At 40.0% G+C, this 124449-nt stretch overlaps 13 protein-coding genes across 13 annotated transcripts; 7 read left to right on the top strand and 6 right to left on the bottom strand.

The window, feature by feature from the left end:
• Positions 1-22718: 22718 nt before the first annotated feature.
• Positions 22719-27111, bottom strand: LOC102721552 (calreticulin-3-like). Its single transcript, XM_006654554.3, has 14 exons — positions 26951-27111; positions 26213-26320; positions 25857-26049; positions 25208-25466; positions 25064-25120; positions 24936-24983; positions 24534-24620; positions 24402-24459; positions 24124-24191; positions 23891-23986; positions 23744-23800; positions 23525-23614; positions 23075-23098; positions 22719-22974 (listed from the first exon to the last, which is right to left on the bottom strand). The coding sequence occupies exons 1-14, from the start codon at positions 27081-27083 to the stop codon at positions 22963-22965; spliced, it is 1290 nt and encodes a 429-aa protein (XP_006654617.1). The 5' UTR covers positions 27084-27111; the 3' UTR covers positions 22719-22962.
• A 1537-nt stretch (positions 27112-28648) lies between these two features.
• LOC102721275 lies at positions 28649-29507 on the bottom strand. The gene has a single exon (XM_006654553.3). It carries the CDS (start codon positions 29458-29460, stop codon positions 28981-28983), a length of 480 nt encoding a protein of 159 aa, XP_006654616.2. The 5' UTR covers positions 29461-29507; the 3' UTR covers positions 28649-28980.
• Positions 29508-30645: 1138 nt separating this feature from the next.
• Positions 30646-31222, top strand: LOC102717346 (GDSL esterase/lipase At1g28600-like). The gene is made up of 2 exons (XM_015837171.1): positions 30646-30820; positions 30987-31222. The coding sequence occupies exons 1-2, from the start codon at positions 30646-30648 to the stop codon at positions 31220-31222; spliced, it is 411 nt and encodes a 136-aa protein (XP_015692657.1).
• Positions 31223-39888: 8666 nt separating this feature from the next.
• LOC102717070 (GDSL esterase/lipase At5g45910-like) lies at positions 39889-43380 on the top strand. Its single transcript, XM_015837506.1, has 5 exons — positions 39889-40129; positions 40973-41200; positions 41646-41794; positions 42221-42494; positions 42975-43380. The coding sequence occupies exons 1-5, from the start codon at positions 39889-39891 to the stop codon at positions 43202-43204; spliced, it is 1122 nt and encodes a 373-aa protein (XP_015692992.1). The 3' UTR covers positions 43205-43380.
• Positions 43381-46069: 2689 nt separating this feature from the next.
• LOC102720987 (GDSL esterase/lipase At5g45910-like) lies at positions 46070-48319 on the top strand. Its single transcript, XM_006654552.2, has 5 exons — positions 46070-46327; positions 46475-46702; positions 46819-46967; positions 47100-47373; positions 47874-48319. Exons 1-5 carry the CDS (start codon positions 46087-46089, stop codon positions 48101-48103), a joined length of 1122 nt encoding a protein of 373 aa, XP_006654615.1. The 5' UTR covers positions 46070-46086; the 3' UTR covers positions 48104-48319.
• Positions 48320-51019: 2700 nt separating this feature from the next.
• LOC102720706 (protein RNA-directed DNA methylation 3) lies at positions 51020-61805 on the bottom strand. Its single transcript, XM_006654551.3, has 20 exons — positions 61504-61805; positions 59962-60203; positions 59727-59882; positions 59188-59346; positions 58996-59079; positions 58226-58293; positions 57725-58117; positions 57595-57643; positions 57377-57526; positions 55852-56007; positions 55709-55760; positions 55435-55593; positions 55333-55369; positions 55181-55215; positions 55024-55075; positions 54731-54780; positions 53410-54264; positions 52813-52944; positions 52682-52732; positions 51020-52571 (listed from the first exon to the last, which is right to left on the bottom strand). The coding sequence occupies exons 1-20, from the start codon at positions 61766-61768 to the stop codon at positions 51331-51333; spliced, it is 4386 nt and encodes a 1461-aa protein (XP_006654614.3). The 5' UTR covers positions 61769-61805; the 3' UTR covers positions 51020-51330.
• A 1702-nt stretch (positions 61806-63507) lies between these two features.
• On the top strand, positions 63508-64673 carry LOC102716786. Its single transcript, XM_015837517.1, has 3 exons — positions 63508-63577; positions 63783-64110; positions 64340-64673. The coding sequence occupies exons 1-3, from the start codon at positions 63512-63514 to the stop codon at positions 64387-64389; spliced, it is 444 nt and encodes a 147-aa protein (XP_015693003.1). The 5' UTR covers positions 63508-63511; the 3' UTR covers positions 64390-64673.
• A 182-nt stretch (positions 64674-64855) lies between these two features.
• Positions 64856-66934, bottom strand: LOC102720429 (protein SULFUR DEFICIENCY-INDUCED 1-like). The gene is made up of 4 exons (XM_006654550.3): positions 66769-66934; positions 65856-66068; positions 65600-65755; positions 64856-65512 (listed from the first exon to the last, which is right to left on the bottom strand). Exons 1-4 carry the CDS (start codon positions 66898-66900, stop codon positions 65105-65107), a joined length of 909 nt encoding a protein of 302 aa, XP_006654613.2. The 5' UTR covers positions 66901-66934; the 3' UTR covers positions 64856-65104.
• A 7753-nt stretch (positions 66935-74687) lies between these two features.
• On the top strand, positions 74688-75865 carry LOC102716505. The gene is made up of 2 exons (XM_006655401.2): positions 74688-74953; positions 75782-75865. The coding sequence occupies exons 1-2, from the start codon at positions 74700-74702 to the stop codon at positions 75822-75824; spliced, it is 297 nt and encodes a 98-aa protein (XP_006655464.1). The 5' UTR covers positions 74688-74699; the 3' UTR covers positions 75825-75865.
• Positions 75866-97634: 21769 nt separating this feature from the next.
• On the bottom strand, positions 97635-99608 carry LOC102720147 (polyubiquitin). The gene is made up of 2 exons (XM_006654549.3): positions 99427-99608; positions 97635-98760 (listed from the first exon to the last, which is right to left on the bottom strand). Exon 2 carries the CDS (start codon positions 98758-98760, stop codon positions 97843-97845), a length of 918 nt encoding a protein of 305 aa, XP_006654612.1. The 5' UTR covers positions 99427-99608; the 3' UTR covers positions 97635-97842.
• A 4263-nt stretch (positions 99609-103871) lies between these two features.
• On the top strand, positions 103872-106907 carry LOC102716220. Its single transcript, XM_040524383.1, has 3 exons — positions 103872-103921; positions 104431-105475; positions 105915-106907. The coding sequence occupies exons 1-3, from the start codon at positions 103872-103874 to the stop codon at positions 106890-106892; spliced, it is 2073 nt and encodes a 690-aa protein (XP_040380317.1). The 3' UTR covers positions 106893-106907.
• A 5749-nt stretch (positions 106908-112656) lies between these two features.
• Positions 112657-117014, top strand: LOC102719865 (sulfite reductase [ferredoxin], chloroplastic). The gene is made up of 8 exons (XM_006654548.3): positions 112657-112886; positions 113475-114257; positions 114349-114645; positions 114970-115167; positions 115495-115629; positions 115711-115827; positions 115946-116104; positions 116615-117014. Exons 1-8 carry the CDS (start codon positions 112725-112727, stop codon positions 116672-116674), a joined length of 1911 nt encoding a protein of 636 aa, XP_006654611.3. The 5' UTR covers positions 112657-112724; the 3' UTR covers positions 116675-117014.
• Positions 117015-119985: 2971 nt separating this feature from the next.
• On the bottom strand, positions 119986-121585 carry LOC121054516 (serine/arginine repetitive matrix protein 1-like). The gene has a single exon (XM_040524488.1). The coding sequence runs from the start codon at positions 121377-121379 to the stop codon at positions 120474-120476; it is 906 nt and encodes a 301-aa protein (XP_040380422.1). The 5' UTR covers positions 121380-121585; the 3' UTR covers positions 119986-120473.
• Between the last annotated feature and the right edge of the window lie 2864 nt (positions 121586-124449).

Here is a 124449-nt window from a genome sequence, read left to right as displayed (position 1 = left end):
CGTACTAAGTCTAATACCAATTGGTATCAGTTAATAACGACGATTATCAACGATACTAATAGAATACCAAGTATAATACTAACAAGTATCATACTTGGTACTGGTCCCGTTATCGAGCCCCATCACGATATCACTGGTACATGCAGATTTTTTAGCTAAGAATCATATATGATACTTGTAGCTATTTATAATATTTTTTACATAGTAGTGGTGTTTAGAATGATGATACATACAAGTACATAAGTATTAGATCCGATACCCACCTATATCATCCCTGGTACCACAAGTACTAGAATTGGTAACATGTATACCAATAAGATCCCATCATCCATCTAGCTAGATGGTGAGGTAACATGTCATTAAAACGAGATAAACACATTTCCTCCCAAAAATGAACAGTACACTAAGCTAAAAAAGGAAAATCCATACGTGTAAGAACTCTCACACAATCATTGGATTAGTTTGATCATACTATCCTAATTAACACGTCAGGTTGGTCACAACATGTAGGAGACAGTGCAAATTGTCTCGTGATGTGTTACAAGAGTGCACAACGACATTTGGCCCACCTCCCATGCATGCATGACCCACCATTGATTTCCTTAAAATGGAAAGCGAATTGTTGTAGCTGCATGTGTAAGTCTTGATCTATGAATAAATCGAAGGACACCCCAAAGTTTAAGACGAGTCTGATTTCCCAAATCACAGAAGTAATGGGAGATGTATAAGGCTCTAGAGTGGAACTGATAAAATTGACATCAAATGTGACAACCAGAAAGCACAACATCTCAATTTCAACATTGATTTTGTTGTTATGTTGGACATATATTCTTAATACATCCCATACCTATAACATCTCATCGTCAAACCTGTGATGTAGGATGCAACGCTCAACAGTACCAACCTCTAGCATCCTATTCAAAATCAGACCATAAGGATCATCTTTGCAAATTTCCACTATTATTGAGTCCTAAGAGGTATGAGTAATAGCTTCTTTTATGGGTGCTATGAACGCGTAGAGGTATATGGAGTTATAGGGTGAGCTAAGTGTTACACCAACCAGGTTGGATGGTTATTCATTGAACGAGTCCTAGCGTGCCTTCATAAATCACATAAACAATATTTGGTAGACACAATCATACTATATTGAAACTTATGAATTGTTTTGAAGAAAAAGACAATTATTGTGGAATCATACTCATTTGTCCTGTTTTTCTTTAGTTTCTCCTCCAAAGTGTAGTAAGATCAAAACCAAATTTAACAACTAAACCAAACAAGGGAGCTACTCCGTAGGGTTAACAAACTTTCACGTGTAATTTTTTTTAATGTTGATAGCACCTCTATAGAAAAACAATTTCTCTAAAATAAACTGTTAGATTGAGCCCAAAAGCGACCGGAATAAACTAGATGAACTAAAAAGAACAACACCACTTGAGGGGTTTGCAAACTAACCAGTAGTTTAAGAGAAAACAACCTCGAAATCCATCTGTTTCATAATTCCAGCAAAACATAAAACTTGAGCAAATTCAAATCTATCAGAAACCATTCAACAAAACTCTCTAGATCTGATATATGAAGTGCTATTAAAAGGTTTTGGACAGAGAAATTCAAATAAAACTACGGTGGAATTAGGAAGCAATAGTTAATACCAAAATCTAGCAAAAACATTAAACCAACTAAACTAGAAGAGACCATTGACACCTTGATCTTTGAATATGATCTTTATTGCTCAAGCATTTCTTTACAAGGTCCATATATAGCACCTCTCATATTTTTTCAGAAAACTATGTTACAAAGAGCTCTAAACTCTTAAATATCTCAATTGTGGCTTAACTTCTTGGCTTTGCATCCCTCTCTCTCTACGTGCAGCATGAATGGCAACTCTCTCGTCTATTCTATGTTCCTTTGTCTGTAGTTAGGAGTCCCCAAGAAATTGAATCTAACATGTTTCTTTTACTTCTTGAACTTGGATACCTTTTGAATTCTCTTTCCATACTCAATTCAAAATCCCTTCAAATCTGCAACACGAAAACCTCCTCTTCCATGTGTACCTCCTATTATGGACGAATTGATTTACCCAATTAGTATCCCCATTCTCGCTATCGACCATGTATTTATCTCTCGAGAAGATCTGCACATGAAAACTCAACTTTTTGAGTGCAAGCATTGCAAAATTGACTCAACTTAATAGAATAACAATTATCCAATTCATTAAGAAATTTGAAACAATTAAAAGAACTTGGATCCCCAAAGATCCAACCGAAATCGAATTCCCTTGGGACCTTGCTGGTTTGACCTCACGCTTGGTGGTCTGACCATCAACTTATACAATAACAATTGGAAATTTTTTTATTAAATAAACTTTTTTAGCAAGTAATTTTATTACTAAACTATCGGGCAAATTTTTTTCAAAACTGAACCTTTTGGCCACACCAGCGTCGGTGGCGTGACAAAACAACGTTGTCACACAGCCTGATCGGCGTGACAGTCTTGCCATACCATTGTCGATGGCGTGGCAAAGTGGCAAGCCGTTTCGCCACGTCAAGGCGTGGCCAAAAAGTTCATACGGTGAAAATATTTTTTTCCGGAGGTTTAGTAATAAAATTATTTATTAAAAAAAATAAAAAAATAAAAAAATTCAACCAACTGAGCCCATTTCCTGTCCCATACTGACCACACAACCCCAAGCGGTCAAACATCCTAAGCCACCGGCCTGATTGGTGTTCCACATTGGTATGATCATGGTTGCACAAAACCTTGCTCTGAAAACACATAACCATATCAAATCAACACATTCCTATTTTTGCCAATCATTCGTTACAAATATCAATCACGACCATGATTTTGCAAAAGAATTATGAACTTAAGCCTACTTGATAATCTAAAATACTTTTCTTCAGTGATTAACAGTGATTTTGAAGCCCACGTTGACAAACCGAATTTGGATATTTACAAATTGAATTGGCCCATCCATTCAAAAGACACTTTATCTTTTCGCTTCTGCTTCTACTTATAACCCAAAATTTAAAATTTCAACCTTAAATTTAGTGTTGATTTTGGAGTTTTTTCGTTAAAGTTTATTTTCTAGCCTTGGTTCTTAGATCGCTAAGAATACATATATAAAAGTTTTATTCATAAATTATTTTTATTTACAAATAATGACCTCTAGAGTATAATTGGTGAAGAAAATATTGTCCGGGCCTCCTATAAAATAGTTTTCACCTTGAGGAAACAGAGATCGACAGGGAGTGGCCGGAGCTCCGGCGAGCGCTGTCGCCGGCAGAAGATTTTCTTCACCGCAACGTTGCGAGAGAAATTGTTTGCCGTCACTATCCAGCATGTTTTGCAGTATGCAATTTTTCATGTACATACAAGACCATCAGACACCGAAGCACATCCCAGTTAAGATTTCACACCGATTTTCTTTTCCATTATTATTAGATTCACAAATCACATATCCAACTTGAGAGATCATATGACGATGATATGATCAGCGAATAGCCGAAAATGGTCTGATGTACGTGATCACATTATGCGGGAGGTGCCCTGATACCCCTCGTGGCTGTTTCCTGCAATAGAAGGAAAAATCTTCCTGCTGATCGCATCTGATGGCTCAGTACATACTAAGGGTCCAGCACATTCATCTGCAACATGATGAATCTGTGAGAGACGAACGTGAGAAGCAATCCAACACTATGAGCCAATCATCAATGTGTCTGTTCATCTCGAATTCCCTGTACATCCCATTCTCAAGGCATATCGCATATCGTCGGATCGTCGAGACACGGTTTTACTCTCTTTGCTGATTGATGGTCAGGGTTTACTGTATTTTGCAGTGCACTAGTTCATGCCGGCCTCCCAGGGGAGCAGCAGGTAGCAGCTAGCGTATTTATGGGCGCTTAACCAGGTATTGCAACCAGAGGAGAGGAGAAAGGCTAGCTCTTAAAAGAGCATCCCAACGACCCATCCAAAATTGATCATTTATGTTATCATTTAAATGACCAATAAAAATAGATTCTTTATTCATATAAATTATCACTTTAACAAATCATTAATATTACATCATCTATATATTAATATTTTGTAACCATATCCTCTTATATATTTATTGTTCTCTACTACAGTGATTGAATATTAAGGTACAGAGAGGAGAGAACATCCGTATTTAGAGTTTTTTTTAATATGGATGATGCTTTATTTTTGAATGATACGATGTAATATCTGCTGGAAAACATTTTGTTTATCACATACTTTATTTCAAGATAGAGGATGAGATGAAGTATCTGCTAGGAATGCTCTAATTGGCAACGGCAAGGCAATGTAAGGACTAGCTGATTTATATTTCATTCATCCTAAAATAATTTTATTTTTCACCCATCCACAACTCCGATAAAAGGACTAATATTCTATAGTTTATCAAATCTCAATGTAAATTGTCTTGATTCTATACTTTTATTGCATATGTCTCTTATTTTCACAAACTCTAATATAATAATGGTTATAAAAATAAACTTATTTCAGCATAAATACGAGGAGACAAATATAATCTTATTTTAGGACAGGGAAGTATCTAATTCGAAATATAAACAAACGATGGGCAGTCATTTGGACGGAGTCACCGAGGCAGGTGATTCTCAGCCCCTTGGATGGATCGAGGGAGCGGATACTTATTATAAGTCATGTTTATTTAACGCTGTTAATTTTGATCTATACCGTTCATTATATTTAATATTTTTGTAAATATTGCATATTATAAGTCATATTTAAGTATCTAAATCAAATCATAAAAAACACTAATAATTATATAGATTTTTTAATAAGACAAATGGTACGACTCAAATGTTAATGGCATTGAATAAAAATGGAGGGAGTAAGTATTTTAGTCTGTTTAGTAAATGCTAAGCTGACGTCAAAATTTTTGTTTTCAGTCACCTTATTAATATTTATTACTATCTTCGCCTCACAGTAACTTCATTTTTCAATTTATGTATCCAACGTTTGACCATTTGTCTTATTTGAAAAATTTATAAAAAACTTAAAAATATAGTCACATATAAAGTATTATTTATATTTTATCATCTAGTAACAATAAAAATATTAATTGAAAATATTTCAAATAAGACGAAGAGTCAAAACATTATCAAAAACTAAAAAATAAACTTATTTTGGAACAACGGTAGTAAATGTGAAATTGCTTAAATTCATTTCTTAAACCTCTGGTCGGCTAAAAACATATCGATTTTCGTACATTAAAACTAGTGTCCTAAAAGTAATCACATTTTAAAATCCTACACGTACGCAGAGCACAGTGGCTGTAGCAGTATAGCAGATTGGGACCGGGTTCAGTCTTGCCACGGTTTTGTAGCGACACGGCTCACCTGTTCATAAGTGAAAAGAAATGTCGATTCAAATCAAAGTCACGACATCCAAGGGAAATTTCGGCCGAAAATTCATCGAAGAAATGCTGTAAGTGACTAGATCAGAGGTAATACACTAGTACAGTCTATTACTCTACTCGTAACGTAGGGATTGGGATCACCCGTAGAACCAACATAGACTGCACGTTAAGCTACTGTAGTATTATGGTCCGTCCAATTTTGTGACGACCGGTTCAGATTACGAGCTATACTAACTTTGCTATAATACACCTCCAAACATGCTACAATATCAGAATCGAATGGTTGAGACTGGATTGCATAAGTTACACTCATACTACCTACTGCCCGTGATCCTGATCCGTAATGTAGTCTCTTCTCAACTAGTGACCTAGGTGTGCGATGTTTTTTTCCTGCTCAATGGAACGAGAGGTGACATATTTTCAAGATTCTAAACCGTCTAATTTTCTTAAAACTTTCTATATGTGAATTTATTGTAAAATTGTTTTAACTCTGTTTTACATCTTTATAATTATTAATTCATTTATTCCAAATCATTTAGTTATTCAACTATTCATCTATTTAACATAACAATGTGATTATCTAACTGTGATGTTCAACGGAGAAATGTGAAGCTTTAGGAATCAAACATGAGATGTCTATAAATCGATATGCATCTCCTAACTTGAGATAGAAATGCCCCCCCTAAATCATACAATCAATGGAGTTGGTTGAAGTCTTGAGGTATAAAACGGATGAAATTAGCACCAAATGTGACAACCAGCAACCATGTCATCTTGACTAGAGTGTTTATATTGGTGTCATGTTGAACGTAAATTCCCAATACATCCCATTCCTGCAACATCTCTATCATCACCGACGATACAACGCTCAACACTTGCAACCTCGACCATCCTAATTACTATATAAGAAACAAACGCTGTAGGCAAGCTTTACAATTTGCAGAAACGCAGGTCCTTCCTAGAACGAGTAGTAGCTTCTTTATATGCCATGGAATTGGGCTGGCAGGTTATTCAGTGCTTCAGTCCTTGTGTCTTTAAATAGGTGTGCTACAATTGGTGGTAGAGGATCATTTATTTTTTCTAACCTAATGGATCGATAAACGCTATATATGGTGCCCTTTGCTGGTTGTATGATGACTTGGATCATCCGCTTATAAGGGTATATTTGTACTTTACTGTCTCAATGGTAAAAACCTAATGTTGTTAGTTAGGATTTTATTAATTCTATGTAAGATGTTTCTTATCCATTCACCAAATAGTATCACTGCCTAGCAAGTAATGGACAGTGCACCCTTCCGCACACAGCAAATGTACAACTTTACCCCTCCATGTCTATATTTTTCTAACAATTACGTCTATTAATTCTATTGCCGTCAAGTAACGTGACAGTAGAAATAGATCTGCACTTTAGATCAACGGCTCAAATTCATTTCTACTATTAATAGAGAATATCATAGCAATGCTCAAATTTGATGGATCGGATCTATTTATATTATCACATTAACTACTAGTAGTAGACTATTTTTTACTGGTAATAGCACTCTAAATCAATGGCCAAAAATCTTTTAACAAGTTGAGCTATCAATAGAGAGCACCGTGGTTAATTAAGCTCCGGTGTGTCCCTCATACAAAATTAGATTAGATGAGATAATTAAGAAAGACACGTGAAAGCATACGAGACTATACATAAATATCTTATACCACTACCAACAAACATGATATATATTTTCTAACTCTGTCTATATCTCGATCAACGGCCGACGTTGCACAACTCTCGGTACCTTTCTTTCGCAAATACAAATTAAAATGAAAGCTACTTGTTTCAGCAGCAGCCACAATGTGGACTCAACTCCGCTTAGCAATCGGCGCAGCCGCCCGTCTCTCGCATTGGCTCATGGCCGAAGCCGATGAGCGGCAGCTGCACCGGCCGCCAGGCACGCTGTGCGCAGCGAACACGGCCGAGCGCGAGATGACTGCGGAGTGATCAGCTCACATGAGCCGGGGCATGCTCGTGCAGATGTCCTTCGTCTCGGATTCCCCATGGATCCCATTCTCAAGGCACATAGTAGTATCACATCTCGTGGTGAAACAACCTATTAGACGATGTTCACGTACTCTCACCCCCGATCGATGCGGACTTCTCGGAGACCTAGAACGAGACTATATTTAAGTTAACTCATAAGAGTTAATATTTGTTTGTTTTATCAGTGATGTCTATTTATATCACTTTAGATGATAAATAATTATATAATATATTACATATAAAAATATTTAGTCTAGAAGGCTTATAACATCGAGTTTGTCTAGGGCCGCTGGACATAGGATGGAGTTGGCCAGGGTTCATAAGTTTTGGAGTGCTGATTTCACCCGCAAGAGTAGTGACTAGCTTATTTATGGGCACTTGGTTTGGTATAGGTGACCCTTGGGTTATTACTTATACTTTAGTGCCATACCAACCAGGCAAAGAGGAGAATCAAAAATATTATATAGGGTGATTTTTTAACTTTTTTATGAAAAACCAGATAATATATTCGTAAGTAAAAAGTAATTTATGGATAAAACTTTTATGTGCATATTCTTAACGATCTAAAAACCAAGGCTAAAAAAGCTTCGGTGAAAAGACTTTAAATTTAAGGTTAAAAATTCAAATTTTCACATGTAAACATAAACAGAAGCAAAAAAGATGAGGATGGACTGTGTCTTTCTTAATAAAATATAAAAGATGAAATATTTAATGATCTTATAATAGCTATTTAATACTGTAAATGATAAAATTAACCAGTACTGAAAAAAATGTAATGGTTATAGGGAGGTATGTGCTTCGGTCCGCAAGCGGTGTTGGCGGGGTATTGGCTGAATGAACTGAAAAAAAGATGCTGTGACCATGAGGGGTCATACCCGTGTTCGAGGCTATATGGCGAAAACTGTTTCTGTTTGGCCCAATACCATTTCTTTGGCGAAACGTGGCCATCTGGACGCATGGTTCATAACCGAAGGCGTAACATCCCATCCGAAACTACTGTTAGTAGTGTATGTGACCTAAGTGATTTAGAAGTGGATGTGTACTGAGGTTTAGTACCACCTTAGAATTTTAGGGAGTGATGACCTACTTATAAGGCTTAGTGCTCCAACTATGGTATCTGCGGGTAAACCTTTTTATATGAAGCGAGAACGAAAGTGTAAGTGGTATCGGCCACGTGGTGATAGGTATCTCGAGTTAACGACGAGAATGAAAGTGTAAGCGGTTTGAAGCGGCATAACGATAACGAGCCTTATCTTTTCGTTTATGCTTATACTTATAAATTAAAATTTAAACTTTAGATATCTTGGGTTAACAGCGAAAGTGTAAGTGGTCTGAAGCGGCGCATCCAAACGAAGTTTTTTTCTATTATGCTATCTTCACTCATCTAAGAAAAAACAAGATACCGATGCTTATACTTATAAATCAAAATTTAAACTTTAAACCATAGATAGATTTAGAGTTGATTTGAGTATTTTAATTATAGTTTATTTTTAGCCGTTGCTTTTAGATCGCTAGAAATAAATATATAAAAGTTTTACTTATAAATTATTTGTTAATCTTTAATAAACTGTTTTGTTTATATAAAAGATGAGGCCGAATAACATAAACTCTGTACTCTTATCACCGTTCGCCAAATGCACCTTGCACGAGTGGCCCAAACATTCTTGTTCATCCAGGGCGGCTCATTTTCGCTTGCAGGGTGACGCTGAGTTGCGCCACCATGCGCCGCCGTGCCAGCGGGCCTACGGAGTCATTTTTGGCTTTTTAAAAAATAAAACCAAACATGATATATTTATAAAAGAAAAATAATTTGTAATAAAATTTTTACGTTCGTGTTTTTAGCGTAAAGAAAAAATAAACTACAATAAAAACACTAAAATTAACTTTAAATTTAAGATTAAAAATTTAAAATTTTACGCCACCATGCGCCGCCGTGTGAGCAGGCCCATGGAGTCATTTTTGGCTTTTTAAAAGATAAAACTAAACATGATATATTTATAAAATAAAAATAATTTGTAATAAAATTTTTACGTTCGTGTTTTTAGCGTAAAGAAAAAATAAACTACAATAAAAACACTAAAATTTACTTTAAATTTAAGATTAAAAATTTAAAATTTTACGCCACCATGCGCCACGTGTGAGCAGGCCCATGGAGTCATTTTTGGCTTTTTAAAAGATAAAACCAAACATGATATATTTATAAAATAAAAATAATTTGTAAATAAAATTTTTATATGCGTGTTATAGAGTTTGGGAAAAACTGATCGTGGGATGGCACGATTTTAGCCTATAATTCTCTTTTCTGTTGATTTCATATAAATAGCGGTGTAGCTGGATTTTCATTTTGTAAGTTTTACATGTTTTCAGCTGAACAAGAAAAACAACAGAAAATTGCCCCCAAAAACTTCTGCTAGCTATCTCGTGTCCAGTTCTGAAAATTCTTCAGTCCTGCATTTTGCACTGCTTGCGCTCTTCTCTGTTTTGAGTTACTGTAGCAGCCTTTTGCGGTGCCAAACTCTTGGTGCTTGCCCGGAAGACGTTCGGAGGTCTATTGCCAACAATAATCACATTAGGCATCTACTACCATATGCCTCTTGCAAGCCAAGGCTAATATGATCTGAGAGAGCTAATCTAACCTGGGAGACTCCAGCCTATAGAATGAACTAAAGGAAAGCAACCAATTACACCGCTAATTCCTCCGAGCCTAACATCACCAGTTTTGCCTCAACTGGAGTCTCTCTAAGTCCCTGTTGTTTGTATCGAATTCCCAATGCATCCCATTCTCAGGATACCATATCGTCGAACCTAGCTGCAACATGCGAGACAACATTCTACCTAGGAGTATTCCTTTCTCAACGTACGCTTCTTTCCTTAATAATAGCCGGTTCACATTTTCTTGCGGCGCTAGTTCTGCATATATAGAGGAGTATAGCAAACTATGTTGATTTATGCACACTCGATGAGGTACTAGCTACTTCAGTGGCACAATGGACGACAGGAGAGAGTAATTAAAACTTGCTCAATCTGTCTCGAAATATAAATATTTATAAGATTTAAATTTTATATTAAAATGTAAATATTTATGGTACTCTTTATAACACTACTTGTTTCATCAATCATTTTCGACTCAATCTTTTTCATATGTTATCTTCGTGAGATTTGCTTCAGTCCAACAAAAAGTACATCGAAGTATCAGTATTTCGCGGTACCAAATTATTTCTGATCATTGGATCTAACACTGCATATCCTACTCAGCTCGATCCAAATGCTGAGAAACGATTTGGTACCTAGAAGTACCGGTACTTCGAGGTATTTTTGTTGGACCGGAGCAAATCTCTTCTTCATCCTTACTTGAGAAAAAGAACATACACGTATTCTGTAACGTGGATTGCCCATTGTTTTGGCTGTCACCGTGCAGCCAGCAACACCTCGTATAAGCAGCAGCGGTCCCACGGCCGGCAGACACACCCCAGCATGTGAATTTTTCATATTTTTCGCAAAGAAATTTTACAAATAAACTCATTCAAAAATATTGTGCAAAACTAGATCCATTTCTCGATGTAATGTAACGTGGCGCCAAGGTAGCTCGGCGCTACACACCGTGGCGCTGAGTGGGGTTGATTACGATCCATTTTTAGATAATGTTTCTGAATATGTTTATTTATAAAATTTCTTTATAAAACATACTATATTATGAAAAATTCAGCCCAGGCATTGCATCACACCCACACGCAAGACGATGAATAGCTGCAAGGCACGACCCTGACGAGGTTTTGGGCCGAAGTGCCCAACAAATCAGGCGGTCTATGCCACGGTTGACGCGGATGCTGGCGACAAGACTAGGAGAACACGGACATGTAGGCGATGCTAGGACTACGCGCGTGGATCAGTGAGCATCCTCATCGTACAAAATGAACTAGAGCTGTAGAGCATCTCCTTGGGCTAGACGGCGATGAGCAAGGACAAACCATAGTAGTGTAATCAGAACCCATTTTTGCTGACACTGTTCATCTCAAATTCCCCATACATCCTATTCTTAGGGCATGGATACTATCTCCTCGCCCAAACACCAACATATTACTCCACAATATATTCGGTCGACACTGCTTAGCTCAATTTTTAGGTACATCCTATTTTTAGGGCATCTATTGCACATCTCATCTCCGAAACACCAATGTATTACTCTGCAATATACTGTGCCAAGACTGTTCATTTCAAATTTCCCATACATCGTATTCTCAAGTCATCGATCGCATCTCATCGTGGAATCACCGAGGGTATAATATATTATGCTATTGTCAACATTGATTTCTCACAGGTGGGCAGGAGATATGTTACAAGATGCTAGAACCAGATGAGAGGAGAAAGGAAAACATTGGTCTCTTCTAATCGGATATCCGATCAGAAGTCATGAACTGACCAAAGATGAATACACTGTGACTACGGAGTCGATATCATACGATTGAGACTTGCATGACACAAACTATGTATGGACAACATCTTGCTACAGGATGATCATGGCGCAGGTGGATGGACAGGCAGCCTAGCACTAGGGGCACCTACAGGTGCTACCAACAGAGGGTGCACCAATCAGTTTGTACACGGTGTTCAAAAAATGAACTAGAACACTAGAGCACCCCTTTATACTACATCATGATGAGAAAGAATGGATCATGGTTTCTCAATTAGAGCCCTTTCATGTGGTCTCAATTCATTTAAGATTCCCCATGTATCCCATTCTTAAGGTATCACATTGATGTTGTCTTGTCATCGAATTACCAACAGCGTGTTCTACAATCCTATATTGTTCTCAACACCGATTTCTCTGTCAGGGAGAAAGGAGATGGTATGAGTTTACATTTTTTGACTGCTAATTTTGCCCATAGGAGCTGCGGCTAGGTTGTTTATGAAAAGTTGACGAGATATAGGTAGACACATGGAGTCACCTTATTCATAGACAATCAGTGATATCTAAGTACATACATGGAGTGACCCTATTTTACTAGCACTTCATAGCCATCACACCAACCAGCCAAGAAGAGAGAAAAACATTACTCTACAAAAAATATTAACACACATTTGTCACATATGTTATTATGACAAAAGTACAGTTCATATATATTTCTTTCTCTATTTTGAGGCGCTAACAAAATTATTTTGGGAGCTGGAATAATATCCAACTCTTTGCTACAATTGTCCTGCCCAGAAATAGACGTGTTAGCTTTCACAGCTTCAATTTGATTCAGGTGTACAATATCAATTCGTATTGTAGCATGCACTCGAAGCGTATCACAGACTGAAACCTATCGATTTATTTGGAAACGAAAATTACATATGATGTGATTACCGTAGAAACCGTGTCCATCCATTGTGATTTCTATCTCTTCTTCGTAGCTGCGTAAGCAAACAAACTACAATACGTACTGCGAATTTGCCACTGTTTCATCCAAGTAGGCTGAGTTCGTTTAAGGAGGAACCTGTCTTTTCGCTTTTGCTTATTTTTATAAGCCAAAATTTACAAGTTTAACCTTAAAATTAAAATAGATTTTAGGGTTATTTCATCGTAAGTTATTTTTCAGCCTTAAGTTTTAGATCCCTAGTAACACATATATAAATTATTTCATTTACAAATATAATGTTTGTTTTTTCTAAATAACTCGAGAACAATCACCCATATATTTTTTAAATCAGCTTTTACACCAACGCTTCTCGAACTAAACGGTTTTCCAAAATATTTATATACGAAAGCTTATCATCTCACTTTTCCAGAATATTTTTTAACTACATATCAAATAATTTAATCGTTTATATCATTAGACAACTAAAAAAAATATATAATCTATAATTCTCCGTCCTTCATTGAGAGCAGGAACATACCCGTAGTCGGTAATGGGGAGTGTCCACTGTTTTGGCTGTCACCGCGCAGCCAGCAACACCTCGTATACGCAGCAGCGGTGCCATAGCCGGCAGCCACACCCGTGCAATGCATCGCACCCGCACGTGAGAAGTGGACACGGCCGAGCGCGGCCCTGACGAGGTTTTGAGCCGAAGCGCCAAAGAAACCTCACAGTCCATGTCGCGGTTGACGCGGATGCTGACGATGCCTAGGAGAACACGCACATGTAGGCGACGCTGAGAGAGAGCGTACGGATCAGTGAGCATCCTCTGCACGTAAAATGAACTAGAACAGCAGAGCATCTCCTTGGGATACACGGCGATGACTAAGGACGCACCGTAGCAGCGTAATCAGAACCCATTCCTGCTGATACTGTTCATCTCAAATTCCCCATACATCCTATTCTCAGAACATGGATACTATATTGGGCCGATATTGCTTAGCTCAATTTCCAGATACAACCTATTTTCATGGCATCTATTGCACATCTCATCGCCAAACCACCAACGTACTACTCTGCAATATATTTTGTCAAGACTGCCTATTTGAAATTCCCCATACATCCTATTCTCATGTCATCGGTAGCATCTCATCGTGGAACCACCGAAACATTGCTGTATAATATATTATGCTATTGTCAACGTTGATTTCTCACGGGTGGGCAGGACAGATCGATGTTATGGGTTTACAGTTTTGAACTGTTGGTTTTACCGTAGGATCAGCTGCTAGCTTATTTATTAGGTAACTGGCGAGGTACTCCCTCTATTTTTTTATTTAATGCCTTTGGTTTTTAGATTTAGATTTGATTATTTATCTTAACTAAAATATATAATTATTAATTATTTTGTTATAATTTGATTTATTACTCAAGGAACTATAATCATGACTTATAACTATGCATATTTGCACAAAAATTGCTACTCCCTTCATTCCATATTATATAACTTTTTGAGTTTATCTAGATTTATCTATGTATCAATGTATGTGGTTCTAGATTTATTGGCACGCGTATGAATTTAGGCAATGCTAGAAAGTCTTATAACACCGAATAAATGTAATATTATCAAATGGATCAATGAATTAGTCGGAGCCCACTTGCCATGGGAAGATAGCTAAATTAGCCGTTTGGTCCACGTTTATTTTGGCATTCGATCTTTTCCTGCTCGCCTTGAGGAATGAAAAATAATTACTGTTTGAGACATACAGTTGATGAAGAAATTATTTCAGTAGCATGTTTCAAACAACAGTGTTCTCATTTAACTGAGAAGCACAAGTGGTTTGTTATACTGTGAAAGTAATTACTATATTCACCGAGGTGACGAGAGAGACACCCCGGTTGCGAAGACATCGGAGACTAAGGCAAAATGTTGCTGATCAAAACTTGCACGATACACGAGTGACATATCCAGCGTTGCCCTGCCATCGTTTCGCTAGCAAGAGCGCTCGCGTCTCGGACAAGAACAGTGCCGATCACATCGTGTGTGGAGCACACGAAATGAACCAGAGCATCACATTTCCACATGATTGCGAATGTGTGCAAGGACAACCTGAGCTTTGGAGTGAGATTTGGAGCTGATCTACATTAAGGGCTCTCATCTAGAATTCCCCATGCATCCCATTCTTAATGCTTCTGATCGTCAAACCACCAAGACAACATCGTGCTACCCTCTTCTTTCATACTGATGCTTTCTCACAGACATTATCTACTCTTTCTCGGTGGGGGTGTAGATACTCTACAGTTACTACTGTGCAGTATTGTACAACAGTAACCACATGGAATCCCTGTCATTCTCAGTACTGGTGCTAGTTTTGTTGAGAGGAGCTAGTAGCTTGCTTATTTATGGGTACTTTGGTAGGTGTAACTTCCTTCGTTTCATATTAAAATATATTTTAGGTTTTTGTTTTAAGTGAAAGTTTTTTAAGTTTTACTGAGTTTATAAAAGAATATATCAAAACTTGTAATATAAAAACACTAAATCTGTCATTAAATATATTTTAATACTTATTTTGTGTTAAAAATACTATTATATTTTTAAAATTTAATAAAGCTTAAAATAATTTTAACTTAGGACAAACCTAAAACATCTTGTAGCATCTAATGAAGAGAGTAGCAGCTAGAACTTTAATTCCACACCACCCAAACGCCAGAACCAGATGACAGGAGAAAGTAAAACACTGCTATCTTCTAATCGGGCATCCGATCGGAAGTCAAGAACTGACCAAAGATGAACAAGCTGTGATTACGGAGTCGATATCATATGATTGAGATTTTTCATGACACAAACTACGTAAGGGCACCATCTTGCTACCGGATGCTCATAGTGCAGGTGGACGGATGGGCTGCCCAACACCAGGGCACATATAGGTGCTACGAACGAAGAGTGCGCCAATCAATTTGTACACCGTGTGCACAAAATGAACAGGAACACTAGAGCATCCCTTTATACTTCATCATGATGATCAAGAAGAGATCATGGTTTCTCGACTAGGGCGCTTTCATGTGTACTCTGTTGATTTGAGATTCCCTATGTGTCTCATTCTTAGGGTATCGTATTGATGTCATCTCGTCATTGAACTACCGACAGCATGTTCTACAACATTATATTGTTCTCAACATCTATTTCTCTGACAGGGAGGAAGGAGATTGTATGAGTTTATATTTTTGGACTGCAAATTTTCCCATATGAGCTGCAGCTAGGTTATTTATGAGAAGTTGGCGATATAGGTAGACAAATGGAGTCACCCTGAGTGAAAATATTGGTAACACACATTTGGTTACATTTATATATATAATAGAGTATAACAAAAGTATAACAAAAGTATAGTTTATACTTCGCATCGTAGCATGATTTTATTTTTCTTTATTTTGGGGCACTAACAAGAAACATTACTGGTAGTTGATAATTATATACAAGTTGAGTAGATTTGATGTTGGTAGTCCAAAAATAAATGATATAGCTTTTACAGCTTCAATATCTTTTTATTTAGTTGTACATCTGTTCTATCCTGGTCAGAGAGGCTGGGTGATTTGCCTCAAAATGGTGTGTAAACATTAAAAAAGATCAATTCAACTAATGAGTTGCGAATATACGAGAGTCTAACACGACATGGGGAGGCTCAACAGGCGCATCTCTACATCGAGGATGTTTGTCTCACATTCCCAATGTATCCCATTCTTAATGCATCATTTTGTTGAATCACCGGAATAGCTTTTGCACTCTTTCACATAGTTGTTTTCTCACAAAACAGAGGAATGATATGCCCAATGTCTATAGTTTTGTAGTGCTTGTCCTGCCCAAGGAAATATCATCTTATTTATGCGTAACACTATAGTCCGTTTAAATGCCAGTGTGGTTTATACCCATGTAACTTAAAATAGTTGTATAGTGATGGTTTAGTATCACTGTAACACCAAGTATAGTTGTATAGTGATGGTTTAGTATCATTGTAACACCAAGTAGTTGTATAGTGTGGTTTAGGCCATGTGGCTCATAATAGATGTGTAGTGGTGGTTTAGTACAATATTGAAAGTTTATGTGGGTGTGGGTTTGATTATAAGCCTAGGTGCTCCAACCATAATATCTCTAGGTTAATCCTTTTACAAAAACGAGGACAAAAGTGCAATTGAGATAATATATGAAACATGAGTCCGTTCAGACTAATGCGGATTTTAGAGGTAAGGTGTTACAGGTAGTATCAGAGCAATAAACCTTCACTCAGGGTATTACAATCACCTTAAAAGTTTTATGTGAGTGAGAGAGTGCTTATAAAGTCTGTGCCTCAGTCATGATATCAACGAGTTTACCCTTTTATACATGGATCCGGTCAGTGGATTTTGGAGGTGATAAGAAAAGAGAATATTTACTCCCTAAAACAAGCATTTTCGCATGTGATTTTCTATCGGCAACAAAAGTACACTCCATAGTTCACAGCCCGAGTGGAATTTGTTTCTCTGTTTAACAAAAGTACACTTGACAGTTCACACCCCAGAGTGGATTTTTTCTCTCTATGTTTTAATGCACCAGCTAGAAATAATACCGGTAGGTGGAAATGTACATTCGCCTTGGTTGTGGTTGTTGTGGCTTTTCACATCTTCGATTTGATTGCCGTGTGCAGCATCAATTTTATCGTACCAAAATTTTTTTCAAAAACAACACATCGAATTTTTATACATCTAAATAAAGCATTAAACATAGATGAACCAAAAAACTAATTACATAGTTATGGAAGAAATCTTGAGACAAATCTTTTGAGCCTAATTAGTCTATGATTAGTCATAAGTGCTACAGTAACCAATATGTACTAATGACGGATTAATTAGGCTCAAAAGATTCGTCTCGTGGTTTCCAGGCTAGCCGTGAAATTCGTTTTTTTATTCGTGTCAAAAACCCCTTTCGACATCCGATCAAATATTTAACGTGACACTTCTTCCAAAAATTTTCTCAATCTAAACACCCCCCTCAGTGTGCGTGAAAGAAAGCATGATCTGCTCTATTTTATTGCTATGCTCTATTTTATTGCTACTATCATCCCTTGGACAACACCCACATGCGTGATGCTGGACGACGGCATTGCCCTGACGAGGTTTAATTGAGCCAAACAAACCGTGCGATCCATGTCGCTCTCCTCTCATAAGCTCGCGGTTGAGGCGAACTGCCGGTAGAACATGCACACGCAGGCGATGCTGTGAGAGAGAGAGAGAGAGCGCACGAATGGGGCCAGGCCCGGGCCTCAACTTTGTAGCCCAGAAGCCTGAGAACACAAAATAACCCGACGCAGCCCGAGAAAATCCGTCCCTTGTTTTTCTTCCTTATGCTTACATTTGTAAGCCAAAATTTAAATTTTAGAATTTGTATTTGGAGTTAGCTTTAGGGTTTCCATCATATTTTATTTTTCAGCATTTGATTTTAGGACCATTTATGGAGAGTTTAAGATTCTGAAAAGCAATCGGTGAGAAATCAACTTCTTAAAATTTAGAAGAGCCTTCTATGAGACTCTTTAGGGTAGATTAAGATTATAAGAAGCATTTGTTAAGAAGCCACCTTTTGACTCTCAAAAAAACTGGCTTTTCTTTAGCTTGTGGATTCTATATCATTTAATGGATTCTACAACTACAAATTCTCAAACGCTAAGACCGATTTCGAAGAACTTTGGTCTTATAGAGACTGCAGAAGCTGCAGCCACCGTAAGCTTTCCTAAACGAGGCTTGGATTCTATAACTGTACATTCTCAAAAGCCGATGATTGTTTAGAAAAGTTCCTACTTCTCAAGATTTTGGATCTGTTTAGGGTAGCTTTTGGCAGCTGTAACTTCTCATGTAATCTCTAAAAGTCGTAGGCTCTCCCAAACAACCCTCGCTTTCTGATAACCTTGAGTCGTAGAATCCAAAAAATAAATTAGAAGCTAGAAGCTAAAAAACCCATTTTTTTAGATTATGAAAAGTTGGATTCTCACCCGCTGCTTCTTAGAAGCTTAAGCTCCTCTAAACATGTCTTTTGAGAGAAGCTGTAGCTACCATAAACTCTCTCAAACAGGGTTAGATCATCGAGAACACGTATATAAAATATTTATCTACAAATTATTTTTAATTGTTAATAAGCTACGTCATTTATGTATCTGTACTACTTTAAATGTTTCTAACAGTGGTGGCAATGAATGACACCCCACCATTTTTTACGGTTCTTTTGAAAATAGCCCATGGTATTTCCTAATATTATAAAATAATTCATATTTGGTTCAAACAAGTGATATTATAGTTGATAAAAAAATTCTTATAACATTTTGTAATATAATTTCACAGTAAGGTATGAGTATTTTTCTATTATTTTAAATGAAAAGATGATTCTATTGGTGTTCGTGTCAGGCTCGGTCCTAGGTTTTTGCAAGCCCGGCCTGGCCCGACGTTTGAATATTGGACACAAAATCCAGGACCGCAGGATACTTTTCCCGGCTGAGGGAGAGGACCGAGACGATCGCGTGACCTAACAGGAAGTGTTCTATTCCAGGGGCATCGACCACATCGTAAGCTCGTATGCTCATCAAAGACACAACCAGCTGATCTTGAGCTTAGCCCTGAACTAGATCGTGACATGCTAAGTCGCTCATGGGATGAACAACTGCGTTGCCGGCTTAGCATATCGAGTTCTAGTCTTCAAACTCGCTCATCTCGCCTTCCACATGCCTCCTGTTCTCAAAAACATCTCGCATTGTCTCGGAGCACAGAGACAGCATTCTACTCTTTCTGATGGTTGATTTTAGGCAGATGGAGGAAGGAGATGATCAGGGTTTACACTTCCCTAGCGCTGGCTCTGCCTAGAGGAGCATGTAGCTTATTTATGGACACTCAATTAATGAGATACTCCTATTACTTAACTGGCAGTTCACTGCCACAGCAACCTGACGAGAGGAGGAAATTGAGTAATGCACATGTTGAACACATATATAAAAATTTGAGCATGAAGTGGCAGGTGCCGTACTCCAAATAAACCTCACCTATCTCAGAAGCAAAGTAATGTAGACCGAGTCACAGGACTAAAGTCCATCGATGTATTTTCAAAATCAAAATTGCATATGAAGTCGTTGAAATGTATCTCTACTCTATGCTTTCTTCTTCAACTTTTTTGTAGCGTACTCCAATCAAAACAAAATTCAATCATGCTCCTTGACGTACTCTTCAATTCAAATTCCCAACACATCCTGTTCCCAGAGCATCTCACCATAAAAAAACTGATTCAAATGCTCAACTCTTGTCGTAAAGAAACAAAGGAGATCAAGCTTCAGAATGTTCCTTTGTTGATTTCGCCCTCACAGAAGTATTTGGGCATATATGGTTATTGATCAATGTGTATCCAGTGACCAATTGCTGAACCAACCTACAATGCAGACAAGTACTTGGGACGCTTTTAAATTTAAGGTGCCTTCTAATATCGCCGACAGCAAAATAGTAGAATGAAAATCTAAATTTTGATTTATGCGAGTATCGAAAACATTTTTTGAGGTTTTAACAAAAGTAATTTTGATAAATCCATATATTATGACTTGTCATATAACATATCGATGTCATTACTTTAGTCGGTGTATTTTAATTCTAATTATACGCTCTAAAAGTTCTTATTATCTAATTGGCTAATTAAAAGTAATTGATTGATTTTGAGGTTAAGTAAAAATTGATGCTGAAAGTTGAGTAAAAGAGATTTTTGTAAGCACAAATTTCCATGTCAAATGTTGAAACTTTCAATTCGCTTTTAACTCAAAATGTAAATCTTTCAACTGTTTTTTAACTGTACCGACCTCAAAACTTTTAAATCAAAACCTGGAATTCCAACTTGATTATGAAACTACACATACAAATTTTGAAAGCTGCATTGGGCAAAGCATGTGCCCGTTGGAACTCATACTCCGCCCAGTGTAGGAAAGGCTATGATAAGTTGCTTGTCAGAACCGACACGGTGCCTCTAACGGGAGCATCTTGAGTTCAAACCAAGACACTTGCTCAACCCAAATTCCACATGCATCCTATTCTCAAAGCATGAATCTTCTTTTTCTCGTTAGACAACCACTACAACGCTCTACTCTTCTTTATCATAGGCGATGGAGGACGGACAGTTTGGAGTGCTGATTCTAGAGCATCTAGATTATTTATGGGCACTTCAGAAGGTGCTAGCTAGCACTTCAGTGCCACACCTACTAAGCAGATTTTTTATTTATAATCTTGAAATTCCAAATTGGATGTACTACTTGTTTGATTAACTACATATCTATTAATACTATGACTAAAAAATTAGCCATGCAAAAATATTTTTTTAATTAAATGTACCTTTTTATTTAATGATTTTAAGACAAAACAATCCCACACCTTATTTCCAAGAAATACATATTTTTCATCATTCCAGTTAATGTGGCATGGCAAGCCTGGACACAATGGTGGTCTCGAGGTGCCCTGTCTAGGATGTAATCTGACATGGCACACCCTTGCCATGCTAGACGGGCTAAGCGGTGTGCCACGTCATCATTAATTCTAGCGTGGCAAGTGCATATACATAAAGCATCCTAGTCTCTTAGGGTCATTCAAACTTCAAGCAAACCCAAAACCAAAACTCCATTTTAGTGGAAAGAGTTATGTGGATTTATTTTCAAAGTACTAGTTGTCGCCTCAAAAAGTAAATCACTAACTAGTAACTATGCATAATATTTTGTTGGTGGAGTTTTTCATGTAGATAGGGTTTAGAGTTTTCATTTCTATTTGGCACATGGAAATCTATTAGGAGTAGACAGGGTAAATTCATGGTAGATTGAAGTAAATCGACGTACACATAGATTATTAGTTCAATAATTGTGTTAGTAGGGTAGTTAATAATAGTAGAGTTACAGATTGTATATGCATTTAGGGTTACAAATATGGGTTTAGGGTTACATGTATGGGTGTAGGGATACTTGTATAACTTTATGGTTATGTTCACCTAGAAAATGTTAGGGCTAACATTTGTGTTCGTACATTAGTTAGCATTGAGGGAAGTATGTTATGGTTTCTTATTTAATTATTAATGGTAGTTAGGTTTAAATCTTGATAATTTTCATGCCAAGTACTTAGCAATTTGAACATTTATAATGGATGAGCTCAGTATTACCCCTGCCAACGACCTCCGATTGGTGTTCCTAAGCCCATGTGTTGGTGCGGAGACGAGTGAAACTTGCAACCGGTGAAGTCGATTTCACATAAAGGCAAAGGTATTGCATGTGCTGCAACTATGTGTACTCCATGGAAAAACCGAAGTCACAAGGAAAGAAAGGGTAGTCGAAGAAACTAGTGGAGGTAATGTTTTGTAGTTTTCTCGTTTGTATAGAAATGCTAATTGTTTCATATGTGTAATTACCGAAGCCCCCGTCACCTATGTGTTACTTCATTCAATGGATAGATATGGAGGTGCATCCTCTTTGTTGGCATCAGGCATGGGCAAGAGAACATTTTGAATGTTGCCATCAAGCTGAATATAGGGTTGATGAGGAGCAAACGAGAAGCGAGGAGAAAGACCGTGTAGCTGATAGAGAGTGGGCGAGGTCACGGTGTGCCACGAGGCTAGACAAGAGGCTGGAGGAAGGGAAAGTATCCTCGTTGCTAGTGGTGAATCCAGAATCTAAAGGTTAAGGCTTAAGGCGCTGGTTACCTTCTTCTTTCTCCAACCCTCTCTTCTTCTTCCTCTCCCCTCCCGATCCGAGAAAGACTGGAGCCTCTTGATATCTTCTCAGGAATCGTAAAATTGCTTTTTATATATATATATATATATATATATATATATATATATATATATATATATATATATATATATATATATATATATATATATATATAACCGAAGTGTAACGAAAGTATAATTTACATTTCACATCCTAGAGTCTCCGGCTTAAGCCACTAACAAGATTTATATTACTGGGAGAGGGAGAAATACATTTTTCTTTCGATTGCTACTGGCCAAAAATGGATGTTGTAGCTTTCACAGCTTCAATTCGTGTTCTCGTGTGCTTTCTTCTCGCATCGACATGATCTGTTCTATTTTATTAGTAGTCATCGATTGGACTGATGATGAAATTATATAACCACCCGTAACTTCTTGCGGTTTCTTGAGAGAATGGAATAGTTTGGAGACCTCATAGCTCGTCCTGAACATGAAACACAAGAGATTCAAAATGTCACAACGTTTTCTCCTTTTTCATTGGCAGTTCTAGAGATGCTAGCAAGTGAAGACGGTTTGTAACTTACATGGTAGTCGTACCTACGATGACCCTGCAAATGTAGAGACATAAAGACGTCAGTTCTAAATTCTAATGGCTATCAACCGGTCACATATTACTGGTACTAGGCTATGCATAAGCTTTAGGAAACAGTATGCATATATGACAGTTAGCTGTTAGCAAACACTACCTCTACATGTATTCGTAGTAAAATGCTTAAATATTTTGCTGACAGCATCTCTATTTTTTTTTCTTGCGAGGTACAGCAATCTTTTACCTGATCCTCTTTTTAGTACAGCTATTTATTTTCATGTTTTTATCCTAAGGCAAGCAGATACAAGCCAAAACTTTGATTGATATATTATTATACTCGAATTTGATATATTATAGGCAATTCTCTGAAAGGATTAAAAAGTTCAACTGCATTGTAGAAGGAAGAAAGTATTTAACATGAGAGCAGAGAGAAAAAAAAATGTACCCTATATTTATCCCTGTAACGATCCCTGCCACGGCTCCGGTCTCTTTCTCTTCTTCGTTTCTCTCCTTCCTCTCGTGCACGCCGAGCCTCCTGCAGAAAAGAAGCACCTGTTAGCTTCCCTATGAACTGGAATTGCCGAGTCCCAAGTCCCATATCTTCAGAATAATGAACAGAACAAAGAGTAGCCAGTCAATTAAAAGCAATCAAGCTTCCACTAACCTCCTCTTCTCTAGCCTTTCTCCGCTTTTCAGCCTCCTCAAATGCCTCCTTTTCAGCCTACAGCATAGAAAAAGACTAAGATGAGTGTTTCCATGACATGAAATTAATGCATGGATAAACTACAAATATGTGTTCTCTGTTGTCCACCTCTTTATTTGCAGCCCTAATTTCATCCACAACATTTCTTGCATATTCTGGATCGTCACAAATCAAAATGTTATCAAAAACTGAACCAGCTTTCACCTGCATGTCATAGTAGTAGTTAGCTTAGATAGCATATATGGCATTCACATATTTTTTCCTAAAGGACTTGTGCAATTCAAGACAGTCAGTAGCACCGTTACAACAGAAAAAACATCTTTAGCCAAGAACTGTCATACCTGCCAAACTTCAATTCCCACATACTGCAAAGGTTTCAGCACATATAGGTCTGGGTCATCCTCAAATTCTGTGAAAGATGCATATAAATCACTTTATTTTCACTTCAACATTGGTTAGCAAGTGAGGTCCAGCTCAAAGTTAGATATGCAGTGAGAAATGAAAACTAATGTTATCAAATATAGATTAAACTACCTGCTACAAACAGTATTAGGCAAGGTACACAAGAATATTGAAAAACATTAACATAGTGTTGACAGAAATGACCATTATATCTAACCTGGGTTATCAATCCATGGGACCTTCCATTTTCCCTTGTAGTTAGGGTTCTTAATTTTCTGTACACAGAAGCATGTGAGGAAAAATACTACCAAATGTGGCAACCGGAAGCTAATCAGTAAATAAAACAGACCTTGCGTTTCCATCGTCCCCTGTACTCTGGGTTCGGTATCATTCTAGGTTTCCATACACCGTCGTCGTCGTCATCCCATGACTCAGGCTGATTTAATATAAAAAAAAAGAAATTACATGACATCCTGTGCTATTTTTATTACACATCATAGAGCCATTGAAGTCATAGTGGATTCAATGTTGCTAATAGAAGATAGGAAATGTGAATATGTGAGGACGTTCCTCACATATAAAGCTTGAATAGGTAAGATGGAACCTTTGTCTACACTTGGTTCTTCTCATAATATAAAGAACATATGGTTCCATATAAATAATGTTAATTAATGTATTTCAATGAATTAATATGTCAATGAAATTCTTGAATATTAGAAGCTGAATTTGTAGGATAATTCTAAGTACAGACCTTTTTGTCCTTTGGATCAGGAATCTCTTTTGGAATAGAGTTGTAGCCCTGGAAAATGCAGGTGAAAGATTACTCGACAGGCTTGGTTTATATTATCAATGTACACCAGGAAATATGAAATTGCAGACCTCTGGTTTAAATTCATCAGGATCTTCAATATATTCCCTGTCATCCCAGTCTTTTGGCTGCAAGAAAAGACAATTATAAGAGAAGCTTTTGTTGAAATTTCTCAGGATAGCATTTTTCTGAATTATGCAGTGCAAAGCCCAGACCTTTTTTGCATTAGCTTCTTTGATCTTGCGAGGAGGGAGGATGTCCCAGTCAGTGTACATACTCCCAAATTCTCTCTCCCGATTATCAATAAGTAGGCTATAAGAGGCATCTGGCCTAAGGATAAATGTGTAAAAATGTGTTAACTTGTCAGTTTCACATTTCAGATCTTTCTTTATAGGGTAGTTTTGTCCTTGGTATGACAGAATAAGATGGAGTTTCTTTGTCTGATCGCCACATATATCAGGCCCGAACATGAAGCTGCAAGAGTAAACATCATGAAGTTAGCAGATGCAGCTCAGAAAAGGATTAGACAGAATGAAACCACAATATCAGTTCAGCGAGGAACATAATAAGCCAATGAGAACAGGATAATAAGTAATTGATGCATTACATATCCACCAACCAAATTTGGCTGGTTAGTAGTCCGCATTTTTATTGTAAGGATGGGTTTTTGGTAACCCAAACTAGCTTAGCTATTAAGCCATAACATTCTGCTATATTCCCAATAAATTGCATTGAAGCTCTATCTTATGCACGTACAGATTCTTTTTTCGGCCCTTGGTAAAACTTTTAAAGTCAACTTGTAGAGAAAATTCCAAAATAGCATCGTTAGCTCTTTGGAGACCACAAACCGGGAACCAATTTTACCTATAAGGAGTATCACCGCCAAATTTCTTCTGATTGACATAACCAGACATAAGCTTGATATAAGCACCACCACATTCAATATCCTGCTCAATCTTTATTGAATACTGAACCACCAATGTCCGGTTCTTGTTACTGAATTCTGGGAACTTGGCCGATATAGCAAAATGCTTAGCATCCATGGTGGTTTGTATACCTAAGATGGTTGAAACACAGATTACCACATGATGCACAAGACAAATCATGGCATAATCCATAGCATGAATAAGGCTTCAAAATACAAGTTTGTTGATTGCAATGATTTTACAAATGGAGCATGTTCATTATTATTGAAAACAGAACAAAATCAGACTTCTCACCTCTGTCATCAGGATCTCCAGAATAGCTCCCTGCCGTATGTTTGAATGTTCCGGCTTTCCCTTCACTCTTTTTCCAGTCAGATTTCACCCACCGGCTCCCCCAATCATCTAAACATGAAAATATTGAAGAACAACAAAATCATCAAAATGACATCGTTACTAAAAGATCATAGGCGACACAGAACATCACAGGTCAGAGCACCATGATTGCAGCTAACTGACTTAGCTCACACCATAAATCTCTATCTTACCTAGCGAGGAGTGCTTCAATGCTCTCACACTCCAACTAACATTAAGAAAGGTGCAGTTAACACTTAACATTACAAGCACTGGAGGTTAGCTCAAACTCCCTTAAAGCTATCCACAATCATTCAATCAACACAATTTCCTCTGACAAGCAAAGAACTTTTCTGAGTTTATCAATTGAAGCAAGAAAGAATGGCTTCATGGGAGGCGCTAATTCCATGCTCAGCATGAAAAGCTGCGAAAAGTACCATGACAGAAGCATCAAAAAAGTATTCAAAGTTGTAAGTACAGGTGGAGATGGAGTTGCAGTCCTATCAATTCGATTTGAACATAAATGCTAGTAATACCAAGCAGCCAGGGAGGCAGTAGGTGTTCGAAATCAAACTGAAGGCTTCAATTCAATAGCTAAAACGAAACCTAAATTATCTTCGTTAAAAAAAAAACCTAAACAAAAACGAAACTGAGCTCGAACAAACAGGAACGGAATGGTACCGTCGAACCGCTCCTCGAAGAAGACTTCGCCGGAGGCGACGAGGAGCAGCGACGCGAGGGCCACAGCCCCATGGAGGAGGATACCGAGACCGAGACCGAGACCGACCCCGTCGCGGCGGCGGAGGCGACCCATCGCCGCTCGCCTCGCCGGAGAGAGAGGCGGTAGCTCCACACTGCTTGCTTTCCACGGCGAAGGAATATTTGTAGAGCGGATGAAGCCCAAATCAACCTCAAACATCATATTATTTACGGCAATGCCACCGGACGTTACCAAGAGTTCCCCAATAGAATGGCAATCTTGTAGTTTTGCAAAAGAGAAAGGTCATATTCGTCATTCGGGAAACGTCGGTCTTCCGTTGTGGACCGGCCCAGAAGGACGGCGACGTCGCACGAAGACGTGGACTCGGAGAAGTCCACGGTGGACCATGACTTCCTGACCCGCTGCGGGTGACAGATGGGCCCCACCGGGATGTGGGGCCCAACGACCGGGTCAAGCAACCCACCAACGAACAAGGTGTGACTGATTCGTTATCCACCTGTAGTGAGCCAATCACAGCTCGCCAGTAGCTCCCTCCCGGCCAGTAGCAGAATGCCACGTCACCATGTCGATGTGTCATGCCGACGTGGCACTGGCTCCTCCTTGATAGATCAGCAAATCTGTCGCTTGAGTTGATACAAACAGTCAAACTCATCGATATCCTCTTTCCGTCCAAAAATAAACCAATTTTTCACTTTTTATCTTTAATTTTTGACTATTCATCTTATTTAATTTTTTTTGCGATTGATATTTTTGTTTTTATTAGATGATAAATCATGAATAGTACTTTACGTGTGACTAATTTTTTCTAATTTTCTGAAAAATTTTCAAATAAGACGGATGATCAAACGTTGGACACGGAAACCGAAGAATTCATTTTTTTTAACAGAGGGAGTAGATCACAAACTCACAATAGCATTACTATGAACCATCCACGTAGCAACAGATGCGAGGAACTGCTGAGTGTTCGATCAAACATTAAAGAACATGTATAATAGCAGACTATAAGTCAACTATAAGTTTATTTTAAAGAAATAAAAGGGAGAGAGAAGAGAAGTGGATTACTAATTTACAGTTAGCTGTAGCACGTGCTATGTATGACATGTGTGATCATATATTAATATTTTATAGGTAATTATTATATGAATTGACTATAGATGAATTGGAGCTAGTAGTTGGCTATTGTATTGAACTTGCTCTTAAGCTTGACTATGGTTACAGTGGAGCTAAATGGACTAATGCACCGAAGCAAAAGACACAAGGTCGCAATTCACAAGCATGTTACTTGAGGGACTAGATATCTTAGCTCAAATGAAGTCCAACAAACCATGTTACATTTGGGTTTCTGTTTAAACAGCATATGTATCATAGGGATGATACACTAGTCCTATCTAGATTTCACAAGCACAGAGGTACTACAGGAAATTAAAGTGTAATGTGCTACAGCATTAAAACTGGGTCATAATCCAGGATGTTCTATTCCAGAACAGTTCTTTCTTCTGCAACTTTTGTTGATCACAATTCACAAGTAGGAGTGACAAAATGCTTGCTTCCAAAGACTTGATTCCAGATCAGACTGGGCAACAAGTTGGAGCTAATCATCATACATCTAACCATGTCACTTCAGGAATGCAGGCTATGCAGCATCGTCAACTGTGATTTATTTTACTAAATTCATTCAAGCGAGTGATAAATTCCCCCCAATTTATACCGATTGCCCAACAAGAAAGATGGTCGCAACAATTTCAGTCAGGCGAATGACAAAATTTCCTCCAATTCATACCGGATCTGATGACTGACAAGGAATACAGAGCAAAGCAATACATTTGCCTTTGCACTTGGTAGTACAGCAACACTGTATAATCAACGCTGAATAGCTGCACTAATTCAGTAAAAGAATGAACAAACAAAAGAGATTCAAAAGAATAAAAAAGATTCATCTTTTATGGTTCCCTGTCCTGTCCATGGATCTCCCAAGTTGAGCAGGCCCGAGTCAGACATGGTAACCTGACTGCCAGCTCTTGGCGTACCCGCCGTCCTGGTCGTCGTCGCCGCCGTCGTCGCCGAGGCGGAGCGCGAACGCGAGCGCCAGCGCGGCCCACTCGAGCACGAAGATGGCGGCGCCGAGCCCGCCGACGAGCCTGAGGATCACGTCGCCGTCCTCCTCCCGGACGTAGGACCGCAGCTCGGCGAGGAAGTCGCCGGTGCGGGTGAGGGCGAGCAGCGCGGCGGCGCCCTGGAAGATGGCGGTGAGGACGGCGGACGCGGTGTGCGCGCCGCCGCCCGAGCTGAAGGAGCCCGAGCAGCCCGCGGCGGCGAAGACGGCGGTGAGGGCGTGGAGGAAGACGAGGAGCAGGCCGCACGGGGACGGGAGGAGGCGGAGCGAGAGCGTGAGGAAGATGCACCCGGACGCCGCCCCCAGCAGCAGGTAGTTGCAGAGCAGGAACGCCCTGCGCGTGTGCACCCCCGCCATTGCCGTCCTCAGAAAGCACAAAGCTGCTTCTTCGTCGTCGTCGGCTGCGAGTGCGATGAAGCGGGAGAGGTGGAGGCGTTAATAAAGTCGCCGGCGAGGAGGAGGAGGATCCGCGACCGTTGGTGCCGGCTTCTCGGTGGGCGGTGGCGCGGGGGCTCAACGGCTAGTGAGCGCCCGCGCCTCGGTCTGAGGCGGGTCCCACGTGCTAGTGAAGAGAAACGTTGGCAATTACCACGTCATTATTGATCAATTAAATAACAACAACGATACTATAAAAAAAAACTTTATTTTTTTTTCTTTTGTCCAACATTTATTCATTCGTTTTATTTAAAAAATTTATAAAAACATTAAGTATATTATTTATATTTTATCATCTAATAATAACAAAAAATAATTAAAAAATTCAAATAATACTAAGAGTCAACTATTAATAAAACTAAAAATAAACTTATTTTGAGAAGGATTAAGTATACAAATTACCATGTTATTATTGATCTAATTAAATAACAAAAATGATACTAGCTTCGTAAAAAAAATATTTTTTTTGATTTTTATGTCGAGTGTTTGAACATTCATATCATTAAAAAAAACTTATTAAAAAACTCCCGCATAAAGTACTATTCATGTTTTATCATCAAGTAACAATAAAAATATTAATCATAAAAAATTTTAAAAAATACAAAAGGTTAAATATTATATTAAAAAATTGAAAATTTGGGAGCAAACATGAGTGATGAACTTGGGAGTATTTTGCAAGGGAGCCCCTAGTGTTGTGCGTAATCGCTATTGAGTCCACGTCAACTACGTAGAAATTGGGTCGAGTGCCTTCTGATCCTCGCTGATGGGCCTGAGCCCAAAAGAGACACGAAAGCCCATTTGGATCCAGCCATGGAGCCAACAAGGGTCAAGGGAGGACCCTACGGACGATCTGGGCCGTCCGATTCTCCGCCTTCCGCCGATCCCGTCCGTCCATCCATCGCGTTCATCCCCTCCCACTCCCATTCCGGCAAAATCCTCCCGGTATAAGAAAATGAACAGTATTTTTTGTCATATCACATTCTCAATCTGCAGTTTTGCACATTGCAGAGGCTCATCTACCAAGGCGCACTTTATGTGCTTGTGCTAGGAAACCCACCAACGAGGTGCGCACCGGCGCTCCTCACGCAGTGCAAAAGCCCCAGTAGAATGGACCACGACAACCTTAGCTGCCTACGTACTAGCAACGGTGTGGCCAAGTATCACAACGCGCTACTTTATGTGGCTCTTACACGGCTTAGGGGCAAGCACCCTTGTGGCAACATTATGTTCGCCGACTTCTACCAACCCATCATCCGAATCCTCCAGAACCCTAGTCATTTCGGTACACTTTGTTCTTAACCTTACCAAGCTCCATGCACCAACCCATTTATATATATTACTTTTCTTTGACATATGAATATTCTCAAGGTGCAAGGTGTAGACATATATCTTTCCAATCAACACTATAGAAGATTCAGTAACTTTGTTTTGCCATTTGTAATATGTAGGGTTCACGGCAGATGGCGTTCTCAAGGCTTGCTGCGGCACCGGCGGCGCGTACAACTGGAACGCCAGCGCCACCTGCGCCATGCCCGGAGTGGTCGCCGCTTGCAAGAACCCGTCTTCCTCGGTGTCTTGGGATGGGATTCACTACACGGATGCCGTCTACCGCTACATCGCCGAGGGGTCGTGGCTCTATGGCCCTTACGCTCATCCGCCAATTTTGGCAGCTATCCAGCACTGAAAATATATATTGCTGAAAGCAAGTTAAGCCTGGAGCAATCTTATTAATTTGGTACTCGTTTCTCAGGTCACCTTGTAATCTTATAGTTTGACACGCAGATATATTTTAAAACAAAGGAACAAAATACGGTCCTTGTTGATGGACCGAAGCACACCAACACTAAGGCTATGTTTTTCTATGGATGAAAGGTGAAAGATTGCCTGATATTTTGTTAGATATTTAATGGTATAATTGATATAGTTAACTATTTTAAAAACCTATTTGGAAAGGTGAGATGATAAACTTCTATATAGAAACGTGTTTTTAAAAATCTACCATTTAATAGTAAGAAAAACGTGCACGTAAAATCCAAGAAATAATCTGTACTATGCTACAGAAGAATACAGATCCTCCGATGAATCTGCCTCACTGGAAGTTCCATTTCGGGCCAGAAATTCCGAGTCTATTCGAGATCAGCAAGAATTCACTTGTCATGTGAATCCATAGCATTTTTCGTTTTCGTAGACATGTGTGGATGGTTTAGGGGACAAACTAACAGAGAGATGTATAAGCATTGCCTTCAAGGAAGGGAACGGATAATGTATGAACAAATCAACAAAGAACTGCATTACTCCTAATTAACCTTAGGCAAATAAATGAGAAGTAATAGATTGGTTTACGTCCATTATGTTAGAGATATAGATACATGCGGTTATTTAGAGATAACGGAGTCTAATAGAAATTATAGAGATAAAGATAAAATCCTAGAGAGATACGATAGAATATTTATCTTGTACTTCAAGTTTCTATCTCCTATGTACCCCATAAATTAACCCATGAGAGTCAGTGTAATATACAACAGAATACATCAGATCACAACAGATCATATAGTTTCTCTCCATATTCAATATTTTTCACATGGTATCAGAGCCTAGATCCCAACACTAGTCGTCGATTTTGAGTCTACGCCGGCGGCGAGCTGCTGACGAGCCCATCAACTGATTTCCGGCTGACGACGAGGACGCCAGCCATCCATCTCATCAATATGCACTGCCATCGATCAGCAAACGCATGGCAGCAAATTGAGCCTTCGGCCGGCAGCAAGATCGTTCCGATCTGAAGATCAACGGCAAGGCGGCGGCGAGGACGATGACCATGAAACACGATAGTGTGCATGTATTTTGGTTTTTAAGTACCTATCTAGCCTCTACAGATTATTCATAGATTAGATTTTCTCTAATAATTAGTATTAGATCAATTTTTTAGCCACCATATATCATCTATAAATTAGATTAGATTAGATTCTTCTCGCTACAAAATCTCCAAATTCTAGCGGCAGAAGCAGAGGAGCGACGACATCGATCAATCAACAAACAAGCACTACATCAAGCAACTGACGTCTTCACCGAGTCTTCACGTCCACCCTCAACATACATTGAAGTAACATCGCCGACGGTCTACATCAACATGGTAACAACACGATACCGCTACGTCCACAACGATGGACATTTATCTCGCGTCCTCTGACAGGAATCTCTGCAAGACGCTACATCGACGATGGCATCGACCCCGTCATCTATGACGGGCAAAGACTGCATCAACCTGGCATCACTATGGTGGTAACCTACTACACGATGTACGGAGTACAATCAAAAATTGGTGACCCGACGTCAACGGCGTTCTTTGACATCTGCAAGATGACCCAAGGGCATCCTCTGACATATGCAAAGACGCTTCCAATGGTATGCTCTGACATCTGCAAGCTATCACATTGTCACACCCGGAGTTTTATCCTAAGCCTAAAATCGTAAAAAAGGAAATTCATAAATAATAATTGGCTTAATTAACTCAGGAAAAATCCCTCTAAAGAAATTAATTTAATTAAATCGAGGTTCGCAAATCAATTAACAAGATTTAAACTCAAATTGCAGAAGTATAAAATTTGGCCAAACAAATTAATTTAAAATTCAGCAAAAGTGGGGCTTTTCTTTTTCCCTCCTTTTTCCTTTCTTTTTTTTCCTTCCTTCCCAAATTGGGCCGAAGTCCAATTTGCCTCCCCTTCCTTTTCTTTTTCCTTTTTCTTTTTCCTCTCCACCTTCCCGGCCCGGCCCAGCCGAGCCGGCCCATCTCCCCCTCCAGGCCGGCCCAGCCGAGCCGGCCTCTTCCCGCCGCCCGGCCCGCTTCCTCCTCCCCTCTCCCGCGCGCCTTCCCCCCCCCACCTGGGCCGCCGGCCCAGCTCGCTCGCCCGCGCCCGCGAAGTCTGCCGCCACCTCCCTCCTCCCTCGCGCCACTGACAGGCGGGGCCCGCCTGTCAGTTACCGGTCTGGCCGCCGGCCGAGTCCGCCTCCGCCCCGACTTAGCCGCACCGCCGCAACGGCCGCCGCCGAGTCCTCGCCGCGCCCGACTCGGTCTCCACCTGTCGCCCCGCCCTACCCGGCCTCCCCGCGCTATAAAACCCTCTCGCTCTCGCGCCGCCGCCGTCTTTCCTCCGCTCGACCGAACCACCGCCGCGCTGTCCTCCTCCACCGCCTCGGTCGATCTCGCCGCTTGCGCCTCGCCACCTTCGCCGCCGGATATCACCCCATGTCCCGCCGTCTCGCCGACCCACCGCCGTCGTTCCCATCGCCGGTGAGCCTCTCCGCTCCCCTCTTCCCCTCTTTTCCTCTCCGCGGGATGCCGCCGAGGCCGCCGCCGCCGCCGTGCGCGTGCGCGCCTTGGACATTGCCATCGCCCCTCCGCTTGCCGTCGCCCCCGCCTCGCCGTCGCCGACGCAACCCCGTCATCGCCGGAGCGCCGCCACCCTCCTATCGCGCCGTCGATGTCGTCCTCCCCGAGCCGCCGCTTTCCTACCTCTTTAACGTCGCGCTCCTAGCGTCGCCGCCGACCCCCGCGTCGCCGCCCGTCGGGTCGTCGCCGTTCGCCGTCGCCTGCCGGTTCGCGCCGCTCGTCGCCGGACGCTGCCCTCCGCCGGTCGTCGTTCGTCGCGCCCGAGCGCTGCCGCCCCTCTCTCTCTGCCGGCTGAACTCCCTCCCTGCTCCTCTGTGCTAGGCCGCTGACGAGCGGGCCCCACTCGTCAGCCGACCGCCCCTCCCTCTCTCCTCTCTCCCCCTCTCGGGCCCACCCGTCAGCCCCTCCTCATCTCTCTCCCTCACCGACAGGTGGTCCCCACCCGTCAGCGCCTCCTCTCTCCTCGCTGACGTCAGCAGCCCTATTAATTGTGCAATAATTGATTTAGGACTTTTCTGTTTAGTTTAAAAACCCAGAAAACTTCTAAAATTCATAAGTAATTCATCTAGTCTCCGTTTAGGTCCATTCAAATTTCATTAAATTCATAAAATTGTCAAGAATCCATTAAAAAATACGTTCTTTTACTGTTTCAGTAGAGTTTGTGCCTGTTTTATTTATTTTTGTGCTTTGTCGCTTAGATTCGGACCCCACCGAAGAGCCGGTTTACTTCGAGATCGTCGCCGAAGTACCCCAGGGGCCAGAGCAAGGCAAGTGGCACTCATCTTTGATCATATTGAACCTATTATTGCAAATTCCCCGCTTTATTTATTCAAATATGCATTATTTTAATTAAAGTATTTACTGTATTTATTTTTCGGGTCAACCTTATTATTATGTCGTTGATTATCCAACTTTATTCTTACTAGACCAAGGGTAACTTGATTAGAGTTAGGCCTAGGTTAAAGCTTAGCTGTACTTAGAACAAGTAGCTCATGGGATCACATTTAATCTTGATTAGCTCTGAATAGCTGTAGTAATGATTCATCACCCGGTTCGGGTTATTGTCTACTAAAATATTGATAATGGTGGGCTGTGGGTGCATGGTTTTGAGAGTCGCACCCATGGCAATTAAGGACTGGTTCACGGGAAACCCTGAAAGTAATTAAGTGCTAACCATATGCCGAAATGGGTAAGGTGGGATTTGAAGCATGGCTTTGAACTATTTGACGTACCAAGGCAAGGGTAGGCGTGATGGAGTATGGACGGGCAATCGTAGTGTAACGAAAGCCTCTGCTGCTTCCGGATCTACCAAGGCACAAGAGGGGACTGCCCGACTTGGTGTAAAGGAGGGGGTGAAACCTGAAGTGCGGTGCGATTAAATAGGGAGGGTTATGTGACGGGTCCTATCACGGTCTCCTTTCCGGTATGCCATGCTGGTATGTCGGCGCACGTTCAAGTGTAGTGGAGTCGTGTCTTGTGGGTACAGTAGTATACCTCTGATCAGAGTAAAACTATTCGAATAGCCGTGCCCATGGTTAAGGGCGAACTCCCAGCTTCACTGTGATTAGTGAACCTTTAATAACTTGGATAAACTGGTTTTCACTTAGGACTACTGCAACGTGGTATAACGTTGAGTAGTGGTTGGGCCTGTTGCAACGTGGTGTAACGTTGGACAGTGTTGTGGTATTTTACAACTGTTATTTACCTATCTTTTAATTGATTCAATTACCTTTATTCACTTTAATCTCTGTTATTTGTTTAACTGCTGCTTTATTGCAACTAACCCTAGCATGTCCTTGATGATCCCTATGCATCATTTCTTCCCCTCTTTTCCGTGTTACTTATTGAGTACGGTGGTTTGTACTCAGCCTTGCCCTTTTCCCCCTCCAGAGCTAGAAGTTGAGTCCGTTGGAGGTGACCCTCAGGAGTGAGCTGGTCTGCCGTCGAAGCTTTGCCTGTGGACTGGAGCCGTACCCGCTGGAGCTAGTCTACCTTTCTTTCCGCTGTATTTTTATTAGAATATTTTCAGTTGTTTCTAAGAACGATGGTTATATAATCAACATTGTCTTTTTTATACCCTGGCTAGTCCTGGACAGGGATTTTAATACACAATTAAGTTCAGAAATTCGTGTGAGGAATTTCTGAACGTGACACACATGATCGGCTACCTCGACAAAAATTACAACAAATCATTCTGGACAACTCCAGTCAAAAGCGTCCATGTCATCGCTGTCATCCATGACACTCCCGCTATGACTGCGGGAGGGAATAGAGGAGAGAGATAAGGGACGACACAGAAGGGGACGCAGTCAACAAGGTGGAGGACCGAGACGACACGGAAGAAGACGCAGTCACCAAGGTGGAGTACCGAGACGACACGGAAGGAGTCGCAGTCACCAAAGTGGAGGACTATCCATCAGAGATGCAATCGATGATGGAGAAACAAAGAAGAAAAGACGGTGAAACATAAGATTTCAAATCCAGTCGCAATCGTTCGCTTCGCTCCCGTTACGACTGAGGGGGAATGTTAGAGATATAGATACATACGGTTAGAGATAACAGAGTCCAATAGAAATTCTAGAGATAAAGATAAAATCCTAGAGAGATACGATAGAATATTTATCTTGTACTCCAAGTTTCTATCTCCTATGTACTCCATAAATAAACCCATGAGACTCAGTGTAATATACAACAAAATACATCAGATCATAACAGATCATATAGTTTCTCTCCCTATTCAATATTTTTCACACATTGGTCGTTGATTGTTTCAATACATTAACAGACTCACTATAGTACTTCAAACTTCCAACTCTTTCTTGTGAATATGATGTGGTTCTCAATAATTGACAGCTTGAAATTCTACGAAGCTCGCGTTACAATGTAATTACCATAAAAAGAAATCATTTCAAGATCCTACCTAGTATTAAACAATAAAGAAGTGGCGTCTATAATTCAGACCAGCTGACAGATCACAATACAGATTTTCTAAAGTGGCGTCTATATCTTGCTGAGCTATCTTATATTCTTGTGTATGGCGTGTAAGCCGTGACCTTATACCCCTTTCGGGCGGCCAAGTGGATCTTTACACAAATATATATTATATTGACTGAGATTGCATTTTCTAACTTCTTAGCATCACAATTCTTTCATCCTGCATTTACAACCTTTATGATATAATATAATTTTAAAATAATAGCTTGCAAAAGATGGATTGGGCAAACAATATCTTAATATAAAATCACCTCGATTATCAAATAGTACCTCATAGTCCATGTGCACGCATTACTTTCAAAGTCTTAGACTGTTCGCAGAGATTTTTTTAAGTACCAGTCACATCTAATATTTAAATACTAATAAGAAATATTAAATATAGACTATTAATAAAACTCACCATATACTCTGGACTATTTTGCAAGATGAATCTATTAAGCCTAATTAGTCCATAATTAGCGAATGTGATGCTACAGTGAATATTTGCTAATCGTGGATTAATTAGGCTTAAAAAATTGTCTAATAAAATAAACTTTATTTATGCAATTAGTTTTGTCATCCGTCTATATTTAATATTCCTAATTAACGCTCAAACATCTGATATGACAAAAACTTAAAAAAACATTTTTGAATCCAAACAACTCCTTAGGCTTCCTTTCGTTTGAAGGGGTTGGGAACCCTTCCCATGGCACGTAAAACGGAACGATGAACTAGCATATGATTAATTTAATATTAGCTACTTTGAAGACTCATACATCGATATCGACTACTTCATGATCATGACATAACCTTGTTTGACCATCCATGGGCCACATGAGTGATGGGACCGTCGATTTTATCGGTAAGGGCTTCTTCGGATCGAAGGAGTTTTATAGGAATTTCAGAGAAAACAGTTCAATTCCTTCAAAATTCCTGTAAAATTCCTCCAAACCGAAGAGGGCCTAAGTTGAGTAAGGACGTGGTTAGTTCCTAAAAAGTTTTTCAAAAACATCATATCAAATTTTTGGACATTTAAATGAAGCATTAAACATAGATGAAACAAAAAAACTAATTGCACAGTTATGGAAGAAATCTTGAGACTAATATTTTGAGCCTAATTAGTTCATGATTAGCCATAAGTGCTACAGTAACCAGTATGTACTAATGACGGCTTAATTAGGCTCAAAAAATTCGTCTTGCGGTTTCCAGCCTAGCCGTGAAATTCATTTTTTCATTCGTGTCCGAAAACTACTTTCGACATCCGGTCGAACGTTCAATGTGATCCTTCCCTAAAAAACTTTGCCATCTAAACAGGACTTAAGTGGATTTTAAGTGCTCCAGATATACACCTTGATTTATATATGCACGCAGTTTTGCAGCCTAAATAATTATGAAGTATTGAGTATTATGTTATATATCTATAAACAAATATAGACTATCAATTTCGACATTTCAAAATATGGGCTGACATAGCACGGAAATTCGAGCGGTTATATATCGTTTAGACAGTCTTGATGGTAATTTTGCCATCTTATGTGTTTTGCAGCCATTGTGAATTTGTAGCTACTACCAAAACCTTGGCACATTGCAGAAAAGTTCTTTGAGATACTCCTACGGTCTTTTTTAGTTTAATACCATTAATTTTTTTAAGCAACGTTTGACCATTTATCTATTAATATTTTTGTAAATATGCAAAACTATAATTAAGTCATATTTGAAGTGTCTTAGTATATATGAATCAATTCATAATAAAATAATAATTATATAAATTTTTAAATAAAATGAATGATCGCAGGTAAATCTAAATATCACCGACGTCAAATATAAAAAGAGGAAGTACCATCGAGGGGTCTGGTGAACATGATATATAATTAAAACACCAACAGTCTACCAAATTACCTATCCAGCGGATTGTGTGACGTGTATGTACTGATTCCATCGGATCGCAAGATGGACTTCTACCCAAAATAAAAACTCTTGCACTTGTCGTAAAAATTATCTTTTTACCATAACAATTACAACCACAAAACTCGTTTTCATGGACGACCGAGATGGATATTTGACTGCAAGTAAAGACCCGTAAAAAATCACCATTTTCGCTGGCAGATCAAATAACCGCATGTAAAAAAGTTCATTTATGTACAGGTGGTCTTTGACCGAGGACCGCCGCTATTTTTTATAGGCATGTCTTTTTTTAAGTTCATCTATAAAGATAAATATGGTGTATCGTGAAAATTGTTTTTCTAAGTAGTGCAGCGTACTAATTCATTCTTTTTTACATGTTAATGAGACATGCATGGTGGAAGTTATGCATATATTTGATCATTGTTTTTTAATCATATATTCATAAAAAAGGTTAAAAATACAGGCAAGGAAATATTATACATGGACAGTCTGTTATTAGCAGTTTCATATATTGAAGACCCTATCTTTTTCTCATGCTTATGCTTGTAAGCTAAAATTTAAATTTTAAAACTTAAATTTGAAGTTAATTTTGAGGCTTTTTAATCATTGTTTATTTTTCTGTATTTGTTTTCAGATCACTATAAACATGTATATTAAAAGTTTATCTATAAATTATTTTAATCATTCCTAAGAGGCTAAGACGTTTTGCTTATGCTTATAAAAGGCCAACAAAATGAGGCTGTAAATCTTAACAGTTTTTGCCTATATCAGTGAATTGAGATGTTGATGTACACATCAGAAAAAAGGAGGGAATGCCATTTATGCTTTCTGTCAACGCCAATATATGTTTTCTGGCCCCACTTGATTGCAAGCCGTATTGAGCAAGAACTTAACTAGCCACCTGCCCAAGTGATTTCTTTTAAAACTATAGTTGACAAGTAAATTAGGAAAGCGTACTTATGGAGTCTTAAGCAATGTGTCATTAATACAAATCTTGACAAATCTGCCTTTTTTTTTAATCAAGGCGATTACCTCGGTGGCTATAAATAGCTAGTCAGTCAACATTTCCAGCCGGTGGCATCATGGAGCTCAAACTTGCATTCTCCTTTGCCTTGCTTTTCTGTCTCTCTCGTGCGAGTTCTGCCTCGCGCTATTTTACCTCGATATATTCCTTTGGGGACTCTTACGTCGACGCCGGCAACTTCGTGATCATGGCGTCTTCGACGGTGCCCGTGTGGTATGATAAGCCTCCTTATGGCATGACCTTCTTTGGTCATTCCACAGGCCGCATGAGCGATGGCAGAGTCATCGTAGATTTCATCGGTACGTTTAGTAATGTAGAATTTTGATTTATTTTAAGTGCTCGGGGATATATTTTGTTTCGTGCATTCGTGGCTTAAATAATTATAACAAAATTAGGAAGCGTAGAGTGTTATGTTATACATCTATAAACAAACATGCATGATCAAATTTGAGTGCGTGTAGCTCCAGCGATTCAGATTAGCGACATGGGTCAGTTTCTTCTTCCCCATCTCGCACATGGAATCAGATGGTGGCATGCCAGAGGGTCTCAGGCGAACACGGGCGACGGCGGATCATCGGTGATGGCCGACAAAGCCAAGCAATCACGGCCGCAAGTTTCCGCATGAATGACCGAGATTTCACCAAACTTGCCTCTCTGCCGTAGCAACGGCCAGATTCAAAGTGCATCAGCAGCACATACTCATTTCAAGTTATCTCCTAAAATGGATTCTTGCAAATTATGCCGTGAGAATTCAAATTCTATTGCGTATACACATATGTTTTTTATGTGCGATCTCGTATCGAGATGTGTGAGCTAACCAATTCATCTAAAATATACAGCTTCATCTTTTCACTTCTGATCATGGTTATAAGCAAAATTTAAATATTCAATTTTAAATTTAGAGTTGATTTATGGTATTCTCATCATAGTTTATTTTTCCAGCCTTTATTTTTAAATTGACAAGAACATGTAAATATAATTTTTATTCATAAATTATTATTTTTTATAAATATAACGTATCGTTTTTCCCGATCACCCAAACAATAACCACGACTATCAAGTTGATTAGGACGATATGGCAGAATTTCACTTGTACACAAATAATTCAGCAGCTGTAACTTTTCTTTCCCATACATTTGTAGCCGAGGAGTTTGGTCTCCCCTTCCTTCCACCATCCCAGGCGAATAGTTCGACCCTCTCCCAGGGCCTAAACTTCGCCGTCGGTGGCGCGACGGCGATCGACACCGGCTTCTTCGAGAGGAACCACATCGTGTCGTTCAAGATTCTCAACACTTCGCTGGACGTGCAGCTTGGCTGGTTCGAGCAGCTCAAGCCATCGATCTGCAACACCACGAAAGATGATGCAAAAGGTGTGTGGTGTGGCTTGCCAACAAAAATCGCATGCACTAGTCACTTAGTCCGCATAGTAGATATTCTCTCTTAGTCTGCGTTATAAAATTTTTTTAGTCTTGTCTATATTTATATTTATGATAATGAATCTATACACATATACAAATATACATTGATATATAAATGAATCTAAGCAAACACATAAAGCCTTATAATATAGAACGGAGAGGTTATGTTTTTTAATATTTGCTCTGGTCCAACAAAAAGTACCTTAAGGTACCAGTAACTCGAGGTATTAAATTATTTTCCACCATTAGATGTAGCTGAGCAGGATGAGTATTGTTAGATCTAACAATTAAAAACGATTTAGTACCGTGAGGTATTGGTATCTCGAGGTACTTTTTATTGTACTGGAGTAAATCTCATTTTTTTAGCGTAAAATTAAGTTGAAAAAACTAACTGCAGGTGACAAGAACTGTTGGGGCAAATCCCTCTTCGTTGTTGGGGAGTTCGGGGTGAATGACTACGACTTCCTGTGGACAGCGGGGAAGTCCAAACAAGAGGTTGAGTCATTTGTGCCGCGAGTCGTGAGAAAAATCACCGTGGCCGTGGAGGTATACAACACCCATCACCCAGTGCAATACTGTCATTTTTTTGTACTTTTACTTTGCTACTATCCACAAGCTAGTAGTAGAATACTACCATTGAAGACCACCATGACGGACAAGTATGATCTTGAACTTTCGTTTTCCAAAGATTCTCTCTCCGTTATAAAGTTGCTTCTCGATTCAAAGGAAATCGACAATATCGCAATCTTACTGCATCATCTCTTCGCTTATGATTATTAGCTAAGATTTAAATTTTTAAACTTAAATTTAAAGTTGGACATGAGAATTTTTTTATCATTTTTTAGCTTTTACTTTCAGATCACTAAAAGCACGTATATAAATTGTTTATATTATTTTTTGTTTGTAAATAAAGTTTTTCGCTTTCTTTGAAGAAAAAAACAAATGATGAAACCTCTATTTTGCATATTGTAGAGGCTCATCAACCAAGGCGCAGTCTACGTGATCGTGGCGGGGAACACACCAACGGGGTGTGCCCCGGCGCTCCTCACGCTTCTCGCGAGCCCTAACCGGACGGATTACGACGGCATCGGCTGCCTGCGTGCCCTCAACCACGTATCCAGGCAACACAACGCCCTGCTTCGTGCAGCTCTCGAAGGGCTCAGGGCCAAGTACCCTCATGCCAAGATCATCTTCGCCGACTTCTACTCACCGATCATTCAGCTCACCCAAGAGCCTGATCGTTTTGGTAATATATATGCTGCTCAAACTGTGACATAGTTTATACAAAGAGCATTTTTCCCATCCTGGTACCTACTTAAGGATATGTGAAAAATATTCTTATACAAAGGTTTTTAATATATTTTTTGTATATGCCTTTAAGGATATGTTTTTTATATGCCTTTAAGGTTTAAAAAGACCTTCGTGCGTTTTTTTTTGATAAAAAAATTATCTAAAATTTTTGTAGCTATCCAACTGTAAAAATGATGAATTAATTAGTATAAAATTAAAAATCTACTCTTCAAAAGATAAGATAATAAAATTCTGTATAGAAACATTTTATAAAAAAAACATCGTTTAACAGTTCGAGAAGCATGAGGGTAAAAACCGAGAAATAATCTAACTAGAAAACCCGGCCTTTCCTCATATTCAAACTGTCGAAGGATTATTCAGTTGTTTTGAGACAGTGACTGAATTTGTGATCTGAACTTTCGCAATATGTATGCAGGGTTCGCTGCTGGTGGAGTTCTCAAGGCTTGCTGCGGCACCGGCGGCGCGTACAACTGGAACGCCAGCGCCAGCTGCGGCATGCCCGGGGTGGCCGCCTGCAGGGATCCGTCGGCGTCGGTGTCGTGGGACGGGATTCACTACACGGAGGCCGTCCACCGCTACGTCGCCGAGGGGTGGCTCCATGGCCCTTATGCCGATCCGCCAATTTTGGCTGCCATCCACCACTGATTTGCTCAAAAGGAATGGCGTGATCTTGGGCAATTTGCAGATTTATAACCCCCATCGGTATGCAATCGACAATTATTCAACATGTAGTTTGAATTTAGATGCGGAAGTCATGTGTGCTATGGAACCACCGTGGCTTCCATCATTTTGCTATTGTAGTTCGAAATTTAAATTTTAGAATTTAATTTTAAGGTTGATTTTTTTGGTTTTTTTTCATTATAGTATATTTTACCATATTTTTGTTTAAATCGCTATGGACGTATATATAAAAATTTTACCCAAAATGAAACGATGGGAGCCGTAGATGGTGGAGTCGTTGGCAGGCCCTGGCATAGTGGCAAGAGTTTTTTGTGTATGGGCACCTGCTTCCTCCAAGATCAATCTCTGGACAAGAAACAGATACCCACCAGCAAGGCCAATATGTCTGTGAATTGGCAACGTGGAAACGTGGTGTACTGCCGTTGTTGCTGCTCACCTCATAATTCACATGCAGATCATATATACAATCAGCACATAAGCAAATGATCGTCCTCGTCAATGCATTCTGAGGTTGTGTTCTAAAAAGCTTATGGACTAATATGTTAGCACGTCTTTTAAGCTATTAAACGGTACATTTCATATAAAGAGATTTATATACAGGTAATATCAAATAAATAACTTTTTAAGTATATAATATTTAATAATTAATTAAACATATACTAAAAATGTTTCTCGTTTTGTGTGTCGGTAAAAAGCTTCGTCCTAAAGTCTCTTTGCAGTTGCAGTGCAGTCACAGCAACAGATAAAATCATGAGATTGCCTCTCATCATGGTGTCAATCTCGCTTGCAATGGGCTACTCCAGGTGAGGGTAGGTTGGAGCCCAACCAATTTGGGGGCCTGAAGCGGCTACACCGCTGCCCACCGAGGGCCAGTCCTCGTTGGTGTGACCAATGTTAAAATCTTGGTATCCAATATGGGATTAGCGCTTCTTATATAATTTTCATATAGTTTGCATACTGATTTTTTAGATGTTGAAAATGTTATTGGTCTTAGATAATCATATGGAAATGGTATAGTTACTCTAAGATCACTCAACTTCTACGTAACTAGGATACACACGACCTCTAATTATATATAAAGAAAAAAAACAATCTGACTGGAAAAATCATGTGGCAGCTAGCTACAACCCCAAGCGATCTTCATCCTCATACATAACTAAGGCAACAGTTGGACTACGCCACATAGGCTTAGCCTAACTGCAAACACCAAAGTTGCAACCTTATAACTGTGGTGCAACTATATATTATATCGTTTTAACAGTTTCGATTTCTGCATTGCTGTGATGGATGGTAATTCTGAAGAATCTGTAGCTGCTTATAAAATCTTGGCCCCGAGGTGCTGATAAGAAGTTTGGACTTTGGAGCTTAACCTGGAGAAACTTGAACCCAAATCATCAGCAAACTAAAAGTCAAATTACCCAGTTTCTTATTAAGGCACTCCCGGTGCAGACCCAAGAATAGTTTCTATATATATTTATTGTTGTGTCATGTAAACAATTTACTGATGTGGTAGATTATTTATTGAAGAGAGACACAGAAATAAAGAAACTAGTTCTAAATTAAGACCTAGTGTTTTCACGTAAAACAAGATTGCTTATGAGAGAGACAAGTGGATTATGTGATAACAAGATACAAAAGTTATATTGTGAGAGATAGTTTCTTGACACGATATCTTATAGTATAGAAATAGTAGTTTACAGTACTGCGAGTGCCCTTAATTATTGCTACCCTGGGTTAGCTCACCAGGTGGGCTTTTGTTTGAAACCTGAAATTGGTGACAGAGGAAGCTTTCCATGCTTCCGTGCTTCGCGTAAATAAAGCTATCTGTGCATTATTTATCATTACTGAAAAAGTTCTTCTTCAAGATAACGTTAAACAATCAAGTAGTTTTCTGAACATGCATGGGTCTATAATTAAATGATCAACTCGACACATAGCTTGTCTGAAATTTTTTTATATTTTTTTAAACAATCAAGTAGTTTTCTGAACATGCATGGGTCTATAATTAAATTATCAAGTAGTATATACTTATTTTTTATTAAAAAAAACTTGTCTGAAATTGCGGGGGAGCCAGCCATTGTACGACATGCAAGCCCTGATTCCCACGGCGCCTCCGGGATGGCAAAGTGGACTTTTACCAAGAAAAAAAAATGATTGCTATAGTCAGAATGCAGATTGTATTTGTTCTCCCAAATCTTGTTTTAGGATTTTATGTTTCCATTTTTGGAGGGAAAATTTTATCTAAGTTCGTATTCATATGTTGTTAATGGCATCGTAACAGCCCCCCAATATATATTTTATCTGATACCCAATCTTGTATCCATAGAAATGTTTCCAATACAATCGCACAGAAATATTTTTCATGACAAATTAACCTGATAATATAATTTTCACATATTAAGTTTTAATATTTTTGCATGTAACATTGAATGTTGCATTCTAAAATGAATGCTGTGAGAAGGATAATACCTATTCTGATATCCCATCTCACACATGCTAATTAAAGAAGGTGTTGGGTGAGTTCACCCCACAGGAGACCTTCATAAGACTTCATCTATCGAGGGAATAAACTATTATTCTATTTGTCAACGCCAACACGAATATGTTCTCCCTTATGCTTTTTGTCAACGCCAAATGGATTGAAAACTGTATGAATCAAGCGACAGCTGAACCACCTCAGTTGACAAAGAGTGGTTAAGGAGTCTTACGCTATGTGTTGTTAATTCAAATCTTCAAACGAGCAGCAGTGTTTTTGTTGATCATGTCTTGTGGCTATAAGTGCCTAGCTAAGTCCTCACCTCCTCTCGTCTGTTCGGTTCTCTTCTCGTTTTCTAGCAGGTAGAATCATGGGGCTCAAATTCATGTTCTCCATTGCCTTCCTCTTGTGTCTTTCAAGTGTGAGCTCTACCTCGCACTATTTCACCTCCATGTTTTCCCTCGGAGACTCCTACATCGATACCGGCAACTTCGTCATCATGGCAACTCCGGTTGTACCTGTGTGGAATGACAAGCTTCCTTATGGCATGACTTTCTTTGGTCATCCCACAGGCCGCATGAGCGATGGCAGAGTCATCATCGATTTCATTGGTAAGTTGGGGTAAAGCACGCAGCACAAACATTATTCTTCATGTTAACTTCTATGAAGAAGTTAACTTCAGAATTTAGAATTATATTGTAAGAATTCAGAATTCTACCAGCGTTTAGCTCTAACTCTGCCTTGAAATGGTTCTACAGCCGAGGAGTTTGGTCTCCCTTACCTTCCGGCTTCCCTTGCGAATAGCTCTAGTGTCTCCCAAGGCGTGAACTTTGCCGTCGGCGGCGCCCCGGCGACTGGCATTGACTACTTCGAGAAGAACAATATTGTGCCGTTTAAACTTCTGAACAATTCCTTGGATGTGCAGCTAGGTTGGTTTGAGGAACTCAAGCCAACAATTTGCAACACCACTACTAAAGAAGCCAACGGTGCGTGGATGGCATGAATTAATTTATAGTGGTTTGAACCATAGAGAACATTGTTTATATTTATCTTCTTATCAATGGTTGCAAATTAATATCAAGAAACCGATTGGTCTATACAGGGTTCAAAAATTGTTTTGGTAAAACCCTTTTCATTGTTGGAGAGTTCGGGGTGAATGATTATAACTTCATGTGGATGGCGGGGAAGCCAAAACAAGAGGTCGAGTCGTATGTGCCTCAAGTTGTGAAAAAGATCACAATGGGTGTGGAGGTATATATCCAGCACATTACTCTCTCCTTTTTATTCCAAGGATATTACAATCACTTTTGCTATTTTCATTTTCCAAAGACTTCAAAATTTCCTAACCATCAAATCAAAATTTTACCTAATTGCACCTTGCAGAGGCTCATTAACGAAGGTGCGGTTTATGTGGTTATTCCGGGGAACCCACCAACCGGATGCGCACCGGCGCTCCTCACATCCCGCATGAGCCCTAATAAAACAGATTACGACAACCTTGGCTGCCTGTGTCCTATCAATAACGTTGCCAAACACCACAACACGATGCTACGTGCAGCTCTCGGAGTGCTCAAGGGCAAGTACCCACATGCCAAAATCATTATCGCTGACTTCTACAAACCCATCATCCGAGTACTCCAGAATCCTAGCCATTTTGGTACGTTAGATCATACTCTATAATTTCTTTGTGTTATTTTTTCCGCATAGTCTTATGGTGTGGAAATACTTTTCTATCTACACTAGTGAAGATTACTAAACTCGGAATACCTTGACTCTCAATAAGAGCAATTTTATCATCATTAAAAAAATAACTCTATATATTAAAATTTTACATCAAAACACAAAGTAACTCCAATACTTTCTTACTTTTGCTATTGATCAAACGTTTGATTTTTTGTTCTTGTGTCAAAACACATGCGCAATGCATGAGGAGGACGTGTATGGACTTTTTGACCTGCGTGCATGCTTTCATATTATCATCTAATAATAGTAACTGGATTTGATTGATAGAATTAAAATTTTCGATCACTAGACGGACCCATACTTTCTGAATGATGGTAAATTTTCTCCTCAAGTACGCATGATGGCTAGCTAGTGTATGCTGTGTTGTGGTGAACGAGGAATGCAGTGACTTGTCTGAACATTTGGCCCCTGCAGGATTCGCCGGAGAAGGCATCCTCAAGGCTTGCTGTGGCACCGGCGGCGCGTACAACTGGAACGCGAGCGCCATCTGCGCCATGCCCGGAGTGGTCGCCTGCAAGGATCCGTCGGCCGCGGTCTCATGGGACGGGGTTCACTACACGGAGGCCATCAACCACCACATCGCCAAGGGGTGGCTCTACGGCCCTTACGCTGATCCGCCAATTTTGGCTGCTATCCGCAACTGATTTGCCCATGGAATAATCCTAGCAGATTGTCAAGCCTGTCCGTGTGCAATCGACATCTGGTTTTGCAACTGACATGCAGACCGTGAATTGAAAGAAATAAATTAAAAATTAATCCGGGGTATACATATCACAGTTTGTAAAAAGAAAAGAAAATCATTTGTTGACCATTGTTGTTCTGACTTTACATCTTACTTTGCTTAACCTGCCACGTGATAAATGAGCGATAACTACAATTCTATATAAGATATTATAAGGAAGAAAATTGCTTAAGATATGATAAGAAAGAAGATTGGTTTGGTTGGCTGTGCAAGCAGGCCAACGAGATAGTAGGCGAGGACGTCAGGACTCAGGAGCTTGGGCTTTTGGATATATGTTGAGCAGTGAAGGAGGGATTCGTTTCATTGCTAAAAAGACGTTAGTTATCGTACAAACCATGCCTGATTGCTGACTGCGCATGAATGGAACTAACCCAGAAAGAAGTTTGCGACCTCCTAAACATAAATGTTACCTCAGTTAATACAGTCATATTCACAATGTCATAACAAACGGAGTCAGTGAAGTATTGTAAATGGGAGCATGCATTGTAGTAAATAAAAGACAGACCAAGCAAACAAAATTCATGTCGATTGTATTAATAAATGAACACCAAATAATCACTTCTAGATTGTCAACTATCTCTAAAGGTTTTAACTCCATCGACTATAAACATGACATTACCCTCGCATTCCTATCTTTTTGCTTTTGCTTATGTTTATAAGCCCAAATTTGACTTTTTCAATCTTAAATTTAGAGTAGATTTTATGTTTTTTTATCATAGCTTATTTTGAATTTTTTTAAGGAATATTATTATTTTAATGGAAAATCATAAAATTAAAGGTCGTCCACGGAAAATCGCAAATCTAGCTCTCTGTCGAACCGTGGGCGTTCGATTGGGACCTATTGTTCGACAAGAGGCCCTATCGAACACCCAATGTTCGACTGGGCCCACCACCTGGCGCCGCGCGGTCTGTCGAACTGTAACTGACCGATAGGGCCCTCCCACCAGGGCTTGTCGAACAGAGGAAAATCGACAGGGGGTCTGTCAAATAGTGGCAATTTAATAGGCCATGTCGAACTCGCAGCCAGATCTCCCTAGTAGACCGTGGGTCGTTCGATATGGGCCTTGTCAAACTACGGCAGTTCGACAGGGTGCTAGATTTGTGATTTTCCCTAGACGGCCTCTAATTTTACGATTTTCATTAAAATAATAATATTTTTCAAAAAAATTGTTTACTTTTCAGTCTACATTTTTAGATCGCTAAGAATATACATATAAAATTTTATTCACAAAAGTTATTTTTATTTATAAATATGTCATTTGTCTTTTCTCTTAAAAGAGCCAAACAACCGTCCTGGGAGAAATGAGATAACGACCAGAGAGGAGCCGAGCAACCGAGGACATACTTAAATCTCGATGCAATTCCGGAGGTTGATCTCACAAGAGCCATGCCCTCGTAACTGAGGGCGTACTCAAATCTCAAATGCAGTTTCCAGAGGGTGAGAACTCACAAGGTTGAGCTCCAAGCAGGGTTTGCAACAACGTCGCCACTCCCTCCACGAAAACCATGATTATCATCACGAAAAATAGTTAATCGCAGAAAAATCACGATGATTATCATTGAAAAAACAGTTAAATCACAGAAAAACCATGATGATCATGCTCCGTGGGATGGCAGTTTCAGCCACTACTTCCACGAAAACCATGATTGTCTGTCACGAAAAACTGCTAATCGCAGAAAAACCACAATGATTATCATCGAAAAAAATACTTAATAAAAAAAACATGATGATCACACTCTGTACGGTGGCATTTTCAAAGGTCTCCGTAAAAAACGTGAACCCTACACTCAAGTGGGAGCAAAGAGAGCAGTAGAGGATAACCGAGTACGTACTCAAATCTCGATGGAGTTCCGAAGCCATGTCCCAAGTGCAGCGAGAGCATCGAGAAGAGCAACGATAGCGAGGAGAGAGCTAAGGGCACGCACTATGCATGCTCCTCACGTGAGGAGCTCTAGCATGCTACGTGAGATGAGAGTGCTAGCACTACAATGCAAGCCACACATTTTTTTTGCATTTCAGCCCACTTCATTTTATTTAGAATCACGTGCAGTACAATCCTTTGTCTCCCTGACGCCTCTCCTCTTCCCATCTCTCCCAACACCTCTCTCGAGCTAGCTGGCGACGGCGGCGCCACCCTGGCGACGGCGGATCTGCGACAAAGCGATCTAGCGTCGGTGGATCGAGGTCGGGCGCAGCGGAGTGAGCTCGCTGGTGATGGCGGCGCGAGCTCAGCGGCGACACAACCCCGACGACGGCGGATCTACGACGAAGAGAGCGGCGTCGGCGTATCGAGGTCGGGCATAGCGGCGCGTCTCCAACGGCGACGGATCAGCTACGAGCAGGCGACGTATGCCAGATCCGGGCAGCGACCCATCGAGAACGCTAGATCTAGGTGGCGGCGTGTCGCGGATCCAAGCGAAGCTTGCTGGCAACGGGTCGCGGACGATGGCAGTGGTCGGCCTCGACATCGACGAGACGAGGGCAGCATCAGTATCTGCGTCGATGGGACAGGGGCGGCGTTGGCGTCTCTATGTTTCTCCGGTTTCTATCTCCTCTCTCTGACAGACACCGTCTCTTAGCGAGGGGACGCACACCCCAACTAGGGCACGGTCCACGCCAACCATGCAGACCAGCTCGCCAGGTCCACGCCAACCATGCAGACCAGCTCCTACGTGGCGAGCTAGAGCTCCTCGCCACGTAGGAGAACCGTACGTGCCCTAAGCAGAGGTGGTGCAAGCATACATGCTGTGTCGTGCTCTTTGCAGTCACAAGGTCTCTTTTGGTGAGTTTCTATCCATCACCAAAAACGAGGGACAGTAACCAAAATGCGGTTCTTGACACTTGAGCATATGCCCAGATGCTCTTGCATCACACTTGCACAAAACACCACTATCCAAAAAAGATAAACACCCGAGAATCGTAGAGATGGTGGTACAAACGCACCTTAATAACCATCACGATAGGAAATGTTCTGCTGAAACTAGGGCATGTTTGCAGGTCCAAGTAGCATGGCAAAGGAACTACTGATAATACGAGTTCTAAGTCCAGAAATATACAGCAAGTTCAAACGGTGCATGGCGACCATTATATACATGCATTAATCGATCACAGCTGATCCTGGATCGAGCTTACCACCCACCCTTGCTGCTGCTGCCGCCTCCATCCGCTTTGTCCCATGAGCTGCCGCCACTTCCTTGGGTGTTCTCGCCCTTATTGCTGTTCCATCCACCATCTGCCTTCTCCCAAGAGCTGCTGCCACCTCCATCCGCTTTGTCCCATGAGCTACCGCCACTTCCTTGGGTGTTCTCGCCCTTATTGCTGTTCCATCCACCATCCGCCTTGCCGCCTCCTTGGCTCCCATTCCATCCACCATCCGCCTTGTCCCAAGAGCTGTTGCCGCCTCCTTGGCTCCCACTACCCTTATGTTTCTCCCATGATCCTTCTTTCTTTTGACCAGCTCCTGATCCACCCCAAGAAGGCTTCTCCGCAGTCATACCTGAACCCCTTGTTCCTCCTGACAAATTCTTATTTTCCCAAGACCCCCCTCCGCCAGATCCTTTTCCCGTAGTGTCACCAGGAGCACCCCACTGACCCCACGGATTGTTTCCATTGTTTTTTTCGGTCTGATCATCTCCACCAGAAGGTTTTGGAGCTCCCCAGCTGTCATTTTTGTCACTCCCCCAGCTGGACTTGCCTTTTGATAAAGCTTGATCTTCTGTGTTTCCTTTGTTGGAGTTCCAGTCAGAAGATTGGGACCAGCCACCACCTCGATCTTGACCAAATGGTATTTTGTCATCATTACGGTTCCAGTTTTGTCGGTCCCTATTTCCCCTGCCAGAGCCCCAGCTTCTGTCATTGTTGTCACCTGGACTATAGTTACTACCCTGAGGGCGATCACCTCTCCCAAAGCGCCATCTTCCTCTTCCTCTGCAACCATCAGAATCTCGCGTGTTCCATCGATCTTCAGATCTTTCGCCTCCACTCCATGAGGATCCATTGTCGCCAAAATTCCTTCCTCTCCCTCTGCCTCGATTGCCACGTCCAAATCCGCCCCTACCATATCCAGTGTTATCATCACCATTCTTTGGATTGCTCCAAGCTGGTTCCTGATTACCTGAGAAGCTTGGTGTACCCCAAGAAGATGTCTTATTCCCCCATGAGGAGCCACCACCATTCCAACCTCCGTTATTTTCATTCCCCCCTTTACCATTCCAGGCACCAGCCTTCTCCTCTGCTCCAGCATTGCCCCACTTGCCCTCACTGCCAGAGGCAGTGTCCCTTGCCCTAGCGTTCCAGCCATTATTGTTATCTTCAGCATCTGCAGAAGATGTTACCTTGCCTGTCCAAGGGTCGGTTTCTTGTTCTTTGCCTACAAGTAGTACAATATAAGCATTGAGCACCACATACACAAACATGATGAATTATTTAGCTCAACTCAAGCAGCAAAGAAAAAGATACGATTTAATTTCCTCTAAGCACCTTTAGTAGAATCGATCTTGCTTCCCCAAGGATCAGTTTGCCGCTCTTCACCTGAACACGATAGCAAACCATAACTTTGTAGTATATCCACCATTGAGCAAAAGAAGAAATTTACTTGGCTTGAGAATTACCCGATGAAGCATTGTCCCACTTTCCCCCAGTGCTACCAGAATTGCCTTCGGTCTTGGTTCCCCAGCCATCACTTTTATCCTCAGCACCAGCAGAAGTCATTTTGCTAGTCCAAGCATCACCTTGTTCTTGACCTACAAGTCAGCGCACAACTATAACAGCAAGTAGAGTGATAGATAAGGCTAAATTTAATTATCTTCACATTTATAATTTATCAAGGATCATTCTGTTCACCTACACAACAGAACAGACATAAAGCCCTTCGACATATCAATAAAAATTTCAATATGGTTTTGATACTCTCCAGCACTCAGCACCTAGAGTAACACCATCTTGCTAAAACTAAGGATCATTTTTAGTTCACAATACTCAAGAAGCATTATCAAAATTAAATCTTAGTAGAAACCATCTTGCTAAGCCTAAGTAACCACAATAGCATCAAAGCAAGAAATTCAATTAAAAGGTTTATTCAAATCTCAATAGCATTATTCAAATGAATCTGGGGTCCAGAAGATTTAAGAAAACACATGTACATGTAGACAGGTACAATTGATCGTGAAAATCTAACACGAGGTATCAATTTCAAACAGACTACTCACCCCCAGATGGTTTTTTATCTTCTGAACTGTTCCAAGTGGAAGCCCGATTTTCGTCAGATGACTTTGTGCCCCTACTGCTACTCCAAGGCTGATCAATTGATGAATTTGGGGCATTCCAGTTCCCACCTTCATTATTCTTTTCGTCAGATTTAGTTGTTGTATCTTTTGCTTTGCCCCATGCATCCTTCTCCCCATCCACGTCAGATGATTTATTCCAGTTGCCAGCAGCAGTGCCATGGCTTTGGTTAGAGGTTCTCTCATTCCACCCAGCTGCTCCATCACTACTTTTGTCTTTTGACTTGCCCCAGGCATCTTGAGCAACAGGAAAAGTATCAGTTTTAACCCAGGAGTCACCATCCCCTATGCCAGGAGCAGATGAAGATGACCCAGCAATAACAGTATCCCAAGCCCCACTTTTTTCTGCAACTTTTTCTTGGTCTCGGTTTGACCTGCCAATAGGTTGGCCCCATCCATGACTATTCTCCTCTGACTTCTCAGGTTGCATTGAAGACTTTCCCCAGTTATCTGTTTCTTTCAGATCTACCTCTTTGACCTTGCTTCCCCAAGGATCTGTATCACTAGCAGTTTTGTCCATCTCCTTGCATGCCTCACCCCAGCTGTCACTCTTTCCACTCTCCTTGTCGACTGTCGTTCTGTCCCAAGAGCTTCCACCAATATTAGATCCGCTACCTCCAGGTTGTTTATCCCATGCATCATCGCTGGATTTTTCCTTTTGTGTGGTACTATTGTTCCATACTTCAAGGGATGCAGATTTTGTTTTCATACCCCACGGATCAGAATCGTTGGCAGTAGAAGTTGTTTTCTTACACCATGGATCGGCTTCAGAGTCCCCATCTAAAGATGCAGAAGTTGCACATGAACACAATTATAAACACTTCAACTAGCAGTAAATGGGCTTCAACAACATCAAAAACATATAACCTTTTTTTTGTTTACATTAAAGACTTGTCAATTTTGTAGAAAAAAGTCTTGAGAAAATTGTAGAAAGATGGTATTTCATAATTTCCAATAAACACAATAAAAACATTCAGTCTGTGACTTCAACCCACAGCAAATTAAATGAATTTCTGTTGTCTGTTCTACCAATCCTAAAGGGCCACATGATACCTTAAAAGGCCTATTCTTCGGATAGCAATTCAAGGATTTCAATAAGAAGTGGAATGGATAACTGGTTGAGTGTATGATACTTCAGCAAGCAATTCAAACAGGTTAAATGTTCCAGCATCACAAGTACACAATACTAAAAGTTAACAAGCCCAAACTATATTGCCAAGAAGAAAGGCCTAAGACTGAACATTACCTGCATTCTCAACTGGTAATGCAGAACTTGAAAATGGTTGCCAGGAATCACTGCAGAAGATTGAACGGTTCAGTAAATAGTGCAAATGCATATAACGTAATTCAGGATTTTTATTTTATTCAACCAAACCGACTACAAAAATTAGTTTTGATAGGTGGTGAGGGGTCAGACAAAGGTGGTTGTAAGTGTTGGTATACTTAGGAAATTTGAAGTCCAGATTTATGTTAGTTTACATGTAACCAGCAATTTATTAAAAGAATCACAAAGAATGAAGGTGAAAAGCAGGAAGGAACCTTCCAAAAGATGGCAATCCATTATTCCATGAAGGTTTGTCAGCTTCTGAACCTACATTACAATCAGCAATTTCAGCATAGGTAAGAAGTCCCACGGCACCAAGCCAGCAGCAAGTAAATTGGCAATAATTGGGGCTTCCATGAAGCATACACTTACCAAAAGGACCGGTTGGAGCACCAGAAGAGTTATCCCTGGTATATAATGCAATAAGGAGCACATATGTAAGTGTAATTAAGCGACAAAATGATGATGTCCACAAAACAAGCAGCAAAAGAAAAGAGAAAAGAGAAGCATGCTTGGCCCCATACCCCCTTTTAGCTGGGACTGAAAGAAACTCCGCTTGCACTGCAAACAATACAGAGTAGTCAATACCACCAAAGAACAGCTGAAAGGATACTCAGTTAACTAACCTGTGACAATCTTCAGTAGTGAATCTAGCTTAACAGTAACATCATTTCGAAATATTCGAACAACTCGACAGAGATAGCCCTTCAAAGGGCCCTTTCGAATACGCAACGTCTCCCCAATTGAGAAAAGTTGTTCTCTAGTGCTCCTGTAAGGCCTTTCATCTGTAGGATCAAGTGAACAAAAAAACTTAGCTTATGGAGACAAAATCAGTCTCTGTCATTCCCTACTAGTATTAAGCTGTAACTGTAGTGATGTACACAACATAGAAACACGTACTGTCCTGTTGCTCATTTTGTTCGTATGAAAACATGGGAATCGGATTGTCCTCCTGTTACATCAAAAACAGCGTGTTACAGAAAAGGTCCAAGCTTCCTTGATAAGTACAATGGTAGATACACTGAATCTGTGATTCTGCATACCAAATTTCCATCGGTGGAACTTGCCACTTCCTTCCGCTTTTTGACATTTTCACACGCACCGCATTGGGCACAAAAATATCCGTTGTTCTCGCTTTCACTTTCATTATAGATAAACAGGATGCCCATGTACAAGTGTTTAACAACGCCTTGCTTACCCTGCAGAAATATTAAATGAACCAGCAAGGGTGCCAAGTAGGATTCAAATTATCATATATTCAGAAAATGCCGAAAGATAAGACTAGTGATGTAACCCATGTTATTATGAGAATAATGCAACACATTATAAAAGGTACTCCCTCAGTTCACAAATAGACGTCATTTTCAGATGTGCGCGGTCAAATCTTGAAATCTTAAATCACTAAAATATGCAATAAAAATTAATATTTAATACATAAAAATGGTAGTTTTGTCATGAAATATGCTTGCAAGTAGTTAAACATGTTCATAAATTTATGGTGGGAAAAGGTAATGTAAAACATGTACACTGGAGACTATGTTGATGTCCTAAAACTAACAAGTAAAAAAGAATGGGAAGAGTACAAAATATTACCTAAAATATGCTAAACTGACACTTTAGCAGACACTCAAACAGAATTACTACAACGATATCCAGTATTCAGAATTGGAAATATTGGTTTCATAGCATTGAAAGATCAACAATTTAGGTTTATACCATTAAAAGTATACAGGTACACTTCAATACCAGGGTAAGTCTAAAATCATCAGTTTGTTACCACTATGTCACACCCTATCCTTAACACTGTTACTGTTAACGATTTTGGCCATCTGCTCATCTTCAATCTCTGTCTCCATCTCCCTGGCTATACATCGATCTTCTTACATCTCTCTTGCTCATGTGAAGATTCTCTGACGCTATCTCTGGCTGCCTCCCCCATGGGCCATGGCACAGTCTCACTTCTCAGTAAGGATTTGATGCCCTGATGCTCACCTCATAAACAACGACCTCAACATATGGTCTCACCAGTCACCACTCGTCTGTAATCTGTACTCTCTTCTGTGCACTGCTGTGGTTTGATTGATATCAAAGGGACACAACAGAGGGCATAGAGCAGGGGATTTTATTGGGTTGAAGATTATAGCAAGGCACCAGATCAAGTGGCAGTACCCAGGCACTCAGTTTGCTCAAGGCACGGATGGTTTTCTCATCAAATTTGGGAGTCAATTTGGCTGGTTGACTAAACAGATTTGTGCTTGGCTGAAACCAGACAGCACGGCAGTAGGGGCAAACATGTACTTGCACACGGACTTTTGATGCAAAAATAAAAGAATATAGCAAGATCCGACAGCAACGGATGGATGGTAAAAAATTAAACTGGTGTATCTTTGGATGGCATTTTAGGTGCACCACAATCTTTCAGTGATATATATCTAAAACAATGAATTTTCTGGTGGTATGAAACCAATATTACCTTCAGAATTCTTTCAAGTGGATACTTTCATGCAAAGAGAAAAAGAAAAGATGCATACTTTCCAGACTGCGGGCTAAAGGGGTGGTCATATTCACCTGGAATGGTCCTTCCAAAACATTAACAGTGTCATTAATAGATATTATCTTCTTCTTTTGGTCAACAGCAGTAAACATTTTGTCTTCACAAACTTTAATATCCTGTTTTCTAATGGTCACTGCAGATCCTTCAGGACCACCTTTTAATATCTACAGAAAAGTCATCTTAGACAAAAGAACATGAATGTGGAACAGAAGTGTGCTTTAAAGAATGTTACCCTAAGACCATCTTTCTCAATTGCAATGACCACGCCAAAATCTTTTCGCCTGCTCATTATGAAATGAAATGAAGCTGACATCTGCTAAATTTAGCTTACAGTAACTAAGGTTTGTAGAACAGAGACTGACCCAAAGAGTACAAGATCATGGAGATTAGATCTATCATCCTCATAATCTTCAGTAGATGTGGATGCTTTAAGATTGGATTCCTTGGAACATTTTTCTTTAGAGGATGAAGCTTTAGAAGATGATGGCTTCATATCATGTTCTTTTGGCAGGTTTCTTTTCTTGCGACCATACATGCTGGAGACCCACTCCAAGTCATCAGTAGAATTTGTATTACTTGGACTGGAAGAAAACTTGAGCAGTTCAGCTTCTGTTGGTTGTATCCCCCAGTAAATCAAAGAACTAAGTGCAACCCTTTTATATAGGAAACCATCTTTAAACATGAGACTATCAAGCACTTCAAAAACATCACCAGTCTGCCGATCACGCCTTATTTCAATATGAGGCCTGAAGAACCTGATAGGATCAAGGGGATCATGGCAACAATTCAAATACTAGTTAGAGACACATGATAGGATACAAGTGCATGAAGAGAGACAATGGGAATATATGGGAAGCATTTACTCTAGTTCTTGTGAACTGATTAGGCGTGGAGCAGGAATTGAAGCTTCTCTTAGTGAAATAGCACCACCCTGCAAAGGCCAATACATAATGTAAGTTATTTGGTAGCAACTCAAACTATTAGCAGGGTAAGAACAATGGAAGAAGAAAACTGAAAAGAAATAGTTGTTACTCCCTCCGTTCCATATTATAAGATGTTTTGATTCTATCTAGATTCATTCATGTATTAATGAATGTTTTATATATGTGTCTAGATTCACTAGCATCCATATGAATCTAGGAAGGGCCCAAACATCTTATAGCATGAAACATAGTTAATACTTGTTAACAGGCACAATTAAACAATAGTAAAATAGCAATAAACCAATAGTGTAATATAATAGCCACCCAAGGCCATAATATTACACTTGGTTTCATTGGCATGTCACGTTATCCAATGCAGGGGAAAACAACACCGGCATGTGAAGTTTCTGTTACAGCTCCAACCTCCCCACCCCATCAACAGGGGAAAAACGAAAGGAGCACCGATCGATTGTTGGCAATACAAGAATATCAAAAGGCATGAAACCAATAAATAATGAAATCAGCTTAGTTTCACATGGGTAACAGGCAATAGAATTTCACAAAACTTTCAAGAAGCAACTTAGGGTATTATAGATTCGTATAGATAACTCGGAACAACTTTCATCGAGATTCAAACTAACTAAAAGCGAGAGGCATCTTTTAGTGTCAAGAAAGAATTATAATACAGAAAGAGAGTGCAAGAGCATTACAAATTTTTTCGAAATCGCCCGGAGATCAACTCTAGGTATAAGCTTGATCATAACCCGTTTTCGCCCATCATCTGCACTAACAACCTACAAACTCACAGGAGTATAGTAATGTAAAAACATGAGGATATGTAAAAGGGTTGGGCCTCCCAAAAGTAAGAAGCTCAGTTAAAGCATACATGACACGTCACATACCTGTGCTAGATCTCCTTTGTAATTTCCATTCTTCATGCGCACCCATGTACCTGGAGATATTGCAAATGGTTTTGTGCGGCTGGATAGCAAGCTAGGAACTTCAGCTACAGGAACAGAATTAATCCTGCTTACATAAACGGTGCAGAATCCTTTGCATGCCTGTTAGCAAGAAATGCATATGGTTTTAGTAGGTCAGTTTATAAGCAGAGTAAGAAGAAGAAATTCTAGATTATCATAGAAATTAAGATTTTAATACACATTGCGAAGCTTCTTTCATTTCTGAACCTCCAAGAGTGAAGTTCCATAGAAGAGTGAATTGAATTATAGTGTGAGAACTGAGAAGTGGCAAAAAGAAAACATCACTAATTTTAAGCCAAGGATAAAAGAACAGGTTTTCAACCTTTCACAGAACATAATATTAAACTTTATCTACATCAACCACATATGCGATAGATAAATGGATGGATACTCTACTGTGTTTGACAACCTTTTCTCAGTTCAGGCAAATCTTTTTACGATGAAAATAGCAAGCCCTTTACCTCTGTAACATCACAGGCCTTCTCAGCTTCAACAAAAACAAATCCTCTCGCATGATCAAGTGCAAATGCTGAGATAATTGGAACTTTGGTGCCAAACTTTTGCAGATCAACAAACTTTTGCATGAGACAGAAAGCCATTTGGCGCTCACGCCCAACCTGAAATGCAGCCAAACAAATCAGAATCTTGCGGCCAAATACTAAATTAACGTTTTTAAAGTCAAAGTTTATCACAAACCATGCATTTGATCTTCCAAATAGTAGGCTCTTTCAATTGATCCATGGTAAAGTCATCGTCATGTACATTGGTGGATCCATCAAAAGGGGTGTGTTTCACATGACTAGAATAACGATCCTTGATAAAGTCCTCAAGTTCATCACCGCTCAGCTCCTCTTCCTTAACTATCCCAAGAAACGGAAGAGGGTGCGACCTTTCTGTTCTTAAGTTAACAGTTTCTGCCTTTCCCTGAGTAAATAAACCTGCAGTTTAAAAACAAGATTGCATCAACAGAAGATTCAAAAAATAATCAGGCAATAACCACATTTTAAGATGCTGATGGGCAAAAGGCGCAGGATAAATTGATCACTGGTGCCATTTCAAATTCAATATCCTGCAGCGTCCTGGTAATTACTAAGAACATTAAGTGAAAATTACAGCAATGTTTGCTAGCCAGCTAGCCAGCATAATCAGTCTAACATAGGCAAAAGATCAAATGGAAAAGGGATGAAGATTGACACTGTCATCCCAAGTAGGGGAAAATGCAGTACCATACCAATGATTAAAAATAAAAGAACAGACAGAAGACAAGCATCAACTTACCTCATCATGCACCAAAAGACCAAAAGATGAAAACAAATGTGGACACTATACATTCCTTGGGTCTTTAATCCTTCAGAGAAAAATACATTTGCCCTTACAGTAAAACATTGACAAGTTCATAGGCACAAACAAATAAATGTTGGACAATATTCTGTCTTTTCTAAGGTCAACAAAAACTTCAAACAAGTTGATTAGGACCTACTCTAGCAGACGTGCAAGCTAAATGACCATTTAGCATTACAACTACAAGATTATTAGAGTATAATGCCCAAACTTCCCAACTCCCATAAAATTCAACCAGTCCAGGTCAAAGTCAAACTGCCATGTGAATCATCAGCTTCAAGCCACGGGAAGCAACCGGTGAATCATCAGCAAACTAATGTACATACATATTTATGCGGAACCATATAACAAGATGCTCCAGGTGATTCAAACAAGAGGGGAAGCAACAGGACAAAATCCTCCCAAACTCTACTCTACCACAGTACCACTGACCAAAGCACATGTAGATGAATCGCTCCTGAGAGTGTAGCACACCTAGCCACTCACCAGAAACCTGCAAAGCTGTGTCTCCATCCAACACAAAACGGTCCATCATACATAGGAATATTGCTGCTACCGACCGATCTATTCCTCATCCAAACACTTCTAAATGCTTCAACAACTTTTTTGAACTATGTTCGGTGGATTCCTGGACTCTACATCCTTGCACTCTACCATTAGGGTAAGATGTGAAATTTCGCAACCGAGGGCGCGACCACTGCACTGAAACCCCAAAGCAACACAAATCCAAATCCAAGTATCACCAACCAATACGACGTGTAAAAACTGTGATTCATAGCAGCCGCATTAATCAGAGCCCCCCCAAAACCCCAACCAACCGAATCATCAGCCACCCCGAGCGGCCTCCAAACGCATGGGGGTGGACTCGTCGTCCCGGGAACCGGAGCGAATCCGTACCGTCGGCGGCGGCGTCGTCCTCGGACTCGAAGAACATCTCCTCCTGCTGCTCCTCCTCCTCGTCTTCGTCATCCTCGTCGCCGACGAAGGCGGCGTCGTCGAAGAACTGGAGGACCCCAGACCGGCGGGGGCGCTTGGCCGCCGCCGCCGCGCCCCCGGAGGACGACGACGCCCCCGCGCCGCCGCACCCGATCTGCCGCTTGCCTCCGGCGACGGGGGGCGGGGTGGAGGCGGCCACCGCCTTGCCCTTGCCCTTCACCGCCATGGGGAGAGAGGGGGGTGGGGAATGGAGAGGCGGAGGAGAGAGAAAACTCGCGACCTGCTCGAGGGGGAGGGGCTTTTACCCCTGGGGGTGGGGCCCGCCTCTCTGTTTCCAGGAGTGGCGTTTTTTGCAGATGCCCCCCTAAACTTATCTGTAATTCTGAGGGCTGTTTGGATTCAGGAATTTTTTATGATCCATGTCACATTAGATGTTTGGACGTTAACTAGGAGTATCAAATATAGACTTAACAAAATTAATTGTATAAATAAATGCTATTTTATTAGATAAATTTTTTAAGTCTAATTAAGCCACGATTAGCAAATATTTACTGTAGCATCACATTCACTAATCATGAACTAATTAGGCTCAATAGATTTGTCTCGTAAAATAGTCCAAAGCGTGAGATAAATTTTATTTATAGTTTATATTTTATACTTCTAATTAGTATCCAAAATTCGATGTGACACGATTTAAAAAAAAGTTCTGGTTAAGCAAACCGGCTGAGAATTAGGAAGTGGATGTGAGTGGACTGGTACACTACACGGCGGTAGTCTGCGGTGCCCGCCTGAGCTTCAGTTGGGCGGAATCCAGTGCTGGAAGGTACTAGTGGAAGAGATGTAATGGGCCAAATTGGCTTTGGGCTGGATGACCCAACTGCTGCGCAGCCGGTTTTTTTTTCTGTTTTTTATATTGGAATTCATTGTCGCGTTTGCTTCAAACAAGCTACAGAGAATTATCATAAAAATCAAAACATTACGACTTATGGAAGCATAAACACATCTATGGTTCAAAAGTGGTCCATAAACAATATAATATATGATTTAGCCACCAGCAATATTGTGTAAGTAGTCCATAGCAAAGAAACAACAGAAGTTACTTATAAACATACGAACTGCCTGTAGGAAATAAAATATATGATTTGTCTCTATATCTTTTTTCATATTTGTTATCCACGAAGGTTATAACAATTAAAGTTTATATACATGGGTCCCATGGACTGACTACTTTTGCCCTAGGAAACGAGAGTTTTTATCCCGAAATCCGAGCCGTCGGTCCTAGATCCAACGCACAGCCGAAGTGCCACGTAGTCGGGTGATCCACAAAGCGCCCCAACAAATAGAAGAATACCGAACTCTGCCTTTCGTCTTCCCTCCCGCCAAAACCAACACCGCCCCGTTCTTGGTTTCTTGGCCACCCTCTCCTCCTCCTCCCTTGCTTCTCCCCGCGGCAGCGATGGAGTTCTTCGAGAACGCGCGGTCGGTGCGGCTCAAGAGCCACCTGGGGACGTACCTCTGCGATCTGGACGGCGGCGGCGGGGAGGCTGTATCCCATGGCTACCGCCGCAACTGCCGGGGCACCGTCTGGGCCGTGGAGACCGCCGGCGACGAATACATCCGGCTGCAGGGGCAGCGGGGGACCTACCTCTGCGCCACCGAGATCCCCGCCGCCCTCGACGGCTGCCGCGGCTCCGCTGCCTGCTGCTGGGTCATCCAGGGCTTGCCGTCCAACCCCAACGACGGCGCCTTCCTGTGGACGCCGCGGCGCGAGGGGGAGCACCTCACGCTGACGGGGCTCTACGGCCGCCTCCTCCGCGCCAGGTTCGGGCTGACGCCGCAGGAGAACGTGGTCACCGTCGACCACGACGCCGCCCCCGAGGAGTGCTCCTGGGTGGTCGAGGTCGTCCCGGTGGAGTCGGCGCCACCGCCGCGGCCGCCGCGCTGCCGCGCCCAGTCCTGCGACGCCCGGATGGAGGTGACCACGTCGGAGCAGGACACGGCGTCCAGTGCTTTCGTCAGGTTCTATTCCGCCAAGGTAACCCAAAATCCACACCATCTTGATCCTGATAGCGTTCTTGATTCTTCCATCTTGAATTCTTTGAGCTGAGATGTGCATAGTCCCAAGCTCGTGTTTTGATCTGTCAATTTCTTGGAAAAAAAAACGTTGGATTCTCATGAGTTGGTACCCGCTATGGTTGATCAATTCTTGCGCGATTGCAAATTTATCTCTTTCTTCCTAGGAACCGAAGATGGTGAAGCCGCCGGAGGAGGAGCCGCCAAGCGAGGCGCCGTCGTGCGCGCCGGTGCCGCGCACGGTCTTCTACAACACGGCGCGGGACGACGGCGGCGTGGACGACTTCGACGAGGGGACGTGGAAGTACTTCACCTTCAACGAGCAGAGCCTCGCCGCGCTGCGCCGCCGGCTGGAGGAGGAGACGCGGCGGGGGGACTTCGTCGTCTGCCGCCGGAGATGCGCCGCGCCGCCGCCGGGGCTGTTCCCTGTAGTCCTTGACCTGCCCCCCGGCAACAGAGACATGGAGTTCGTCCTAGTCTTGGAGTCCTCCAGAGGTAATGGATGTCTGCGAATGTTCTGTGCTTTTCTTCTTGTTTCTGAACTTCTCTTCATGCTGCTCCTGCTTGCTGCAATTTCTGAACATTCTGTCTGGTTTTCTGAACTTTCTGTCCTGGCCTTGACTCCCTGTTCAGTTTCTGAACTTTTTTGTGCTCATACATGTTGCTGACATACTGACATTTGCGGAAACAGTTTACTAATGTTGTGAAACCTCTGTATCTGCAGTGGCGAATGGCCTTCAGCTACCACCAGGACATGGCAGTATGGCACATTAGCACGCATCAATGTATGAAGAATGAAGAGTAGTTGAGTGCTCTGATATGTTTTTTTGTGGCATCTGTTCTTCAGAGATGTTCATAGGCACGTATTAATGTATGAAGAGTGAGGAGTAGTTTAGTGCTCTGATATGTATGGTGAATCTTACTTTTGTTTTGCTCTCTGACATCGAGATGTAAAGAGATAGAAGAGTGACAGAAACATCAGCAAGAAAGCAACACTCAATTCTCTTGGGATATCAGTATTGGATTTTGTTCATCAATAGCGCTGCAATTCTTTTAGTCATCCAGCTTTTGTGTGCTTGTGTTACGATACGAAATGTGGATGGTGTTTTGCCCTTCGATGTATGCCGCTCTCTGCCTGTATATATATGCATCTTGCAGCATTAACTTTGTATTGTATAGTAAAGAATTTTCTGATGCAACATTGAAGCCAAACCATTTCAGTCTTGATTCCAACAGGACATAAGTGAACAGTGCACTTGGCTTTCATGTAAATGTTTACAACACGTTTCAAGCATCACAGAACATACAGCAAAAACTAGACTATTCCTTGGATGCTTTACATGAAACTAGACTAGTATATGGTATCTATCTGAATATTACTCACGATGTAACATCACAATAACTCCTACATATATCCACATGAATTTCTAATGGAACACGCCGGTATGCACGTTAAGTAGAAGAACAAAAACCTTGCAAACACAAGGGATCAACAGGCAATTTGGTCCCTGAAGGTAGCTATCTCCTCAAATACAGGTAGCCTCCTTGACCTGAATGGCGTCCACTCGTTCAGCACAAGGTCTAGCCTCTCCATGATCCCTTCACTGACACTCAGCCCAGCGTCTAGTGGCGATGGAACATGCATCATCACAGGCTCAAGTTCATGGAGGAGCTGCTCAGCTCGGGCAACCGCCTTGTCGTCTTCTGATCCGGAGATTCTGCGCAGCAGGACATCATGAAGCACCTGCCTTGCTTCCTCATTCCTGCTCTGCTTGATCAGGCACAGCCCAAGGTTGCATGCCCTGTTGGCGTCAGGCTCAATACTCTGTGCCTTACGATACACCAATTCAGCAGCTGAATAGTTGCTTTGCTGCATGTAAGCCCACCCAAGATTACCCTGTAATAGTGCACAAGAAGGGTTCAGCAATTCAAATGAAATGCAGAATTGACATGCCAAATTACCAATCGGTAGGGCAATATATACCAGAATGCGAGAAGTCTCCTGCTGGATGGAGACCTGGAACTTCTTTCCATGGGAGCGCGCTGTCTTGGTCGCCTTCCCGTTAAAGGCCTCTCCGAGGTATATCATCTTCAGCTTCTGCTTCAGTAGCTCTATCTGCTCTTCGACTTTGCCGCATTTCTGAAAAACGAAAGCTACAACATGGTCAGCACTCTTCAGTAATTCTTCAGTAGTTTTCTGCAAAGATGAGATGTGCAAGTCAGGTAGAACACAAACACACCTTGTAGAGGTCAATGAGAAGGTTGTCGAGTGACTCCTGAGCCTGCCTGGAGCACAGGTGTCTGAATGATCTGATGGCTTCTATGGCCTCCTCGGCGCGGTCCTGCTGCTTCATCACCACGGCCATGTCCTTGAGGGCGCTATCCACCCTGTCCCCGGAGTTGATCGCCTTCCAGAACCACACAATGGCCGTCTCCGGATCCTTCTCGACAAGCTGCTCCATCAAAAAAAATGAAATCGTTTAGTTTACTCGGGCTAGCAAATACAAATCCTGTGAAACTCTTCAGCAAAATCTTGTGTCACTGTTAATACTGAATTAAAGTTGTTTAAGGCATGCCCTTGATTAAGTACTCCAATATTAATCAGTCGTGAGGACCTCGATAATAGTCAACCAAATCATTCTCATCTTTGGATCATAATATAACAAGTCAATTAATGATTCATTGAACAGTACTACTACGGTGCAAAGAGACAAATTACAGAACAGAAGAACATACACGCACGATAGATATCAGGCCAAAAGCAACCTTGGCGCCAAAGATACGACGGCAGTGGCAGTTACTATCGAAAGGTTAAAAAAAACAGCAAATACTACTTCTAAAATGAAACAGTTTGCTGTAATTTCATGGACATGATACTTACTACTAATATTTATCGCCAGAATTAGGAAAGGAGATCTAGTAATCAAAACGAGAGAGCGATATCTTTCAGCGCCATGAAAACTGCCAAACTAGTAACTAATTAAAAACACAGAACTGGATTTGAATGCTGCTACCAGCATCGCACAGTAGCAGTAACAGACGAGCTGATCCGATCACTCCTGCACAATCAAATTCGATGCTACAAATCTACCACTAGAAAAAAGTTCAAGAGAGGATCAGCAAGAGAGAGGTAGAGAGAGAAGTGCAATCAACCTGCAGGTGCTTAGCTCTGACGTACGGGCTGTCTCCGGCGGGCACCTTGTGGACGACATGGAACAGGTCCTTCTTCTCCCCTCCCGCTCCAGCTCCGGCTCCTCCTCTCCTCCGCGACGAGGCCATGGCCATGGGCGAGGCGCAGAGCTCGACGAGGGGAGAGAGAGCTGCCCAGGAGAAATGTCGACGAGGAGGAGGAGGAGAGCTGCGGGTTCTTTCGCGGTTTGCGGGATCTGGGGGTGGGGGGGGGGGGGGGGAAGATGACGAGGTGGGCGGAGTGAACCTGGACGGGAAGGCGTCGAGGTTCGAGGGGCGGGGGGCTGGATGGCGACGCGCGGGGGGCTCTCTCTCCTGATCCGACGGGCCGGAGCGCGCCCCGTGTCGCGATCCGGGGGCGGGGTGTGACGTGCCCGCGGCGCCCTGATGATGCGATAGGCAAACGAAGCGGGTGGGTCACTCCACGACGGGTGCGTGGGTCTGTACGCAATACCCACACGTCAGCATCGTTGACCATGTCAAAACTGTACAGTTTGGGTACTCCTTGGCGGGTCGGTTGAACCCGTTAACCCGCACGGAGTAGAAATTTTATATAAAAAAACTTTTATACATTGTGTTCGTATGGGTAAAGTATTGTTTTTATGCATAGAAAGTTTATCTCTAATATTTGAAAACAGATTCGTCTATCATCCTCCCATCGCACGGCACATAAAAACACCTCCTCAACCCCCCAAATCAACCTATTCATAATTTATTTTTCGTACGGATGTATCTCGTCTATCATTAATTGTATGGGTGTGTTGTATTGCATAGGTATATGTCTAGTATATAAAAAACTAGACATAGAGATAAATTTAACATCTAAAATATTATTACTTGGAGAATTTATTACCTCGTCTACTCTCGTTGAAGTTATGCAGATTAATCCAAATTTTTTAATATTAAAAACAATCAAATCTGAAAGGGTAGCCATATAAAGTTAAGTTAGGTTGAATATTCCTTAAAGAAAAATGGATAACACATTTCATAAAAATATTTTTTTATTTATTTTAGATAATATTGTATTACAATTTCTTTTATCCGTAGCAAAACAGGAGCATCAACATTAAGAATATTGCCAATATATTTAAAAATTACTTCCTCCGTTTCATAATGTAAGATGTTTGACTTTTTTCTTACAAATTTTGATCATTCGTATTATTCAAAAAATCATGGCAATATCATTTATTTTGCTTGTGACTTACTTTATTATCAAAAGAACTTTAAGCACGACTTATTATTTTTATATTTGTACTAAATTTTTAAATAAGACGAATGGTCAACGTCGTAAAAAAAAAGTTAAACAAACGGAGGTAGTATATACTAAAAATTTGTATACATAATATTACATATAAACTGTGTGTGTACGTTCATCCGGGTTAGCGGACGCGCGAGCTTTTGCCTACCTGCACTGTGTTGGCCGGCTAGATACGTCATATTATTCGTTTTGATCGATCAATATCATATTCCTTTCATCCTAAAATGGTAAGGTATATTAGTTTTGAATGCCGCTGTTATTTCTTCCATAATGCCAACATTAACGGCTACGAAATTAACATCACTAGCTTGGAATTGTTATCAAATATGAATTTAATAGTACCACTTTTGTGACACTAAAGATTGATAGCTTAAATATTTATCAAAAGTTACAGATATATGCACATCTTATATTTTGGATATTGGAGTAGTTAATGGCTAACCTTGCTTTACGATTTTTTATACAGTTAAAATATATCATGATATCTAGACCGGAAGTATCAACAAAGTATCGACCAAATATCCTAGAAGCATCAAAAATTTATTTATTTTGTAAAATGGTAGAGTCCGATACATATCCGAGAGTATCCTGATTTGGGACACGCGATGCAAACTTGCAAATTTGTGCATCTCCAATATAAGAGATACTAAAATATAGATAATCCTGGTTAGAGTAGATAATAGGATTAATAGACCGATTTTGAGCAAAGGGAGTGCTCCGTTTGTTTTAATTAAAATATAAGTTATTCTAGCATTTAAGGTTTATCTAAATTATAAGTGATTTTAAAGTGTTAAGTTATATTTTCTACCTAACTATACATCTTATTTAATTTCCATCCAATTTTACCTCAACTATTAAATGACACCCTAAATACCCTCATTTAATAAAGGGTATTATGTTTTTCTTTAAACCTTAACATCACCAAAAGAAATCGTAAAACCAGGCAGTAGAATACTAATGAGCATCCTTGGACAAGCTAGGCTAATTGTACGAATTACCACCTTTAGAAGTCTCATTTGTATTTTACATTTAATGATAGTATTGGATTTAATGGCTTCCTTCCTACTAGCTAGACTAATACCTGCAACCATACCTTCCTACCGGATAAAGGCTCATCTAACAAAATCATCGGGAATATCCTAGATTTCGAATCAATGGCTTCGACACCTCGAAATGAAACAAATTCAATAGATTCCACAGAGGTATCCCCACCTTACCTTAGCTAGAAATAGAAAAAAAATTCCCTACTTGTCTTTGGGTTCAACAGTTGATATGGTCCCATCCAAATTATATTATTTTACAGTTTTTTCACAGATTTTTTTTGTGGGAGGTGCCCAATTTCCCCTATAATACTAGCATCATTAAGCTCTTAACTAAAATATCCACCAAGTCCTCCAAACTTGTTATTGGCTCCATGGTATGGAAGAAGCATTGCAAAAAAGGTCGGACTAGAGAGTGAACCACTCATGTTGCTGCTAGTTCGTCGGACTAGAGAGTGAACCACTCATGTTGCGGCTAGTTCGTCGGACTAGAGAGTGAATCACTCATGTTGCTACTAGCTCGTAATTTACCGGTCTAACCATGGTTTCACTGGTGAACCAACTGACTCAATAACATTACATTTTTAACACAATTTAAATGAAATAATTGCACATACGAGCAAAAAAGTTAGTTGAGAAATGGCACAAATCTCTCTCAAACCAGAAGTAGAGGTCCAGTTGGCTAAGAGCCCAATTCTTGCAGGGAGACATGTCCGTTGTGCCAGGTTTCCAACCCTCTAGCACTGCAAATCTAATAAAATATTAGAAATAGTTTTTACTCAGGATATTTAATTTGGCCCTCCAATCATTTTTTTTCAAAACTAAACCGTACAGCTCCGGTTCCGTTTCTTTTTTTTCCCAATTGGACAGTCTACCCGGTGTGCAAACTAGCTTCATCTTTTCGCTTATAAAAAATACTTATGAGCTAAAATTTAAATTTTAAACATTAAATTTAGAGTTAATTTTTATATCATATGTTATTTTTTAGCATTTGGTTTTAAATCGCTAAGAACTTATATATAAAAGTCTTATTTATAAATTATTTTTTGTTTATAAATATACGTTTTGGTTGTTTCTTCTAAAGCCCAGAAAAGATGACCACCGGGAAGTTTGGACGAAATCATTGTGCCACTGCTGCCCACCTGGAGGCTGGAGTAATCAACCGCGGGCACAAAACCGGATGCGAAAGACACCAAGGTGGACTACTACTGTGAGTCTGTGACCCGATCATTCCTAGGTAGCCAGCCAATCACGTACCACGCAATTAATCACATCACTCAATACATGCTTGATTAATTAAATTCGTCAAACCTCATGCATAGCTCAAAGAAGACTAAATATTTCATCCATTCCCATAATCTGCCATAAACCTTAATTTGCATTTGCATCAATAAGAAATTTTAAAATTCTAAAAAAGGCGGTTTATGCAGCATCTACACGCTCCAGGATCGAGGAACGCAGAGTGACGAATTATTAGGATTTTAGCTAATGGTATATCTGCCTAAAAATTATTGCATACAACCTCTGTCCTAAAATAAACGTTCAATCTTTGACTCTTCGTCTTATTTGAAAAAATTTTATGATTGATATTTTATTGTTACTACATGATAAAGCATGAATAGTATTTTACATGTGACTAATTCTTTTAATTTTTTAATAATTTTAAATAAGACAGATGATCAAACGCTCGAACTACAACACCAGAAATGCTTTTTTTAGACAGAGTGGTACAATTTAATAAAATCATTTTAGCAAATCGTTAATAATTATAAATTGACAATATGGTTCAATAATACATACTAAATAACACATATTTATATTCAAGTGATTTTTTTAGAAATATGCATATATATCGGCATATACCGATCATCATGGAGCACAGCGTATGGGCAGGACATACCTGACATATCATGTAGCTTCGCCCCAAGATACGCCTACGTGCAGAGAGGCCAAATCAAAGGTATATACGGCCATCTGTTCTTTTAACAAAAGATAGGAATAACCAAGCTAAGATTCATCATCATCGTGACCATCATCGTCTTCATCTCAAAGTACGTAGATGAGATGAGAGTGTAGTAAAAAAAAAACAAAAGAAGAGACATCTGATTCGAAGATGGAATCACATGCATCTGGCAGGGATATACGCCGGCCTTTTGAAAGGATCTCTAATCTACGACCATAACATGGTAGCAATGAGTAGATTACACGAGGCAGGGAGGCGCTCTAAAGACGGCCGTATTTGACTGGGGGCTTTCCGTCTGGGAAAGACGCAAAGTGCAGGGGCTCTTTCGGAAAATCTCTCGGAGTAAGAGAAAAATAAGGGGGGAAAACTCAAAGGCACTGCCTGCTGCAACCTGCACGTTTGAGCGCTCTCCATGGCTTAGGTAATTAAAAGCTGGTGGATGCATTTACCTCCGTTTCACGGCACTTTCCGGGCCAGATTAACGTAGATGCTATAATATATATATATATATATATATATATATATATATATATATATATTGATTTATAGATCGTTAAAAAGCCTTATAATATACTACCTCAGTTTTTTATAACGTAAGATGTTTAGTTTTTTTTTGCAACGTTTGACCATTCATCTTATTCAAAAATTTAATACAAATATAAAAAATAACAAGTCGTGCTTAAAGTTTTTTTATAATAAAATAAGTCACAAGCAAAATAAATAATATTTCTATAATTTTTTGAATAAGACAAATGGTAAAACATTATAGACAAAAAATTCAAACATCTTACATTATATTATGAAACGAAGACAGTAAAATGAATGGAGTATTTTTTTACGATTTTTAGTTCTTATATGATCCCTCGGTCCATTTCTTTTTAAATTTTTAGGGATTAGTATAAACACCTAGCTGTTCATATTCATTTTTGTTTTTTAACAGAACGGTGTTTTAATTTCTGTCAACATTTTAACATTTTTTAAAAATACATGCTATAAACTTATTTTAAATATGTACTGTTCGGTTACACGACAAAAAACACTGTCAGGTCAATATGTTGCGGTGTGATAGTATTATCTTTCTATGTCTGGTGGTATGGCATGGCTAGCCGCTGCAGATTTGAAAATAAGTTTGTGATGGTTTATTTTAGAAAATAAAAATTAAAATGTGTAGGAAATTAAAAAAATAGAAACAATTACACCTAATTTTAGAGTAAAAGTAGCAATGCCTTAGTATCTCAATCTTAAGGAATGCAATATCACTCTATTTTTTTATTCATTTATCATTTAGACCATTGGCATGACATCTATTCTTCAATGCACATCTGACTTTATCTTTTTTTTATCAATACAATAAAGTATAACTTAGGGCACCTCCAATACTAAGTGCTTGGAAAAGTGCTTAAACGCAGCGTTAGCTTAGCACTATACTTAAGAACATATTTAAGTACCTCTGTTTAGCACCGCATTAGAGGTGCCCTTATAATAACATTTTCTGTGGAAACTATACGAGTATCAATGTCAGTTTTGCATAAAAAATCTTATTAAGTTATTTTTTGCAAATATGTAAAACAACATTTATTTTGAGAACGGAGAAAAGTTATTTTAGAACTTTGACTAACTCATACATGACAGTTAGAATATTTATCAATGAGTTCCTAAAAAAAATACAAGAATATGGGGTTATATGTCTTTATGAAATTTTTAGAGTCCAGTCAAATCTAATTATATTGAACGCAGACAGGATGATTTGATGAGGGCTGTAACAAGCTGACCCCTATCATTACGTTTATGTGTATGTTTATAATTCAAAATTTGAAATTTTAACCTTAAATTAATGTAAGTTGTTTTTGAGGTTTTTCGTCGAAGTTTATTTTCATCACAAAGAGTATATGGATAAAAGTTTTATTTATAATTCTTTTCATTTGAAAATATGTCGTTTGACTTTTTTTTAATGAAAAACTAAACAATCACCCCTGAATGACATGAGAGGAAAATTTTCACGTTGATAAGTGTCAATGCAATGTTGTGCTTTATCCATAAGTGTTCAGTTGATGAGTCATTTAAGGACAAAATGCCAGTGAAGCAGGCAATCTCTTTTCTACCAGTTTTAGATTAAAAGGCATTTATTCTTAATTTGGCATAATCTCTCACATAATTCCCTTGTCAATAAGCCAAAGAGGGTGACTGCCAAAAGGGGAAATAAAAGTAAAGGTAAGCCGAAGAAACGAAATGATTATTGGCAAGTACAATTATGGACACCTTGTTTTGAACTCATGTGCTTGGACCTACCTGTAATCTGCAAACTGCTTTCTTCTTCCTTCTCTGAACACCTTGCATGAGGTCATTTTTGTGTTGATTTTTTGGAATGCTTTTTTTTTCTTTCTCTGCTCAAGTCTTGTGCTGGCAGGTAAAGGATCAGTGATACTAGATTGGTTTGTATTGCTTCACACTTTAAACTTAATACATATGGTGATCAATCTCTCGTCTACTCAATACATTTGTTAGTGTAGCGACCGAAAATAGAAATTAAGTTTGTATCAAGCACTCACTATAATTAGATTTGCCAGCGCATCCGACCATGTGGGATCCCGTAGGAAGCATCCACAGTACTCCGTCCACGTAAGAAATCTCGAACTGACGACAAAGAGAGAAATTCGATTCGCTTGTTCCACGTTACAAGACTTTTTGATTTTTACTAACTAGACATAAATACAAAAGATATACATTAAGACATGGATCATCTATGTAAACCTAGAAAATTTTATAATATAAAACGGAAGGAGTAAAAAACAAAATTAAAGAATAACATGTGTCTCGTGTTTAGGATTGCTCCGAGAAATCCTGAGAGAGATGATGCAAGCGAGTGTAGTAGGGGCCCATCGACTTCCAAAGAGAGGAGGATCGGAGGAGCTAGCTCGGAATTAACGAAGCAACTCACGTTCGTTTCGGAGCCAGCTCAGCGCTCGCCCCCATGCATGGTCCTACAAAAGCGCGGCAGATTTGCTTTGAACTCTCGCAAAGGCAAAGAACAAAGAGCAAAGCTAGCTAGCTGGGGAAGAGGCGAGCAGCAGCAGCAGGCAGCAGCAAGAGAGAAAGAAAGAAAGCAACCCCAAAGCAAAGCCACACACTTCAAAGATGCAAAGGGAAGGAGAAGAAAAGAAGAGAACCGAAGCATGCATCCATCCATCCATGCAGGGGAGGGATAAGAATGTTTGGACAGTATAAACCCAGCAGGATCACAGATTCCCATCACCTCCAATCCATCCACCCAAGAAGAAGTAGAAAAAAGCCGCATTTAGGGTTGATCGATCTGAATGCGCATTAGCTCGAACAGTACTCACTCAACACCATTGTCAGTTTTGTCTTTGTCGTTGTCATCATCATCGTCATACATGCTCTCTCTCTATATCTGAGCTTCTCTTCTCTTCTCCTCTCTTTTCTGTACACACTGTCTGGCAGCTTCATATACCTGGCCTCTCTCCCTGCCCTCTGCCTGTCCTGCAGCTCAGTGACACGACGCCATTGCTAGCCTGCCTGCAGCTTCGTCTTCTTCTGATCTCCATTGCGACAAGATTACTAGTGCAGTGAGATCGAGGAGGAGAGCGAGAGGAGGAATAAGAAGGTCTCTTTCTATATGGGAATCAGGCAGCGCTCACATAAGTTGCCAAGGGCAATGGCGTACTGCAGGTGCAGGATGATACTCGTCTTGTTCTTCTTCTGCGTCTGCATTTTCGTAGCGACGACTGATGCTGCCAAGGGTCCGAGAGCCGCCGGGAGGTGGACGGTTGGCTCGCCGGCGGCGTACTCGGCCGGCGGGCCGGCCGGTGCAGATGTGTTCAGGGACAGCAAGAGGAGGATCCCCAAGGGGCCTGACCCTATTCACAACAGGTACGTTGATGCATGGATGCATTCATTTGCTCTGTTTCAGTGATGGCAATCTTGTTCTCTGTTTCTTGAGAAATATTACCACAGTTTCAATGCTAAATTCAAGTAGAAACACGGATCAAAATGGGTTGGAATGACTAAGTGTGCCATGCATGAACATTTCCTGATACTCTCTGCTCATGTTGCCTGACGAGTACTCTCTGCTCTTTTGTCAGTTCAGTCATGCAATGTACAATGTGATACTGTTCCTATGTTTTTGTCAGGAACAAACAGACAAACAAAGTGCATGATAAGACTCAAAGTAAACACGAGCTAATTTGCACCTATAATCAATAGCAAATATTAGTTTTAGCAAATAGGATAAAAAAGAACAGGACAAGTGTACTTGTGTTCTAAGCAAAGAATTTGACAAGTTGCTTTACTGACAAGAAAAGATGGAGTAGCACATTTAGCTTATTAGTCTGTGGGCATCTAAGCTTCCATTACTGGAACAATGTTCCTCATCATATCTGCCTCTGCTTTTGTTTCGTTTATCTGAGCCAACTAAGATAAGCATCTCAGAGACTCAGACAAATGATTGGCAAGACAGTACAATTGTCACCACATATAAAACAAAACAAAAGAACAGCATATGTCAGTGGGTCTCACAGGTCAGCACATAAGAGAGGGCCATAGTTCTGAACATGAAGTTCAAAAAGAAATAAACAGAAAACAAGGATAATAACCACATTTGGTTCAACTTACATGAAAAAGCTTTGCACTCACCTTCTGCTAGGTTGGCATAGCTAGCTAGCTCCATCATCCATGGCTGACAAAAAATGTGGCTTTCAGGCGTGCTGGGAAGGCGACGATCGCGCCACGGCGAAGAGACTAGCCGGAGAAGAAGCTCCAGAGAGAGTTTGGATGAGACTGAAGCAGCTATATGATGTGCACCAGCAATCCATAAGATGGGATCCATGGCTCTGTGCAAAGAGGTAGCTAGCTTCTCCTTTACTGAAGAGGGTTTTGGTAGTGGGGGTAATGTACAAAGTTGCAGTCTTCCCCTCTCAAGAAAATCTGCCAATTTTTTTTTTTGACCAAATCTGGTGACTGAGATTGATCCACCTTTCGCATATTCTTCCAAGATTTGATTTGAATCTATGGTGATTCCATTTTTCTTTCTTTAATCTTTTTTCCATTTCTTTGTGTGTAATTAAGAAGCCAGAGATGCCGAATTGACCATCATTGTCTTGCCTAAGAATCTCTTCTGTTCTAGTGTGCAGCTTGCTCTCTTAATTTGTCAGTATGTTCTTCAGAGTAGCCAATCTGTCATGATGATCGATGATGTATATGCAACTCAGTACGTGTGTGTGAACATTTCGTTGCGGTTTTGCAATGGCCATGCATTCAGATATTAGCATTCATGAAAAGTGTAATTTCTCAACTGAAAAAAATTCAAGTGTTTATGCAAATATTATACACTGTATTGCATGCATGGGATGACGCATGAATCATCATCTGAAGCGATTGGGGAAAGAAAAAGAGCAGCAGGGAACTAAAGCTAACAGGGAGAAGTACGGATGGCTTGTGTTTTGTGTGTCTGCGTGGTGCTTTTCCTTTTTTACTTCTTTTGTTGCAGACGTGTTAATTTGTGAAGTAACCGAGGAGCAACAAAGGAAAAAAAAAAGAAACATGTTGGTGTATGAGTATAATGGGTTAAACTGTGCAGAAGCCAGCTTAGCACTGCTGGGTTGTCAGTAGGGATGTTAACGGATCGGATAATATCCGATCCGAATCCATTTGAATTGAGGATATGGTAAGGGTTTACAACTATCCGGCGGATATGGAGTCGGATTCGGATAGTGAGTTGCGGATTCGGATATGTATGTGGTATTGTTAATATCTGGTGGATGCGGATTATCCGATTTTCTTACCGAATTATCCGATAGACATTTTAGCGGATAATCCGATTTTTAGCCCATAAAGCACTCAATCAAAAGCCTATCACTAGCCTAAGTATTTTTAATTCAATATTGAATAACAATATATTGATTATATGTACATATCACATCCGGTCATAATAATCCGTTTCCGAGCCGACTCCGCACTATTTCCGACATCCGCAACAATCCGCATCCAAAAACATCCGCACCCGCTTCGCATCCGTTTAAATATTATGGTTTAGGATATGGTATGGCAACTATCCATCCAAATCTGCGGCGTTGTCAGCACTCAGCAGACAACAAAAGAAAAGTGAAAATATTGGTTATTTCTCAACAAACAGACGAAACTACCTTATTGAAAGACAAAGGCCCCGTTTAGTTCCCAAAAAATTTCGTCCAAAAACATCATATCAAATCTTTGGACACCTAAATAGAGTATTAAACGTAGATAAATCGAAAAATTAATTGCACAGTTATGTGAGAAATCGTGAGATGAATCTTTTGAGCCTAATTAGTACATGATTAGTCATAAGTGCTACAGTAACCCACATGCGCTAATGACGGATTAATTAGACTCAAAAGATTCGTCTCGCGGTTTCCATGCCAGCCGTGAAATTCGTTTTTTCATTCTTATCCAAAAACTCCTTCCGACATCCGGTCAAACGTCTGATGTGACACGCAAAAATTTTCATTTCACCGGCTAAACACCCCTAAAGATTAAAAATTAAACTACAATGGACAAACCCCCTCAAAATCAATCTCAAATCTTATTTAATCATAAGCGAACGGACGAGAGCATTACAGTGGTCCGAAGAAGTCGGTGATACGCACGGTCTCGGGTCCGCGAACCTCATTCGGATGCCGTGGCCGTCTGCGCTAGCATTCGTCCTGGCGGCAAATTCGCTGTTCGTTTGCACGGCAACCAGAACGGACTTCGGGGTGACCTCCTGGTGCGTCCTATTCCGACGAGCGAGTCAGCGAGGTCATCCATGGAACGTCTCGTGATCAATGGTACGTGCATCCTTATCGGTTTCCTCCGGCACACTCTCCTCGGAGAAATCCGGAGTCACGTATAAATAAGTGTGTGTTCATACGATAAAAGACGTAGGTGTACGAAGTAATGGCGAGAAAAAAAATTATAGCTACACCAACATGTATTTGCAGGTTAATTACTTATTATATGGGTGAGTACTAATTTGAAATTTTGATTTGGAACATGTACAAACAGTAAGACAATGGTTGTCTATGTACATCCACGCCAGATTAATCCTTCTACATGGCATTGTTAACTCAACAAAAACTCAGATGTCGTCTCTCTGTTTGTCTACTGTTTGGGCACGTGCTCTCAAGTTATACGCAATATTTTCTAGAGGAAAATATCATGTATTGGGGGAAATTTAACTATTTACCACTTTTACACAGTGAGTAGCAAAGTATTTACCACCCTCTCACTGTAGCTGTGAGAGGGATTAAGCGAGAGTAGTACATAGTGACAAAAAATTAAAAGTCCTATGTATTGGTGGCATGTAACAAATACAAAGATATAAAAACAGTGTATTAAATATTGTTCAGACAAACAAGTAGGCTATGCATTGTACAACTTATCCATTGCTGCGTACGGGCGTATGACTAATGTGAGTCAGGTCAGTGCCTTGAAATGGTTGATGTATTTTTGTGTATGCTGGTGACGCTCCTACGCGATTAATTAGTTCATTCTAAAATATGATTATCACATGTTCTTTAATAAATTACTTTGATTAACTATATTTTTAAAATAAATTATTCTAAGTAAAATATTCATATATTATGTTTGCTTGTTTAATTAGTAACATTATTTTTACATGGTAGTTTTTATTTTTTTATTAATAGTCAAAATTTAAAAAGTTTTCTTCAGCAATTTTCTAGTTACTATGAATAATTATATTTTAAGATTGAAGAAGCAGTACTGCAAGTTGAGAATGCCCCCCGGTACTGTAGTTGAAAACTGAGGCTTTGTTTAGTTCCTAATTTTTTCGAAGAACATCACATCGAATTTTTGACACTTAAATAAAACATTAAACATAGATAAACCAAAAAACTAATTGCATAGTTACGGAAGAAATCTTGAGATGATCTTTTAAGCCTAATTAGTCCATGATTAGCCATAAGTGCTATAGTAACCAACATATGCTAATGATGGATTAATTCGGCTCAAAAGATTCGTCTCACGGTTTCCAGGCTAGCCGTGAAATTCGTTTTTTCATCGTGTCCAAAAACCCCTTCTAACATCCAGTCGAACATTTGACGTAACATTTCTTCCAAATATTTTCTCGATCTAAACCTGATTTGTTTACTGGACCGAGCTCGTAGCGAGTCACACGTTGGGTTGACGTGAGGTTGGTTCAACTCACCCGTCACAAGTCACAACTCTGGTTTGGGACTGCAACGCCAACTTTCTACCCGCTATGCGGTGAGAAAACATGCGGAGCGGGCCTCATCTTTTTGTTATATTAAACTTAAACGAAACTATTTATTGACGATCATAAACTAACTTATTAATAAAATATTCTATACATGTTCTCGGTTACGTGAATGAACAAAACTGAAAAATAAACTATATTAAAAAACTCAAAATCAATCTCAAATCTAAGATTTAAAATTTTAACCATTTACATGTAATCACAAGGGAAAAAACAAGACCAGTCGTTGCCGCTCTGCGAGGACCGAAGTCACTGATCTGCACGGTCTGGGCCGGGGTTCGGAAACCTGAACAGGACGCCGTGGCCGTCTGCGTTAACATTCGTCTTAGCGGCGAATTCACTGTTCGTGTGCAAAGCAACCAGACCGTGCTTCGGCTCGAGTTCCTGGTGCGTCCTATTCCGACGAGCGAGATCATGCATGGACGTACGTCTCCTGAGCGTACATGAATCCTTATCGGTTTTCTCTGGCACACTCTCCTCGTAGAAATCCAGAGCCACCTGTTATATTTATGTGTGTGTCAATATGATAACGTGTATACAGAAGCAGAGCTAGCATTTAGCATTTAACGATATTGGTGTGAATTATTTCATAAATATATATTAGAAAATATCAATTTATAATAGAGATTACCAGAGATCATCGATGTCATCTAACACAAAAAGTAATGGCGAGAAAAAATTATAGCTACACCGACATATATTTGTAGGTTAATTACTTATTATACGAGTGAGTACTTATTTGAAACTTTGAATTAGTAACCCAATGACTAAAAGTTCTCTTTAAAAAAACCACCGACAAGGATGTTAAAGGGATATTAAAGGACACTTTTTTTTGCTAAAATATCATGTTTACGAATTTGTCGCTCCTGAACTAACATGTGCCAAATTTAAATGTGACAAATAGTTAAATATCACAGTAAAGACCGATTTGTGCCTGTCGAGATGCCCTATAGATTTTTAAGTAAAAAGATAAAACGTTTAGCCTTTTGCTGGGTGGGTGACAAAACATTTGCCACTTTGTGAGAGATGATGCTGTGAGGTGTGGATAAATTGGGTGTGAAAAGAACAATACTCATTTAACCACTTTGTTCATACTTATTTTATAGCATAAAATCTTGGAACCAAAATCTTAAAACCCACGTTCATATTAAAAAATAATCAAATTCTTAACTGAAATTTGGAGAAATGATCTATTGTATAAAACAACAACTTTATATAATTTTTTTCCATTTTTATCTGTAGGACTTACATATGCATCTTCCTTTCCTCATTGGGTTAGCTATATTCATGGTATAGTAACCACCCCATTTACATATGTGTAATTTTTTAGAATGTGTCTGAGTAATTTTTGGTATGGACATGAGTTGCCCAATACCAGTGATATGCGTGCCACGAGCTCGCTGATTCAGTGGTGGGAGAAATGTGCTACTCAGCAGAGCAAGAACCGAGCCAAAATAATAAAGTCATGCCACTTTCGGCAAGAGAGGCGGTAAATTAACTTATCTGGCGTGAAAAACAGAGTAATAGATTAGTACATGATTAATTAATTATTAAAAATATAAAATAGATTAATATGATATTTTTAAAAATAACTTTTCTATAGAATATTTTTAAAAAAATATACCGTTTAGCAGTTTGTGGTGCAATCGCAACATGCAGGTTTTCAAAGGAGAACTACAAGCACAGCAACTTGTGAGCAGGATCAAGGACGAAATCAAGCTTTGGGGTGTATGTGGTGCACACCATCTAGCGAGAATCAACCCTGAGTAATTTTCGCCACAAGTCGCTTTGTAGGAGGACAAACCCTCACTGTTTTTTTCTTCCTTTTACCAGCCTTTTCTAGTCCAGTCTTCATAAAAATTTAAATACTGCTGTTTCCTTCTTAATATAAACCAGCTATGCTGGATGTTTCAAAAAAGAGTTTTTTTTTATCCTCGAGGAGATACCACGAGGTACCACTAAATTTTTTATTTTCTAGTATTTAAGATATCAAATTTTACGTAGAAAACACTTTTACCTCCTGATATTTTCTTAAAAATAGTAAAATTGCTCTTAAAAAAGTGATATGCGTGCGAAAATTCCAGCTTGGCATTTGTGGTTTTGCTCCTTGCTCAACAGCCTAGAGAAGGAAATAAAGAGAGATAAAATTACTCCCCCCCCCCCCCCCCACAAACAGAAAAAGTGCGTGAATAATCGATTTGTTTTTTTCTTCGCATTTGCAATTTGCTAAAAGTATTGCAGCGTTTGCCCATTCTCTTTGTTGCCACTCCAGATGTATATGCACAATGCACTACAGTGGGTTTACTTACCAAAACTTTTGTTAATACCAATTCGTTGGCAACACACAAGCCAAACAGATAATTTGGTTCAGAACGCGAAAAAAACCAGGTTATAGTACGTACGCTGCACCGGGAGCTAACATCCCAAATTCCCATGGCAGTGCAGTTCGACGTGCGATCGTCCGGCCGGTCACGTGTAAATAAAAAATAATTTATAAATAAAACATATATATATATAAGACTAATATATGCACCCATTTAGTATAAGCTATTCTATACTCCTCCCTTCCAAGGTCAACCAAGGCCCATCCCACCTCCCACCCTCCTCCCAAGTCCTAAAAATCACCCCACCTCATTTAAAGGCTGCTCAAAAGGATAACCCCGTGGGTCAATCCCTTATGGGCTTGCTCTTATGTCTATCTAAGCTCACTTTTCGCATCACAGGAATTATGTAATAACACAATGACAAAAATGCAGTAACACGGCAACTAATTTGCAGTAACAACGTCGAAACATACTCACGAGGGATCTACTTTTTTAAAACAAATTTTTTCAAACAATATGGTACAAAAGTTCTTAAAAAATAATATATGAGGTGAGAGATAAAGTTATCTAAAGTTTAAAATCTTAAGAAATATCTATAAGTGCAGTAACGATACACCTTCGATGTAGTAATAACGCTATGTTGCTATAAAATAGGTGTATTGTTACTACACAATTGCAGTAACGTCGTGATATAATTACGGTAACATCGTGATATATGTACAGTAACGTTATGATAGAAGTACAGTAACATCACGATAGAAGTACAGTAACATCATGACTGCATATTATTGCTACAGTACCAGTAATGCACATGAGAGAGCTAAAATATTGTATTCCCAATCTTTAGAGAGCAATATCTCATGTGTTTTATATTATTTTTCAAAACTGTTTTCACCACAATGGTTAAAAAATGTGATTTAAAAAACTAGATCCGTCATGACTATATTTTGATGTTATTACTGCATTTTATAAGACATGTTAATGTATTTTTGTCTCTTTTTAGATAGACGGGAGTTGACAAAGGTGGGGTGTGGAGGAAGATCAAAGGACGGGTTTGACCGGCGGGAGAGAGCTTTGATCAGATTAGAAGATGGGTTTTAGGGTTTTGGAAGGGAGTGGGAAAGAGTTTGGGCCTTATTAGTGGAGGAGGGCATAGAATAACTTATTCTGAGGAAAATGCATATATTAGTTTTAATATATATATATATATATATATATATATATATATATATATATTTGGTTAGCAATTTGAACGTCAACACGGTAAAATAAACCTTGTTTAAAAACTCTAAAATTAACTCTAAATTTAAAGATAAAAAAATTAAATTTTAGCTTATAAGTATAAATAGAAATAAAATGATATGGTCCATGAGGTTTGAACACACTTTGTTTCACGGATTCACGGTGTCCTTCGATGGTGCAAGGAGCATCATCTATAATTAATTTTCGATTAAGCAGCTACAATAGCAGACTATAAGCCAACTATAAACATATTTTAAGAAGATAAGAGATGAGAGGATAAGAGATGAGAGAGAAGAGTTGTGGGCTATAGATTGGTAGCCAGTTACAGCACGGACTCCAAGACACAGTGTGTGTATGATAAGTGGGACATGGTAGTATATATTTTGTAGATAACTATTGTACGAATTAGCTATTAGATTGATTATAGATAAATTAGAGCTAGTAGTTGACAACACTATTGAACTTGCTCTGATAGATAATGCTCCAGATGCACACATGCAGTTTGGGTTGAGCTGTGGTTTTTTAAGCTCACATTTGCTAATTAGCGCACGGTTCCAATTTGAGGTGGGCCTCATGCACTAAAACTTTTAACTCTGGCTCAAAATTTTCAACTCCAGATCAAAACTTTTAACTTTACATTTAAAACTCTCAACTTAAATTCAAATATCTAAAGTTCCATGACCATTTGCATACCTAGTTGCTCTAGTATGTTTTTTACCAGATCGACTAAATTAGGACGATCGAAGTTTATTAAGACAAGGTAAAGAATGTGTCTTTTCTTTCACTTTCTTTCGTCAGGCCACCAAAGTAGCACGTTTGTACGGTGGAGGGAGCGGAATCGCAGTTTTGATATTCACCCTAGTGAAGGATCCACAGATACTGCAAGACGACCGGCGCATGCTTCGGCCTGAGTTGCTGATGCATCCTATTCCGATGAGAATTCAGATCGTTGTGTCGTGAATCCTACCCGGTTTCCTCCTTGCATATGTACTCTCTCTTCTTAGAGAACTCATCAGATGATGAAAGTTGATTGATTCTGCTACCAAACACCCGAAGCCACGTATTTATGTGCGGTGACAATGCAAGAAGCAGATACACGAAGTGACGACGAATAGAAATTTAAGACCATACTTGTTTATAGTAGGTACGAGTGGGTGCTAAGTCGTTTAGCATTTATGGCTTCATTTGTTTTTTTTCATTTAACGCAGTTAATTTTTATATATTCGTTTTATTTAAAACTTTTCGTAAATATACAAAATTATAAGTCAGACTTAAAAGTTCTTTAGTAATAAATAAAATCATGATAAAATAATTAATAATTATATATTTTCTGAATAAGATAAATTGCAAACGTGGATCCAAAAGTCAACGATGTTAAATTAAAAAAAATAAAGGGAGTATTTAGTTTTGGAATAAAGTAAGGTTAGGTCCTTTCATGTTTCTTTGAATAGGAAATCCCTCTAATCAAACACCATGAAAATTTAGATGAGTAAAGGTCTGGTTATAAGTTTTTGCGATCTAACGTGGTATCTCTAGGTTAACACTTTTATATGAAGTGAGGATAAAAGTGTGACCATGATGCTGTGGATTTTGGAGACATTTTATTACACTACTATTATGGTTTTTTCATCATATTAGAGCCCCTTTCCATCAATATCTACTCCTAAGGCGTCGACCACATGGCTTTTTCTTACCTTCTTTACTTTTAGATAACGAAGAACACGTATATATAAAAATTTTATTGATAATTATTTTTCAGCGTTTTTGTTGCTGTACCGGTGGAGACTTCAACTGTATGACAGATGGTAGGGACACGAGCTACAGGTTGATGCTGGTTTGAGATGTGGTTGGTTCAGCCTTCAGCGTACATGCTACAGTCACCGAAGAGGGACAAGAACAGCTGATTGATTCAAGTTAGGCGACGAGAAAATACACGCATCTAGATCCTGTGCCTTTAGCCTCTCAAGACAAAAGGCTAGGGTTAACAATGAGGTTGCAGCAATTTAATGTAGCCAGTATAAAATAGTGTTTCATATCGTACCAAAACATTATTTGGTCTTACGGTAATGATTGATCTCGTACGTTAATAGATCGAATAATAAAAAAATACCCGAAAGTTATATATTCCTTTGACCTTGACAGGTTGTTAAAAAAGAAAGATGCTGACTACTGCAAACATCAAATTGATGTTTAGGGATCTCAAGGATGATGACATTGCCAATGTTCTTACTATAGAAAATGAAGACGGTGAACCAAAGCTTTGACATTGACTTATTGGTGAAGATCCGGATTCGAAAATGCACACGAATGATTACAAGAGCGCCTCTTCCAGGACGCATCCGGAAGACAAATAACTCGAGCAAGTTGCCACCAGGGTCTGTCTTTGGTGTCTCTTCCCTCTCATGTTGGTTTAATCTATGTTTCGGTTCAAGTTCTTGATGCATCCAATTCCCAGGAGATCACGTCTGTCTCGTGATCGTCAGTGGTTCTCCTGACAACAAGCTGGAAGGGAATTGGACTATCAAGTTAATTTTGCCCCTGAACGAACATGATGTCTCATATTTATATGCGTGTTCGTGGGGGTAAGATGTCGTACAATGGTAGGGTAGTAAAGGCATGCTACTAAGCAAGTTTTCTTTTACTAAAGAGCTTTTCTAGCATATTTGAGATGGTACTTCCAGGAATTATATTTTCTAGTGTGAAAATTTGATGTGTGTGTGTATATACATATCTCAATAACCATGAAATTTCTCTTTACTAAATATGTTGGAATAAAGCCCAAATGACTTAGCAGATCGATATTCAATGATATGAAGGCTAGGCTTAACAATCTCAGAAGACAAAAGAACTTCTTTAGGGGTGGGGACCAGCATATCCGAAATTCCTGAAATGTTGGAATATTTGAATAATTTTGAAATTTGACTAAATTTGTATAAATTTTGCTAAATTCGCAAAACATATTGAAATATGAGAAATTTGGACGGAATTATTTCGTTCTAAAACTAGGGGTGTTCCCAAATTCCTAAAATTTTAGAAATATTAAAATGAAATTTAATACCCTGGATGAAGCTCACTCACACAGAAATCATACAACAGTTGCCATAAGAAATCATTGTTGAATGAACTGATCATTAACAACCACACAAACTATATTTCCTCATTGAGCAATTTGTGGTCAACAAAGGCCACATCCTTCTTTAACCCTATCGACATCAATGATCTCCAACCCAAATTTCTAATACATATGCTTGAACACATCTTATTGTCAAACAATCAAAGCCATACTATGATGTGACTTCTAAGTGAACCTTCTACTTTGAGCATCAACTCTGTATGACTGCATGCCTATCACTGCATGTGGTGTTGTGTCCCATATCTACAGTATCACAGAAGTATAGCCAGAAGTAGCAGCAGTGCGTCCTCGCATAGCTGCTAGCCAAACATAACCAACTGAGCTTAAGCTCACTAAGTTGCTTCAACTCTGATCCTCGATGCATCCTGTTCCTAGCAGATCTTGTCTCGCCACCTTCACTTTCTTCCCGGAAACCTTTGGGTATCAAACACAAAAGTAATAGGACGAATGGGGTTTGTCATGTTTCAACAATTTTGCCGTACTCATTAGCCGCCATTAACTATTTGTAGATCCTTATGGGCACTGCATAACTTGTAGGTACATGGAGCGGTTATAAGGGTGTAAGTGGGCAGCCCGCCAACCCACTTATAGGCCAATTAAGCGGGTTGCCCACCGAGTTACCCGTTTAATTGACCTATAAGCGGGTTCGCGGACCGACCCACTTACACCCCTAAGCGGTGATGAACAATTCAATACTATACCAACATGCCAACTGGTAACTTATAACCATACACCTCGTCTTTTTCACTTATGCTTATACTTATAAGCTAAAAGTTAATTTTTAAAACTTAAATTTAGAGTTGATTTGGAGGTTTTTATCATGATTTATTTTTCAGCCTTTACTTCTAGGTCGCTATGAACATGTATATAAAAATTTTACACATAATTATTTTGTAATCCTTAACAATCCTTTTTACTTATTGATGACCAAATGGTCCAATGCCTATTCAGGTTTAGTCTCTGACTGTACTATACAAGTAGGATTTTGGGTTGTCCTCCGGAAGCCCAGCCAATAGCAGGGAATCCAAATCCGTTGTATTTTGTGTGCAATTTCAGTTGACAAAAGTCGATGAATTTGACCGGTGGTGGCAATGAGTTGGTCAGGGCCGCACACGCGTTCGTTGCAGATGGCACGCAGCACGATGACACGGTCTTGCTCTTGCGCGTAAGGGCACCTCCAGTAGTTATCTATAAACTATCTATAACATATATTATATTTTTTTAGAAGAGATAAATACTATCTCTTAGTCAAGAGATAATCTCTTGCACATATTTTAATATTATTGAGAATAAATTGTAGGGTTATTTGTACTATGAATTATTTACTAAGAGCTAGATCATTTAAAAAATTGTCTTTTAAAATACTTAGAGATAATATGTTATCTCTATTGGTGAAGATGACCTAATAGGCTTATTATAAATGAAACATTACCAGCGATCGAATAATAATACGTTGGTAAAACTTGTAAGGACAGCAGCTGAACTAGCTCGTCACACATGACCATATTTTCAATTCACCTCATTACCGGTGATGTTCTCAACAATTTAAATATAAGTAATTTAAAATAAACCTTGATGAACTAAAAAAACTGAACAAGTAAGCACAACCTGCTAAAATAACTCGTCACACGTGACCTCATTTCCAACGGGTTAAAATAGGACTTTTAGAGATAAGGCTAAACGACACCACCCAGGTAATGTGTTATCTGTGATGGGTTGATGTTTAGACCCAACATAGATGCTCTCTGTTGGGTTCAGATAACAACCTATCATATCATAGAGAAGGAGTTATTGTGACGAAGATTGATTTATTACTTCTCATGGATGAGTGTCCCTATCTATAACGGGTTCAAAATTATGTCTCTCACAATTAAGGTATAACCCCAAATGGATTTATATTTTACCCATCACTGGCAATGAGGTGGAATCTTATCTCTTATTCATCCCATTTGACCGAGCACACGCAAGACAGAACCACTCATCTTTCTCTCAAGACTCCCTCTCCCTCCCTCTATTGAACCCCTGTGGGTGGTTTGACTGGGCACAAATGCAGATGTAGAGGTGACGACCCAGGTTGAGATAGTGTGGTGATGGATAAAGAAAAAGAGAGAATATGGAGGTTGAGATAGTGTGGTGATGGATAAAGAAAAAGAGAGAATATGGAGGTTGAGATAGTGTGGTGATGGATAAAGAAAAAGAGAGAATATGGATTAATAGCATAGGTTGCAGAACGCAGCCTAACTCTCCAATAGAGGGGCATTTGAGAGGGTAGAGAGGTGACCTCAAATCATGTGAACCGTCAAAGTATCTCATCGATTATTTGTCTTGTAATTATGATCTTTACTACTCCTAATGGTGACAACTGATATGGAATTTCAATAGGAAAGATAAGTTTTGCTTTGGCGCTTGTGGGATATTGCTTTCGTGCCACAAATTTCGTGCTGTTATACGTTTTTTTTTTGGCCATAGGTACATTACGTGCATCAGAAGATAAAATGTCATTATTTAAAGGCAGAAACCGTATTTTAATCATGAATGGAAATTATGTGGGTACAACCGTGCAAGGTGTTGCCTTTCAAAATTTGCTTATTGAACCAATTTGTAACGGCCACTATATGGTAAACCAAACTTCTATAAGTATCATGTGATTCAAGTACCCGCCGATTTGAACATACTTATTTTCCAAATGTACAAAATTGTCTTTTAATCTCTCAAAACTGCCCCCCCTATTTTTCATGTTGTTTTTAAAAGTTTCAGAATGTACTATATACATGGTTCGTTTTTTTTCATTTTTTAAATTATTTTGATGGTCTATCAAAACGGGGCATTTAACTTTTGGCCACTCTCACAAATATTTATAACAGATTTGTCACTGGACCCACATGTCATAGACTCATAAAGGCCCACGTGTCATAGACAGCGAGTGGCAAATTTATTTTGAACACTCGTAAGAGTGGGAAAAAGTTAAATTTCTCCATCAAAACAAACTGATATATATGGCCTGTTTGGGGGAGCTTCTGCCAGCTACAGCTTTTCCTAGAAGCTGCTCCAAACGGTCCATAACTTTTGAGAATCTGTAGTGACAGATTCTCGAAAATGAACTAAGAATCTAGAATCTGGAGTGGCTACCAAGCAGCTGCTTCTCATAATCTATAGCTCCCCAAACAGGCCCACAGAACGACAATTGAACTTCTCCATTTGCTGAACTGCTGCCTACGATTGTGACTGAAACAACACACCCCTGACATCCGTTCTGCAACCGCTTTGAACGATCAAGCAAATCATCAAAACTGAGAACCCCCTTCCCTACATTTTTCATGCCATTTTTATAAGTTTCAGAATATACTACGCAGGGTTTGTTTTTTTTTTTATTTTTGTTTTGGAATTTCTTCGATAGTCAAAACATGACAGACATACAGACAATCGAACTTCTAATAGTCCCATACAAAATAATGTCAATAGGAACACGCATCAGTGGCTATCTACCGTAATTTTCCTCTTCTAGTTAGTCCAGTGCTTCCAAAATTCTCCCACAACATTATTAAAGAGTGCAATGTCAATGTCTTCTCAAAAATATCTACTTATATCATTTCGATCCATAAAAAGTTTAACAGAACAATACATTTGTAACCCAGCTGCCTAATAAATATGATTATATTATTCACATGAACAGTCATTTCTTACCCTGGTAATCAACATCATCCATACAACTAGTTGTGTATGGTTAACAAGGAATAAAACATGACAATTTGAGCTTTTGTGTGAGTGTTATCTTCCCCTCAATATCCCAACACATCCCATTCTTAGACACCACCAGTCACACTCAACTCCTAGACACCAGTTTTCTTCCTAAATTCCCTTATTTATAAGAAGGAAATGAAGCTTATGGCCAAACTGTTTCAAGTATCGATTCTGCTGTATGGTTCAGGCAGTGATCATTTATATGCAATCGGGCAAAGGTGTAGCTAGGTAACTGGAGTGAAGTAAGTAAGTAACTATCACTTCAGTGTTCTACCAACCAACCGATCTACTGGTTTTTTTGTGTCACTAGTGCTAGCTTCTGGAGCAGGTCAAATTAAGGAGCTGGTTATCTACTTGTACCATTGTCTTTTTACTTATGCTTATATTTTATAATCAAATTTAAATTTTTAACTTTAAATTTAAAGTTAAATTTTGAATTTAGAGTTGTTTATCATAGTTTATTTTTTAGTATTTGCTTTTACATAACTAAGAACACATGTATAAAAATTCTATTCATAAATTATTTTTCGTTTATAAATATACTGTTTCAATCACCCCTTTGCTAGAAATACGATTCATGACAACTGATGGAACTAATTAACTGAAGAACCCAACAACATGGTGGTGTAGCTGGTAGCCGTGTAACAAACTACTAGTCGGGACTATCCTCATCCCTTACCTACCACGCAAATTCACATATCAAAATAGATCTAATTCATATCTGACTCTGCTTTGCCGTATATGTAAGTGTGCGATAAGTGACAATGTTACCAGCCAACACAAATGTTGTGTTCACATTTGAGTACTTTAGGTTACTTTCCATTCAGCTGGTCTTCCTAATCCATCTCATTCCTAAAAGATATAACCACACACACACAAACTAGTCGCATATATATACAGTAAAGCTATCAAAGAATAAATTTATATCACTTTCTCTCTTAGTACCTAGGCTAGAAAATATATAACCCTCTAGCTCGTTTGAAGCCTAGTAGTAGTATGGTTTAGATCTATATAATCTAAAAGTGAATGCGTAGTGGTATTTTAGGACTACCTTGAAAGTTTAGGTGGCCGAGAGCATGTTGTTTCCATCATGATATCACGAGTTGACCCTTTTATATAAAACATGGACGAAAGTGTAAACAAGGTCCAGAAGTGGATGTGCAGTGGTAGTTCTACCGTGTAAAAGGTGTTAGTAGTAGTGTGGTTTAAGCTACTAAACCACATTGGAAGTTTATACGGGTAAATTGCTCCAACCATAATATACATGAATTCACAATGCTTATATGGGCATTGGGTATGAGTTCATGTATCCATCCTAGAATCTAAATATTTTTTAAATTATTTGGTTAAGAAAAAAATCATATTACCGCTTACCAAATAAGGAACAATAAAGATAAGGTAGGTGGGGATAAAATAGTAAGAATTTTGATTGAGATGTAATTAGTGACTCATATGTTAGTGTAATTAGTGTTCAAAATACTAATATTTTAGTATAATATTTAAATATTATAAATATTTATATTTTAAAACGAAGCGAGCATGGCTTTAACACAGGAACGCTTAGATTTAGGGATGAAAACGGATCGGAAACGGTCAGAAACCACCTTTACCGTTTCCGTTTCCATATTTTTTCGGAATCGAAATCAAAATCGGAAACCTCAGATACGAAAACGGAATCAAATATTATCGAATACGAAAACAGCTCGAATTCGAATCGGAGCGGATACGGTAACGGATATTTATCGTATTAAAAAAACTCTCAAACCGAGGTTTCATTTTTTTCTAAAACAGGAGATCAAATTTCAAACATTAGCAACTAACAACAACATTTTTTACCATTACAACCAAGTTCCTAAGTTACCTTGTTAATGATTGTCTAAATGGCAAACAAAGGCTATAATTTACAAATTATTATAGTAAATACAAATCACGTAGATTATTATAAAAGTTCACATATCATATTATAAAAGTTCACATATGATATTATAAAATAAAATATGTGTCATACAAGTCGATACAAAGTAAAGTGATTTTATATGTTTTTTATTAAGAACTTAAGGCAAACTTACTGAAGTGGGCTGGGCCATTTTGGTTGATACTGTGAATTTATGTCATATGGGCCTGCAGAAAAATTCCGAAAAATATTCCGGAAAGTTTCCGAGTAAAATTCCGACCGATTCCGATTTCCGACGGATAGTGCCCTTACCGTATCTGTTTCCGTTTTCGAGAAAAAATTCCGAGTCCGTTTCCGTTTCTGATAAATTCCGACCAACGATTTCCGTTTCCAAAAACTGAGGATCCGGAATCCGGAAATATTCCGAACCGTTTTCATCCCTACTTAGATTGCATCCTTTTCATGTGGTCCTCGTGGACGACGATCCTATGCATGTGACGGGATTTTGGGCTGGGCCATACAAACATAAGATGGGCTTATCTCTCCGGTCCGGAATGCAAAAAAGTCTATCTCACTATGCAAGGAGCAAAGAAGGACATTTGTGTCGTTCAATACAAATCGAGCGGCACATATTATGGATAACGTGCGTCCACGTGGACATTTTGTGACAGAGCCCACCGTATTTTGTTAGTACTAAGAACTCTTCAAATGTACGACCCTAACGACTCTTTTTATGATATTTAATCATATCTTAAAAAATATAAACATATCATTTATTTTGTTATTAGATGTACTTTTGGCATGATTGATACCTTTTATATTTCGGTAAATTTTTTGGACAATTCGAATGTTCAGAACGCCAGGACAAAAATGAACTACCAAGTAAATTAAAAAAGGGACAAATATATGACACAGTTCAGTTCACTGGTATCTAAGTTTGATTATTTGTCTTATTAAAAAAATGCTTAAAATGCCATTGATGATAAAATAAATAAAAAATTAATAATTATGCAACTCTTTTAAATAAGAAAAATGTTACGTGGATTTAAAAGTTAATGGTGCTAAATAAAGAAAAAATCAGAGATACTACGGTAAGAGTAGGCCCATTCGAGTGGAAACCGTTGAATGCAAGTCCGACCTCAATGTAACGACACGGATAACACATCAATTTCTTTCAGTTCTCCCTCTTGAATACGACCTCGTTAGTCTTCACCGCGCAATATATATTTTCTAACACCTTGGTTGTGTTCTTTATGGATAAAAGATGATCTGATTTTTTGATAACTATTTAATAGGGTCATTGATGAGTTAATTACAACCCTCACTTTAGAAAGATGAGACGATAAATTTTTATATAGATTTTTTTAAAGAATGCATAATTTAGCACTTTAGGAGGAGTGTGTACAAAAATCAAGAAAAAAAATGTACAGTAGTTTCAGAAAAAGATGCAGCCCTAGCTGTGCAAAGCATCGGCTTCATGATGAAGGATGGCAGTCTCGTTACGAAGTCAGTAGCCCCGGTTTGTGGAGGCAGTCGTCATACACTCCTACAGGGGTGACCGAGGCCAGTACCAAAGAGAAGGCTACATTGCTATTGTTGTCCTCGCTAATTTTCCCATCTCGTCCCTCATTGAATAGGTGCACAACGGTTCAGTGTTAGCTGAACCCGATGTTTCTTCCATGAGCTTTTCGCAAACTTGATCGTTCCACCCACACTCTCGATGCATCCTATTCTCAACTCATCTCAGCGTTGAGCAGCCGATGCCATGCACTTGTGTCCTCTCAAATGGACAGTTGATATATATGGACAAGGTGAAGTGCTCAGTCGACATGTGAAAACGAGGTGCTCAATATTGATTGCTCTCCAGAGTGTTAAAACTAATAGTATGTACAGTAGAAGACATCCAATTTTAAGTCCATGCGGAGAACAGAGAAAATAAAATATAAACGATGCACAGAATCAAGAGAATGAGATAGGAGCAAAATATTGGAGCTAACCTATTGTACATGTTAGCTCTAATACGAGCTTACAAACAGTAGTTGACTGCTCTAACAAATAAAATAAGAGAAGTAGACTTGCTCTAACAAGTAAAATAAGAGAAGTAGGGATGATGCTTTGCTCGAAATAAGACGAGGGTTAATTCAAAGACTCCAAGTTCACAACAATTTTAGCACTAATTTTTTTAAGCTTGGCTACAATGTTATCTATTAGTAGATTCTATTACCATATTATTATTGTTAGAAGAATCTTGATCTTTGATTTAGAGTTATACTACGGTAGAAAAAATATTCTACTATGAATAATCAATGTGTTAGTATAAATAGATTTGATCAACTAAATAAACAATCTAGATTAGTTTGAGCATAGTAAAACATCTAAACCTCAATCCATATATATAGTTTGTCTATTCACTTTAATTTCAAATTTATAAAATGCTAGTATCTCCATTCTAAAATATAAAAATTTTCTGACTATGTATTTAGACAAAGTGCTTGACCAAATAGATAAGTAAATTTTGCTATTTTTTAGGACGATGTAGTAGTTGATAACTAGAAGATGGATATTTTCTTTCTCATTTCACCTATGTCTAATTTTTGTATCTATTTATTTATCTAGACTTTTAGTCCGGATAGTATTACCACTGCTTATAATATGTACGTTTCGTATGCGGTATAGCTATCTATTTGTTTCTTTTTTTATTAATCATCATGTGCTCTTTGTTTACATTATATTATATATTACCTATAAAAATCTTAAAATTATGTATATTTTTTTCATAATTACTATGGCCCCCTCATAATAATATCCTGTTTTTGCCCCCTGGAGTCATGTCAACAAAAACGTTCAGAAACATTTGACGACGATGTTGGTTGGTATATCTTTTGCTTTGCTTAGTTATATGTAATATCAGAGTGCAGCGAAAGAGGTGCGCGGTTTTAACTTCATGGTCATGTCTTTAATTCTCAACACGCCCATAGTTTATTCAAAATTAATTGACAACCAAGTTTCTCTTTTCTTTTTACTATCTAACCGATAAAAGGTAATGTTGCATCTGACAATATAACATCGCTTATTTACTTAGCCATGTGTCATAGGGCAATGTACACGAATAAAGAGGAGACCGACTATGAAAGAGCGCACATATTCGAGGTAGATTGTCATTCCTGAGTTGACATCCCCCTCAAACATAGACATCACGCAGATATGTTCACCGGTAATAGACTTGCTCTTATGCTTCATGAGCAACCAGATGATCTCTTACATCCTCACATACTCCCAATGCATCCCATCCTCAGTAGATCTTACCATTCAGCGACAGATGCATCTTACGTCCTTGTCCCTTTCCAACATTTTTTCTCTCCTAGCAATAAAACGTATAATACTAGCTAGCAAGTTTGTTCAAATATGTTGTGTTGATCCTACTCATGGGAAAGCACCTATATTTATGGGCAAGGCAAGTTGTAGGTTCTGGACTTGACATAATTGGCTAGAGCCCAACAGGAAAAATGAATTGATATTTATAGTGTCAGAATTTCAGGTGAAATTATTGGAGTCGTGCGTGACTTAGTAATATAGGCTGAGTTATTTTTACACGGATTTTTTTCTATGATTTTTACGCATACGCTTCCTAAATCGCTAAATGGTGTAATTTTTAAAAAAGATTCTACTAAGAAGTTTATCATCTCATATTTCTAAAATAGATCTTTAATTTTATAGCAATTAATTACATCATTTATAATATTAAATAGGTATCAAAAAGTCAGAAAATCTTTCATCTTCATTTTTATCTATAAAAAAACACAACCTATGTTGAGAACTGTTTTGGCCCCCTGTTTTCTTTTTCTGGACTAATATCGCATTTTAAGGAACTGTTTTATGTAAAAAGAGTTAATTAACTAGTGGTTGTAAAACTAGCTGTGGTTAATATTAACATTTTGGTTTCATAGGGGGAACAGGAGAAAAAAAACTTTTACTTTAGTTTCTCTTCCCATTTTAAAAATGATTTCAATTCTCTTCCATTTTTTTCCATTTTTAAGTGAATGCAATTCTCTTTCATATAAGAAGTCCCAAACCTGAGACGGTTGCCACGTACCTCCACTGTAACCCTACCGACGTGTTTTTTTTAACACGCTTCCTAGACTTCTAAAAAGCATGCATTTTTTTAAAAAAAGTTTCTAAAAGTTGCTTTAAAAATATATTAGTCCATTCATCAGGTTTACAATAACTAAAACTTAATTTATCATTAACTAATAAAATATTCTGTTTTACGTGATCTTCAACCTTTTTCTTCTTCTTTCACTCTCAAATTTCACCCTAAGCCAATGAAAGTAATAGACCATATTTTTATATAAAATTTGGTAGCTCTAAGTATTTTGTGTGGTATTAAAATTTTAAGTATAAATTTTTATATCTTGAGTTATTGTTTTAATATAAATAAAATTATTTCTATAGAGTTACATTGTTAATACTTTATTTACCAATCAGCAACAGATGCATCCATAGAGTTACATTGGACAGTTTGCTAATACAGTAGCTCCGTCGATCAACTCCCACTCTTTGTCCCTCTGTAGTACAACAGATTTCCAATTCATTCCATTCTAATCCCTAGCGTCTTCTCGTTTGCTCTTGTTGGATGTGCAAGAGTTGTTTGCGTACATCGGAGTTGTTTCTGAATCACGTGTCTCAGTGAACAGAGATCAAATGCAGATGTGTGCACTAGCAAGTGAGTTGGTCCACTATTGTACCAGCATACATGTGATTTTCTGCTTCGGCTCATCCTCCTGATGCAACCCATTCTCAGGATATTTCACCATGGGGTATTCCACCCTATGTTCCTCTTCCACATCTTCTCTCTTATAAAGCAACACCAGCAAGTGTTCTGCAGATATGTAGGGTTGATACTCTTAATAGTCACAAGATAGCTCTATTTGTGAGCGCGCCAAAAAGGTGTATGTCCTTGTCTTTTTTTTTGTCTGAAAAGGCCAGACAACATATTTATAAGTGAAAAATAATTTATGAATAATTTTTTTATATTCATGTTTTAAACGATTTAAAAATAAAAATTGAAAAAACTACGATTAAAAAACCCTAAAATCAAGTTAAAATTGAAGTTTAAAATTTTAAATTCTGGTTTATAGGTATAAGCAGAAACGAGAAAATAGGACTAATAGGTTCCGGCTAGTGTGTTAAAAGAGGTAGCCAGATATGTCGTATTAATATTATTTTGTGTAAGGTCGGAGCGACAACTAGTTGACCTTCCTCGCATCACGAGGATGATCAAAATCATGACTTCAATCTATTCGTATGATAGGAGTATTAAAATTTTAGTCTATTCATATGATAGAAGTATTAAAATTTTAGTGCTCCACATTTTTTTTCACTTGCATCACAACTCAACTATTTGAGATCTCACTTTTTTTCATGTACTGAATTCTTCAAGTTAGTGATTCGTCTTAAAGAAACTGAGCGACTAACTTAGCCATACATCCGAAATTAAGCGACCAAGTAATGTTATGTTTTCTTTATGAAACGTGAAAGGCTTTTTGATTTTTATGATAGATATTTAATGATATAAACGATGAAATTAACTAATACAAAATTATAAATCTATTTTAGAAAAGGGAGATGATGAACTTCTGTATGCAAACTTCATTTTAAAAAGTGAAAAGACGGATTTCTATATACAAACTTCGCCCGTAAAAAAAGAGAATAAGCTGGCATCAACAACACCAACCATGGAAACTGAACGGTGATCAAAGAGGAGTTTCTCATTTGTGGTGTAAACCGAACGATGATCAAAGAGGAACTTCTCTCATGTGGTGTGAAGACTGTTGTTTGGTTATTGAAGATGAGCAGAATTTACTCCGACAACATCCTCGTGGTTGCTACATTACACAGCAAGCATTCATCGAATTCTCCAAATGGAAGTACTCAAAAAATATATGCAGCAGCATGCAGGCAATTCAAAGAGAGGCAATGAATCGAGAAGCAAATTGAGCAAAGTTGATTAATAGTTTGCTTACAGTAATTAAAACCCACCAATTCTTCAAGCTAGCAATTGTTTAAGCCAAACAAGGCCAGAAACTACCCAAACGACATTATGAATTTATGACAGTATTTTCAAGCAGGATAACGCAGGCACATGACGGCAGCACAGCAGCATTTTCAACAACGATTTTACTGACCACCCCTGAGGCGGAGCACCAGGTGGAGGGTGGACTCCTTCTGAATATTGTAGTCGGCAAGGGTGCGGCCATCGTCCAGCTGCTTGCCGGCGAAGATCAGCCGCTGCTGGTCAGGAGGGATGCCTTCCTTGTCCTGGATCTTCGCCTTCACGTTGTCGATGGTGTCGGAGCTCTCAACCTCCAGAGTAATGGTCTTGCCTGTGAGAGTCTTGACAAAGATCTGCATGCCACCCCTCAAGCGGAGCACTAGGTGGAGGGTAGACTCCTTCTGGATGTTGTAGTCAGCAAGGGTGCGGCCATCCTCCAGCTGCTTGCCAGCGAAGATGAGTCTCTGCTGATCTGGGGGAATGCCCTCCTTGTCCTGGATCTTTGCCTTCACGTTGTCGATGGTGTCTGAGCTCTCAACCTCGAGGGTAATAGTCTTGCCGGTGAGAGTCTTGACGAAAATTTGCATTCCTCCCCTGAGGCGGAGGACAAGGTGAAGGGTGGACTCCTTCTGGATGTTGTAGTCAGCTAGGGTCCTGCCGTCCTCGAGCTGTTTGCCGGCAAAGATCAGACGCTGCTGGTCCGGGGGAATGCCCTCCTTGTCCTGGATCTTTGCCTTAACATTGTCAATGGTATCGGAGGACTCCACCTCAAGGGTGATGGTCTTTCCAGTCAAGGTCTTGACAAAGATTTGCATGCCTCCCCGGAGGCGGAGCACCAGGTGGAGGGTGGACTCCTTCTGAATGTTGTAGTCAGCCAGGGTCCTGCCATCCTCGAGCTGCTTGCCAGCGAAGATGAGACGTTGCTGGTCTGGGGGGATCCCCTCCTTGTCCTGGATCTTGGCCTTGACGTTGTCAATGGTGTCGGAGGACTCAACCTCAAGGGTTATGGTCTTGCCAGTGAGTGTCTTCACAAAGATCTGCATCTGTAATATCAAATTAACCATGTTAATAACCGGTGGACAGAGTACCAGGATCAATTAGACAAAACCACCAGACTATAAAGAATTAACAATAAACAGATAACAAAGATTGAACTTAATGGAACAGGTAGTGACTCTTGTTATTGAGATTAAATCACAGAGACTAAACAAGATAAATGGCAGCACCATATCTTGATCTTCAACTCAGGGAGATCACACAAGTGCCACATGCAAATCTACAACGCTAGACAAGCTATTTTGGGTGCTGCACAGGATGAAGAAAACCTCTAATCCCAACCGGGCTGCTGCAAACTGACTAAATTGAATCATGTGAAATCAAATGAACCGTGCCTATCGAACCAGTATATAATCCGGCATAAATAGGAGAACATCATGGATCAGAAGCGTATTTTAGACATTTGCGTTGCACACATCATGATCTAACAAGTAACGAAACGAAAAGAGATCTACACCAATATGAACCATGCGACTATCCGATCAACCACCCAGCATTAATACCAACCAAACAAACGATCCAACCAAGCATCCAGGAACCGAACAACCAAACATCCAAACGTAAACTAACTACAGAATCGATCGGATCTAGCACTTCAGCCATCAAATCAATCGATCGCCTACCCACGAACAAAAATAATAAAAACACCACACCTTGAATCGCAGCAGCTACACGGGATGCGGAATCGGGGGATCGATTTGATCGGCAGCAGGGCGGTGTGGCGTGGGGGTAGGGGTGGGGAGGAGAGGAGGAAGCGGGGCTGGTATTTATGGCTCGGAGGTGGGGCTGGTGGGCAAGGAATCCCTCCGCTTCCGTGCCGTGCTCGTCTCCGCCGCGGGAACTCCGGGAAGAAGAAGCGACCGCCGCGGAGGCTTCGAGAAGGGTAAAAGTTTCTATTTTTAAAAACTTTATTCTTGTCTATAGTCAAAAACAAAATTCTGTTTATAATGATAATGTAAAGGTAGGTCTGTCCGGCCTCTTCGGTTCCTAAAACACGAGAATAGGAATAAGTACAAACACTATAAAATATCTTCTTTATATATACAACAAGTGATTAAAAACCATTACAAATAATGATGTTTGGATGGTTAGTAGAAAAAATAAAAAATGCTTGATACCAATGGCTTATCCATTTTGATGTTATTTTGAGCATTACTAACTTTTATATTACCAAATTTTTTAGGATAGGTAACAAATTGAACAAACAATTAACAACACAACCCTACAAAAATTTAATAATTCTAAAACTTTTTAATCTCAAAACTTCTACCAGAATTTGGTAAGGTTTCAAACTAAATATCACTCAATCTTACCAAGAACAATACCAACATGTGGAATTATCAAAGGGAGAAAATTATGTTTTCACAACAGAATGAACAAGCCCAAAATAAACTTAGTCTAGATTCTAATACTTTAATCTACTCTCACAATCTCAAGTCCCTTTTTAAGCTCAATCATTGGCACATATTTCTATCCACCTACATTGGACTGTAAATGGGTGGATTTTATTTATTCATACCCCTTACGTACTCTTATCTGCCCACTTACTAATCTTGTTTTTTTTTCTATTAACAGAGGCACTTTAGTCTCTTTCACTTTATCTTAATTTGTGTTACAATGGCTAAAGCTGATCTGTTTTGGGACAATGGCCAAAGCTGACTTTTTTTTTTTTGGTAACAATGAGCGCTTTTCCTTGATCCTACATGTATTAATTGAAAAGACAAAAGCTCCAAGTGAATGTAGATTTCCTACAAAGTTTCAAAAGTATTATAGCCAAAGAAAACTTTATGTTTTCTTTCCTCTAATCCTACAAAAGAATTGATGAATTATGAAATATCTATAAAAATCTTTTTACCAGATATGGTTTTCCTCCATTTTCATACAAAATGGGCCCTAAACTTCTCTAGCCTTTTCTTTTTCTTAAGTTCTGTTCAGGCTTATAAACCTGAACCAGCTATCAATGCACACGCAGAATGTGTAAATTTTTTTTGACACACATATGTCGTCTAAAATATAAATTATACGTGCACGACAAAGGCAGAAGACATATAAGAAGATAGTATATGATGATATTTGCATTTGAAATTCGAATTTATAAATATATTTTGATACACCCTATATGATTACGAATTCCTGTATCTCTAGTTCGTACAAGATGCAAGCTCAAGGAAGGAAATAATCAACCAACTGCTTAGTTAATTGCATGTTGTTCTTAGATAAAATACGAATGAATAGATCAATGATCCATTTATTTGTGAAGGAGTTAATAAGCATTTAGGTTGTAAGCCATCTGTGGCCATGCCAAAATTTGTTAGCGATTGCAAAATACGGCCAAGCCAAAATATTGGATAAGTTGCCATGTGTTTGCTGCTAATTTCTTTTTATTCTGGTGCAATATTGGCCCCCCAAATTTGTATATCTATAAAAAGGATGCCAAGTATTTTGTCGGTATCAGCTTTTATGGCTCCAAACCGAACAGGTGCCAAATTTTTTTTTACTGCCAATTAATTTGTCATGGTTGAGTTTCATTTAAAAGATACATACCATATATATTATTAAACATGACAAATAACCTAAGCAACATTAATGAAGAAGATTTTAAATAAACAGTATTTTAAAACATCGTATTGACATTCTACAAATAACTTTTGCCTAATAATCCGTTTAGTATAGAACAATTATACACTGACAAAGGCTACAAATAAGTTGGGCTCGATCAAAAGACAGAGATCGCCGAGGCCGACTCTAGCTAATTGCTCATCCAGAAATTGATGTGTTTGTGCAGACTTGTCCACGGAAACTTGCTTACGAGCCAGCCTAACCCAAGTATGGTTCCCGTGGCAGAACACCTAGTCTCACCACCATCGGATTTGGGCTCACAACGAATTTCCCCATGCATCCCACTCCTAATCTAATCTATCAACCGTGTCATGCATGGGTGGGAGCATTCGTGATAATATGCTGGGGTGCTCACCATGCTAGTAGCACAACCTCCCTCTCTATTCCGGCAGCTCTTTTTTCTCATAAAACCAAAGTGGATTTGGGTAAGTTTCTTTTACTCAACATGGAACAACTTGGCAATTTATGGACTTGAAGCATCCCCATGTAAATGGGCCCAAGTATGTACTGTATCAATCACCAAACAGATGACCGGCTGCATTTATATGGTCAGCTTTTGGTATTTTATCTGCAAATAGCCGAACTGCAAACTTGCAAACAAAAAATAATTTATAAATAAAAATATTATATGTGTGTTTTTAGTTATCTAAAAGTAATGGCTAAAAAATAAAATATAATAAAAATATATTAGAAAAGTGCTAAGTTTTTAGCTAAAATTTATTTAAAAAATACATACTTAATTGTTAAGCCCTAGGCTCAGAAAGTGTTGGTTCCACCCCACCAAGAAGAAATAAGTAAATTTTAGATACCACCATTTTTATGATTAAAGTTAGGTAAAACCATGGTATTACGACTCATGGTACTTAACCACATGTTTTATGGTTACAATTAAAAGTTCATATTTTGGCTTATAAGTATAAACAAAAGAAGAAAGATGAGGTTAAGATAAAGGTAATAATATACATTTTAACTTTAAAGTAAAATACACCCTATGGTTCACCCATCATCTGTCGCAGCGTTGACAGAGCTACATGTTGGTGAAGACGTGATGCAGGTGCCTATTGGCCGCCCATCTGTGGGAGTTTTTGTAGCCCCATGTGCTGCGTTCGGCATTGGCAGGTATCCATATCCTAACGCAATTGAAACTCCTAATGCATCTCATTCTCATATCGCAAGCACGCACAGCTCACACTCAACGATGTGATGGTGATGCCTCTAGGCCTCTTCATATATAAAGAATTTGATTGATGTTACTAATGATGATGGGTTTCTTTCTCATTGGCCAACATCTCCGTGGGAAAACAGAAACAGGCAGGGCAGTCATAGCAAGTGACCCCAAGCAAATAGTGTTTCATCAATCACAACTATCAGATATATATAAAGAGATATCAGGTGACATGAAGACTACACATGGTAGTGTTTCGAAGGCAGAATAGGACAATAGATAACCCTACTTCAAGGGGTGATTTAATGCATACAAATAATATACCTGTGTTGTGAAAGGGTCTGTAGCCTAGTGGTTACCAAGGCCTCAGTACGAGGAGTCGAATTTTTCAGGATTTTCTAACGGCTGTGCTTTCAGTGGGAATCTGTGTGCCCGTCGACAACGAGACGCCCGTGGTGACTTCGGGATTCTCTAGATTTGTCGACCAGTCTTTGGAGGTGCTCATAGGGGTACCTATGTTAACGTGTGTCGTGATATATTCATATAATTGAGAATAAGCTGTAGAGATCCATATAGAAGGGGCAGCTGTTTTTTTTTCTAACCGGCCGTTTTTTTCTCATATTATAATATAAAACATGGTACTCCATTTGTTTTAAAATAATTTTATTTTTCACTCATTACACACTTAACAATACAAAACCTAAAAGATTAAAATAACTTTCACTCTATCAAATCTTAGTATAATTATTCCTACTTTATCTATTCCTAATGCATTATCATTTTCTTTCACAAACTCAATACAATAATTTCTTAAAAATAAACTTATTTTATGATAAATTAGAATGGCTACAACGACCTTATTTTGGTAGGTTTTTTTATCATTGTTGAAAAGTATCCTAAGATATAACATTGTTTAGTAAAAAATTTAGTGCGTCGATATACAATGTATCTTAAATACCAAAAATTTTAATATAAAATTTTAGTATCTCAAGATATTTCGGTAAAAAAAACCTATATGTATATGTACGTTGATTGTCACCTCTCGGCAATCAAATTAACAAACATTCAACCGACAACCTAACAGAATCTTGCATCTGCGGCATGGTCTCGAGGTGCAAGCAAAGTAGTTAAAGCAAAAGCTACCAAAGTAAAGCAAAAAAAAAAAGGCTAGAATTAATTCCATGCTTGTGCTTCAAAGCAAGCAGAGAGGAGAATATAATAACGAAGAACTTTGAGCTCTCGGCAGCCCGGCATCGTGTGTGTCTGCTAATTAGCTGCACACAACTGCAGTCCCCAGCAGCAACCACACGTATTATGAGGTGCCGGCTGATCGTGTACCCTCCTGCGGCTCAGGATCAGCACAGGTAATTCGGAGAAACCAAATTATATTAATATCTACACACTTACTTACTCATGTTGCATCCAACGAACCAATCGATGTGTTTAAGTGCGGCACCTTGTAGTCGTAGTCGTCAAACACCAATCTCACATCGTTCGCCATACCATCATCGTCATCGCGGATCACATCATCGTTTGAGTATTTTATCATTTTTGAAAAAGTAACTTAAGGTACCATATTTTTCAGTATAAAAATTGAGTAACTTAGTACATTAACAATGTACTCGAAGGTACCAAAATGTTGTAGTAAAAATTTTTGGTGCCTCAAGTTATTTTTTAACGATGGTAAAAATGTCTACTGACATATATAGATATTTTTTACCATCCTTGAAAAAGTATCTCGTGGTACCATAATTTTTAGCGTAAAAATTTAATACCTTGAGATAATGTACCTTGAGATACCAAAATTTTACACTAATAACTTAAGATACTTCTCGAGAATAGTAAAAGCCCTAACATATATGCATTGGAACAGCTTGGTCACATATGCCCAACAACTATGGAACAATTGGGAGATCCAATTCTTGGTGGTGGTGAGCTTCTCGCTCCAGGTGTTCCTCCTCTTCTCCGCTATCTTCTGGAAGTGCCACTGCTCCAGCGTGCTCAACGTGCTGCTCTGGCTCGCTTACTTGTCAGCAGACTCCGTGGCGGTCTTCATCCTCGGTCGTCTCACGCTCCTAGTGGGTGATGACACGCAACACCAGTCGCTGGTTCTCTTCTGGGCGCCCTTCCTTCTACTCCACCTCGGTGGCCAGGACACCATCACGGCCTTCTCCATGGAGGACTGTGCCTTGTGGAAGAGGCACCTTCTGAACCTTGCCACCCAATTGTCAATGGCCGTCTATGCCATAGGCAAGCAATGGCGAGGAGGCAACAAGCAGCTCGTGGCTTCCACTGTGCTAATGTTCATATCTAGGACAACCAAATATGCTGAGAGAATATTGGCACTCAGGAGAGTCCAATCAAGAGCGCTGGAAACCATTTCTATGGAGTTTCATGTCTCCAGCGCTGATATTCAGTTTAGTACTTACTCAAGACCTTATTACGAAGAACTTGGTTCAATCATTTCACACAAGCAAGAGAAGAACTTTGAGCGTGTCATGGACGCAGCCACCCAGGGCTTCAGGCTAAGTTTGTATTTCTTGATGGACTTAACACCTCCAAGACCTAGCTTCCGGTATAATCTGGGAAAAGATTTGAGTGATCAGACATTAGGCAATATAGGCGACATAGCGTACAAGCTGGCAGAGATCCATCTCTCATTAATCTATGACTACCTGTATACCAAGTTTGGAAGCCTGACGGGTGTGTTCTGCCGCCTCATCACCCTCACCCTAACTTGCACGGCTCTAGCTATGTTTGTTGCATCGATGGAAGCGGATCACAAGCTTGGAGGATTACTCAGTTACCATAATATTAATGGAGCTGACATAACCATATCTTACATATTGCTTGTGGGCGCTATCACATTGGAGATATCATCATTGTTCATATGGCTCATCTCATCTTATTCCCCTTACATGACAATTTCATGGCTACGGGGTGACCTTCCTTGTAGGGAAGAGGGCAACCACAATATTACGGCTCGGCCAGTTAAGCGTCGTCAACAAATTCGAGAACGACGTCGACGCCCTGTGGTGAAGCCCATGTACGTAATAATATTATATAATTCATCCCTATATACATACATACATATACGGGTTTTTTTACCATTTTTGAAAAGTACCCCAAGGTACCAAGAATTTTAATACAATTTTTTGGTATCTCAAAGTACACTATAAAATACTACACATTTTACAAAAAAGGGTGGTACATTAACGTACTTTTTCAAGGATGGTAAAAAAAGCTCTACATACACAGCTTACCTAACTATGGACTTGTTAAAAATCATGAATCTCTGCCCTACAAAATTGGGTACATGCATGCAGAGCCTTGCCTTGTGCAGGTACAGTGTTACACAACATCGTCAGGCATCTCCGTCCAGAAGGCAGAGTGGAGTGGTCAAGGAAGCTACAGCAGTTTAACATGGTGGACTGGTGCTTCCGGGAGAAACAAGCTGGGTGGCTAGAGAGGACAATGCGTTGTGTGGGCATCGAGCGAGCCTGCACCAGCCCTGTTCATGTCTCAGCCGACCTAAAGAAGGTGCTCCTTGACAAAATGCTCCATGTATGGACCACTTCAACTAGCGCAGACGACATGGACCTGGCCAGGTTCCATGGCCGGTGGGCTCAACGCTGGGTGCTGATCGGATTTGACAGACTACAGCGTCATCAAGCAAAAGCGCAGCACAATATTGTGGCTGATGATGATGATCATCAGCAGGACACTATTGTGGCTCCATCTTCTGAAATAATAACCGATGAAGATGAGCAACATCGGGCTGCCCCATCCTCTGAATTTGATGTAGCTAAACGAGCACTTGAGATCAGTGACATCCAAGCTCTGGATTTCGAGTCAAGTGCCTTTCTTTGGCACCTGGTGACTGACATATGCCTAGTGGCCGACGCCGACGCAGACAGTGAATTCAAGACCTCTAGCCAGGAACTGTCAAATTACGTCCTCTACCTTGTCATCAAGTGCAAGGCTATGCTAAGCAGAAATGGGCGCCAAGCTCTTGGTTATAACCGACAACAAATGATGTTGTTCCTTTGGTACGAGAGCGTTGATAGGAAGGGATTCATTCAGAAACTCCATTCTATCCAGTGCGTTGGCTCGCCGTCCAATGTGTTTGTTCAGGCTCACCGCGTCTCCTTGGAGTTACTCAAGATGGAGACAGCAGCTCACCGATGGGAGCTAATCGCCACGGTTTGGGTGGAGATGCTTTGCTACATTGCGCACAATTGTGGGGCCGGGTTCCACGCTAAGCAACTATCCATTGGTGGGGAGTTTGTCACTCATGTCAAGATCCTCCTCTTTATTCTTAGTTTTCCTTTCTAAACATAAATAGTTTGTCTCGCCGACTAAAATACATGTTATGTCTGTTACTTGACTGAAATTGCCATTGGCCAATGTATTTCTAGGAACTATCTTTCTCCCTTTCATGTATCATCTGTATTAATTTATTGGGCCTCTAAGTACCAAAAATTAAGCTCAAGATATTACAAGTTTGAGGAATTTTATAGTACTTGAGGAGGTACTAGGAGGAGGTACCAGGGCTGCATTCGTCCCTTCATGTTAGATAACTTATCTCCCTCGTTTTTCGCGCACACGCTTCCCGAACTGCTAAACGGTGTGTTTTTTACAAAAATTTTCTATAGAAAAGTTGTTTTAAAAAAATCATATTAATCTATTTTATATTTTTTAATAATTAATAATTAATTAATCATATACTAATCTATTACTACGTTTTTCGCGCGGTTGTCTTACCAACGTTTCAAACCAACGCGGCCTAGTACTAGGAAATACCAAGTAAATCTAACCGTTGATTCGTACCGTCGATTCGTTAGGAGTATGATTGGAAGAAAAAAATTAAATGGAGCCCTCACACAGCCACACGCCATGGCTGCTGGAGATGTGGCCGGACTGGTAGCCGCCGGAGTCGAGGAGCATGTAGCACGTCTCAGCGCCGTTTGGCCGGAGCACGAAGCGGTAGAGAAACGAGTTGAACGGGACGAACGTGAAGCAGCCGTTGAACTTAGTGCCCTCCACAGGATGCCGACGAAGGTGTCCGCCGGGTGGTCGAAGCTCTGCCACATCGCGTCCGCCGTCGTCGCGCCCAGGCGTACGGCTGCCGCGCCGCCACCGTCGTCGCGCCCAGGTGGACGCCCGTCGCGCCGCCACCACATATCGTCTAGGCGGACGGCCGTCGCGCCGCCGTCGTCGTCGCGCCCAGGCGGACAGCCGCGGCCGCCGGGCCGCCGCCGTCGTCGCGCCCAGGCGGACAGCCGCGGCCGCCGCGCCGCCGCCGGCGGACCTCTCTCCCCTCCCGTCTTCTCTCCCAGGTGGCGGCGGCCACAGAGAAGCCGAGCGAGCAGGCGCTTGACATGATGGCGAAATTCCCTTTTTACCCTCCCAATCCTAATTACCACGTAGGGACTCCTCACGGTACCGACAGGTACATGTTAATCTGAGCCATTGTATCGAACACAATCAACGGCTATAATTTTGTACATCTTGATACTTGATTCTTGGTACTGTCTCAAATACTATAAAATTTCTCTACATGTTTATTTAGCTGGTGTCCAAGTGCTTCAGGTGATCATACATGCTAGCTCAAAATACTCTAGGGAAATTTTCTTCCACGGTACACAGGTGATTCGTTGGTTTCAAGGAGAGAAAATGCTAGTGCAATCATTTTTCATTCTTTTCCGTTTCGGTCTCACTGATCTTTGTAAGCTCGAAATCAATAATTCAGCAACAGCTCAGAACTATTAATTAACCAAACAATCTGAGGCAACAGCACCAGCTAATTAATTAACAAGGAGGATTCAGTACGGCAGTACGTACCTGCCATGAAGACAACTCATCATTACTGGAGACGCAGACATGAAAACCGCATCCAGTTAAACACCAGCAAAATAAACCTTTATTAATTTGCATTCCATGTCCAGCCTGCGCAATAACAGCCAAATATCCTATCAAAGAATCAAAACTGAAATTTAAACAGCCTTGTTGATCACGCTTATATATACTTCCTGCTACGTTCATTTCGTAATATAAAACTTTACGGTACAACCATTTATATAATATATATATATAGATATAACTAAAATATCTTATAATATGTATAATATAAATCGGAAAGAACACTCCACGGGCGGGATGCTCTCAGCGGCTGACGGGCCAGCGCCGGCGCCGGCGTCCGGAGCAACCTCCGCCACCGCTCCGGCCATCGCCGTCGCCTCCTCTCTCGTCGTGGTTTTCGCCGTGGTTTTTGTCCTGGTTGTAATTTGGAATTTTTTTTAGGTGTATGTACATGGATACACATCGATAATTCAATATATTTTTATGTGACAGTATGGGGGCTATGGGAAATTTAAATCTGACGAAAAAACATGTAACTTCATGTGCTTTATAGGCATTTAATATTTGTTATGCCGCTAATTAGAAAGACTAAGAGCATCCTAGCAGCTAACCTATCTCATCCTCCATTCTAGAAATAAATAATGAACAGTAAAAGTTAAGCTCCAACGAAACATCTATGCTATCATCTATTTTTGGATATCATCCATATTAGAAGAGAGAAACTACGTATTTGGATACTCTTTCTCCATTTCTCTAAAGAGGTTGGAGGATATCGTATATAGATGATCTGCTGGAATACAGAGAGATATGAAGGATAAAATTGGTATATGATCATCTAAATGAAGATATAGATGACCAAATTTAGATAAGCTGCTGGTATGCTCTAAGTAGTCATCTAGTGTTTTAGTGATGTTTTTCCTATTAAAAAAGCTGAAGCGTAACCTAGGTGTAGTGATATGCTATTATGCACTTTGAGAGTGTGATATGCTATTATGCTTGACCATTTGAACTCCTTGAGTACATATCCATGTGGTACTTATTGACAATTGGCAAGCGTGTCTCTTTCTTCGTTTTTATGAACAAGTATATATAAGAGTTAGGCATGTCAAGATCGGCGCACATGGAGCAAAATTCAGAATTATCAAATTGTCCCCTGCAACCTTTGATAGGATATGAGATATTAGGACTTATCGTTTTGCTTATGTTTATATTTATAAGTCAAATTTTGATTTTTCAACCTTAGATTTGAAGCTGATTTTAAGAATTTTTTCGTCGTGGTTTATTTCTCACACTTGCTTTCAAATCACGAAGGACACGTATATAAAAGTTTTATTCTCAACCCGTTTTTCATTTGTAAATATGTTGTTTAGTGAAACGATGACCCTGGCTGAGATATTGAGATCAGGATCTTATTTTCGGTTCTTTCATCAATCCTGAAAGTTTGAACACATTACAAAATGGTCAATCAAATTAATCCGCCTGCAATTTCTAGCTCTTCCTTTTATACCCAGGTTGTCGATTGCTCCAGAAACATAAGCAGCAGACCAGCAGTAATCCGTGGAAATCCAATATAAACAAATCAATTGCATTTATATATGTACTTACTCGACAAAAATTTACATAAACCATGAACAGGTAAAAAAACACAAAAAGTAACCATACATATCATCAACAAAACAGAAAAAAAAAAAAGAACAACAGAGCAGGGCGTGCCATGGCATTGGAGCTTAGAAGAGGTATCCACAGACAAGCGCGGCCAGCGACGCGGCGGCGACGGCCGGCGCAGCCGTCGCTGACGCGCTGGACGTCGGCGCAGGGGCCGGCGCGTCGGCGGCGGACGCCGTGCCAACGAGCGACGACGCCACCACGGCGGCGGCCGCTGCCACGGCGAGGATCCTGAGCTTCAGTGTCGCCGCCATTGATTCGCTTCCTAGCTTAGCTTCTTGGCCGAATGGTCTGCAGCACTTAGCAAGAAGAACACTACTTGCAATGCATGCAAATCTGGTGTGCTTGTGTTGAGAAGACGAGATCACTGGAGGCTATTATATATAATGCAAGGGAGATCCAGTAGGTAGGAGAGATTAGCTAAGCAAAGCCTTGGAAAGAAAGGCTTCTTGCTGGAACCCTTCTGGCCTTGATTGGATTGGTTGATTCTTTGATTGCTTTGCTGGTGTGTTTGGGGGGTGGCTTAAAATATGGGGGAGAAGTTGGCCACACATCCACTGAGCTAGCTAGCTTAGCTGTGGTCTGGTCTCTCCATTTGTACACTGCTTGCATGTGCTGCGCAATTAGCTGGGTTGTCTTCTCACTGGAGGTTTAATTGGACAGCCATGATAAAATAGTGTGCATGTTGACAGCTTGTTAGTAGTGCTAGGCTACCAGGCAGCAGTCACATTTATCATGCTCGGCCACACATCTGTACTGGAGTACTTCCGTAAGACGTTTTAGCAATTTATCTTTTAATTAAGGTATATTATTTGTATTTATCGGTACTTATATAAACCTAGATAATATCAAAAAGTTTTATATTATGAAGCGAGGATAGTAATTAAAACCAAAGTCATCCGTCCTCTTTCTCATGTTACGTCGCGCAAAAACCATCTTTTTCATAAAAATTAGAAAAAAGAAGTTGTTTCTTTTAAAAAAATATTTATTTTCTATGTACACATGTGCAATCCATCATTAGTGGTATGGGTTGCAATGCATACATATATTACTAGTAAATCAATCCAAGATGTTAGGAAAAAAATATTTGTTCTAGGAATAGTTAGGGTAATTGCTGGGCTCAGGTGTGTTAAGCTTAAGAGAGAGCCAGGCCGTCCCACGCAGTCAGGCTATGAGGCCAAGTCGATGGGAGATGAAGCAGAGGTGCTCATGGCTAATGGGCTGCGACGACGAGACGGCCCAATAAAAGTGGCCCAACAGAATATTCGGCCGAAAGCAACGGTGCAAGTGTGCACCGGTGGTCTCTTTTGTCTGGAAATCTCTGCGAAGATTTTTGGCGTCCACGTCCTGAAGGAAAAGGAGACCGTGACGTGGACACTTGACAGCACAGCCACAGGGGCATCACAGAAAGGGGAAAAATACAAACAACAGGATACATACACGGAGCTGTTGATACCTGTATAAATCGGCCGGTGCGTCTGGTCAGCTGCTAGCTCGGTATTTTGCCCCTGGTAATACTGGCAGCCGGTGGACAAAGGCTCCTCTTTTAACTCATGTCTATGTTTATGAGCTAAAATTTTAGTTTAAGTTAATTTTAAGATTTTTTTCTTTATAATTTATTTTTGCTTGTTTTTACATTTAAATTGGTAAGAACTAGTGTATAAAAATTTTATCTATAAATTATGTTTTACTACATCCATCCTAAAATAAGGTCATTTTTAGACATTCTGTTTTATCTCAAAATAAGTTTATTTGTTAAGTAATTGTTGTATTGGAGATTGAAAGTAAGAAATAAATGCATTAAAAATATATAAAGTATGAGATAATTGTATAGAGATTTGATAAAGTGAAAGGTATTTTATTTTTATTTACTGTTTGTATTACTGGCTATGATGAGTGAAAAATATAATTATTTTGAGACAGGTGAAATAATTGTTAATAAGGTTAAAGATGAGGTTGGAAATTGTTAGCCGATGCGATAGAAACGAAAGCTGCCATTAGGCAGATCCAAGAGGCACTCTCAATCGGAGCAAAAGTAGGAGCGGGCAAGTAGCCATAACATTCAGCCCCACAGACAATCTCCGATACCATTTTCTGACCTCACCTCATGCGGCCGGGAGGCGGCTGCGAAACGAGAGGGAGGGGGAATCGAGCTTTTCCGCTGCCGAAAAAGACGTCCAGGTTCAACGCACCCACACATACTCCCGCATCTCATCCTCCTGGCCGCCTCGTTCATGAGCCCAGGCACCACTTGGCATCCACCCCTAGAGCCACTGCCACGTGGGGCCAATCACAGTAGGGCCCACCTGTCAGTACGACATGGTCGTCAGCGGTGATGCGCCCCCGCCACTGCCGTTCCCGTCTTCCCCTTCCTCCCCTCTCGATCCATCCAACCCCACCTGCACCGCGCCCATACGCCCGCGGCTCGACGCTGTGTGACTGACTGGTGGGGCCCACCGGCGGACGCGTGGGGGGCCAGCTGGGGTGGTGCGCCGTGGACTGCGCGCACGCCGTACACCATAAAGCCTCCCCTCCTCTCCCCGTCCCCTCGACCGTGCGAAGCGCCCGTATCTCACTCGCTTCGTCTCTCGTCACTGACTGACCCCTTCCTCCCCGGAGAAAACCCCTTCGGTTCAGGCGATGTCGGCGGCGGTGCGGGGCGCGGAGTTCCACGGGTTCCGGGGCGGAGCGGCGGAGCGGCTCCCGAGGTCGCGGATGCTCGGGAGGCCGCTCCGGGTGGCGCCGGCCCCCGCTGGCGGCGGCGGCGGTCCGTCGTCGGCCAGCGTGCGCGCCGTCTCAGCGGTGAGTGTCCTTCCGTGCCTGCCGCTGTTCTCTGCTGTGATGGTTTTCTCGTCTCGCGGGGAGAGATTTTGGGTTTTGCTCGCATCCTGGAAGAATCGGGAGCAGTTTTGTTTCCCCTCCCTGCGGTGGGGTTTAGCTGATCGTGTATTATTCATCAAAAGTGTGGTCCCCTGTTGAGAATGGTGTGGTGCAATGCGTTTTGAAACTCCGGGTGATTCACCCCGTGTTAATTCACCGGTTTGGTGAATTTGTCCAGGCGGTGTTGCATCAACTGTGAGCTGATACTGCAATATGCTACAGTAATGAAATAGTATTAGTAGTCAATGGATAAAGAGGCAGCTTATGTTCAAACCAGTCTCACTAGTAGTGTTGTTACCTTAAATAATGGGCCGCCATAGGTAGCAAAGATTCCATTTGTAGACACTAATAAACTGATAGCAATTGTTTTGTCGTATTCATTTACCTCTTGAGTGTTGGTGGTATTGTACTGATTTTCATTTGATAGAAAATATCATGCAAGGATCTTAGGATACACTAGTGAAGTGGTCCTGGTTGCTCATGTTCTGAACCCTTGCATTGTGCCTGCAGCCACTCAAGAAGGATGTGGCTGAGGTTAAGAGGAGCAAGGTTGAGATAATCAAGGAGAAGAGCAATTTTCTGCGGTACCCTTTGAATGAGGAACTGGTCTCAGAGGCTCCGAATATTAATGACAGTGCTGTCCAGCTTATTAAATTTCACGGAAGCTATCAGCAGACGGACCGTGATGTTCGTGGGCAGAAGAATTACTCGTTTATGCTCCGAACAAAGAATCCTTGTGGAAAAGTTCCAAACCAGCTTTACTTGGCTATGGATACACTAGCTGATGAGTTTGGCATTGGAACACTCCGATTGACGACCAGACAAACATTTCAGCTGCATGGCGTTCTTAAGAAGAACTTGAAGACTGTCATTAGCATTGTCATAAAGAATATGGGTTCATCATTAGGTGCCTGTGGAGATCTCAACAGAAATGTGCTTGCACCTGCGGCACCTTATGTCAGGAAGGATATTCTTTTTGCTCAAGAAACAGCAGAGAATATCGCCGCACTTCTTACACCACAATCTGGGGCTTATTATGACCTGTGGGTAGATGGAGAAAAGATAATGTCGTCTGAAGAACCTCCTGAGGTCACGAAAGCTCGCAATGACAACACACACGGAACAAATTTCCCTGATTCCCCTGAACCAATCTATGGCACACAGTATCTGCCCAGAAAGTTCAAGATTGCAGTCACTGCTGCTGGAGATAACTCTGTTGATATTCTGACCAATGACATCGGTGTTGTTGTTGTTACAGACAGTGAAGGAGAGCCTGTTGGCTTCAACATTTATGTATGTATTAACAAAATACCTCTATTGATATGTTTTAGCAACTCTTAATGGTAGATTTCTTATTTAATTCTATATGCACCTTCCTTTTCAGGTTGGAGGTGGTATGGGTAGGACACACCGAGTGGAAACTACATTCCCCCGATTGGCTGATCCACTGGGTTATGTTCCTAAGGAAGATATATTGTATGCTATAAAAGCAATAGTCGTCACACAGAGGGAAAATGGGAGAAGGGATGATCGCCGGTATAGCAGGATGAAGTATCTGATTGATAGCTGGGGAATTGACAAGTTTCGGGCTGAAGTCGAAAAATATTATGGAAAGAAGTTTGAAGATTCCCGCCCTTTGCCTGAGTGGCAGTTCAACAGCTACCTAGGCTGGCAGGAACAGGTAAAAAATACTTGCTACATTATCTTTGAAAAGTAGTGTTGTTTTGGAAGGATCCCTACTAATACTTAAGCAGTTTTTTTTCATTTATAGATTATTATTTTAGCAAAAAAAAATTTCATCAATACATTATAATTTTATATGTGTTTACTCCTCTGGATACAACTTCCACGTCACATACTCACATATTTCTCTAGTCTGTCACACTCCAGTCAGCATAAGACCATTTGATCAATCTGGTTTTGTGTAGACTTATTCATTAACAATCTCTGTACATAAAATCCTTATTGCGAACTTACATTCTTTTTCATTATTTACATATTACAGGGTGATGGAAAATTGTTCTACGGAGTGCATGTTGATAATGGTCGTGTTGGAGGGGAAGCAAAGAAAACTCTACGAGCAATAATTGAGAAGTACAATTTGGATGTTAGCATTACTCCAAACCAGAATCTTATCCTATGTGGGATTGATCAAGCATGGAAAGATCCCATCACAGCAGCTCTTGCTCAGTCTGGTCTTTTGGTAAGATTTCCGTTGCCTATTTCACATCCCTGGCCTGTAATATTGAAATATATTGCTCTGAGTTACTTCCCTGTAATATTAAATCCTTGTAAGTTATTTTTGTTGAAGTTTATGTTTCCAGTTGTTTAACTTTTTATTATTGTGTCTCCTCATTGTTACTAATTTCCTGTATGCTGATGAATTTCTTATGTTGAAATTCAAAGATGCTGAAAGCGGACAGCAACTCTTTATTACTATTATTATTTATTCTCAAGGGAAGTTTGACTTTTAAGCAAGGCGGTTTGCTTTGTGGAAATATTTTAATGAAATTAGCATTCATGTATGTAGGAACCAAAGGATGTTGATCCCCTGAATATTACTTCCATGGCGTGTCCTGCCTTACCACTGTGCCCTCTAGCTCAAACAGAAGCCGAACGAGGGATTCTACCTATTCTTAAACGAATTAGAGCAGTTTTTGACAAGGTAGTGTCTGTTGTCTTGTTACAAAATATGAGCATTGTGTATATTGTATCCATGTTACCTGACATGTTGTCTGATTAATAGGTTGGCATCAAGGGTCACGAGTCAGTAGTCGTGAGGATAACTGGCTGCCCTAATGGATGTGCTAGACCATATATGGCAGAGGTTGGGTTTGTTGGTGATGGTCCAAACAGTTACCAGGTATAGGAGATATAAAAAATATTTTCATTTAGGCTATGTCTGCTTAGCTTCATTTTCTTTTAGTTTGTTTCTGTCATTACATTCTGTTCTTCATTCAACTTTTCTTTTGTGACCACAGATATGGCTTGGAGGAACACCAAACCAGAGTACACTAGCTGAAACATTTATGAATAAGGTGAAGCTTCAAGACATTGAGAAGGTTTTGGAACCATTGTTTTCCTATTGGAACAGTGCACGTCAGGAAGGTGAATCTTTTGGTAGCTTCACACGCCGAACGGTGAGTGTTCTTTCTGCAAGTACTTCTGCTGTTACTGATTTTCGAGATGAATCGTTTGGAACTTGTAGAATGAACACTCAATAGTTTCCAAAAGATATATTGTTCCTGCCCCCATTCAGTCTTCTTGTGCTCCTATTTACTAATAAAATGAACAAGATGGTTCCTTTCCTTCTGATAGTGTTAATCTGACCAACATAGGACACTGAATCAAAATTTTCTGTCACATTGCACCTACTAGGAAAATTTTAAGACAAACAGCAAACATTTTGTTAGGTGTTAGTAATGGCCTCATTAGCCATTATGGATTACTTATCATATTTTTATTACTCAGCATGTAGTATAAAACTGAGTCATATGTTAATTGATCATTTGATCTACTAGGGGTAGAGGTGAGGCTGAGATGAACTTGTCCAGTCTCCACTAAACGCGAATTGCAGTAGCTGAATATAGTATAGGTGTTGCTTTTCAGCAAATTGTGCCCTATCTCATCCATCTTTTCCATAAAATCAGGGATTTGACAAATTGAAAGAGGTAGTGAACAAGTGGGGAGAGTCAGCATCGGCCGCATGATGGCCTGCTTTTGCTGGACAAGTTGAGGACAATTCTGATCACGTGTCAATGTAATCGTCAATTTCTCTCCACACGACGACAACATAATCAAAGCAGGAGATAATTTTGTCAATTTCGTTGACAAGTAGAAGACGATGATGACTCGGGTCTGGAACTGCTCCTTACGTTCGTTGAGATGAGTGATCAATTTTTTTGTGTACTCTGTCTGAAAAAAAAAACGTGCTTCTGAGAAAAAAGAAACTTCTCTGGCGGTTAATTTTGGAATAAAATGCTTGAAAATGTACTGAATAAAATTTTCCATGGTAGTATTGTTCTCCCTCATTCTTTTTTGAGATTGGGCCTTTCGTTTCTTGAGTTCGTTGGTGGGCTGCTTCTACACGAGATGAAACAAGGCACTAGGCCATGCTCGTACGAGAGTTGCGTCAGAGATCGTATCGATCACTGCGTGAAGAGGCCCATAGTGTCTCTCTGGGCTCTCATTTCCACTCCACACCACTGGAAGGCTGGAACATGCAATGCTGAAAGCCTGAGAACGCACTACCAGTACTAGTGCTATAGTGCTAGAACATGTAAAAAAACTGTGCTGTATCCCAAAACCGAAATGCATGGAGGGAAGCGTATCATCAGCCCCATCTTTTTATTTCTGTTTAGAGTAAATTTCATATTAGGCCACATATTGTGACCAAAGTTTTACATTGGACTAGAGCTAATCCAATGTTTTCACTTAACACCACATAATCTTTCCCTTGTTGGCAGTTTGGACTAGGGTTAAGGAAATGGCATGTCTGAGAGAAAAGCTAGTTAAGCCCATCATCATCCTGTGGCTGTGTATCAATATAAATATCTGAAGAATCGTATGACGTTTTCTTACCTCATCGTGGAACATAATTTTTTTTGTTAACAATTTACACAAATCAGAAATAATGTGTATGTGCTCATTCAAAAGGTTAAAGTTGGTCCGCATCAAAGAGGAAAATGAGTAGAAGAACAATATAAATAAAACTAGTGATTAAATACCCCTCATGCTAAAAAGATGAAGAAAAAGCATACATCATCTGTTTTTTTTCTAAAATACATCACTCCTACGAAATTCACTCATTTCTTTCTTGGTGTGCTAAACCCCTAGTCCAAACTAGAAACTAGTGCAAAGATATGTGTTGTTATGTGAAAAGATTGTTATAACCCTAGTCTAGTGTGAAACTTTGGCTAAAATATGTGGTCCAAAATGAAATTTACTCTTCTGTTTATGTTTATAAGTTAAAATATATACTTGAAATTTTAAATTTGAAGTTGGATTTAGAATTTTTTTTATCTATGATTTATTTTTCAATCTTGTTTTGATCGCTAATAATATACATATAAAAACTTTATTAATAAATTAGTACTCATGAAAGCTGCAGCACACGGGGTGGGGAAAAGGCCGAGCCTGGCGAGCTCCACCTCCACGTCACACACACACTACCACACCACACTGTCACACTGTGCGTGCCGTGCCCGCGCGTCGGCACGCGAGTGCCCTTTTCTGCCCCCCTGCTGCCTGCGTCGGGGAGCGAGCGGCTGATGAGACCGAGAGAAGCTGCGCAGCCAGCAGGACCGCAGCGAGCGAGTGGACGCAGATCTCGCAGACGACGCCTCTGCGGGTCTCTGCGTCACGCCGCCCGGCCGCAGCATCGGGCCTGACGCCTCGCGTGCGCGCACACAACACACGGCCACGGGCGCCCGGCTCCCCCAACTCCGCATTTTGTACGCCGCGCGCACGGCGTACGTAGTCGGTCGTGTGCTAGCCGTCACCGCCTGCCGCTGCGGCGTCGCGGGTTTATTGCAAAGGAGAGCGCCATTTCACCGGCCCCCGGCCGCGGGCGAAGACGCCGCACCGCACGGACGCCACGGCGCATGCCGCTGGTCCGCTGGACCTCTCGTAGCACTGCCGGTGGACTTTTGTATGCTGATGTTTATGCGCGACCTAATAATACATCGAAGTCGAATCTCGTTTGGGATGGATATGGAAACTATAACCAACACTGCTGCAATCCTGCAAGTGCAGCACCAGGTCCCGTTTGATTAATTATTGATAGTACACGCCACTACTGCTTATAGTGCTATCAACCAGGTACACAACAGATATTTTTTATTACCTTCATCCTGAAATAATATTATTTTTTAGTTTTTTATATAATATTTTAACTTTTCGTCTTATTTAAAAAAATTTTATGATTAATATTTTTTCTTACTAGATGATATTTATGCGTGACTAATTTTTTGAAGTTTTTTAATAAATTTTTCAAATAAGACGAATAGTCAAACGTTAGGCACGAAAAAACGAAAAATAAAATTATTATGGGACGGAGGCAGTGGAAGACAGTTTGTCTTATTTTAGCTATAGCTTTTTTATTGATTTGTGTGTATATGTTATATACATAACATATATTAGGCCTTGTTTAGATTACAATTTTTTTTGCAAAAAACTCATATCAAGTTTTTGGACACATATTTAAAGTATTAAACATAGTCTAATTATAAAGCAAATTTCAGATTTCGCTAAAAAACTGCGAGGCAATCTTTTGAGCCTAATTAATCCGTCATTAGCACATGTTGGTTATTGCAGCACTTATGGCTAATCATGTCCTAATTAGGTTCAAAAGATTCGTCTCATGATTTCTCCCATAACTATGTAATTAGTTTTACTGTTCACGTATATTTAATACTTTATTTAGGTGTCTAAAAATTCGATGTGATGTTTTTGGAAAAAAATTTTAAGATGGCCTTACTGTTAAACGATGTTAAATGGTATGTTTTGATTGATAGGTATAATATATATGTTAATCGTACCATATTTTTAAAGTAGATTTAACTTGGTATTTTTATCAAATACATGATATTTTATATAAAAAAAAAAGGTACCCATACTCCTCCGCTACCGCACTACATCTACAGGCACATTTGCTCTGTCTTTCAGACGAACATGGGTACATACATGCCTCTGACTTTCAGTGGAACTTGAGTAGCTGATATATATAGGTCTAACCGTTTATAGAGCCACATGTCAGCCATCAAGATTAAAGTTAGAGGACCTCGTTTCCTACATCTGCATGTAACACTGAATTGAATACTAGTTCAGTTCCATGATAATGTTATTTTTTTATTTCTGTACCAAATGCTTTGATCATTCGCCTTATTTAAAAAATATTAATCGTTAAAAATTTTAAATAAGACGAAAAGTCAAAAAATATATCTAAAAACTAAAAATAACTTTATTTTGGGACTGGAGGTTTAGGTTCCTTCCAACTACAAAGTTCATTCAACATGCAGGCACGATTTTATGCATTGCATCGGCAATTCAGTTCCACAGGACATGTCACAGCGACTTAACTGCTGCCTTTGTCATCGAACATGTACATACACTATGCAAGGATTCATTCAATGAATGCCCCAAGTGCACACAGCGTTTGATGGACCATGGAAGAAGAAGGAAACCAAAATGGAGGGCCATGGATGCCATCAAACACAAGCAGTGGCTTTAGCCTTCAATGTTGCACAAGATCATACAGAAGCACATCTCATCCAGTACACCCAAGACCACCACAACAGCAGCACATCCAGGCCATCCAATCTGTATCGGACGGCACTGCTAATATAAAGCTGGGATTGGTTTCTTCCCGGGGATAAAAAAAAATCCATCACCAGAGACGAAATTAATTACCAGCGTGATCTCACGGTATTATCAAGAACACCTCCTAAGCTTAATTACTCCTAATTAGCACTGGAGTGATTAATTACTGACTGAATGGGATTAGTAGTGCTACAGGAATATGAAGCACTCCATTGCGACCGACGGGTTGTCAAGCGACTCCTTCCCGTCGCCGTCGCCGGCGGCGGCGGCGGAGGAACCGGCCTCCTGTGCGCTTGCCTGCGGTGGCAGTGGAGGTGGAGGCAGAGGAGGCCCGCGCGATTGCGTGGTGGTCGTCGACGACGCCGGCGAGTGCTGCTGCGGGGGTGTGTCCTGCGCGCGACGTGGCGAGGCGCGGCCGCACGGCTTCGGGGGGACGGGTGGCTTCCGCTGGGGGCACGACGCGGCACCGGTGGCGGAGGCGGCGGCGCGGCGCGGGTCCGGTGGCCGTTTCGCGGCAGGTGACGGGGACCTCCGGCCGGGCCGGTCACCGGGCTCGCGCCGCGGCGGAGGCGGCGGCGAGGGAGACGCGCGGCCTCCTCCAGGGCGACCGGCGCCTGGAGCCGCAGGAGGTCGGTCGCGCCTGGCGCGCCCGAGCTCGCCGGACACGACCGCCCTCTTCCTCGCCGGCTTCCCCGGGGACCGCTCGGGTCCCGTAGCCGTCGTCGCCACCGACGACTCGGACGCCGCCTCCGACTTCTCGCTGGTGGCACGCTCCGCCCCGACCGCCCTACGGGCCCGACTCCCATCCCTCGCCCTACCTCCGCCGCCGCCGCCCTTCCCCCTCGGCACCTTCTCCCCTCCACCCCGCTCCACCGACGGCGCCACAGCCCCATCCACTCTCCTCAGCCTCTGCCTCGGCCTCGCCCTGGCGCTGGCTGTCGGTGTCTCCGACAGCACCTCCTTAACCTTCTCCTCCTCCGTCGGCGGCGGGTCGCGAGCCTCCACCCGCCGCCGTGGAGCTTCTACCTCTCCTCCCGCCGCCGCCGCCGCACCATGCAGCAGCTCGTCGCGCTTCTTGCTGACGCAGCAGCCCATTCTCCGTCCGAGCTCCCTAGCTTCCCTCCTCGCTCCAGTTCTTGCTCAGCTCCAGCTCCAGCCTACAACGCCATTTCCCGCGCGAGCTGGTGGCGAGGGAAACGAGACGAGAGGAGACGAGAGCGTCAGTGGAGAGGGTAAGTGTGACGGACGGACAATGGCATGGGGTTTCCCTCCGTTGTGCTTTGATTTGTGTGAGGAGGAGGAGACCGGGAGTCAAAAGGGTTGGACGAGTGAGCCACCAATGAGCTGCTAATCAGGATTAGAGCTGATAGTAGAATATGATTACTGTTTTAGAGCAAGTTCAATACGTACCGAAATAAGATCATTTTCAGTTTTTTTATATATTTTAACTTTTCGTCTTATTTAAAACTTTTTTATTAATATTTTTATTCTTAGTAGATGATAAAACATGAATATTATTTTATGTGTAACTAATTTTTTTTAAGTTTCTATACAAATTTTTCAAATAAGACGAAGAATCAAACGTTAGATACGAAAAAAAAAAAATAGAGTTATTATAGGACAGAGGTGGTAGCCAACTACTATTTTCAATTTATCTAGTCAATATAATAGTTAATCCATACAATATTTACCTATAAAATATTAATATATGCTCTCACATGTCATACACACGCTGCGTCTTGGAGCCCGTACTGTAGCCAGCTATAAATTAGCAGTCCACTGATCTCTCATCTCTTATCTCTTTAAAATATGTTTATAGCTGACTTATTATGTACAGTAATAACGAGCAACTTTATATTTATGCTTATGTAAAATAGAGAAAAAAAAGCGAGCCAGTATCGAAACAATTACATAAATCGATTATTAGATAAGCAATAAATCTGATGCTAATTATTCGAGCCGTATTTGGCTATACTATTGACCATCCTTTTAGTTATTTTATCAACGGGATGATTAAAATATGATCAGGTGCCGACGGTTGATTAGTGCGAGGGGTTTATGCACAGTGATGAGCTGTCTAGCACATCTTGGCAGTCCTAATCCGCTCGGCGGTTCAACCGTTATGCGCAGACCTGTGGCAGTACTGTCCCGAACGTTGGAGCTTTTCACCATCTTACAGCAGTTTGTCGGTCAAAAGCTCGAGCATGATTTGCTGCAGCAAGGAAAGCCTACTGCAATTCCTGGCTACCAGAATTTCCAAGACCAAATTTCTTTGCAGAAGATCCAAACGCCCTGTTTAGTTACCATAAACTTTTCTCAAAAACATCAAATCGAATCTGTAGACACCTAAATAAAATATTAAATATACGTGAACATTAAAACTAATTAAAACTAATTACATAGTTATGGGAAAAATCGTGAGACAAATCTTTTAAGTCCAATTAGGACATGATTAGTCATAAGTGTTACAGTAACCAACATGTACTAATGACGGATTAATTAGACTCAAAAGATTTGTCTCGCGGTTTCCAGGTGAAATCTGGAATTTGTTTTGTAATTAGACTGCGTTTAATACTTCAAATATGTGTTTAAAAACTTGATGTGATGTTTTTGAAAAAAAAATTACAAACTAAACAAGGCCTGCCTTACAGTATGATCTTAAAAACAAGAAAAAAACTGGTGTTCCTACTGAAATCCGTTTATTCAAATTCATTTTACATTTCAAGGCGATGTTGGGCGAATTTGAAGCGATGGGAAGGACTTTGGGTGAAGCACACCAACGCTCTCGTGTAACTCCATCGTACTTTTTATTTTTTTTATATTTATAAGTCAAAATTTAAATTTTTTATCTTTAAATTTAAAGTTAATTTTGAGGTTTTCTATCATAGTTTGTTTTCAGCATTTGTTTTTAGATCGCTAATACACGTGTATACAAATTTTAATCATACCTTATTTTCCATTTATAAATATATGTTTCGCCTAAATTCATCCAAAATTTGTACGGATCGCCATTCAGATAGCGCATGAGAGAACACAGGGGCAAAATACAAGACGTGATTCACTTTTCCCAATCAATCGAAAGCAACCCTGACCGCGTCGAAGTGGACTCGCCTCCGAATCCAATAGAAGCAAGCATGCTAGCTACAGAAGAAGGGGCAACCAAAACATCGGAATCACCCCCCTCCATGCACCAAAAGCATGGACCAGACCGCGTGTTCTTGCCAGGCGAACCTGACAAAACCGCCACCGCCACCCCGCCGGCGACGACCTCCCGCCGCATCGCCGCCGCCGGCCGGGACTCCGGGCTCCGGGATGACCAAACGAGCGAGGAGCTTTCGGGTGGGCCGAAATGATGGGCCAGACTGACCAAGGCCGGTCACACCAAGACGGGCCTGAAACGTACGGGCTTTATACAAATTCATGGGCCTACCCACAGCCCACCGAAAAGACTAACTGGCCCCGCTACTCATACGAATACAATTTTCTATATATAAATTTTCGATGTATAAATTTTTGTATATAGAATTTTTGGTATAATCTTTATGAATAAATTTTTAAGATGTTAGATGATTTTTTCTACTAAATATTTTATATGTTACATCTGTTTATACGTATAAATTTTTCATATATAAACTTTAGACGAAATATATACAAAGGATATATACACACACACGGTACCCCTATGCTCCATATATACGGTGCAATACAAATATAGCTAAGAGCACTTGTTCGTACATGTAGGTCCGTATATATGAATCGATCACCTCTATGGAATTAGGCTACCGATAAACGGGTTCTGTCAACTAATCGAATAAATCAAAGTCTTCCAGAACCAACAATGGAAACTGTCTTTTCATTCATTTCTTTTTACAATACTACATTTTATTAACACCTAAATATTTAATGGTAGGAACGTAGCTTACCTCTTCACCTCAATTTCAAATCCCTAAAATATCAGTTAACACCAGTTTATTGCTCATTTTGCTAAGATCTACTTTTTGCATTTGATTGTTTGACAATTTTATTAGAATTTTAGTTATGATCATATTATTACCACTTACCAAGATTTTTCTCATTAACCACAGGACTAACCTGAAATAAATAAATGTTTCAAGTTTTACGCGGATACCATATGTACGTCGTTAGTTTACACTATTTTTTGAGA

Source organism: Oryza brachyantha, chromosome 5 (assembly GCF_000231095.2).
Source record: "Oryza brachyantha chromosome 5, ObraRS2, whole genome shotgun sequence".
Classification (NCBI taxonomy): Eukaryota; Viridiplantae; Streptophyta; class Magnoliopsida; order Poales; family Poaceae; genus Oryza; species Oryza brachyantha.
This window is presented reverse-complemented; position numbering and strand designations above follow the sequence as displayed.

Excerpts from the sequence above, each read along its gene's own strand:
- LOC102716220 (XM_040524383.1), top strand. The coding sequence starts at position 103,872 with ATGAGGTGCCGGCTGATCGTGTACCCTCCTGCGGCTCAGGATCAGCAC. Across the intron at positions 103,922-104,430 it reads GCGGCTCAGGATCAGCACAG|CTTGGTCACATATGCCCAAC; the intron begins GTAATTCGGAGA and ends GCATTGGAACAG. Across the intron at positions 105,476-105,914 it reads TCTCATCTTATTCCCCTTAC|AACATCGTCAGGCATCTCCG; the intron begins ATGACAATTTCA and ends ACAGTGTTACAC.
- LOC102720147 (XM_006654549.3), bottom strand. The coding sequence starts at position 98,760 with ATGCAGATCTTTGTGAAGACACTCACTGGCAAGACCATAACCCTTGAG.
- LOC102720429 (XM_006654550.3), bottom strand. The coding sequence starts at position 66,900 with ATGGCCATGGCCTCGTCGCGGAGGAGAGGAGGAGCCGGAGCTGGAGCG. Across the intron at positions 66,069-66,768 it reads TCAGAGCTAAGCACCTGCAG|CTTGTCGAGAAGGATCCGGA; the intron begins GTTGATTGCACT and ends TTGATGGAGCAG. Across the intron at positions 65,513-65,599 it reads AGGAGACTTCTCGCATTCTG|GGTAATCTTGGGTGGGCTTA; the intron begins GTATATATTGCC and ends GCACTATTACAG.
- LOC102720987 (XM_006654552.2), top strand. The coding sequence starts at position 46,087 with ATGGGGCTCAAATTCATGTTCTCCATTGCCTTCCTCTTGTGTCTTTCA. Across the intron at positions 46,328-46,474 it reads AGTCATCATCGATTTCATTG|CCGAGGAGTTTGGTCTCCCT; the intron begins GTAAGTTGGGGT and ends ATGGTTCTACAG. Across the intron at positions 47,374-47,873 it reads CCAGAATCCTAGCCATTTTG|GATTCGCCGGAGAAGGCATC; the intron begins GTACGTTAGATC and ends TGGCCCCTGCAG.
- LOC102717070 (XM_015837506.1), top strand. The coding sequence starts at position 39,889 with ATGGAGCTCAAACTTGCATTCTCCTTTGCCTTGCTTTTCTGTCTCTCT. Across the intron at positions 41,201-41,645 it reads CACGAAAGATGATGCAAAAG|GTGACAAGAACTGTTGGGGC; the intron begins GTGTGTGGTGTG and ends AACTAACTGCAG. Across the intron at positions 41,795-42,220 it reads AAATCACCGTGGCCGTGGAG|AGGCTCATCAACCAAGGCGC; the intron begins GTATACAACACC and ends TGCATATTGTAG.
- LOC102717346 (XM_015837171.1), top strand. The coding sequence starts at position 30,646 with ATGGACCACGACAACCTTAGCTGCCTACGTACTAGCAACGGTGTGGCC. Across the intron at positions 30,821-30,986 it reads CCAGAACCCTAGTCATTTCG|GGTTCACGGCAGATGGCGTT; the intron begins GTACACTTTGTT and ends TGTAATATGTAG.
- LOC102721552 (XM_006654554.3), bottom strand. The coding sequence starts at position 27,083 with ATGGGTCGCCTCCGCCGCCGCGACGGGGTCGGTCTCGGTCTCGGTCTC. Across the intron at positions 26,321-26,950 it reads CTTCGAGGAGCGGTTCGACG|ATGATTGGGGGAGCCGGTGG; the intron begins GTACCATTCCGT and ends TTTCATGTTTAG. Across the intron at positions 25,467-25,856 it reads GGCGGTGATACTCCTTATAG|CTTCATGTTCGGGCCTGATA; the intron begins GTAAAATTGGTT and ends TTACTCTTGCAG.
- LOC102720706 (XM_006654551.3), bottom strand. The coding sequence starts at position 61,768 with ATGGCGGTGAAGGGCAAGGGCAAGGCGGTGGCCGCCTCCACCCCGCCC. Across the intron at positions 55,594-55,708 it reads ACAAAATGAGCAACAGGACA|ATGAAAGGCCTTACAGGAGC; the intron begins GTACGTGTTTCT and ends TTGATCCTACAG. Across the intron at positions 54,265-54,730 it reads ATTACCAGTTGAGAATGCAG|ATGGGGACTCTGAAGCCGAT; the intron begins GTAATGTTCAGT and ends CTGCATCTTTAG.
- LOC102719865 (XM_006654548.3), top strand. The coding sequence starts at position 112,725 with ATGTCGGCGGCGGTGCGGGGCGCGGAGTTCCACGGGTTCCGGGGCGGA. Across the intron at positions 112,887-113,474 it reads GCGTGCGCGCCGTCTCAGCG|CCACTCAAGAAGGATGTGGC; the intron begins GTGAGTGTCCTT and ends TTGTGCCTGCAG. Across the intron at positions 115,168-115,494 it reads TTGCTCAGTCTGGTCTTTTG|GAACCAAAGGATGTTGATCC; the intron begins GTAAGATTTCCG and ends TCATGTATGTAG.
- LOC102716786 (XM_015837517.1), top strand. The coding sequence starts at position 63,512 with ATGGAGGTGACCACGTCGGAGCAGGACACGGCGTCCAGTGCTTTCGTC. Across the intron at positions 63,578-63,782 it reads TCAGGTTCTATTCCGCCAAG|GAACCGAAGATGGTGAAGCC; the intron begins GTAACCCAAAAT and ends CTTTCTTCCTAG. Across the intron at positions 64,111-64,339 it reads AGTCTTGGAGTCCTCCAGAG|TGGCGAATGGCCTTCAGCTA; the intron begins GTAATGGATGTC and ends CTGTATCTGCAG.
- LOC102721275 (XM_006654553.3), bottom strand. The coding sequence starts at position 29,460 with ATGGCGGGGGTGCACACGCGCAGGGCGTTCCTGCTCTGCAACTACCTG.
- LOC121054516 (XM_040524488.1), bottom strand. The coding sequence starts at position 121,379 with ATGGGCTGCTGCGTCAGCAAGAAGCGCGACGAGCTGCTGCATGGTGCG.
- LOC102716505 (XM_006655401.2), top strand. The coding sequence starts at position 74,700 with ATGGGAATCAGGCAGCGCTCACATAAGTTGCCAAGGGCAATGGCGTAC. Across the intron at positions 74,954-75,781 it reads CCTGACCCTATTCACAACAG|GCGTGCTGGGAAGGCGACGA; the intron begins GTACGTTGATGC and ends TGTGGCTTTCAG.